The sequence below is a fragment of the Procambarus clarkii genome, chromosome 82, assembly GCF_040958095.1.
Source record: "Procambarus clarkii isolate CNS0578487 chromosome 82, FALCON_Pclarkii_2.0, whole genome shotgun sequence".
NCBI classification, from domain to species: Eukaryota; Metazoa; Arthropoda; class Malacostraca; order Decapoda; family Cambaridae; genus Procambarus; species Procambarus clarkii.
Window position 1 is genome coordinate 16,095,824 of NC_091231.1, and position 144,179 is coordinate 16,240,002.

The window sequence follows — 144,179 nt, forward strand, 5'->3', positions numbered from 1 at the left end:
CGCTAGCGGCCAAAAACTATGCGATTTTCGCAGCTGTCGGGAAAAAATCGCGATTTTCGCCGCTAGCGGCCAAAAATCGGGCGATTTTTGCCGCTAACGGCCGAAAACCGCGTTATTTTGCGCAAAAACCATGCGATTTTCGAAGCTGGCTGGCAAAAATAGCGCGATTTTGGCCGCTAGCGGCCGAAAACAGTGCGATTTTCGTCGCTAGCGGCCAAAAATTGCGCGATTTTCCCCGCTAGCGGCCAAAAACCATGCAATTTTTGCAGCTGGCGGGCAAAAATAGCGCTATTTTCGCAGCTACCGGCCAAAAACCGCGCGATTTTCGCTGCTAGCGGCCAAAAACTATGCGATTTTCGCAGCTGGCGGGCAAAAATCGCGATTTTCGCCGCTACCGGACAAAAATAGCGCGATTTTCGCCAATAGCGGCCAAAAACCATGCGATTTTCGCAGTTGGCGGGCAAAAATTGTGATTTTCGCCGCTAGCGGCCAAAAACCATGCGATTTTTGCAGCTGGCGGGCAAATATAGCGCGATTTTCGCCGCTAGCGGCCAAAAATCGGGCGATTTTTGCCGCTAACGGCCGAAAACCGCACAATTTTGCGCAAAAACCATGCGATTTTCGCAGCTGGCGTGCAAAAATCGCGATTTTCGCCGCTACCGGCCAAAAATAGCGCGATTTTCGCCGCTAGCGGCCAAAAACCATGCGATTTTCGCAACTGGCGGGCAAAAATCGCGATTTTCGCCGCTACCGGCCAAAAATAGCGCGATTTTCGCCGCTAGCGGCCAAAAACCATGCGATTTTCGCAGCTGGCGGGCAAAAATCGCGATTTTCGCCGCTACCGGCCAAAAATAGCGCGATTTTCGCCGCTAGCGGCCAAAAACCATGCGATTTTCGCAGCTGGCGGGCAAAAATTGTGATTTTCGCCGCTAGCGGCCAAAAACCATGCGATTTTTGCAGCTGGCGGGCAAATATAGCGCGATTTTCGCCGCTAGCGGCCAAAAACCATGCGATTTTTGCAGCTGGCGGGCAAATATAGCGCTATTTTCGCCGCTACCGGCCAAAAACCGCGCGATTTTCGCCGCTAGCGGCCAAAAACTATGCGATTTTTGCAGCTGGCGGGCAAAAATTGCGATTTTTGCCGCTACCGGCCAAAAATAGCGCGATTTGGCCGTTAGCGGCCAAAAACCGTGCGATTTTCGCCGCTAGCGGCCAAAAATCGGGCGATTTTTGTCGCTAACGGCCGAAAACCGCGCTATTTTGCGCAAAAATCATGCGATTTTCGCAACTGGCCGGCAAAAATTGCGATTTTCGCCGCTACCGGCCAAAAATAGCGTGATTTTCGCCGCTACCGGCCAAAAACCGCGCGATTTACGCCGCTAGCGGCCAAAACCATGCGATTTTTGCAGCTGGCGGGCAAAAATAGCGATATTTTCGCCGCTACCGGCCAAAAACCGCGCGATTTTCGCCGCTAGCGGCCAAAAACTATGCGATTTTCGCAGCTGGCGGGAAAAAATCGCGATTTTCGCCGCTAGCGGCCAAAAATCGGGCGATTTTTGCCGCTAACGGCCGAAAACCGCGTTATTTTGCGCAAAAACCATGCGATTTTCGAATCTGGCTGGCAAAAATAGCGCGATTTTGGCCGCTAGCTGCCGAAAACAGTGCGATTTTCGCCGCTAGCGGCCAAAAATCGGGCGATTTTTGCCGCTAACGGCCGAAAACCGCTGTATTTTGCGCAAAAACCATGCGATTTTCGCAGCTGGCGGGCAAAAATCGCGATTTTCGCCGCTACCTGCCAAAAATAGCGCGATTTTCGCCAATAGCGGCTAAAAACCGTGCTATTTTCGCAGCTAGCGGCCTAAAATCGGGCGATTTTTGCCGCTAACGGCCGAAAACCGCGCTATTTTGCGCAAAAACCGTGCGATTTTCGCAGCTGGCGGGCAAAAATCGCGATTTTCGCCGCTACCGGCCAAAAACATCGCGATTTTCGCTGCTAGCGGCCAAAAACTATGCGATTTTCGCAGCTGGCGGGCAAAAATCGCGATTTTCGCCGCTACCGGCCAAAAATAGCGCGATTTTCGCCAATAGCGGCCAAAAACCGTGCTATTTTCGCCGCTAGCGGCCTAAAATCGGGCGATTTTTGCCGCTAACGGCCGAAAACCTCGCTATTTTGCGCAAAAACCATGCGATTTTCGCAGCTGGCGGGCAAAAATCGCAATTTTCGCCGCTACCGGCCAAAAATAGCGCGATTTTCGCCGCTAGCGGCCCAAAACCATGCGATTTTCGCAGCTGGCGGGCAAAAATCGCGATTTTCGCCGCTACCGGCCAAAAATAGCGCGATTTTCACCGCTAGCGGCCAAAAACCGTGCGATTTTCGCCGCTAGCGGCCAAAAATTGCGCGATTTTCGCCGCTAGCGGCCAAAAACCATGCGATTTTTGCAGCTGGCGGGCAAAAATAGCGCTATTTTCGCCGCTACCGGCCAAAAACATCGCGATTTTCGCTGCTAGCGGCCAAAAACTATGCGATTTTCGCAGCTGGCGGGCAAAAATCGCGATTTTCGCCGCTACCGGCCAAAAATAGCGTGATTTTCGCCAATAGCGGCCAAAAACCGTGCGAATTTCGCGGCTAGCGGCCTAAAATCGGGCGATTTTTGCCGCTAACGGCCGAAAACCGCGCTATTTTGCGCAAAAACCATGCGATTTTCGCAGCTGGCGGGCAAAAATCGCGATTTTCGCCGCTACCGGCAAAAAATAGCGTGATTTTCGCCGCTACCGGCAAAAAACCCGCGCGATTTTCGTCGCTAGCGGCCAAAAACCATGCGATTTTCGCAGCTGGCGGGCAAAAATCGCGATTTTCGCAGGTACCGGCCAAAAATAGCGCGATTTTCGCCGCTAGCAGCCAAAAACCATGCGATTTTCGCAGCTGGCGGGCAAAAATCGCCATTTTCGCCGCTACCGGCCAAAAATCGGGCGATTTTTGCCGCTAACGGCCGAAAACAGCGATATTTTGCGCAAAAACCATGCGATTTTCGCAGCTGGCGTGCAAAAATCGCGATTTTCGCCGCTACCGGCCAAAAATAGCGCGATTTTCGCCGCTAGCGGCCAAAAACCATGCGATTTTCGCAGCTGGCGGGCAAAAATCGCGAGATTTTCGCCGCTAGCGGCCAAAAACCATGCGATTTTCGCAGCTGGCGGGCAAAAATTGCGATTTTCGCCGCTAGCGGCCAAAAACCATGCGATTTTTGCAGCTGGCGGGCAAATATAGCGCGATTTTCGCCGCTAGCGGCCAAAAACCATGCGATTTTTGCAGCTGGCGGGCAAATATAGCGCTATTTTCGCCGCTACCGGCCAAAAACCGCGCGATTCTCGCTGCTAGCGGCCAAAAACTATGCGATTTTCGCAGCTGGCGGGCAAAAATCGCGATTTTCGCCGCTACCGGCCAAAAATAGCGCGATTTTCGCCAATAGCGGCCAAAAACCGTGCGATTTTCGCCGCTAGCGGCCTAAAATCGGGCGATTTTTGCCGCTAACGGCCGAAAACCGCACTATTTTGCGCAAAAACCATGCGATTTTCGCAGCTGGCGTGGAAAAATCGCGATTTTCGCCGCTACCGGCCAAAAATAGCGCGATTTTCGCCGCTAGCGGCCAAAAACCATGCGATTTTCGCAGCTGGCGGGCAAAAATCACGATTTTCGCCGCTACCGGCCAAAAATAGCGCGATTTTCGCCGCTAGCGGCCAAAAACCATGCGATTTTCGCAGCTGGCGGGCAAAAATTGCGATTTTCGCCGCTAGCGGCCAAAAACCATGCGATTTTTGCAGCTGGCGGGCAAATATAGCGCTATTTTCGCCGCTACCGGCCAAAAACCGCGCGATTTTCGCTGCTAGCGGCCAAAAACTATGCGATTTTCGCAGCTGGCGGGCAAAAATCGCGATTTTCGCCGCTACCGGCCAAAAATAGCGCGATTTTCGCCAATAGCGGCCAAAAACCGTGCGATTTTCGCCGCTAGCGGCCTAAAATCGGGCGATTTTTGCCGCTAACGGCCGAAAACCGCGCTATTTTGCGCAAAAACCATGCGATTTTCGCAGCTGGCGGGCAAAAATCGCGATTTTCGCCGCTACCGGCCAAAAATAGCGCGATTTTCGCCGCTACCGGCCAAAAACCGCGCGATTTTCGCCGCTAGCGGCCAAAAACCATGCGATTTTCGCAGCTGGCGGGCAAAAATCGCGATTTTCGCCGCTACCGGCCAAAAACATCGCGATTTTCGCTGCTAGCGGCCAAAAACTATGCGATTTTCGCAGCTGGCGGGCAAAAATCGCGATTTTCGCCGCTACCGGCCAAAAATAGCGCGATTTTCGCCAATAGTGGCCAAAAACCGTGCTATTTTCGCAGCTAGCGGCCTAAAATCGGGCGATTTTTGCCGCTAACGGCCGAAAACCGCGCTATTTTGCGCAAAAACCATGCGATTTTCGCAGCTGGCGGGCAAAAATCGCAATTTTCGCCGCTACCGGCCAAAAATAGCGTGATTTTCGCCGCTAGCGGCCAAAAACCATGCGATTTTCGCAGCTGGCGGGCAAAAATCGCGATTTTCGCCGCTACCGGCCAAAAATAGCGCGATTTTCACCGCTAGCGGCCAAAAACCGTGCGATTTTCGCCGCTAGCGGCCAAAAATTGCGCGATTTTCGCCTCTAGCGGCCAAAAACCATGCGATTTTTGCAGCTGGCGGGCAAAAATAGCGCTATTTTCGCCGCTACCGGCCAAAAACATCGCGATTTTCGCTGCTAGCGGCCAAAAACTATGCGATTTTCGCAGCTGGCGGGCAAAAATCGCGATTTTCGCCGCTACCGGCCAAAAATAGCGTGATTTTCGCCATTAGCGGCCAAAAACCGTGCGATTTTCGCGGCTAGCGGCCTAAAATCGGGCGATTTTTGCCGCTAACGGCCGAAAACCGCGCTATTTTGCGCAAAAACCATGCGATTTTCGCAACTGGCCGGCAAAAATTGCGATTTTCGCCGCTACCGGCCAAAAATAGCGTGATTTTCGCCGCTACCGGCCAAAAACCGCGCGATTTACGCCGCTAGCGGCCAAAACCATGCGATTTTTGCAGCTGGCGGGCAAAAATAGCGATATTTTCGCCGCTACCGGCCAAAAACTATGCGATTTTCGCAGCTGTCGGGAAAAAATCGCGATTTTCGCCGCTAGCGGCCAAAAATCGGGCGATTTTTGCCGCTAACGGCCGAAAACCGCGTTATTTTGCGCAAAAACCATGCGATTTTCGAAGCTGGCTGGCAAAAATAGCGCGATTTTGGCCGCTAGCGGCCGAAAACAGTGCGATTTTCGTCGCTAGCGGCCAAAAATTGCGCGATTTTCCCCGCTAGCGGCCAAAAACCATGCAATTTTTGCAGCTGGCGGGCAAAAATAGCGCTATTTTCGCCGCTACCGGCCAAAAACCGCGCGATTTTCGCTGCTAGCGGCCAAAAACTATGCGATTTTCGCAGCTGGCGGGCAAAAATCGCGATTTTCGCCGCTACCGGCCAAAAATAGCGCGATTTTCGCCAATAGCGGCCAAAAACCATGCGATTTTCGCAGTTGACGGGCAAAAATTGTGATTTTCGCCGCTAGCGGCCAAAAACCATGCGATTTTTGCAGCTGGCGGGCAAATATAGCGCGATTTTCGCCGCTAGCGGACAAAAATCGGGCGATTTTTGCCGCTAACGGCCGAAAACCGCACAATTTTGCGCAAAAACCATGCGATTTTCGCAGCTGGCGTGCAAAAATCGCGATTTTCGCCGCTACCGGCCAAAAATAGCGCGATTTTCGCCGCTAGCGGCCAAAAACCATGCGATTTTCGCAGCTGGCGGGCAAAAATCGCGATTTTCGCCGCTACCGGCCAAAAATAGCGCGATTTTCGCCGCTAGCGGCCAAAAACCATGCGATTTTCGCAGCTGGCGGGCAAAAATCGCGATTTTCGCCGCTACCGGCCAAAAATAGCGCGATTTTCGCCGCTAGCGGCCAAAAACCATGCGATTTTCGCAGCTGGCGGGCAAAAATTGTGATTTTCGCCGCTAGCGGCCAAAAACCATGCGATTTTTGCAGCTGGCGGGCAAATATAGCGCGATTTTCGCCGCTAGCGGCCAAAAACCATGCGATTTTTGCAGCTGGCGGGCAAATATAGCGCTATTTTCGCCGCTACCGGCCAAAAACCGCGCGATTTTCGCCGCTAGCGGCCAAAAACTATGCGATTTTTGCAGCTGGCGGGCAAAAATTGCGATTTTTGCCGCTACCGGCCAAAAATAGCGCGATTTGGCCGTTAGCGGCCAAAAACCGTGCGATTTTCGCCGCTAGCGGCCAAAAATCGGGCGATTTTTGTCACTAACGGCCGAAAACCGCGCTATTTTGCGCAAAAATCATGCGATTTTCGCAACTGGCCGGCAAAAATTGCGATTTTCGCCGCTACCGGCCAAAAATAGCGTGATTTTCGCCGCTACCGGCCAAAAACCGCGCGATTTACGCCGCTAGCGGCCAAAACCATGCGATTTTTGCAGCTGGCGGGCAAAAATAGCGATATTTTCGCCGCTACTGGCCAAAAACCGCGCGATTTTCGCCGCTAGCGGCCAAAAACTATGCGATTTTCGCAGCTGGCGGGAAAAAATCGCGATTTTCGCCGCTAGCGGCCAAAAATCGGGCGATTTTTGCCGCTAACGGCCGAAAACCGCGTTATTTTGCGCAAAAACCATGCGATTTTCGAAGCTGGCTGGCAAAAATAGCGCGATTTTGGCCGCTAGCTGCCGAAAACAGTGCGATTTTCGCCGCTAGCGGCCAAAAATCGGGCGATTTTTGCCGCTAACGGCCGAAAACCGCTGTATTTTGCGCAAAAACCATGCGATTTTCGCAGCTGGCGGGCAAAAATCGCGATTTTCGCCGCTACCGGCCAAAAATAGCGCGATTTTCGCCAATAGCGGCTAAAAACCGTGCTATTTTCGCAGCTAGCGGCCTAAAATCGGGCGATTTTTGCCGCTAACGGCCGAAAACCGCGCTATTTTGCGCAAAAACCGTGCGATTTTCGCAGCTGGCGGGCAAAAATCGCGATTTTCGCCGCTACCGGCCAAAAACATCGCGATTTTCGCTGCTAGCGGCCAAAAACTATGCGATTTTCGCAGCTGGCGGGCAAAAATCGCGATTTTCGCCGCTACCGGCCAAAAATAGCGCGATTTTCGCCAATAGCGGCCAAAAACCGTGCTATTTTCGCCGCTAGCGGCCTAAAATCGGGCGATTTTTGCCGCTAACGGCCGAAAACCTCGCTATTTTGCGCAAAAACCATGCGATTTTCGCAGCTGGCGGGCAAAAATCGCAATTTTCGCCGCTACCGGCCAAAAATAGCGCGATTTTCGCCGCTAGCGGCCCAAAACCATGCGATTTTCGCAGCTGGCGAGCAAAAATCGCGATTTTCGCCGCTACCGGCCAAAAATAGCGCGATTTTCACCGCTAGCGGCCAAAAACCGTGCGATTTTCGCCGCTAGCGGCCAAAAATTGCGCGATTTTCGCCGCTAGCGGCCAAAAACCATGCGATTTTTGCAGCTGGCGGGCAAAAATAGCGCTATTTTCGCCGCTACCGGCCAAAAACATCGCGATTTTCGCTGCTAGCGGCCAAAAACTATGCGATTTTCGCAGCTGGCGGGCAAAAATCGCGATTTTCGCCGCTACCGGCAAAAAATAGCGTGATTTTCGCCGCTACCGGCAAAAAACCCGCGCGATTTTCGTCGCTAGCGGCCAAAAACCATGCGATTTTCGCAGCTGGCGGGCAAAAATCGCGATTTTCGCAGGTACCGGCCAAAAATAGCGCGATTTTCGCCGCTAGCAGCCAAAAACCATGCGATTTTCGCAGCTGGCGGGCAAAAATCGCCATTTTCGCCGCTACCGGCCAAAAATCGGGCGATTTTTGCCGCTAACGGCCGAAAACAGCGATATTTTGCGCAAAAACCATGCGATTTTCGCAGCTGGCGTGCAAAAATCGCGATTTTCGCCGCTACCGGCCAAAAATAGCGCGATTTTCGCCGCTAGCGGCCAAAAACCATGCGATTTTCGCAGCTGGCGGGCAAAAATCGCGAGATTTTCGCCGCTAGCGGCCAAAAACCATGCGATTTTCGCAGCTGGCGGGCAAAAATTGCGATTTTCGCCGCTAGCGGCCAAAAACCATGCGATTTTTGCAGCTGGCGGGCAAATATAGCGCGATTTTCGCCGCTAGCGGCCAAAAACCATGCGATTTTTGCAGCTGGCGGGCAAATATAGCGCTATTTTCGCCGCTACCGGCCAAAAACCGCGCGATTCTCGCTGCTAGCGGCCAAAAACTATGCGATTTTCGCAGCTGGCGGGCAAAAATCGCGATTTTCGCCGCTACCGGCCAAAAATAGCGCGATTTTCGCCAATAGCGGCCAAAAACCGTGCGATTTTCGCCGCTAGCGGCCTAAAATCGGGCGATTTTTGCCGCTAACGGCCGAAAACCGCACTATTTTGCGCAAAAACCATGCGATTTTCGCAGCTGGCGTGGAAAAATCGCGATTTTCGCCGCTACCGGCCAAAAATAGCGCGATTTTCGCCGCTAGCGGCCAAAAACCATGCGATTTTCGCAGCTGGCGGGCAAAAATCACGATTTTCGCCGCTACCGGCCAAAAATAGCGCGATTTTCGCCGCTAGCGGCCAAAAACCATGCGATTTTCGCAGCTGGCGGGCAAAAATTGCGATTTTCGCCGCTAGCGGCCAAAAACCATGCGATTTTTGCAGCTGGCGGGCAAATATAGCGCTATTTTCGCCGCTACCGGCCAAAAACCGCGCGATTTTCGCTGCTAGCGGCCAAAAACTATGCGATTTTCGCAGCTGGCGGGCAAAAATCGCGATTTTCGCCGCTACCGGCCAAAAATAGCGCGATTTTCGCCAATAGCGGCCAAAAACCGTGCGATTTTCGCCGCTAGCGGCCTAAAATCGGGCGATTTTTGCCGCTAACGGCCGAAAACCGCACTATTTTGCGCAAAAACCATGCGATTTTCGCAGCTGGCGTGCAAAAATCGCGCCTGTTTCTGAAGAAACCCTCACAGCTCAAAGTGACCTCCTTAAAAAGCTTGAAAAACAGATTAATCTCCTTCAGACTCACCAGGCGGCTTCCGAAGATGACCAAGAGCAACAACAACTTCATGACTCCCTGATAATTAGCTCTACTGATCTACCTGTTGAACAACAAGGTGAGGATTGCTGTAACATAGCCAACACCCTAATTAATTCAAAGATCAGTGTCAATGTTCAAATCAAATCGGCTATTAGGATAGATAAAAACAATCCCCGTAACTGTAGGAGAATGCTCATCAAACTTGCAAATCCCTCTGCGAAGTTTGACCTCATGCAAACAGCTGCTAAGCAAAAAACCAACCTCTATATAAATGAGTGTCTTACTAAGCAGCGTGGATCCCTCCTCTACAGGCTGCGGCAAGTTCGCAAACAAAACCCTGGTCTTATCAAGCAGTGCTACACAAGGAATGGTACGATTTTTGCGAAGAAAGAAGCTACAGGAAAAAGATATGAAATAAAATGTGACCAACAACTCCTGGCCTTCTTAAGTGATTGTGGTATATCTGAAAACCTGAACCCGACCAATGCCAGTACTTAAAATAACTCTTTCAGTGCCTGAGCCTAACCTAACTTAATCTAACTTTGTCTAAGGTGCTGTCTCTGCCTTACCATTTACCTGATGTTCTCCTATTCATATAATTTCCTAAATAATCCATCAAGTCTCCATGCACTTATGCAAGCATCTACCTCAGTTTCATTGTAAAATTTTACTCTTAAATCTAATCTTACCCTATTCCATTTATATTTTAATTTTATTTGTATTGATCTATGTCATTTATTGAAATCAATTATTGATCTCATTTTTGTTCTTTTAATTAAGTTCATACTAATTATAAGTTAAAACTAAGCTTAATAAAATTTATTATCTTTAAGATTATTTTACTTTACAATTATCATTTGTCAAATTTTTTTATATATTCATCTTGACAGTCTCTACTGATTTTTTGTTCTCTCCACCAAACTTGTGTATCCTCCATGGCTATCTAGTGACCTTAATTCTACCTCTAATTGTTTCAATTCCTTGTTTGCTTGCATTTATTGTTGTGTCTTGCCATAATTATTCTCTAATTTAGCAGACTCAATACTTTGTAAGCTCTTATTGTATTGTTATATTTTTATATTGTGTTTTGCTATAATTACTTCCTATTTTACAGCAGATTTGTTTTTCATCTGTTCATGTAATTGCTTATCTTATTGTATTGTGACATTCTTTTCTATATTGATATATATTTTCTGTCTATTGTTACTTACAGTGTACCTGAGAGTACCTGTAAGCAATCTACCTCATTTTTCATTTTTGCTCAATTTTTTTGGTATTGCTTAGTCTTGTTTATATTTTTGTTTTGTATATCTATATCTTGTGTTTTGTATAGTCCATGTTTATATGTTTTTTTCTTTAATCTCATTCATTACCTAGGTTTCCTAGCCTAGCCATACTCCCTTACTCCATTGTACCCCTGTAAGCCCCTTTTGTGTTTGTTTGGTACAGTATTGTGTACATTTATTTCTTTTTGTTTTTCTTGTTTTTCCGGCAATCAGCTTTTTTTATGCAGTCAAGTATAGACCCAGAACTTAACCTCTTATCCACTATCTATGACAATAATCACTTTAATGATCTAAATTGCAGATATTTTGCAGCACATGATGTAAACAATGTATTAACTCATAGTCACAATATCTCTGTAATCAATTTGAACGTTAGATCCCTAGGCAAACACTTCGATGATGTTAGTGCCTTGATTGAAGCTATTGAAAACAATTTCTCTTTTATTATACTTACTGAAACATGGTTGAAAGATGATACTACTCAACTCTTTAACATGCCTAACTACTCAGCAATCCACAACTGTCGTCAACTTCAGAGAGGTGCTGGCACTGCTCTTTACTACCACCAAGAACTAACATGCTTAAAAGAAATTAGAACTAGAGACTGCTATGGGGAGTATATCTTCGCCAGCTTCAGAGTCAAGGGTGCAGAGTCTATCCTGTCTGTGGGTGCAGTTTATAGAATTCCTAACACTGATGTGTCCGAATTCAACTCAAACCTTAGAAATCTAATACTTGATAACAGACTGAACAAAAACCACCTAATTATCGCAGGGGACTTTAATATTGACCTCTGCGAGCCAGAACACCCTACTGCTGTTAGCTTCCTCAACTGTATGAATTCCTGCTTCCTCATACCCTTAATCACAAGACCTACTAGAATCACTGATAGCACTGCCACGACTCTTGATCACATCTGGACAAATATAACCTCTCCGCTTACTTCAGGTATAATCACCGATAGCACTACAGACCATTACCCCACATTTCTCTTAACTAACATTAGCAAACCACCTCTTGAGTCAAGAGAGATACGTTTTAGACTACACAATGAAACTGCTATAGACAATTTTATAACTGCTACTGATAATGTCAACTGGGAGTCCGAGTTAGGTAACATAGAGGACATCAACCTAGCAGTTCAATCTTTTCTTCAAATAACTCTTAGCCTTTATAATACCCACTGTCCTATGCTTACAAAACAAGTCACAACCAAAAGGCTTAACAATCCCTGGCTTACAAAGGGAATACTTAAATCTATTAATAAAAAACATGACCTTGAGAAAAAGTATAGGTTAGGGATTGTCTCCAAAGAATTCTCAAAGAATTACTCATTATTGCTATCTAAGATAATTAGACGAGCCAAAACTAAATACTACGAAGATAAATTTACCCAAATAAAGAGCAACATTAAACAAACATGGAGAACAATTTCACAAATATTGGGATCCAAAGTCTTTAAATAACAAACCGACTCTCCTGTCTAATAACGATGGTCAGCTTTCAGCCTCTGATTCTGCTATTGAGTTCAATAGGTTCTTCTCTTCCATTGGTTCATCCCTTGCTAATGATATTCCATCTTCCAGTACTGACATTAAGGACTATCTTACAGGGAACTATCCCCAGTCTCTGTACCTAAAGCCTATTAATTCCATTGACGTCAATGAGATAATCCTTTCCCTTAAAACCAAGTCTGGTGCCCTTGAGGAGATACCAACTCTAATCTACAAAAAAGCCTCCAGATCTTTAGCCCCTGCTATTGCTTTGCTCTTCAACAAGTCACTTGAACTCCAAACCTTTCCAGATATTCTAAAAAAGCGAGAGTAACGCCTGTCCACAAATGTGGTGATCTCACAGATGTTAACAACTACAGACCTATATCAATCCTGCCAAACTTGTCAAAAATTTTTGAAAAACTAATCTATAAGCAGCTTTACTCATATCTAGCCAAACTCAATATACTTAGCCCTTGCCAATATGGCTTCAGGCCCAAAAAAAGCACTAACGATGCACTTATTAGTATGCTTAACTCGATTCATACAGCTCTTGATAAAAATGAGTTCCCTGTTGGGTTATTTGTGGACCTGCGTAAAGCTTTCGATACTGTCAACCACCAAAACCTTCTTCTTAAATTACATCATTATGGTGTCAGAGGACACTCCCTACAATACCTCAAATCCTACCTTACTGACAGGCTCCAATGTGTTTCTGTGAATAATACAATTTCGCCCACCCTACCCATCAACATTGGTGTTCCCCAGGGCAGCATACTTGGCCCTCTCCTCTTTCTCATCTACATTAATGACCTTCCAAATGCCTCCCAACACCTCAAACCAATCCTATTTGCTGACGACACAACCTTCATTTACTCCAGTCCTGATCCCCTTGCTCTAAATGCCTCAGTAAATACTGAGCTAAATAAAGTCCATCTGTGGCTAACTGCCAACAAACTCACCCTTAACATTGACAAAACTTTCTATATTCTGTTTGGCAATAAATCCTCTAATCAAATAAATCTCAAAATAAACAATACCCAAATTTGTAAAAAATTAGATGGCAAATTCCTTGGCATTCTCATTGACCACAAGCTGAATTTCCAGGGACACATTCTAAACATATCAAAAAAAGTTTCAAAAACTGTGGGCATTCTTTCTAAGATCAGATATTATGTACCACGCCCTGCCCTGGTGACTCTTTATTACTCCCTTATCTATCCATATCTCAACTATGGTATTTGTGCTTGGGGCTCTACTACCCAAAATCACTTACGTCCTCTAATTACTCAACACAAAGCTGCTATTAGGACAATATCCAATTCTGGCCCCAGACATCACTCGGTACCCCTATTCAAATCCCTGAATATGTTAGACATTAAGTCACTGCACATTCTCTCATGTGTACTATACATATACAAAACGCTAAATTGTAATGCCAATCCTGATCTCAAAAGCTTCATAGAAGGTTGTAACAGAACCCATGAGCACCACACCAGAAATAAATACAGTTTTGATATTCCTAGAGTACGACTTAATCAAACCAGAAATGCTCTACAAATCAAGGGGCCCAGGATGTGGAATGACCTTCCCAACCATGTTAAAGACAGTACCTCTCTCAACCAGTTTAAGTTAAAAACGAAGCTATACCTAAAAAATTCCCTGTAACCTACCTTACCTCTCTATTGTCAACCCATGTATGTTTTTTGTTTTTTTTTTGTTTTGCAAATCAACGCTGTTTTAATGTAATTTTCTGTAATAATTTGTAATTGTATTTGTGCTGTTTTTTCAACAATGTTCCCCCCTCTTTTACCTATATTTTTATTTGTACTCAACGCATTTTTTTCTTTTTACCCATTAGTTTTAAGCTTTAGTCAGTAGTGTTTTTTCCTGCCCGAAACGCTTTGCGTAATAGTGGCTTTAGGCATTGTATGTACTAGCTCCTATCTATAAAGCCAACAAACTTTGTAAAATCTCTTTATGTATGTACCTTTGCCTAAATAAAAATTATTATTATTATTATTACTATTATTATTATTTTCGCCGCTACCGGCCAAAAATAGCGCGATTTTCGCCGCTAGCGGCCAAAAACCATGCGATTTTCGCAGCTGGCGGGCAAAAATCGCGATTTTCGCCACTACCGGCCAAAAATAGCGCGATTTTCACCGCTAGCGGCCAAAAACCGTGCGATTTTCGCCGCTAGCGGCCAAAAATTGCGCGATTTTCGCCGCTAGCGGCCAAAAACCATGCGATTTTTGCAGCTGGCGGGCAAAAATAGCGCTATTTTCGCCGCTACCGGCCAAAAACATCGCGATTTTCGCTGCTAGCGGCCAAAAACTATGCGATTTTCGCAGCTGGCGGGCAAAAATCGCGATTTTCGCCGCTACCGGCCAAAAATAGCGTAATTTTCGCCAATAGCGGCCAAAAACCGTGCGAATTTCGCGGCTAGCGGCCTAAAATCGGGCGATTTTTGCCGCTAACCGCCGAAAACCGCGCTATTTTGCGCAAAAACCATGCGATTTTCGTAGCTGGCGGGCAAAAATCGCGATTTTCGCCGCTACCGGCAAAAAATAGCGTGATTTTCGCCGCTACCGGCAAAAAACCCGCGCGATTTTCGTCGCTAGCGGCCAAAAACCATGCGATTTTCGCAGCTGGCGGGCAAAAATCGCGATTTTCGCCGGTACCGGCCAAAAATAGCGCGATTTTCGCCGCTAGCTGCCAAAAACCATGCGATTTTCGCAGCTGGCGGGCAAAAATCTCGATTTTCGCCGCTACCGGCCAAAAATAGCGCGATTTTCGCCGCTAGCGGCCTAAAATCGGGCGATTTTTGCCGCTAACGGCCGAAAACCGCGCTATTTTGCACAAAAACCATGCGATTTTCGCAGCTGGCGGGCAAAAATCGCGATTTTCGCCGCTACCGGCCAAAAATTGCGCGATTTTCGCCGCTAGCGGCCTAAAATCGGGCGATTTTTGCCGCTAACGGCCGAAAACCGCGCTATTTTGCGCAAAAACCATGCGATTTTCGCAGCTGGCGGGCAAAAATCGCGATTTTCGCCGCTACCGGCCAAAAATAGCGCGATTTTCGCCGCTAGCGGCCAAAAATCGGGCGATTTTTGCCGCTAACGGCCGAAAACCGCGCTATTTTGCGCAAAAACCATGCGATTTTTGCAGCTGGCGGGCAAAAATCGCGTTTTTCGCCGCTACCGGCCAAAAATAGCGCGATTTTCGCCGCTAGCGGCCAAAAATCGGGCGATTTTTGCCGCTAACGGCCGAAAACCGCGCTATTTTGCGCAAAAACCATGCGATTTTCGCAGCTGGCGGGCAAAAATCGCGATTTTCGCCGCTACCGGCCAAAAAAAGCGCGATTTACGCCGCTAGCGGCCAAAAACCATTCGATTTTTGCAGCTAGCGGGCAAAAATAGCGATATTTTCGCCGCTACCGGCCAAAAACCGCGCGATTTTCGCCGCTAGCGGCCAAAAACTATGCGATTTTCGCAGCTGGCGGGCAAAAATCGCGATTTTCGCCGCTACCGGCCAAAAATAGCGCGATTTTCGCCGCTAGCGGCCAAAAACCATGCGATTTTCGCAGCTGGCGGGCAAAAATCGCGATTTTCGCCGCTACCGGCCAAAAATAGCGCGATTTTCGCCGCTAGCGGCCAAAAACCATGCGATTTTCGCAGCTGGCGGGCAAAAATTGCGATTTTCGCTGCTAGCGGCCAAAAACCATGCGATTTTTGCAGCTGGCGGGCAAATATAGCGCGATTTTCGCCGCTAGCGGCCAAAAACCATGCGATTTTTGCAGCTGGCGGGCAAATATAGCGCTATTTTCGCCGCTACCGGCCAAAAACCGCGCGATTTTCGCCGCTAGAGGCATAGGATAGGAAGACTGTACACCGTGCATCCCAATCAAGATGATTGCTTCTTTCTTCGCATGCTGTTGTAAATGTGCTCGGTCCAATGTCTTTCCAGACATTGAGATTTGTCAACGTCGTAACACATGCCACTTTCCGTAGTGCATGTCAAGCACTACGGAATTTATTGGAGATGGACCGACACTGAGATGTATGCTGAGATGTATGCATTAATGACGCGTCCAACACGTCACATCTAAATCAAATTCGTGCATTGTTTGCAATCATATTGACCGCCGGCTCTCCTTCATCTCCAACAGTGTTATGGGAAAAATATAAGTCGCACATGGCTGAAGATATTATCCGTCGAATATGAAGGAAAATTCAAATATGAACATGGATTTCACAGTAGAAAACTACAACGAAGCGTTGATAATGATTGAAGATTTGTGCTTAGAAATCGCGAACAAAGTTCTAAATCAATTGGAAATGCCATCACCGAATCGATCTGCTGCTGCTTCGTTCGATGTAGAATTGCGTCGTGAACAAAATTTCAACATGAGTGATCTGTTGTCGTAAATGCAATCAAATATTCCTAAACTAATGCTTGAGCGAAAAGGCATTTACAATCAAATAATTCAAACTGTCAATAACAGGTTTGGAGAAATCTTCTTAGACACGCCAAAAGAAACTGTAAATCCTTCCTAATTAAATTGATTCTGGCAGCATTTCGATCCCAAAATGGCATAACCTTAGCTCTTGCATCATCTGGAATAGCTGCGGCATTGTTACCAGGTGGAAGAACTGCTACTTCGGCTTTGAAATTGCCATTGAACAAGCAATTCATTTAAACTCCCACAAGCAACATTTCCAAAGCATCCAGCATGGGAAAAGTATTGCAGAAACGTAAACTTATCGTTTGGGATGAATGCACAATGGCCCACAAAAATCGCTTGAGGCTCTTGATCGATCATTGTAAGGTTTGTGTGGAAACATCAGAACATTTGGGAATGCATTAATATTGGTTGCAAGATATATCAGGCAAATATTATCTGTAATTCCTTGATACAAGTCCGTCGACACTGTTGAGGAAGCAGATGAAGCGGTTAGTTATCCAACAGAATTTTTTAATTCACTCGATCTGCCTGGGATACCATCACACGTACGGCAATTGAAAATCTGCGTGCCAATTATCATGTTGCGAAATATCAACCAGCTAAAGCTTTGCAACGCCACGCGCCTTGCAGTAAAAAAATTAATCAGCGACGTCGTAGAAGCAACAATCTTGACAGGACCTTTGAAAGGTGAAGATGTCCTCATTCCTCACATTCCTATGATTCCAACTGATATTGCATTTCAATTTAATATATTGTAATTTCCAATTCGATTGGCGTTTGCAATCACCATCAACAAAGCTCAGGGCCAATCTCTAGGATTGTGCAGTTTACATCTAGACACAGAATGCTTCTCATAGGGACAATTATATGTTGCGTGTTCTAGAGTCGGCAAACCAGACAATTTTTTTTATCTCCACAGAAAATGGAACAATAAAACCTATTGTATACACACAAGCATTGTGAAATTATACATATTAGACTTGTGTGCTTTCTCCTTTCTTTCTTTTCCATTTAACCACACTGAGCCACAGCATATATATATATATATATATATATATATATATATATATATATATATATATATATATATATATATATATATATATATATATATATATATATATATATGTCGTACCTAGTAGCCAGAACTCACTTCTCAGCCTACTATGCAAGGCCTGATTTGCCTAATAAGCCTAGTTTTCATGAATTAATGTTTTTTCGACAACCTAACCTAACCTAACCTATAAAGATAGGTTAGGTTAGGTTAGGTAGGGTTGGTTAGCTTCGGTCATATATCTACGTTAATTTTAACTCTAATAAAAATAAATTGACCTCATACATAATGAAATGGGTAGCTTTATCATTTCATAAGAAAAAAATTAGAGAAAATATATTAATTCAGGAAAACTTGGTTTATTAGGCAAATCGGGCCTTGCATAGTAGGCCAAAAAGTGCGTTCTGGCTACTAGGTACGACATATATATATATATATGTATATATATATATATATATATATATATATATATATATATATATATATATATATATATATATATATATATATATATATATATATATGTCGTACCTAGTAGCCAGAACGCACTTCTCTGCCTACTATTCAAGGCCCGATTTGCCTAATAAGCCAAGTTTTCATGAATTAATTGTTTTTCGACTACCTAACCTACCTAACCTAACCTAACCTAACTTTTTCGGCCACCTAACCTAACCTAACCTATTAAGATAGGTTAGGTTAGGTTAGGTAGGGTTGGTTAGGTTCGGTCATATATCTACGTTAATTTCAACTCCAATAAAAAAAATTGACTTCATACACAATGAAATGGGCAGCTGTATCATTTCATAAGAAAAAAATAGAGAAAATATAATAATTCATGAAAACTTGGCTTATTAGGCAAATCGGGCCTTGCATAGTAGGCTGAGATGTGAGTTCTGACTACTAGGTACGACATATATATATATATATATATATATATATATATATATATATATATATATATATATATATATATATATAAATATATATATATAAATATATATATATATATATATATATATATATATATATATATATATATATATATATATATATATATATACATATGTCGTACCTAGTAGCCAGAACGCACTTCTCAGCCTACTATGCAAGGCCCGATTTGCCTAATAAGCCAAGTTTTCATGAATTATTTATTTTTCGACTACCTCACCTACCTAACCTAACCTAACCTAACTTTTTCGGCTACCTAACCTAACCTAACCTATAAAGATAGGTTAGGTTAGGTTAGGTAGGGTTGGTTAGGTTCGGGCATATATCTACGTTAATTTTAACTAAAATAAAAAAAATTGACCTCATACATAATGAAATGGGTAGCTTTCTCATTTCATAAGAAAAAAAAATTGAGAAAATATATTAATTCAGGAAAACTTGGCTTATTAGGCAAATCAGGCCTTGCATAGTAGGCTGAGAAGTGCGTTCTGGCTACTAGGTACGACATATATATATATATATATAATATATATATATATATATATATGTCGTACCTAGTAGCCAGAACGCACTTCTCAGCCTACTATGCAAGGCCCGATTTGCCTAATAAGCCAAGTTTTCATGAATTAATTGTTTTTCGACTACCTAACCTACCTAACCTAACCTAACCTAACTTTTTCGGCTACCTAACCAAACCTAACCTATAAAGATAGGTTAGGTTAGGTTAGGTTGGGTTGGTTAGGTTCGGTCATATATCTACGTTAATTTTAACTCCAATAAAAATAAATTGACCTCATACATAATGAAATGGGTAGCTTTATCATTTCATAAGAAAAAAATTAGAGAAAATATATTAATTCAGGAAAACTTGGTTTATTAGGCAAATCGGGCCTTGCATAGTAGGCCAAAAAGTGCGTTCTGGCTACTAGGTACGACATATATATATATATATGTATATATATATATATATATATATATATATATATATATATATATATATATATATATATATATATATATATATATATATATATATATATATATATATATATATATATATATATATATATGTCGTACCTAGTAGCCAGAACGCACTTCTCTGCCTACTATTCAAGGCCCGATTTGCCTAATAAGCCAAGTTTTCATGAATTAATTGTTTTTCGACTACCTAACCTACCTAACCTAACCTAACCTAACTTTTTCGGCCACCTAACCTAACCTAACCTATTAAGATAGGTTAGGTTAGGTTAGGTAGGGTTGGTTAGGTTCGGTCATATATCTACGTTAATTTCAACTCCAATAAAAAAAATTGACTTCATACACAATGAAATGGGCAGCTGTATCATTTCATAAGAAAAAAATAGAGAAAATATATTAATTCATGAAAACTTGGCTTATTAGGCAAATCGGGCCTTGCATAGTAGGCTGAGATGTGAGTTCTGACTACTAGGTACGACATATATATATATATATATATATATATATATATATATATATATATATATATATATATATATATATATATATATATATATATAAATATATATATATAAATATATATATATATATATATATATATATATATATATATATATATATATATATATATATATATATATATATATATATATATATATACATATGTCGTACCTAGTAGCCAGAACGCACTTCTCAGCCTACTATGCAAGGCCCGATTTGCCTAATAAGCCAAGTTTTCATGAATTATTTATTTTTCGACTACCTCACCTACCTAACCTAACCTAACCTAACTTTTTCGGCTACCTAACCTAACCTAACCTATAAAGATAGGTTAGGTTAGGTTAGGTAGGGTTGGTTAGGTTCGGGCATATATCTACGTTAATTTTAACTAAAATAAAAAAAATTGACCTCATACATAATGAAATGGGTAGCTTTCTCATTTCATAAGAAAAAAAAATTGAGAAAATATATTAATTCAGGAAAACTTGGCTTATTAGGCAAATCAGGCCTTGCATAGTAGGCTGAGAAGTGCGTTCTGGCTACTAGGTACGACATATATATATATATATATAATATATATATATATATATATGTCGTACCTAGTAGCCAGAACGCACTTCTCAGCCTACTATGCAAGGCCCGATTTGCCTAATAAGCCAAGTTTTCATGAATTAATTGTTTTTCGACTACCTAACCTACCTAACCTAACCTAACCTAACTTTTTCGGCTACCTAACCAAACCTAACCTATAAAGATAGGTTAGGTTAGGTTAGGTTGGGTTGGTTAGGTTCGGTCATATATCTACGTTAATTTTAACTCCAATAAAAAAAAATTGACCTCATACATAATGAAATGGGTAGCTTTATCATTTCATTAGAAAAAAATTAGAAAAAATATATTAATTCAGGAAAACTTGTCTTATTAGGCAAATCGGGCCATGCATAGTAGGCCAAAAAGTGAGTTCTGGCTACTAGGTACGACATATATATATATATATATATATATATGTCGTACCTAGTAGCCAGAACGCACTTCTCAGCCTACTATGCAAGGCCCGATTTGCCTAATAAGCCAAGTTTTCCTGAATTAATATATTTTCTCTAATTTTTTTCTTATGAAATGATAAAGCTACCCATTTCATTATGTATGAGGTTAATTTTTTTTTATTGCAATTAAAATTACCGTAGATATATGACCAAACCTAACCAACCCTACCTAACCTAAGCTAACCTATCTTTATAGGTTAGGTTAGGTTAGGTAGCTGAGAAAGTTAGGTTAGGTTAGGTTAGGTAGGTTAGGTCGTCGAAAAAACATTAATTCTTGAAAACTTGGCTTATTAGGCAAATCGGGCATTGCATAGTAGGCAGAGAAGTGCGTTCTGGCTACTAGGTACGACATATATATATATATATATATATATATATATATATATATATATATATATATATATATATATATGTATATATATATATATATATGTATATATATATATATATATATATATATATATATATATATATATATATATATATATATGTATATATATATATATATATATATATATATATATATATATATATATATATGTGTATATATATATATATATATATGTATATATATATATATATATATATATATATATATATATATATATATATATATATGCGAACAAGCCTGAATGGTCCCCAGGACTATATGCGAATGAAAACTCACACCCCAGAAGTGACTCGAACCCATACTCCCAGAAGCAACGCAACTGGTAACTACAGGGCGCCTTAATCCGCTTGACCATCACGGCCGTCAAAAGGAAGTGATAGCCGAGGCTATTTGAGCCACTTCCCCGACGGCAACTCGGATGGTAATCTTGGGCATAGCATTTCACCAAATCACCTCATTCTTTGGGGCACACGTGAGGAACACAAATGCGAACAAGCCTGAATGGTCCCCAGGACTATATGCGAATGAAAACTCACACCCCAGAAGTGACTCGAACCCATACTCCCAGAAGCAACGCAACTGGTAACTACAGGGCGCCTTAATCAACTTGACCATCACGGCCGTCAAAAGGAAGTGATAGCCGAGGCTATTTGAGCCACTTCCCTCGGCTATCCAAATAGCCTCGGCTATCACTTCCTTTTGACGGCCGTGATGGTCAAGCGGATTAAGGCGCCCTGTAGTTACCAGTTGCGTTGCTTCTGGGAGTATGGGTTCGAGTCACTTCTGGGGTGTGAGTTTTCATTCGCATATAGTCCTGGGGACCATTCAGGCTTGTTCGCATTTGTGTTCCTCACGTGTGCCCCAAAGAATGAGGTGATTTGGTGAAATGCTATGCCCAAGATTACCATCCGAGTTGCCGTCGGGGAAGTGGCTCAAATAGCCTCGGCTATCACTTCCTTTTGACGGCCGTGATGGTCAAGCGGATTAAGGCGCCCTGTAGTTACCAGTTGCGTTGCTTCTGGGAGTATGGGTTCGAGTCACTTCTGGGGTGTGAGTTTTCATTCGCATATAGTCCTGGGGACCATTCAGGCTTGTTCGCATTTGTGTTCCTCACGTGTGCCCCAAAGAATGAGGTGATTTGGTGAAATGCTATGCCCAAGATTACCATCCGAGTTGCCGTCGGGGAAGTGGCTCAAATAGCCTCGGCTATCACTTCCTTTTGACGGCCGTGATGGTCAAGCGGATTAAGGCGCCCTGTAGTTACCAGTTGCGTTGCTTCTGGGAGTATGGGTTCGAGTCACTTCTGGGGTGTGAGTTTTCATTCGCATATAGTCCTGGGGACCATTCAGGCTTGTTCGCATTTGTGTTCCTCACGTGTGCCCCAAAGAATGAGGTGATTTGGTGAAATGCTATGCCCAAGATTACCATCCGAGTTGCCGTCGGGGAAGTGGCTCAAATAGCCTCGGCTATCACTTCCTTTTGACGGCCGTGATGGTCAAGCGGATTAAGGCGCCCTGTAGTTACCAGTTGCGTTGCTTCTGGGAGTATGGGTTCGAGTCACTTCTGGGGTGTGAGTTTTCATTCATATATATATATATATATATATATATATATATATATATATATATATATATATATATATATATATATATATATATATATATATATATATATATATGTCGTACCTAGTAGCCAGAACTCACATCTCAGCCTACTATGCAAGGCCCAATTTGCCTAATAAGCCAAGTTTTCATGAATTAATATATTTTCTCTATTTTTTTTCTTATGAAATGATAAAGCTACCCATTTCATTATGTATGAGGTCAATTTTTTTTATTGGAGTTAAAATTAACGTAGATATATGACCGAACCTAACCAACCCTACCTAACCTAACCTAACCTATCTTTATAGGTTAGGTTAGGTTAGGTGGCCGAAAAAGTTAGGTTAGGTTAGGTTAGGTAGGTTAGGTAGTCGAAAAACTATTAATTCATGAAAACTTGGCTTATTAGGCCAAGTATAATTTTTCGGCTACCTAACCTAACCTAACTTTTAAAGATAGGTTAGGTTAGGTTAGGTAGGGTTGGTTAGGTTCGGTCATATATCTACGTCAATTTTAACTCTAATAAAAAAAATTTACCTCATACATAATGAAATGGGTAGCTTCATCATTTCATAAGAAAAAAATTCGAGAATATATATTAATTCATGAAAACTAGGCTTATTAGGCAAATCGGGCCTTGCATAGTAGGCTGAGAAGTGAGTTCTGGCTACTAGGTACGACATATATATATATATATATATATATATATATATATATATATATATATATATATATATATATATATATATATATATATATATATATATATATATATATATATATATATATGTCGTACCTAGTAGCCAGAACGCACTTCTCAGCCTACTATGCAAGGCCCAATTTGCTTAATAAGCCAAGTTTTCATGAATTAATGTTTTTTTGACTACCTAACCTACGTAACCTAACCTAACCTACCTTTTTCGGCTATCTAACCGAACCTAACCTATAAAGATAGGTTAGGTTAGGTTAGGTAGGGTTGGTTAGGTTCGGTCATATATCTACGTTAATTTTAACTCCAATAAAAAAAATTCGACCTCATACATAATGAAATGGGTTGCTTTATCATTTCATAAGAAAAAAATTAGAGAAAATATATTAATTCAGGAAAACTTGGCTTATTAGGCAAATCGGGCCTTGCATAGTAGGCTGAGAAGTGCGTTCTGGCTACTAGGTACGACATATATATATATATATATATATATATATATATATATATATATATATATGTCGTACCTAGTAGCCAGAACTCACTTCTCAGCCTACTATTCAAGGCCCGATTTGCCTAATAAGCCAAGTTTTCCTGAATTAATATATTTTCTATGATTTTTTTCTTATGAAATGATAAAGCTGCCCTTTTCACTATGTATGAGGTCAATTTTTTTTTATTGGAGTTAAAATTAACGTAGATATATGACCGAACCTAACCAACCCTACCTAACCTAACCTAACCTATCTTTATATGTAAGGTTAGGTTAGGTAGCCAAAAAAAGTTAGGTTTGGTTAGGTTAGGTAGGTTAGGTAGACGAAAAAACATTAATTCATGAAAACTTGGCTTATTAGGCAAAACGGGCCATGCATAGTAGGCTGAGAAGTGAGTTCTGGCTACTAGGTACGACATATATATATATATATATATATATATATATATATATATATATGTCGTACCTAGTAGCCAGAACGCGCTTCTCAGCCTACTATGCAAGGCCCGATTTGCCTAATAAGCCAAGTTTTCACGAATTAATTATTTTTCGACTACCTAACCTACCTAACCTAACCTAACCTAACTTTTTCGGCTTCCTAACCTAACCTAACCTATAAAGATAAGTTAGGTTAGGTTAGGTATGGTTGGTTAGGTTCGGTCATATATCTACGTTAATTTTAACTAAAATAAATTTTTTTTTACCTCATACATAATGAAATGGGTAGCTTTATCATTTCATAAGAAAAAAATTAGAGGAAATATATTAATTCAGGAAAACTTGGCTTATTAGGCAAATCGGGCCCTGAGTAGTAGGCCGAGAAGTGCATTCTGGCTACTAGGTACGACATATATATATATATATATATATATATATATATATATATATGTCGTACCTAGTAGCCAGAACGCACTTCTCAGCCTACTATGCAAGGCCCGATTTGCTTAATAAGCCAAGTTTTCCTGAATTAATATAATTTCTCTATTTTTTTCTTATGAAATGATAAAGCTACCCATTTCATTATGTATGAGGTCAATTTTTTTTCATTGGAGTTAAAATTAACGTAGACATATGACTGAACCTAACCAACCCTACCTAACCTAACCTAACCTATCTTTATAGGTTAGGTTCGGTTAGGTAGCCGAAAAAGCTAGGTTAGGTTAGGTTAGGTAGGTTAGGTAGTCGAAAAACAATTAATTCATGAAAACTTGGCAAATTAGGCAAATCGGGCCTTGCATAGTAGGCTGAGAAGTGCGTTCTGGCTACTAGGTACGACATATATATATATATATATATATGTCGTACCTAGTAGCCAGAACTCACTTCTCAGCCTACTATTCAAGGCCCGATTTGCCTAATAAGCCAAGTTTTCCTGAATTAATATATTTACTATAATTTTTTTCTTATGAAATGATAAAGCAACCCTTTTCTCTATGTATGAGGTCAATTTTTTTTTATTGGAGTTAAAATTAACGTAGATATGTGCCCGAACCTAACCAACCCTACCTAACCTAACCTAACCTATATTTATAGGTAAGGTTAGGTTAGGTAGCCAAAAAAAGCTAGGTTAGGTTAGGTTAGGTAGGTTAGGTAGACGAAAAAACATTAATTCATGAAAACTTGGCTTATTAGGCAAATCGGGCCTTGAATAGTAGGCTGAGAAGGGCGTTCTGGCTATTAGGTACGACATATATATATATATATATATATATATATATATATATATATGTCGTACCTAATAGCCAGAACGCACTTCTCAGCCTACTATGCAAGGCCCGATTTGCCTAATAAGCCAAGTTTTCCTGAATTAATATATTTTCTCTAATTTTTTTCTCATGAAATGATAAAGCTACCCATTTCATGATGTATGAGGTCAATTTTTTTTATTGGAGTTAAAATTAACGTAGGTATATGACCAAACCTAACCAACCCTACCTAACCTCACCTAACCTATCTCTATAGGTTAGGTTCGGTTTGGTAGCCGAAAAAGTTAGGTTAGGTTAGGTTAGGTAGGTTAGGTAGTCGAAAAAGCATTAAATCATGAAAACTTGGCTTATTAGGCAAATCGGGCCTTGCATAGTAGGCTGAGAAGTGCGTTCTGGCTACTAGGTACGACATATATATATATATATATATACATATATATATATATATATATATATATATATATATATATATATATATATATATATATATATATATATGTCGTACCTAGTAGCCAGAACGCAATTCTCAGCCTACTATGCAAGGCCCGATTCGCCTAATAAGCCAAGTTTTCATGAATTAATTGTTTTTCGACTACCTAACCTACCTAACCTAACTTTTTCGGCTACCTAACCTAACCTAACCTACAAAGATAGGTTAGGTTAGGTTAGGTAGGGTTGGTTAGGTTCGGTCATATATCTACGTTAATTTTAACTCAAATAAAAAAAAATTGACGTCATACATAATGAAATGGGTAGCTTTATCATTTCATAAGAAAAAAATTTGAGAAAATATATTAATTCAGGAAAACTTGGCTTATTATGCAAATCGGGCTTTGCATAGTAGGCCGAGAAGTGCATTCTGGCTACTAGGTACGACATATATATATATATATATATATATATATATATATATATATATATATATATATATATATATATATATAAATATATATATATATATATATATATATATATATATATATATATATATATATATATATATATATATATATATAATAATAATTATATATATATATATATATATATATATATATATATATATAATATATATATATAACGATGCTTATGCATCGTTAACGATGCATAAGCAACAGGGCTCCATTAAGGAACATATAATCTCTTACCACAACCAAACCATCGCCAGAGAAATCCTAGTAAACAACATAGAAATCATCGATATATACAGCGATAGCAGGCGGCTTGACGTTTGCGAGGCACTACACATCAAGAAGTCAACACCAGCAATCAACAGCCAATTAATGCACAACTATATTCTACCCACCTCAAGAGTCCGCTCCAATATAGAAGCATCAAGAAATATGGACCAATAGGCTTTCTACAAATCACTTCCATTTAATACCCATTGTTTCGTGTTCTGTCTTGTGTTTAGGAATTTAATGCCGTATTAATACCACCTCACCCCATCCACCTCACTCAAATGTAGATATAAACAAATCGAAGATGTGTAAGTTCTATTCAGTTGTGTATGTGTAAGCTAAAGTCTTTGAAAATGTAATAAGTTTTACGAAACGCGCTCAAGTGTCGCGTCAGACTAGAAATAAAAATGAATTTTGGAGAATTGATTTTTGAATTACCACCAACAGTGAAAAGAAACGTACGAAAGATCGAGAAAATTCGTGTTAGAATTATTAATCTTACTTTTTCGGTCATATTTAATAATATATATATATATATATATATATATATATATATATATATATATATATATATATATATATATATATATATATATATATATATATATATATATATATATATATATATATATATATATATATATATATATATATATATTTAATTTGAGCTAAAACTAATGTTAAAATATTATCACCCTTATATAACCTACCCTAATCTAACCTAACATGCTCTATGCTATTCTAACCTAACGTATCCTAACCTATTTTCACCTAATCTTCCTTTACCTAACCTATTCTAACCTAACCTAACTGAATGTAACCAATCCTAACCTTGCAGAACTAATTTAGTAGTTCATGTTCTTAAAAGAATATTTTTTGCCAATATAATAATGGTGTTGTTTATTGAGCTTCTCAGCAGCCAGAAGGCTTTACAGTGACACTAAAGAAAAATACTGACAGCCATTTACGTACTTACAGGTGCTCTCAGCCCGAAGGCTCTTGATGATGGACTTGTATCTCCAGCTTGTGCCCGGGTATACCGCTGGTTATGGAGGAGGTGTCATAGTCACGACTAGCACGGCAGCCTCTCCAGCAGGAAATCTGGCGAGATTGAGTTCGATGAATTGAATTCCATGACTATTGCTGACGATGCTGACAAGGAAGTGAAACTCATCATGTTGACTCTGAAGGATCCTGAAGAATGCTGTGGTCATGAAACTTGCATGTCGGATGACGATGCTGACCAAGAGGCGCCGCTCACCATGCTGCCCAAGACGACCCAACTTATATTCCATGACAACAGTGCCGACAATGCTTTTGATGTTGAGACAGACACTAAAGCAGTTATCTGAAATTCCTGTACATTTTTTTTGCAGTAAAACAGTTAAGGCATTAAAAACGTAACATACAAAATTGATTATAGTAATAGCCAATTTTGTTGTTTTCTTGGTAAATAGTGGCAACAGTGCTGTTTTCCCGTTCTTTTATCTTCCATTCATTCTTCTCATCTCTCCCTTTACTCTTACCTTGGTTAATTATTCCTCTCCTTTATCGCTTTCCTATCCGTTTACCCATTATCTGAATGTAAACAGAGAAATCACATTATCGTCATATATAAATTTCTTATTCTGAAAATGTATAAAAAATTTAGTAACTTCCATTGTATACAAATAAAAAAAAGTTAAATTTCACAAAGTGACTATTCTCATCATTGTTAGATTTCCTTGTGTTCACAACCCACAAGCTCTTGCATCACAAATCTACGGGACAGTTTCACGCAGAATCACAAAACTTAAAATATATTTTTGGATTCGAACTCCTGATTAATGATTCTTGTTTTAAAAACAAAAATAATGTAACTTAAAGACATTTCAATATTCCTAACTGATCATGTTCCTACGTCTGCAACATTACAGAGCATTGCACGAGATGACAGTTCGCTCTTACCACTGACATATTTTTTCTTACACCACAAATATTACTGTCATGATCCTTCACCCATATAAATCTTAATTTTTTATAGTCTGACACTTTTAATTTTTTAGCATGAGTAATAATTTCATATATAATTTGGCCACATCTTTCCTGGAAAAATTTCTACGTGTACCAAGGTCCATAAGGTAGATTAACAAAAAGTATTGCTGTTACGAAACCTTCCATAACTGGGTTATGGAAGGAGGTGGACGGAAGGAGGAGGTGGTTATCTTCAGCCATGTGCGACTTATATTTTTCCCATAACACTGTTGGAGATGAAGGAGAGCCGGTGGTCAAAATGATTGAAAACAATGAACGAACTTGATTTGGATGTGACGTGTTGGACGCGTCATTAATGCATACATCTCAGTGTCGGTCCATCTCCAATAAATTCAGAGCTTGACATGCACTACGGAAAGTGGCATGTGTTACGACGTTGACAAATCTCAATGTCTGGAAAGACATTGGGCCGAGCACATTTACAACAGCATGCGAAGAAAGAAGCAATCATCTTGATTGGGATGCACGGTGTACAGTCGGCCTATCGTAGTTTATTTGAATATGCCAGGTTGTCCGTCGACTGATCTCGTTTGCGTCGTTCAAATGATTTTCTACTGGCATTCCATGTGTAATACGTAGGCACTTCCGAATACAGCAGTGTTATCGCAAACCCGTCATTTTGACATAACGTGAAGAAAGCAGTTAACATTGTAGCCGGTGGATTCATAGCTGTTTGTTGTACATTTGCAGCTGTGAAATAAACGTGTTGTCCATTATCTTGTTTTCAAACAAAAAAAAAAAAATACTAACGAAATATTTCAATTGAAACGCAGATTAATCGACACAGCTCAATTTCACCACCAATTGCACTGAAAAAAAGAAGAATAGTTAAAAAACGAAATAAAAACAATGAAAAAAAACCAAATGAGCAATACCCACGAAATGAAGAGTATGTTAAACAACACAGCTCAATTCCAACACAACGTTAAAAAATAATTAAATCAAAATGAAAATAAATACATCTATGAAAATTCAATTTATCAATGCAATCGAAAACATTGAAATGGAATCGTAACATATTTTCTACATCGTTTGTTGCTCTTACGTGCAACAGATGGAGCTATTTAAAAAAAAAAATGCATGATTTTACCTGTCACAGGTGTGGCATCTAAATAGTAGGTAAACAAAAACACGCACGTATTCGAATGAAACGTTGTGTCGAAATTTCAAAATAATCGGTGAAGAACTTTCGGAGATTACAGCGTGTGCTGCTCCTACGTCCTACAGATGACGCTGTTTAAAAAAAAAGCATGTTTTTTCCTGTCAGAGGTGAAGCATGTATATAGTAGATATGTAAAAAGACTTGTCTATTCGAATGCAATGTTGTGTAAAAATTTCAAAGCAATCCATAAAGAGGTTTCGAAGATTTCCTTCACATGAAAAACACCCGGAAAACAAAGCTTTAAAAAAAAACATGTTTTTTTCCCGTCACAGACGTGACATATGTATAGTATGTATATTAAAACCCGCTCGGATGCAAAGGGAACGTTGTGTGAAAATTTCAAGGAAATCGGTGAAAAACTTTTGGAGATTAGCGATTTTGAACAAACGAACATTTCCATTTATATATATGTATATATGTCGTACCTAGTAGCCAGAACACACTTCTCAGCCTACTATGCAAGGCCCGATTTGCCTAATAAGCCAAGTTTTCATGAATTAATTGTTTTTCGACTACCTAACCTAACCTAACCTTACTTTTTCTGCTACCTAACCTAACCTAACCTTTAGAGATAGGTTAGGTTAGGTTAGGTAGGGTTGGTTAGGTTTGGTCATATATCTACGTTAATTTTAACTCCAATAATAAAAAATTGACCTTATACATAATGAAATGGGTAGCTTTATCATTTCATAAGAAAAAAATTAGAGAAAATATATTAATTCAGGAAAACTTGGCTTATTAGGCAAATTGGGCCTTGCATAGTAGGCTGAAAAGTGCATTCTGGCTACTAGGTACGACATATATATATATATACATATATATATATATATATATATATATATATATATATATATATATATATATATATATATATATATATATATATATATATATTATAATAATAATTTTTTTATGTTCACATGCTAGAGACGTGATCAACAATGCCTCGTCTTAATATAGACTGTTGCTGGGCATTGGTGTAATCGCCCCACTGTTACAAGGTCAGATAGTGAGCAACCGGCACTGGACGGGTCGTGAAATGGTATCAGGAGAGGTTTTATCTTACCTCTTAACCAGATTATCTTCATTGATAACACTCATGTTGTTGTTATATCGTCCCCCACTGCATGGGTTCGACGTTAAATCAACGTTGATGATGTTGATTCGGAGTCATCAACGTTGTTGACGTATTGTTTCCGCTAGGTATGGTTCCCAGTGGGTATTGTGGCTACTGGGTATTGTTCCCACTGGATATTGTGTCCACTGGGTATTGTTCCCACTGGATAATGTGTCCACTGGGTATTGGTCCTACCAGGTATTATGACCACTGGGTATTGGTCCTACCAGGTATTATGACCACTGGGTATTGGTCCTACCAGGTATTATGACCACTGGATATTGTGTCCACTGGGTATTGGTCCTACCAGGTATTATGACCACTGGATATTGTGTCCACTGGATATTGGTCCTACCAGGTATTATGACCACTGGATATTGTTCCAACTGGATTTTGTTCCCACTGGATATTGTTCCACTGGGTATTGTTCTTACTGGGTAATGAGTCACCTGGGTATTGTGTCCATTGCGTAGTGTGGCCACTGGGTATTATTCCCGTTCGGTATTGTGCCTACTGGGTATTCTACTTACCTAGTTGTACTCACTAAGTTGTGCTTGCGGGAGTTCGGCTTTGGCTCTTTGTCCCGCCTCTTAACAGTCAATCAACTGGTGTATAGATTCCTGAGCTTCTTAAGCTCCATCATATCTACATTTGAAAATGTTTATGAAGTCAGCCTCCACCACATCACTACCTAGTGCATTCCATTTACTAACTACTATGACACTGAAAAAGTTCTTTCTAATGTCTCTGTGGCTCATTTGGATACTCAGCTTCCACCTGTGTCCCCTTGTGCGTGTACCACCCGTGTTAATTAATCCATCCTTGTCTACCCTGTCAATTCCCTTGAGAATCTTGTATGTGGTGATAATGTCTCCCCGAGCTCTTCCGTCTTCCAGCTACATGAGGTGCAGTTCACTCAGCCTGTCCTCATAACTCATGCCTCTTAGTTCTGGGACTAGCCTAGTGGCATACCTCTGAACTTTTTCCAGATCGTCTTGTGCTTGACGAGGTACGGGCTCCATGCTGGGGCCGCATACTCCAGGATAGGCCTTACATATGTGGTATACAAGGTCTGAAGGATTTCTTGCACAATTTTCTGAAGGCTGTTCTGATGTTAGCCAGCCTCACATACGCCGCCGATGTTGGTGACTGGGTATTGTGACCACTGGGTATTGTGGCCACTGGTTATTATTCCCACTAGGTATTGTGCCTACTGAGTATTGTAACCACTGGGCATTGTGTCCACGGGATATTGTGTCAACTGGGTATTGTGGCTACTGGGTATTTTTCGAACTGGGTATTGTGCCCACTGGGTATTGTGGTCACTGGGTATTGTGGTCACTGGATATTGTGCCCACTGGGTATTGTGGTCACTGGGTATTGTGCCCACTGGGTATTGTGGTCACTAGGTATTGTGCCCACTGGGTATTGTGGTCACTGGGTATTGTGGCCGCTGGGTATTGTGGTCACTGGGTATTGTGCCCACTGGGTATTGTGGTCACTGGGTATTGTGCCCACTGGGTATTGTGGTCACTAGGTATTGTGCCCACTGGGTATTGTGGTCACTAGGTATTGTGCCCACTGGATATTGTGCCCACTGGGTATTGTGGTCACTGGGTATTGTGCCCACTGGGTATTGTGGTCACTGGGTATTGTGCCCACTGGGTATTGTGGTCACTAGGTATTGTGCCCACTGGGTATTGTGGTCACTAGGTATTGTGCCCACTGGGTATTGTGGTCACTGGGTATTGTGGTCACTGGGTATTGTGGTCACTGGGTATTGTAGTCACTAGGTATTGTGCCCACTGGGTATTGTGGTCACTAGGTATTGTGCCCACTGGATATTGTGCCCACTGGGTATTGTGCCCACTGGATATTGTGCCCACTGGGTATTGTGCCCACTGGATATTGTGCCCACTGGATATTGTGGCCGCTGGGTATTGTGGTCACTGGGTATTGTGGCCGCTGGGTATTGTGCCCACTGGGTATTGTGGCCGCTGGGTATTGTGGTCACTGGGTATTGTGACAATTGGGTTTTGTGTTCTTGCTGGTTCCTTATCACACCATGGCATCCTTTTCAGCTGAAAATAAAAGATAGGCTTTTGTTGTTCTCTTGGTCTGCAGGACTCTCCTGGGACACTCTTGGTCAGCAGGACTCTCCTGGGACACTCTTGGTCTGCAGGACTCTCCTGGGACACTCTTGGTCTGCAGGACTCTCCTGGGACACTTTCACATCCTCCAGTAATTACGTGGGACACTTTCACATCCTCCAGTAATTACGTGGGACACTTTCACAGCCTCCAGTAATTACGTGGGACACTTTCATATATTCCAGGACTCACCTGCTTGACACATCCTCCCGGACTCCCCAGTGTCACTTTCATATCCATCAGGACTCACCTAAGACCCCTTCATATCCTCCAGGACTCACCTGCTTGACACATCCTGCAGGACTCACCTGCTTGACACATCCTGCAGGACTCACCTGCTTGACACATCCTGCAGGACTCACCTGCTTGACACATCCTGCAGGACTCACCTGCCTGACACATCCTCCAGGACTCACCTGCTTGACACATCCTGCAGGACTCACCTGCCTGACACATCCTCCAGGACTCACCTGCTTGACACATCCTGCAGGACTCACCTGCTCGACACATCCTCCAGGACTCACCTGCTTGACACATCCTCCAGGACTCACCTGCTTGACACATCCTCCAGGACTCACCTGCCTGACACATCCTCCAGGACTCCCCAGTGTCACTTTCATATTCTCCAGGACTCACCTAAGACCCCTTCATATCCTCCAGGACTCACCTGCTTGACACATCCTGCAGGACTCACCTGCTTGACACATCCTGCAGGATTCACCTGCTTGACACATCCTGCAGGACTCACCTGCCTGACACATCCTCCAGGACTCACCTGCTTGACACATCCTGCAGGACTCACCTGCCTGACACATCCTCCAGGACTCACCTGCTTGACACATCCTGCAGGACTCACCTGCTCGACACATCCTCCAGGACTCACCTGCTTGACACATCCTCCAGGACTCACATGCTTGACACATCCTCCAGGACTCACCTGCTTGACACATCCTCCAGGACTCACCTGCCTGACACATCCTCCAGGACTCCCCAGTGTCACTTTCATATTCTCCAGGACTCACCTAAGACCCCTTCATATCCTCCAGGACTCACCTGCTTGACACATCCTGCAGGACTCACCTGCTCGACACATCCTGCAGGACTCACCTGCTTGACACATCCTCCAGGACTCACATGCTTGACACCGGTTGGTCAGTGCAGCACCCAGGGACCATCTCAGTGTGGCGTGTGAAGATCATATTCTGCTCTAGATTAGATCTAGAGTTATTCATCATCTGGCTCTAGAAATTTACCCCTGTGGCATATCTCTATCAACACCTGGGAGGGTTGGTTCCCTCCCCACCCTCGAAGCGGGTGAGGGGTTGTTACCTAAGTAGAGGGAGGGAGTGGGGGGGGGGGGAAGTAGGGGGAGGGTGGGCTGGAGTGCTCGGCTCTCACTGTGACGGGACAGATTAGTTGCCAGATGACAGTGCTTGAAGAAACTGCTGATTGGAACTGAGTCGCCCACTCTAAGTTGTGAATTGTTGCCGTTGGTGAGTATGGCAGCGGCCACCTGTCCTCACACTACATGAAGTGTTGCCGTTGGTGAGTATGGCAGCTGCCACCTATCCTCACACTACATGAAGTGTTGCCGTTGGTGAGTATGGCAGCTGCCACCTATCCTCACACTACATGAAGTGTTGCCGTTGGTGAGTATGGCAGCTGCCACCTATCCTCACACTACATGAAGTGTTGCCGTTGATGAGTATGGCAGCTGCCACCTATCCTCACACTACATGAAGTGTTGCCATTGGTGAGTATGGCAGCTGCCACCTATCCTCACACTACATGAATTAATATTCTCGGATGTTTCAGGTTAAGCTGAAACAACTGCTTATTTGACGTTTATAACATTGTAAGAACAAGTTGGTTAATAAGTGCATGACACAGTGGCTTAGATTAGAGATTCCTACAGTAACTACGCTTAGTGAGAGGTACAATGTTCTCAGTGTTACAGCGGCCTCGTTTAGTGAGTGCTAGAGTTGCCTTACTTCGTGAGTGTTACATCGGCCTCGCTTAGTGGGTGCAACTAGAGAATTGCTAAGAGAGTGCTACAGTGGACTCACTTGCTGAGTGAAATGGTTTCCTTGCTTAATGAGTGCTACAGTTGCCTTGCATGATGAGTTGCCTCATATCCTGAGTGTTACAGTGGCCTCGCTTAGTTAATACTTGGCTAACCTTACTGAGAGTGCTAGAGTGCCCTCGCATATTGGGATTATTGTGTCCTCGCTTAGTGTGTCTTTCAGTGGCCTCAGTTAGTGCTGCAGCCTGCTCTCTTAGTGAGAGTTACAGTGGTCAAGCTTAGTGAAGGTTACATTGACCTCGCTTAGTGAATGGTACAGTGCCCCCGCTCATACTTAGTGAGCACTTCAGTGCCCGAACTTAGTAAGTGCTCCAGTGCTCATGCCGAGTGAATGCTTCAAAGCCCGTGCTTAATGAGAGCTTCACTGCCCGTGCTAAGTGAGTGTTTCAGTGTTCGGGCTTAGTGAGTACTTAAGTGCCCGTGCTTCGTGAGTGCTTTAGTGCCTGTGCTTAGTGAGTGCTTCAGTGCTATGCTTAGTTAGTGTTTCTGGGGACTCGCTTATGAGTGTTACAGTAGCCTCTCTTGTTGAGTGTGAATGTGGTCGTGTAGAGCATGTGCTGCGGAGGCCTCACTCAGGGGGCATAATGCCAAAATATACAATGACTGAAAACTGGTTTGATTTCAATAAAACCTTTTTGGACTATTTGTATATGAAATTGGCTTCAACTGGTCCAAATCTCAGCATCGTGGTATAAATAGGAATGGAGAATTTTATTCTAATTATGTGTCAAAAATTTTCTAAAATTTTCAAAATTAACATCAAACATAAGTGTCAACTGATATCATGTCTATGACTCTAAGCTATCACAATAGCATATAATAAAGTATTTTAATAATTAGTTCCCCCCCCAAAAAAAAAAATAGTTAAAACAAAATATATTATATTTTTTTTAATTTTTCTCAATTTTTTTTTATCATATTCGTGTATCGGGCCATTTGCATGAAACTTATACACCTTACTGAACGTAAGTCTATCTGGAAGGTTTCCAATTTTGGAGGAAATTGGCTGATGTCAACCTGCCACAGGTGGCAAAATCTTTGACTTCATTTATTGTCAAGTAACATAAAAGTGCGTATATTCCTTAATTTTTTATTTAATTTACATGAAACTTACACCTTATATGTAGAGTTTATGTCTCTACAATCATTCTAAGATACATTATTCTTAAGTTTATTTATTGATTTTATAAATATTTATAGACATGAAATACTTTCAGAAATTTTTTGGGGAACTTTGACTATATGTATTAGTAAAACTAAACATATTTTGGATAATCCGCTTGGACAAATCCTGTATTATATGCTAATGTGATAGATGAGTGTCATATAAATTATTACATTTGAAACTTGTGGTTGTACTGAATTATTGAAAATGTGTAATATTCGTTGATTTGTTTTCTCCTTTTCTAATTAGGCTGCGATACTGAAACATGGAACGGTGGCAGCCCTTTTCATATACAATAAGTCAAACACGTTTGGTTGACATTGAACCAATTTTAATATCCGGCTTTATATCCCTTAGTGAGTGTTAGAGTGACCTTGAATAGTGAGTTTTTAGTTGGCTCACTTTGTGAGTGCAACAGTGGGATCGGTTATTTGAGTGCTGCAGTGGACTAGCTTAGTGAGTGAAAAAGTGGCCCTCGCTTAGTGTGGGTTACACTTGCCTTGCTTAGTGAATGCTAGAATTGCCTCACTTAGTGTCAAAGTGTAACTCTCTCATGTTAGAGAGTACTACAGCACCCTCGTTTAGTGAGGGCTTTAGTAGGTTAACTTATTGAGTGTTACAGTAGCCTCGGATAGTGAGTCCTATAGTTGCATCACTCAGTGAGTACTGCAGCAGCCTCACTTATGAATATTAAAGTTGCCACGCTTAGTTAATGCTAAAGTCGCCTCGATTAGTGAGTGCTACTGTGACCCTAATTTTTCGGCTTTCTAGAAAATGAAATTTAGGATTTGTCAATCTTTCTTCATATGACAAGTTTCTAGTTTGTTGAATTAACTTTGTCATCCAACGCTGGGCGAGTTCTAATGAATTTATATCCATTCTATAGTACAATGACCAAACTGAAATACATAATCTAAATGGGGCCTAACCAGAGCAAGATATAGCTGAAGAACATCACCAGGCGTTTTATTACTGACGCTTCAATAAATAATTCCCAGTATCCTCCTATTTGTCTCATTACAAACATTTATGCATTGATTTTTTGGTTTTAAATTCTTACTAGTCTTAACTCCCAGATCCCATTCGTAATCAGACTCCGCAATCTCAACATCATCTAGCCCGTACCTTGTAACTCTATCATCATTACCTAGCCTTAAAACCTTACATATGTCAGCATTAAACTGCATATGCTAATCTTTTGATTATTTCAAAACCTATTTAGATCCTAATTTTTGACCTATTTAGATCGTCTTGAAGTGATAGTGACTCTTGTTTAGTGTATGTTTCCTTCCCGATTTTAGTATCATCGGCAAATTTGCAAATATTACTGCTCAAACCTGAATGTAAACCATTTATATATGTTATGAATAACAGAGGTTCCCGGACAGAGCCTTGATACAAGCCACTTAAAACTTTTCCCCACTCTGACTTAACCCCATTGATACTAACTCTATGTTATCTTTGGTATAGGCATGCCCTAATCCAACTTCATATAGAACCCCCAGTACTGTGGGCCTCTTTCTTTTTAATTAGTCGTTCATGTGGCACTGTATCAAAAGCTTTGCTAAAGTCAAGGTTCACAATGTCACAAATATTACCACTATCATGCAACTGCCTCAACTATGCTGGAATAAAATGATAGCAAATTTGTTAAACATGAACGGCCATTTTTAAAACCATGTTGTGAGTTATATATTAATTTATGTTTTTCAAGATGAAGACGAATGGTATTTGCAGTTATCAATTCAAGTAACTGTCCCACAATAGATGTTAAGCTAATTGGCCGATAATTTGATGCACATGATCTATCTCCTTTTTTGAAAATTGGTACCACATTAGCAACGTTCCACGACTCTGGCACTCTGCCTGACTCTAATGATTTATTAAATATGGTAGACAACGGCTCGCAAAGCTCCACTTTGCATTATTTAAGCACCCTGGCAAACACTGTGTCCGGCCCTGGTGATTTGTTTGGCTTAAGTTTCACTATTTGTTTAATAACATCCTCCCTGGTAATGGTAAAACTAGTCAACCTGTCCTCTTCCCTACCCACATTGTCTTGTTTGGCTGAAGACATAATGTTAAGTTCCTTGTTAGTAAATACAGAGATAAAGCATTTATTATAAATTTTAATCTTCGTCATAATCAGTTATCTGACCTGTCTTAGTTTTTAATGGATCTATCCTTTCCTTAATCTTTGTTCGATATAACTGGAAAAAAATATATGATTAGTCTTTGCTTGCCCTGCTATGCCCCTTTCCTTTCCGGCCCGTTATCGTCGTGAGGGGTCTTGGTAGGCGGCTGCCGGAGTGGGATGCTCTATGGGACAGTCCTCTGTCCTTTTGAAACTTTTTACTCCTGCTGCTGTCTTCTCGAATTCTGCCAGATAACTTTTCCTTTTCCTTATGTTTCATTATTCTCCCTCCTCCTCTCCTTTCTTCTTGTCATTTCCCTTCGACCTTTTGCCTGTCTTGATTATTCTTTCGGACATTTTCTGTTTTCCGGGTGTTTGGGGAGGCACACTCTCTCACCTGTAGAACTGTGGTACCCAACGTCGCAAGAAAAGGGACGCTTTTATTGTCAATACTCCTTTCGTCACTGAACCCGATCTCGACGAACTGACGGTTCTTAATGTGGCGATTGTGGGGCGTATACTCACGACGCACCCTTGGGGATGGGGGAGCCCCGGCCAGACCTGTCTCTTGTTGGGTGTCCTATCCACTAATTGTGGGTACGGAGGCACATTCTTGAATGAAAGTATTACCTCTCGTTTTCATGTCGTTGAATACTGTCCCTCTTATGACTTTTCAGTCTCGTGGGGTGGGCGACAAAGCCCCCGAGTCTGACGGTGCTAGAAGACCTGGCTCTGTAGCCCCCGCTGCATTGGGCCCAGACCTAGTTCCTACTTTGACTCTTCTGACTACTCCCTTCCCTCCTCTGTGGTTGGGTCGAGCCCCAAGCCCCCAGTGGTGACCACCTCGTCCCCTGGTACGGCTCAGTCTCTCATTGTGACTACTGCGCCTTTTAACTCCTCTTTCTCTGGGGGTTCTCAATGCCGTCTCCGCCACGGCTGCACTTGTACGATCCCTTTCCATACTAATACTTACCACGTCTTGTTGGGTCCTGCTTCGTTGGCTAAATACTTTGATCTCCACCATCTGGATTCTACACCTCCTGCCGATTTCTCCCTCCATAAACACCTTATTGATTCGGTAGATGCCTCTGTTATTTTTACCACACCCATTTCGGTACAAGTGTCGCCGCTGCTTCTTCTCAGGATGCAGCTACCCACTTAGCCACATTGTCCTGCATTGGGGAGACCCCTGTTCGGGTCTCGAAAAACACTCGTTTAAATGCCAGTGTTCGCACTGTTCACCTCCTGCTCCATGTTGCAACTAATGTTAGGGACCTAAAAGACTCCCATGCGGATACTAAACATATCCTCGAAGCCCAAGGCCATCCTGTCCTCCAGGTGGACACGTTCACTCGCCCCCTCGTGGTCATCGCCATTAGCACCTTCGAGTTCTGAAAATCACCTTCGATAGTAGGATTCTTCCACCCTCTATCGTTCTTGCTGGTGCCAGATGCTCTGTTCAGAAGTACATCCCCTCTCCTAGACTTTGTAATAAGTGTTGGAGGCTCAGGCACGGTGCCATCAAATGCACAAGTCTTGTCACTCTATGCCCCATGTGTGGGGACAATGGCCACTCAATGAGAGAGTGCTCTTCTCCCCAGGCTTGCTGCCTCAGTTGTGGTGAGGCCCACCCTACCTTCTCCCACACATGTATACACTGTTGTTGTTGTTGTTGTTTTAGATTTAGCTACCCAGAACGAAGTGTCCATGTAGCACGGGCTATGGTGAGCCCGTAAATGTGTATATACTACAAGCTTGAGGAAGCTGTCCTCAACTTGAAACACCGGGATCATTCAACTTTTCCTGAAGCGAGAAGCCAAGTCCGCCGTCTCCACCCTTTCACTGACGTATCTTATGCTCGCGTATGGCATTCTACCTCTCCTCGTCCTTCCTACCTTCCTCAGTCACAACCGTTTCCAGGCCTTAGACCTGCACACGCCCACCGCCTCCTCCCTTGTTCCTTTACGTTCTGTCCCGAAGGGTCTCCCTCCTGGTTCTCCATCTGGAGTTTTCCCCCTTCCTACTCAGTCGCTATGTATCCTATGTGTCTTCTTTCCCCTCTCCCTCTGATCCTTCTTCGGAACCCTCCCCCTAGTCTCTTGGCCTTCCATGCCGCCTGTCTGTCCAGGCTGTTGTCCATCATCCTCCCAGCAATCTTCATATTGTTCGCTCCTGGTCTTCTTCTCCTGTTGAGACTATTGAGCCTGTCGCCCAGTACGTTGTTGCTGAAACACCTGTCTCTTTGAGTCAGAAACATAAGCCTGGGTCCTCTCCTTCCACCTCCCCAAAGGGTAAGAAGGCATTGCTTTCTTCCTAGCCCCCACCTCTGATTCTATTGCTACGTCCCCTTCTATTTCGGTGGTCGGGGCCCCCCTGTCCCAGCTATGGAGGTTTCTTTAGCCCCTGATTCCCTCTCGTTTGCTGCCCTTGTTTCTGTTCCGCCCTTTCCCTGCTATCCTTGACAGCCTCTCTCGGTTGTCTCCTCCTCCTCCTACGGACCCCGTCCGTCCTCCTCTGGTCTGTACTCCCGCTCCCTTCCTTCCATCCTTCCTAAGTTTACCCATGTCCCCTATCCCTGATTTTGCTGACCCTGATCCTGATCCTGATCTTATTTAATATACTGTTCTTCTTTACCTTTGTTTCTTCAAAGGTAAAAGGTAAAGGTCTTCTGTTTTCTGTTGCTGCCCTTTCTCTTTTTGATAATGTTTATTCTTCAATGGAATATTTGTGGATTTTATGCCAACTTCCACGAACTCCAACTCTGATTACACAGTTTTCATCACTTTGTGTTTGTCTCCAGGAACCAATGCTTGGTGCTCGTCTTGGTCACTTTCGTGGATATTTCTTTCTTTCTCCCCCCCAGCTCTTGCTGGGGCCCGTAACTCTACTGCTCTCTTGATTCGTACTGATATTCCCTTCGTCCCCCTTCTTTTTCCATCACCTATCCATTGTTCTGCTGCCCGTGTTTTTGTGTGTAAATGGTATACAATCTGTTCCATTTATCTCCCCTCAAATGTCCCGTTTTCCCTTCCTGATCTTAAGCACCTCCTGGACTCCTTGCCAGAGCCGGTGCTCCTGTTGGGTGATTTCAACTGTCGACATGCCTTCTGGGGTGATGTTCTGACAAACACCCGAGGCCGCCTTCTGTAATCGTTCGTCCTATCTTCTTTCCTGTTTCTTCTGAATTTTGGTGAGCCCATCATGTGGACTCTCGAATTCGCACCCTTTCCTGTCTTCATCTTTCTCTCTGCTCGTCGTGCCTTTCCTTAGATCTCACGTGGCTGGTTCTTGATGACCTCTATATCAGTGGCCATTTCCCCATCCTCGTTTCCTTTTTCTCTTTTTACCCTCCCCTCTCCTTCCCTAGGTGGCAGTTTGCTAAGGCTGACTGGCACCTATTCATCCTCCGTGCTACTCTTTCTGACCTCTCGACTCTGCCTCTTCCTCGTGCCCTCCTCCTTTTTCATGACACCGTCTTCGACGCTGCCCTCCACTCTATTCCTCGCTCTGCCTCCCGGGGCACGCGGAAGTGAGTTCCCTGGTGGAATGCGGACTGTGCTCAGGCTGTCCGCTGTAAGCGTGCAGCCTCGAAGAAACATGGACGCCGGCAGACGGCTGATTATTTTATTTTGTTTTGGAAGGCAAGTGTGGTGGCCCGTAGGACCATCTGTACAGTTAAACGTGAGAATTGGAAATCTTATGTTTCCACCATTATGTGCAATACTCCTCTGCCACAGATCTGGAATAAGATCCCCAAGATTGCAGGTAAGTTCATTCCAGATGTCTCGCCGGTTCTTCACCTCCGTGGTATTCTTATGGGAACCCCCAGTGAAGGTCGCGACTAAACTAGGTTCCCACTTTTCGACTGTTAACTCCGGTTCTCATCCTCCTCAATCCTTCCTTCTTCGTAAGGCTGTTCTTGAATCTCATCCCTTGGATTTCCGCACTCCTCTCCGCCTTCCCTATAACGATCCCTTCTCTCTTTCTCTGAATTTGATGATGTTAATGAAATGGGTCTGTAATTGCAAGGTTCTTTCGGTTTAGGAATTGGAATGATGCCTGCTTTCTTCTAAGAGGTCGGTATTTTGCCTTGCTGTCAAGATGCATTGATAACGTCCAATATTCCTTGTTCTCCAGCAGGACCTGCATGTGCGATCATTGAGTATGTAATGTTATCAGCACCTGATGCAGTGTCCTTACCACCTTTTTTGGCTCTGATTAGTTCTTGTTTGGTGAAGGGACAGTCACATTCATCATTTGTAGCAATGCCATCATGAATAGCTGTCAACCTCTCTTGTTTTAATTGTTCTTGCGGCCTTCGGACCATTGCAGGAAGCTGGTATGAAGCTGCTCTTTTTGCAAATTGGAGAGCAAGTTTCTCAGCCTCATGCAATGACTGAATACATGCCTGTGGTCGGGCTGGTCGACCTGGTATGGATTTAATCTGACCCAATATCTTGTCGAGACTACTATGTTCATTTAGAGTTTGACACCACTCAAACCATCTTGCCTCCTTTACTTCTCTAGAAACTCGTCTTGCTTCAGATATCACCGCTCTTAGCAGAGTTCTTCCTTCTGGTAAGGGGTTTCTCTTTAGATGTTTTCTGAAGATGTTGACTCTGTGGTTATGTTCTTTAACTTCATTACTATAGAACCAATAGTTCTTTCGTTTTGTGTTTCCTGTGATAATGATTGGAATACCTTTGTTTGCAGTTGCTGCAATGGCTTCCTGCAGATTGGTCTCGTGTATGTTCAAATCCTCAGGTGGCATATATGTTGCATTTCATTTTTCAAGTTCCTCTTAGTATATTTTCCAATTGTTTTTTTTTTAAATTCCACCTAGGTTGTGTAGGTAATGTAGGAGGTCTTTGTATGTTTAGTGTTGTGAGTCACTGGTGACTCACAATCTATGTTTAGGATAGTGATCACTGGGTCTACCTCCCACTTCGCCTGATGCTTGAGTGCTGTTGAGATTAATATAAAATCAAGGGAACCTCTTAGAATGTGAGTGGGTTCCCCAGTGTTGAGAAGTGTAATTTAAGGTACTTCTCGCAGAGCTGCAGCTAAATGGCGCCCATCTGCATTAACTGGCCCAGGTCTCACCTAACTCTTGATGATGAGCATTAAAATCCCCAGCAATAATTACATTTTCCTGCGTAGCCAAGGCAAGCACTGCCTCTGCTTCTAGTTTACGTCTAGATGGGCTTGTAGACGTTGTATATGAGGAGCTCAATATTAGCCTTATTCACTGTTACTGCTAATACCTCTACTCCATCCCCACACGAAACTGGGTCTATTTTCTTGCTGGGTATTGTGTTCCTGACAAGGGTCATTAACCCTCTTTGTCTCCCCTGCTCATACGGTATAACATAGTGCTGATATCCAGCTAATCTGAAGAACTTCGTGGTTGGAAAAAAGAGTTTCTTCCAAAAAGATTATACCTGCTTTAGTACTGATTGCAGCCTCCTGAAAGGTGGAATTTTTATTTCCAAAACCCTGTATGTTCCACTACAGTATTCGTAATGGCCAGACGACGGTTTCGGTTGGTGTTGTCTGTTCTTGTAGAACTCTTCTTCGTAATCGACGTCTATATTCTCCACCTCGCAAGTCGTGTCGCTGCAAATCGGACTGCATTGATTGCTCTTGTTCATCCCCTGCGTTGTAGGAATCTGTGCATAACTGTGGTCCATCACTTTGTTGTTGGTATTGGTGCATGTCGGACTGCATTGATTGTTCGTGTCCGTTTCTTGTGTTGTCGGAATCTGTGCATCTCTGCCATCCAGTATTTTGTTGTTGATGTTGATGCATATTGAGCTGCATTGATTGTTCATGCCCGCCTCTTGTGTTGTTGGAGCCTATGCATCTCTGCTGGTCAATATTTCTTTCTTGGTGTTGTTGCATATCAGACTGCATAGACTGTTGATGTCTGTCTCTTGTGTTGAAAGATTCTGTTGATCTTGAGGGATCAACTGCTTCTTGCAGTTGCTTTTGTGAATGTAGATTGTCCGATGTCTTGACTACCCGACTGTTGTTGGTAATATTTATGTCCATGTCGCGTTGTTTGTCCTCTTGTGCTTCGTCTTGCCTCAGACTGTCTATTTCTTGTATAACTTCTTGAGTCTTGATTTCTTGAGTCTGTTGTTGTAACGTGTTCTGCGTCATTTGTAGACAATTGATAATGTTCTCTGCCATGATCTTCACGATGCTTCTCAGCTGGACCTCGGTAAAACTGAAAATGTATTGCATTGTTTCCGAAAGTAATTGCATTTTGCATTTTTGCTTTTGTTGTATTTCTGTATCATTTTTGTGTATTTTCTGATTTGGCGTTCATAGACTTAAGAAATTTTGCTCTGTGAGAGTGGGTCTCTGTTGTGGCTGTGCACGAGTGTTCCAGACGTTGGTGTTGGTGTATACGGTGCTGGTCTGTGTGTTTATCCTTGCCTGAGCTGTCTGCACTTTTTCTTTCCGTGCAGAGCAGGTTGTGCTCCAGGCATGATGTTTGCCTCCACAATTTGACCTGTTGTGGTCTGGTTTTCTTTGTGCTTGGCTATACAGTCTTTGGTTGAATGCCTCAGACTGCACACTCCACATCTCTCCTGTCCGGTGCAGCGTGAATAATGGTGGCCATATTTCTGACACCTGAATCACTGCAGGGGTTCCGGAACGTATGGTCTCTGTCGATATATTCCCCAATTTCCAAGATTAAATGTTTCTGGCACATGTCCCATGACCGTTACCAGAACCTGACGTGTCGCTGCTTTGTGTACTTTTGTTCGGCATTTTTCCGCATTCAGGATTTGCTTGTGTTCTAGTACTGGATCCAGGGAAAAGTCAATTGGGTATCCCAAAATTCTGAAGGGTCCAGCTTTTCCAAGCATACAGGTTTCCCTTGCAGGACTTTTACTTTTTCTAAGTAATTTGCAGTCTGTTGGTCTCGTGGTATCATTATTGTTTCTCCTCTCAGGATGACTGTGATGGAAAGTTTAAGTTCTGGTTGTTCCTTTTCCAGTGTTGTTACATCTCCGTAAAGTAACAACGACTATTGTGACGTGAAAATGGTTAATAGAGCAATGGCTATTAGGGCAGATGGAATGCCAGTCACACTAAAATAAAAAAAATGTAAATAAAACTGCTTGATGACTTCTTCACTGTGTGGTAACTGCAGGATAAAGTACAAAGAATGGAAAAATGTAAATACTTTACTATGACAAAAAAAGACTTACAAATTTACAAAAATAAAAAAAAGTTCCTCCAAGACTTGGCTAAATTACAGTGTGTAAAATGTAAAACACAATCAAACAGACAAGTTAACGTTATGTTAAAGAACAAGAAATAAATGGGGCTGGAATACTGAGTACTAGGCTGCGTAAATCTACCACCACACCGGGAAGTGTGAGAGCAGCTGTAGCAGGTTTGAGCCTCTGAGAATATTCTGACTGGTGGTGGCTGGCTGGCTTCTATATATAAAGGAGCTGGTTCACCTAGATGACGTTGGTGTGTCGATAATTAGAAGCCAGAAGTCACAAACTATCGAGGTGCTTGTTCACCAGCCATCGGCGCACGCTTGCAGTCATCAGGTGTGCTGGGGTTACGGGTACTGGAGAGTAGGGGGTAGTGGTATACTGTCTAGTTGATGTTGCTTTTGCTGTTTATTCTTGATTCTTGAATATGGAGACGTGGTGTGGTAGAATAGGCGATGATGGAACAGGCCCAATCTCCTTCCTAGAGAGATTCTTGTGACACTATATGTTGTAGGAAAGTGGTCTATCTGCATTATCTTGAATTTTGGAAGAAGTGCAGAGTCTGTCGATCTCTGGTGTGTGACTGGTACTGTCCTCTCCTGTCTCATACTGTCGTCTTGTGGCTGGGCTGTGGACAGAGAATCATTGTCTGACCCTGGCTGGTGTGTGACTGATGCTGTCCTCTCTAGTTCCATTATGTCTGCTGCCTCCATTGCTTCTTTTTTACTTCCCCATGACGTCTCCACGTAGTGAGGACCGCTTCACTGCCCTAGCTAATGCCCGAGACACTCCCAGGCCTGGAGAAATTCATTCCCTTCCAACGAAGGTCGTAGAATGATTCCCCCAGGTAGAATCAGGAATACCTAACACCTAATTAAGCGGTTTGGTCTACCTTTCATTGAAAAGGCTCGGTTCACCTTCTATGGTGCCTCCTTGTGGCGATGCCCGCAAGGTATCGCCAAGCCCTTCAGAGTAGGACTCTAAGTGATACGGTTCTACCCAAAAAAATCGGTCATGGGCAACGAGAATGTGATACGAGAGTTTGGGTCGCCTGCATACTGGGTTGCACAGAATACCAATCAGCTGGACAGCAGATAATCAAGAACGTTGTTTGTCCATCAATTGTAGATTGTAGATGAAATCAGTATTGTTTCCTTCGAAACAAGATATTGTCTGAGTCTTGGAGTATTTCTTCTTCACAAAACCGTGATGATTTGAGCTGATGGGTGCTCATAATCGTAAGTTTCCCGGGAACAAAACCGTGTGCGGCCACCTAGTAATGGCGCCGGCAACGAGTACGATGATGTTGATGTGGTTCAGGGCTTTGTTGAAGTTGATAATGCAGTGCCTGGTTATGCTTATGTTGTGGTTGAATGTGTGGAGGACGAGAATGCTTTCTAAGGAGGACAAGCCTGCACCCAAAACCTCCAGCCCTATTCTGGCAGGTAGAGCTTTGATTTTGTCCTTGTACAGGTGCTGTAGGCACCGCTTGATTGACAGCTGTAGTTGTAGGTATCTATGTGTCTGAATTGACAGGAAAGGAAGTAACACTGGTGCTGTATTTGAACTGCTGTGCGTTTCCCCAGTTGGTGTGATTGAAGGTGTTCGCTGCGACAGAAATGTGTCAAGACCTGCATATGGATTTGCAGATCAGTAATTGAATCATTGAAGCTCCCTGTGAGGTCTTATTCTGAATACAGTCCCACCAATCCCAAGCCTCTAAATTACTAGCAATGTAGGACCAGCAACTTCTAACTTCAGCACTTTGTGCAGAGAAGCTGGAGTCTTTTGATGAAACTATTTGGATTTTCACACAATTCCTTGAAGGAGTCAATGATCTCCAAAATGTTAAACAGAGCCTCCCTGTGTTAGAGAAACTTCTGGGAAAGTTGGTAAAACTGAAGATAAGCAGCTTGTTGTTCAGTATATGTGGCAGATAGGTAAGAAGTAGTCAGGTCATGCTGCGTTGCAGAATCAGACTGTATATCATATTCTTCAGGATCAGCAATCTTCCGCTGAGTCCTGATATCTTGCATACGAGTACAGCAGAAGTCAATGTCTGTCTCGTACGGTGTATGACAAATGTTAGAACAAGTATCCTGTTAGCACTGAACATACTCTTTATTTACTGTTTATTTCTTGTGGTATACCTACAAACACATCAGATAAAACACTAGAAGATATCCCAAGACAGATCAAGTTTTCAAGATCTTAATATGGTGCGACCAGCTACGCCTAGAAAAAGACACACTAGGCCAGTACAGTCAGGTACCACACCCGACAGAGCGAGAGGGGCCAGCCACTGACCTAACCTATGATGACTCGGTGATGGGAGTGTGTGGTGGTGGGGAATATCCACAACGATCACAGAGTATTCACACTTATCTCAAGCAAAGCGCAAACTCCTGAAATCTGCTAAAGTCTACATTTTTTCCATAAAGACAGCACAAGGGAGCTACCCAACCTTCCCTCCCTGACTGTGTCCTCACACCTTTTCTCTCTCTCTTCTCACCTATTATCTCTCATCTCTAACGCTTCTCTATCTATTCTCTTTCCACTTCGCATCTCTTCTGTCTCTCCTACCTTCTCTCTCCACTTCTCATCTCTTATCTATCTATCTCTTCCCTCTCTTATCTCCTCTCTTCTCTTCTCTATACTATCTGTCAGTGCTACACATAAACATTTTCTTTTATTGTTTTCACAATTCCATTTTTGATTTAATTAAACTTTTTTTATATCTTGGTTTAGATACATATATATGATATTGTAGACAACATTGAACTTTTGCTTCTTGGAAGTCTAAATTTCAATCATATAATTAATTAATAATTGCCTCCTTCTGTCTTTGTTAATACGGTTAGTTTACCCTAGTAAACATCTCCAATTATACATGCAAAATATTATAAGTATAATTAGAGATATAATTAAGAAAAAAAAACCTTTGCTTTAAAAAACGGATCGTTACAATGTCTGTTTATGAAAACGTTAAAAATATGTGTTCAAAAACGGTAAATCTCACGTTCTAAAAATGTTAAAATATATTATTGTATACGTTTATAAAATGTATTTAAAAAGTTTTAAATAAATTATCAAATCCATCTATAAAACATATTTAACCCTGAAACCGCACAATACATATATAGATGATTTCAGTAACAAAACTGAAACCGCGCAATACATTAATAGCTGTTTTAGTGTCTAGCGCCTTAATTTAAACACCCCGCATGGAATAGGGGCAGCTATAGTGTAGCCACGACCGATAGTTGACAGACGCCTACTAGAAAAAAATCCTGGCCAACATTCCTAGATGTGAGAGCGTCAGTATTGAGCGAGCCACCAAGGCTTATGCACGCAGCATAAGTGCACAGCATAGCTGTCCAGCTTGTGACCACAACATTGCCTAAAAAGTCAAAATATATATGTTCTTGTTATTATTTAGCGATGATAGTATTACAGAAGACCCCTGACTGATAAAACTGACCAGGATTCTGAAAATAGCAGGATTGTGGTGATATTTAGCGCTGTGCTCCATGGAGGGAGTAGTAATGCTGTGGGAGGGAGGGTGGTGGCGTCGTCTTCTGACTGTCTGTGGCCACCTTTTATTGACTGCACTCACCATACCAGCTTAGTGGTTCGCTATGGTGAACACAAATGTTGATACTTATATATAACGTGTGTATAGAGTGTAATAACAGCAATAGAAGTAGGTTGGGAGCCGCCATTTTGGTGAGGGAGGTGCATCGTCTGAACGACTTATCATGTTGTTTACTGGTGACCACGATGGTCTTTGGACACCATACCAGCTTATTTGTACAGGTATGGCGAATAAAACAGGTAGATACTTATATATAATGTGTGTATATAGTATAATAACACCACAAACAATATTGTTGGAGGAGAAATATTAGTGTGTCTGGCCTTGAGGGCAGCTGCCACCAGCTGACTGTGTGAGTAGCTACATCTTATTGCCTTTACTCGCAATACAAGCTTAGATGTACAGTTATGGTGAACAAAACATGTAAATACTTATATATAACGTCTGTGTATAGTGAATAAATGCAAACACAGTATTGTGGGAGAGAATGAGGGCGAGTGTGGTGGTGTTGTTGAGGAGTTGAGCGAGTGGCTGGCTGGTGTGTGGCGGTCACTCCTCGTTACTTTTTAACTCACAATACCAACTTAGTGGTTCGTTATGGTGAGCAAAACATGCAGATATTTATATATAACCTGTGTATATATAGTGTAATAATAACAAAATTATTTGCTAATTGTTTTATGAACATAATTATTGAATCACTAATATGCACACCATAATTTTGAGTACAGCGATGGTTCACACATTTTATTATATAAATATATCACAATTCACACTATTGAATAATATTACTGCAGAAAAATAAAGAAAAAAACAATCAGAGACATTGAAATAATTAGGTAATAATATATTTGTGGCAACTGCCGTCTGACAGCTAGGGTGGAGTAGGCCTCGTCTGGCGAAGACTGTCAAAGCCCCTTTTTTGCCACACTTCCCTACCCTATTGCGGCTAAAATATGCCACGTACGATTTTTTTTCCGTGATCAGGGAACACAAATGAACACTTTTATAAGAAGAATTTTTTTTTTTGTGCCTGTGGGTGTTGAAGTCATTTGAACTTCCTCGCAGTTTGAGGGTTAAAGACATGATTGAAAAAAAATCTGCTTAATGCATTTTGAAAAAACTTAAAATGTTTGCTGGGTAATAAATTTAGCAGTCTCCGTGGTGTAGTGGTAAGACACTCGCCTGGCGTTCCGCGAGCGTTATGTCATGGGTTCGTATCCTGGCCGGGGAGGATTTACTGGGCGCAATTCCTTAACTGTAGCCTCTGTTTAACGCAACAGTAAAATGTGTACTTGGATGAAAAAACGATTCTTCGCGGCAGGGGATCGTATTCCAGGGACCATAGGATTAAGGACTTGCCCGAAACGCTACGCGTACTAGTGGCTGTACAAGAATGTAACAACTCTTGTATATATCTCAAAAAAAAAAAAAAATCCCAGCAACCCTAAGCCTATTATAACATCTCAAGCCTTGACGCCAATAACTGTGCTGTACTCGGCTTAGGAATATTTGTACTTTGCTTATCTTTACATTTTGTGCCCAATACAAAATTAATACTACAAATCATGATGTTTTTGGATCCAACATTCCATTTTTGTAAACCTGATCAAATATTATCTAAAAGTACTATTATTTTAAGGGGTTGTGATGTGGGTTTCCAGAGAGAGAGACGCTCCAGCAGTGGCTGTTGAGGAAGTTCGACAGGTGGCATTATTGTAATGGAGGAAGAATGGAAATCAATGCAATTTGATAAAATAATCACTGCGAATAAGACCAATTTAGATAACGATAACTCAGAATAATCAAGGGATAATACTGGGTTAATTAGAGAATAGGAGAACACCAGAATAATTGGGAACAACTATTTTTTTTTTTTTTTTTTTTTTTTTTTTTGAGATATATACAAGAGTTGTTACATTCTTGTACAGCCACTAGTACGCGTAGCGTTTCGGGCAAGTCCTTAATCCTATGGTCCCTGGAATACGATCCCCTGCCGCGAAGAATCGTTTTTTCATCCAAGTACACATTTTACTGTTGCGTTAAACAGAGGCTACAGTTAAGGAATTGCGCCCAGTAAATCCTCCCCGGCCAGGATACGAACCCATGACATAGCGCTCGCGGAACACCAGGCGAGTGTCTTACCACTACACCACGGAGACTGTTAAACATTATTGCCAACAGCATTTGGTGTTCCCAGGCAGTCACCTATCCAAGTACTAACCAAACCCAACGTTTCTTAACTTCGCTGATCGGACGAGAAGCGGTGTTCTCAACGTGGTATGGCCGTTGGCATAGTGTAAATAGGGAATAGCTGGGAAGAGATTACTAACTCTTGGGGGACAAAGATGATAGTTGAATGTAATCAGGATCTCTTATCATAATTTAGGAGTAGTTGAGAATAACTTCGATAACTAAAAAATTACACCATGATAATAGTAGATAAATGAAATGTACTGTTAACACTGAAAGACAGCATGGGATAATGGAGAATAAAATTATCCCTACAGAAGATAACTGAGGATGTAAATATCTTTTAATTCAGGATTTGAATTAATAGTTGTGGTGTTTGTGTGTTGCTGAGGAAGTCTTGGTTGTAGGGTTGATATAAAGCCATTGCTTGGTTACTGACTTTAATACTTATAAACGATTACATGACTAGTAGCTACCAAGCTTGGCGGGCATCCTGTACGCTCTTGTTTACCTCTATTGGCGTCTGAGCCCCCGCACATAGAAAACGGATGGTACCGTTTTCTGTGAACATGACATCCCTCCTTTTCTTTAAAAAGAATGAATACAGGATGTCTACCATGCTTGTAGCACAAAGCAAAGTTATTAACACAAAGTAAGTTATTAACATGTCAAGAGATATTGCATACATTTAACATTAATTAAGCACACAAATAATTTAAACAACTTAATCTTTACCACAAAGGATTTCAATGTTAAAAATACAAATGCAATGTTAAACAAACATGAAAGAAACTGTAATACAAAGTTACAAAATATTGAATGAGATATCTGCATTAATCAAACAATATTACATTTAGTTCAGCATGACAAGTAAATACTTTGCATTACATAGGAACACAATTAATCATCAAATCGTGTAGGGCATTTAACATGACGTTTAGGACGAGAGTCTCCAAATACAATAATATCCCTTGATGAATTGTTTATTGAGTTATAACTCCTTTTTTCTTTTTCTTTTGCACGACTTTGCACTTCATCATTTTCTACACTAGTTGGAATCACTTTGAAATAGGCCATATTACGTGTTATACTATGATCTCTATTACTAGCTGTTACCATAGTTCCTTTTACACTAATAACTTTATATGGTTTTGTATCATACGGCATATCTAGCTTTCCCTCTTTTTTCTTTTTAACGAGAACAGTTTCTCCAACCTTTATGAATTGTTCCTTTGCACGTTGATCATGAGCAATTTTCATTTTGTCCTTGGCTAGTGCATCCTTCTGAGCGAGACGTTTATCCGTTACCTTGGCTGGCATGACGGGTAGTGCGATTCTCATAGGACGTCCAAATAAAAGTTCACCAGGTGACTTGCCCAGTGTTCCATGCGGTGTTGCACGGTAGTTCCTGAGAAAAGCATACATAGCTTGTTTCCAGGATCGTCCTTTGGCATGAGCACAGCGTACCGCTTTCATGAGAGGTTGCATGAATCTCTCGACTTCTCCATTTGCTTGAGGATGTAGTGGCATCACACGGCGGTGTTTGAATCCAATATGCTCAGCAAAGTTGACGAAGTCTTGTCCATTGAATGGCGGTCCATTATCCGTCTTGACAACTTCAGGAATGCCAAAGTTTGAAAAGATCTTGTCGAGTTTTGGGATGACAGCCTTTGCAGATGTAGAAGTGATGATTTCTACTTCTGGATAACGTGAGTGATCATCAATGACTACCATCAAGTACTCTCCAGTTGGTAGTGGTCCGCAGAAGTCCATCGATACTTCCGTCCATGGTGCAGCAGGTAGTGGTGAAGGTTGTAGAGGTGTTGGTCTTGAAGTATCCACTGCAGCTTGGCAAGGGACACAGGCATCATGCATGTGCTTTGCTTGACGATCAATGCCAGGAAACCACACCTTTTCTCGTAGCAGCTGTTTGGTCCTAACAAGACCTTGGTGTCCTTGATGTGCAAGCTTCAGAGCAAGCTGCTGGAGAACAGCTGGAATGACGATACTCTTGATGAAACCTCGCAGCACGGTGTCGCGTTGTTGCGTAACACTTAATTCTGTCTGGATGCGTTCAAGTGCTTTGAATGCATCTTGGTCAACTCCTGAGGGTGGGATGCGTGGAAACTTTTTCTTAGTCAATGCATCCACTGTTACTTGCAGAGTTGGGTCCTCTAGGGTTGCAGTACGGATTTCATCAAGAGTGAGAGCCTTAGGGACTGCATCACAGGTTACAGAGTGTACATATTCCTTGGCAACTTGTTGACGCTTGGTGATGGTGAAACTGTTGGCAGGATGTCGACTGATGTAATCAGCGGGATTGCCTGCACCCGGCTTGTATTTCACCGTAAAGTTGTATGGTTGCAGACGAAGAGCCCATCTCTCAATGCGAGCTGGTGGTTTGGACCTTGGATTATTGAAGATGGTCTCCAACGGTTTGTGGTCAGTGACTATCGTGGTGAAGGGTGCACCAAGCAGATACACATTAAAGTGTTCACAGCCCCATACAAGAGCAAGAGCTTCCTGCTCTGTCTGACTGTATCGTTGCTCAACATCTGTGAGAGAACGGCTGGCGTAGGCAATTACTACTCTGGAATCTGGTTGACCAGGTTTGTGTTGGGCTAAAACAGCACCTAAACCAACATGACTAGCATCCACCGTTAACTCAGTGTCCATTGATGGATCAAAGTACGTAGCAGTCGCATTCTCTACTAGTGCATCTTTCACAGCATCAAATGCATTTTGCTCGATATCGCTCCAGTACCATGATGCATTTTTCTTCAGGAGTTCACGTAGAGGCTTTGTAATGGTAGCAAAATCTGGAATGAAGCGAGAACAGTAGTTTGCCATTCCCAGAAAACTATGTACTTCAGTGGACGTTGAAGGGGGTGCAGCATTCTTGATATCTGCAACTTTCTTAGGATCTGGAGATAGACCTTTCTCACTAAGTACATGTCCAAAGAATTCAATTTTATGTTGATTGAACTCACACTTTGCTCGGCTTAGCGTCAGATTTTTTTCTCGTAAGCGTTGCAATGTTGCACGAAGAGCTTTGTCATGTTCAGCTTGGGTACGGCCATAAACAATGATGTCATCAGACATGTTGTCAGCATTAGGTATATCTTGCAAAACCTGGCTGATGATGTGCTGGAATACCTCAGCAGCACTGTGTGACGGTAAAGTGTTGGAGTGTTGATGTTCGGCAGTCTTCAATGGCAGGGGGCAATGCCTTGTCACATTTACACAAAAAATAAGAAACTGCTTGCCCGTTTGTCTGTGGTAAGGTAATGGGAAGACACACAAAACACAAAGTATAAACAATGAAATTTTAATTACTCATGAAAACAAGATATGAACAAAGACAATCCCTTGGCTTACGTAAAATTCAAAACAAGTCAACAAACAAAACAACATGAATAATTAATAGCTGTAAAATTTACTCTAAAATAAACTGAAGTGCAATACAAGAATGATAATATAATCAGGTGCTGAGAATACTGGCTTAAGCTGCCACCTCCCTTAATACACGACAGCCAGAGCTTTGTCTACCAGAGAGAGATGTCAACTCCTAAGAGCACAGAGATATTCTGAGGAGTACGACGTGTGCTGGCCCAGACGTCGACTTAGGTAGTGGGCGTGAGTGCAGGTGCAGCGACACACCAGCCAATCAGGAGCAGGCAGGCGGAGAATGGGTAGTTTGCTCGTTGAAGGCGGGCGGGGAGCCGGTGTGTCTGGTGGTGCAAGGTACGCTTTACTTCCTGGGTAAAACGTTTGGCGATACTGGTGGACGTATCTTCAATATAGTATCTTGTACTTGTAATAGGATGTGAATGATGTAGGGAAGAGCAGGTTCAATCTCTCTTGAAAGAGATTATCGTCACAACTGTTAATACCAAAACTCAGGCGCTTGTACCAATACAGACCTCGATGTGTCGTAAACGTTGTGATGAAGCGACTCTCATCATAAAGTTCAAGCTGATGATAGCCCTTGTTTAAATCTAACTTGCTAAATACAGTTGCACCATTCAGGCGGTATATCATATCATCTACAGTGGGTGTAGGATGGCGTACACGCATTATTGCCTTGCTGGGAACACGCATGTCCACACAGATGCGTATCTCATCTGGATTCTTCGGCTTTGGTGGAGTGACAATTGGGCTTACCCATGGTGTTGGGCCTGTTACTGGTTCAATGATATCTAGTTCGATCAGCCTATCCAGTTCGGCATCGACTTTCTTGCGAGTATGGAATGGCTGTCGGCGATGTGGTTGGGCAACTGGAATTACATCTGGCTTGATATGCAGATGTACTTTGCTATCAGTATAACAACCTATGGATTCAAATCGATCAGAAAATTCAGCAACAAAAGCATCAACATTGTTTGCAGATTCCACTACTACAGCATTAGAAAGCTGAAGTAGCCCCAATTTGGTTGAAGTCTTGTAACTGAGTAGAGACTCCTTTGCATTCCTAACAACATGGAATGTAGTAGTGAGCATTGCATTCTTTGACTTAATCTCTGCAGTGAAAGTTCCAATCACTGGCAAGGTTACCTTTGAAGCATAAGCAGTGGCTTTGCCATTGTAGTTTTCAAGCTTTGGGAACTGTTTTTTAAATTTCTCATAGTGGCACTCAGCAATGGTGTCAATATTTGATCCAGTGTCAATGAGAACTTTGAGACAAATACCAGCAATGTATACTATAGTCTCTGGGTTGTATGGAAGATCATTCCATTCGGTGATTGCTTGTACTCCATAAGTGTAATCACATTCACTGTCATCTGAGACTGATTGTAATGAAATGTTGTCTTGTACATTATTAATACTCTGAATATGAGGTGCAATACTGTGTTTACTACCTCGACCCCTATGACCTGAGCCTCGTACAGTGCTTTTATTCACTGACTGTGGTTTCTTTAGTGCGGAACGACACATAGTACCAAAATGACCTAGTTTTCCACACTCATAACACTTCTTACCTTGAGCAGGACAAACATTATCTTGGTGTGGGTAGTCTCCTCCACAATTGTAACATTTATTGTTGACACCCTCTGATGTGGGTCGTTGTGACTGCTTGAGTCTTGTTCCATGACCCAAGTTGTGATGTGGCTCTCGGCTCAATTTACTGTTAGGTTTGCCATGATATCTTCTTTGATCACGGTGTCCTCCCTGAACCTTACATACCTCATGACTGTTAGTAACAGTGGCAGAACCGTTATTGGCACTGCACTCCATGACACGAGCATCACGTGCAGCATCTTCCATTCGACGAGCAATATCCAGTATCTTGGTAAGAGAACTTTCAACATCAACAAGTTCTAGAGCTCTTCGACGGAGACGTGTAGATGTGCATGTTTCAATTATTTGATGTTTGATTTCTTTGTCAACATCAGCAAACTCACTATGGGCTGCTAAACCCTGCAGACGTGTGTGGCTCTCCTGAAATGCATAATTTCCATTGCAGTATTTTGCCTTGGTTTGAAATGTTCAGTTAATTTGGCTTTGGCAGTGTCATAATCTTTGGCACTACCAGTGTCTTTCGGTGTGTCAAAGATGTCACAAACTCGATCACCTGCATAATGAGGTAGAAAGGCACGCTTTCTTTCAGCACTTTTGATGTCAGAAACTATCAACAAATTTTCAAACCTTTTAAGCCATTTGGTCCACCTCTGTGACAGGTTTGTCTGGTCACAGTCAGGATGAAATGCAGGAAACTGAGGTATATTTGCCATTTTTTTCTGTATAAAAGTAAACTTATCACTTAAAATGTTCCTCAGAATACTGAACACTTACTGCACTGTATATGTTAGTCAAGAATTCACTGTAATTACTTTAATTTTGCAAAGCACACAAGCATTTTAATGCAAAAGTTCACAGCAGTGCACAATACACCAGCAACTGATGTCTTACCTAGCCCTTGTGTACATGTGTTGTTCCTACTCACAGCAGCACAGCAGTTGGCACAGCAGTTGTTAGCAGTTGGTACAGCAGTTGGCAGCAGTTGGTACAGCAGTTGGCAGCAGTTGGTACAGCAGTTGGTACAGCAGTTGTCAGCAGTTGGTACAGCAGTTGTCAGCAGTTGACACAGCATTCAGTTCACAGCGTGAAGAATTGTAGCACGGAGCGTGTTTCGTACACAAAACATCAGGTTTTGTATACAGCATCAAAGCGTCGTTTCGTACACAGCGTCGGCAGATTCCTCAGTACTCAGCTTCAGTCAGCACAGCTTGGGTAGCACATAGCATTGGTTAGCACACAGCATCGGTTAACACACAGCATTGGTTAGCACGCAGCATCGGGTATGGTGCTCACAGACAGCACGACTTCCCTCCTCCGGGGGCGAGACAGCATGTTCTCCTTGTGTTTTAAGTTGAACAAATACCTGCGTTCACAGTTCATCCTCGTCACCAATGTGGTGTTTGTGTGTTGCTGAGGAAGTCTTGGTTGTAGGGTTGATATAAAGCCATTGCTTGGTTACTGACTTTAATACTTATAAAAGATCACATGACTAGTAGCTACCAAGCTTGGCGGGCGTCCTGTACGCTCTTGTTTACCTCTCTTGGCGTCTGAGCCACCGCACATAGAAAACGGATGGTACCGTTTTCTGTGAACATGACAATAGTTAAACAGGATATTACAATGTATTTATTCACAAATTATTACCTGTCAACCACAAGCTTTGACCAACTTTGTGCACACATTAAAAGTACAAGCTTTGACCAGCATAAAGCAAAAAATACCTTTGACCAGCAATTATTTATCAACCTATAAAAATCAGAAAGCTTTTACCAACTTGAAAATAACTTAATTGCTTTGACCAGCTATTAGAAATGTTGACAATTAACCTACGAATAAATATTTACATTTATAACAAACAGCAATAAATCCACTTTTTTTAAATAAAAAGTGCCATATCACTAGTAGGTTTACAGTGTTTCCCTCACTACAACCTGCTAGGGGATGTGGGTGGTTGTTCTGATTTCACTATTATAACAAAACTTGGAATATTAATATCATTGTTAAAGGGACAGGAAAACATATTAACTTATGACAGTGCTTGGCAACAATCTCTGGTTGTTAACACTCACAAAATAGTAAACAGTTGGCCTCAGGTGTCTGGCAACTACCCCTGGAGCTACTGGGAGGGGTCGCATCTTTGTCATGCACGCAGCAGTTTCTCTCCATTCCTATCATTTGTCTTTCTCTAGCTCCTTTTATGAACAATCCAATGCAAGCTAATTTCTCCCTAACAACATGATCTAGACGGCATGCCATTAGGTCGCAATTTCTTTTTTGTCTTAGGTATAAAAATGTGCTACCGTCTTGTGTCTGCTCTTATGCCGTTACCTTCTAAGTCAGCAATTAGGAGTCTCACCTGAGCTGCCGTGCGGTGTGGACGTGTCGTTTGCCCGCTCCGGCAGTTTTGGTGTAGTTGCCATTTTCGCCGGCAGGGGGTGTGGGTGTCTCTACCCTCCCTGCTGTTCCTAGTGGTGGGGACTTGGCGTGTTTGCGATGGGCAGCCATATTCCAGCTGTCGTGAGAGTAAACTCCATAGGTTTGGCGTTTACTGGCCGTGCTGGTTACCCGCTGGTGGACTTGGTCTTGAGTGACATGCTCAGAGTCCCGGTCCAGGACGTATATGGTGTCGAACTGGTCACTGCTCGCCGTGTCTTCATCAAGTTTGTGGGTGAGGCAGTGTACCGTGGTTTTCTCCGGAGGTACGAGGGGCGTACTTTGCAGCTGCAGGACGGCACCGGGTCTGTGACCATTTCGGACCGTTGTGGTGCTGTGACATATGTAAGTGTCCATGGCGCCTCCATGGAGTTTCCTGAGGATCTCCTCCGGTGTTTCTTCCAGAGATATGGCTCCGTCGTCAGTGTGTGGATGAACTCGCTATCGTCTGGCACGTATTCGGGTGTGAAGACCAACATTCGGACCCTCGGGATACGACTGAGTTCGGACATTCCGTCATCTGTCCAGCTGTTTGGGTACTACGTGCGGGTGTTTTATGCCCGACAACCCCGTACTTGTTTCCAGTGTGGCTTGTTGGGGCATCAGGCTGCCAGGTGTACTGCTGATCCGGTCGCTCCCGTGAATCTGTTCCATGAAGAAGATTTCCCGCCGCTCCCTCTGGAGGAGGACTCCGGGGGGTGAGGAGGTGAGCGTCCCGTTCGCTGCTGAGGATCCCCCAGTGTCGCCCGTTGTTCCCCCGGTTGTCGCCGGCCCTCCTTCGGCTGTTGCTGTGCCGTTGGATGTGTCTCCTGCTCCTGTCTCTGGCCCTGCTGCTTCCGTGGGTCTTCCTGGTACTCCCTGTGGGGCGTCGTCATCTGCTTTCTCATCTTCAGCTGCTGGACCTGGCCCTGCATCCTTGCCTCGCGTCCCTACTGTGCTGGGTGCTGGGGTGGCTGCGGAGCCAACTGCTGTGTGTGGTCCGGTTCCCCCTGTGGTAGAGGCTGCTGCCGTTCTGTGTCGGGCGTCGGTTCGTCCTGCTAGTGGTGCCCGTGTTTCTGGGTACGCTTCCGGCTCTGACGATATCCAGCCGGAGCCCAAGCGTTCCAGGCGTTCGTCTACTGCCTGGGCCGATGTTGGGGACTTCAGTGACTGTGGGTTTTCAGGTGTTGACTGCATGGATCCGAATGCGTCATTGTCTCCGTGGGTGGTGGTGGCGGAGGTTCCTGTGCCTGCTGGTGCTGATCCCCATGTCTCGGGTGTGCCTTCTGTTCATTTCTCGCCAGGGGGCTCTCCGCAGTGGGGTGTGGTGGCTTTCGCTGCCAGGGATGGTGCGGATGCTGGTGCTGGGCGTGGCCTGGTGGTGACTTTACGAAAGGATGCGCACCGCCCTGGTTCCCTGCAGTCGTCTGGTGGTGTGCCTGTGGCCGCTGGTGCCCCTGTGGTGGTGCCCTCTGAACGGCTCTCTCCTGAGGGGTTGCGACTTGAGGCTCTAAAGGTCGTGGTTGCCGAGATCCTGCTGTCTGAAAGACCAGAGAGCTGTCTTGATGGGCGGGTTCCCAGTATATAGAGTAGGGTGGCGGTAGCTCGCCTCCGGAGTGACACCGTCTGGGTTCCCTGTTTGCAGGTGTTTGTTGCCGGGGTTCCGGATACCATGGCGTCCCCAGTGGACGGTCAAGACTCTTGGGGGAGGTGGGTGCTTTGGGAGGCGTTCCATGCGCGGTTCCCCCGGGCCTTGTTCCCGGGCAAATATGTCAGCTGATTTCATGTTCCTGTAGTGTTGTGTGCCCCTATGGCCTTTTGTTTGCCCTATTGTATTCTGTGCACGTGCCGCTCCCTTCTTTGTTGCGAGGCCGGAGTTTTGGTGAGGGCGTTTTTATTCATGTATTTACTTTTGTGTTATTATTTTGCCATGTGTGTTCTATTTATGCATTGCTAGACTGTGTTGTGCGATTTCCTTGTTCTATTTCGTGATGTCCTTTATCATGTGTTTTGTTCTCGGTCCTTCAGGCCAGTGCTTGTTTGTTGTTCTGTGTGTTCCTATGTTTTGTTTTCTATATTGCATGGATTGTTTGTTTCTTATTATTGTATATTTTGGCCTCTCCCTTTGTTTGTTGCGAGGCGGTTGGTTTGGTGTGAGTGTTTTTATTCATGTCTTGTTTCTGTGAATGTACCTTGCACTGGTGTCTTATTATTGCATTACATGTTGTGCTTGTTTGTTATTTTTGTTTTGTTTGTTGTTTATTGTGCTTTTCTTGTTATGTTTCATGTTATACTTCTTGATGTTTGTTTTGTTGTATACTGTTATGTTTTATAATGTTACTGTGCTTGCTTGTTTTGACATTGTTTTCTCTTTTGATGTTTGCTCCTGCATGTCTCGTGTTTGTACTTTGTTGGCCTGTGCTGTCGGCCCTTCTGGCTGGTGGTTTATTTTGTTTTGTTTATGTTTTCTAATGTACTTTTTATTGTTTTTATTGTATTTATATTGCATGTGTTACATGTAAAAAAAAAAAAGTCAGCAGTTAAACAGCGCCAGAGCTGGTTCACACAGTACAATTTTGTTTACTTAAACATAGGTGACATCCATCATGCTTTCTTTGTCTGTCTGTCTCCTTCTCTGTCTGAAACGGATATCTGACATAAATTGGTGAAAATGCTAGTGTTACACGCTCACATGGTGACATTAAGTTAGTCTGGCTGGACGTATGGGCACTAGGTCTCTCTCTGTATGTCCTTAACTATGTCTCTTTCTCTTTAATATAATTACTCCTATGGAGAGTTATAAAATCTGATGTTGATTTACAGAGAGTGGGGCTCCGCAGAAACTGTCAAGGATGTTGTGGACTCTGGACAAGGTGGTTCGGGTGGAGTTCTGGGGAGGAGTGAGCGCCCTACTGGCCACTGTGCTCAGTGCTCTGGGCATAGTGTCCTGCCTCCTGGCCTTCACTACACTCTGGCTCATCACTGCTGCCGTCTACCTGTACACAGCTGACATGAAGGTCAGTTTCTCCTCCTTATGTCAGAAACTTTAACTAACATACAATTATTCAAATATAATGATGCTTTTAGGATATTTTCTTAAAGGATGAATAAAATAAATGTTTCTGTAAGAAAAATTCTTCCTATATAAAAACTATGCTTCAGGCAATCCAAGCAATTGATTTTCCCTTGGTGTAACGTTAATTCCTCTACTCAATTAACTCTCACTGAATCCACTGACTTCGATGAAACTCGAATTTATACCAAGCACTCGTCTCACTGACGAGCTCACCCACAACACGTAAATCACAACACCCAGTAATTTAATAAAACACCATTGAATCACTGCCCAAACAATTACAGCCCACTGCAATGACAATTACTGAAAAAACACAGTAATAACACACTCGGCTTCGTGACAATGTAATTTATATATCGTACCCACTGACCTCACCTGTAGCTCTCTGCTATTAAACGCTATATGTGGAACACTCAGGAGATAATGACCCTCCTAATCAACTTGAGCTAGTGATTAGCAATCCCACGGATCGATAATTACTCTCATGAATTTACGCTACCCAACAGAGCTGTCACAATCGACAGCGGCGTCAATCGTTCTTCACCACACGTCCACCAAGTTACAGTATACCTGGCAGTCACGTATATTTATAAATTACACTTGTCACAGCCCAGGAACACACAATACACTTGTATATAAACTCACACTGGTAACACTTCACAATATCCTATGCAAGAAAAGTTTTGTAAAAGTTTGTTACACTACGACAATATGATGACCGGAACTGGACTTTTGAAATGAACTTCACATGTGGACACGGGGAAATGGCATACACATTTACATACATAGAAATGTAATCAACACATAACCCCACACCAGTATGGAGTATAATACACTTGGGCGACCCACACCTGTCCGACTTTAATAGCAAGCTGAATATGTTTCTCCCGTGTGACCAAACACACATCAAGTCTGCACACATACACTCAGTTCCAGCCTTCACTTGACTGACAAGACGTTTAATTAGGTGTATCTCGCGCAAACCACACTTCCCGTTCACCTGCCACCAATTCAACACAAAGGTGCTCACTCAATTAACCAGACCCACATAAACAAGCATCCTGCCACATGTACACATGAAGCCGAAGCATTGTAGTCTCGAAGAGCAGCGGCGTCCACCTTCCCAAGATGACGCAGCTTGGGCTAGGAGTGGCCTGGGGGTGTAGTATATCATGGCTCAGAACAGTCCGTACGTGCCCTTACGTGCTGGCTCCGTCCCTCCCTCAAGGCAAAGCAGCGTGCTTTCACGAAATGGCGGCAAACACGGCGAACGACAATGTCCAACACTTGGACCAAAATTTCCACGAATCTCTGCTGGAAAACTCCTGTTAACACTACTGAGTTTTCCCAGATATCTTCACTGCAAAGTGAATTAAGCAAGAGAACAGATGATGACCTATGTTATGAGTAAACACAGATGCTCCAAATTGGTTCCTTTGCCTCGGTTTCGCCAGTCCCACGCTTACTCTACCGGTCCCATATGTACCCCTGATTAACTCAATCAAGCATACACGACAAGTTCCCGGATTCTGCTACATTCCCTGTGGACACATGTCGATGTTTCGAGACGATAAGGAGCACTTCGATGATATTGCCGACGGGACCCTCTACTTAGTTGGCCGACTAAGTAAAGATTACGTCAATCTCGGGCAATAACTAGATGCAGAATGGCGTCTTGGGCCCAGGGTGGGAAGGAGACCAGTATAATGTGAGTACTCATAATTATGTTTGGTGCTAAGCAACTGTTCTGATGTGAAATCAGGTACAGCTGTTGATGTCCCAAGCGCCTGCTAGGTGAGGGAAGCCAGTTGCGTGAGGCACGCTGTTAATGACGTTAATTATTAATCTATGGGGAGGGCAAGACTGAGGACGTGAGTGTGAATGTATTACACCATAGGAACACATTTATAGCAGGAAGACGATTGATAAAGATTAAGCCACCCAAAAGGTGGCACGGGCATGAATACCCCATAATATAGCAGGAAGCTGCAAAGTCAGTGCAGGTTGCTGCAGGACTATTATGTGTAGAGCTGTCAGTTTAGTGTAGACCAGTCTGTGTGGATATTTTCCATATATATGTTTATTTTTATCTGATGATTCAATATATATCGTTCAGGGTCAAGAACTATGCCATGTATATATGTATCTTATTTAATATGTATATATTATCATCATTTGTACTTTAACCACTCGACCATCACGACCGTTCAAAAGATGATGGTAGCCATCATCTTTTGAACGGTCGTGATGATCGAATAGTTAAGGTGTCCTGTACACCAGTTCCATAGTGTTCCTGGCAGTATTGGTTTCAGTCACTTCTGGGGAGTGAGTTTTCGGTTGCATATATGCCTGGGGACCATTCAGGCTGGTTCACATTATATTCATTTCCATACGCATGCCCAGGTTTGTATTCCCAATTCCCGGGAATACAAACCTGGGTATGTGTATGGAAATGTCAAGAACCACAAACCTGGAAACCCACTTTGGCCAATCATCAGCCAGATACCCACACCTACATTCAGACTGGCTAAGCGACTCAACGGCTTGCTGACTTCCTATGTACCCTGTGCTTTCAGCCTGAAGTCTCCAAAGGAATTTGTTGACTTACTGCAGGAAACACGGGCCACAGGGATAAGAGCCTCATTGGATGTAGAATCACTGTGTATCGTGATCCGGCTTGTACTCCTCTTGACATACCATAAAACATACTTAGGAAACTACTCCAACGAAACCGTTAGAGAAGCTGTTGTTGACTAGTACCTGCCTCACCCTACAGAGTTCTTCGGCAACGGCTTTTCTAGCAGTTTCGTTGAAGACATCATAAAAAGAAAAGTGAAACGCCATGCAACCTCTGAAGAGTCAACCAACACAACACTTGTACCCCCTGTTAGACTATTTTCCAGGAACTTCTTTTCGACGGCTCATAAAACGGAGGAAAAGGTTCTGAAAGATATTGTTGATAGAAACGTTATCCCTACAGACAAAATTCAGAAAATACAATTGCTAATTTATTATAAAGCCAAAAAAGGCCAATCTACTCATGAAAAACTCCCCAGACACCAAGCAAAACGCTTTGAACGAAACCAACGTCGTCTATGCCTTTAAATGCCCACCTGGGGACTGTAAGCCCCAAAGAATCAGTATATAGACAAGACAATAATGTCTCTTTCCAGGCACCATAACAGTGCATAAACAACAGGGCTCTATCAAGGAACATCAAGGAACAGGCAAGCACAGCAAAGAAAACAATAAAACATAGTAACATTATAAAGCATTTAGCAAGAAAAAACAAAACAAGACAATCACACCGGCTGGAAGGACCGACAACAACGCACAACATTATGAACAACATGTAAATACACAAAAAAATCACAATATATAACAAACAAACACAACACATTCAGCAGGAATATAACACATAGGGCAAAGAAATATCACAATAAATGAATACACGAAGAAAAACTCACACCAAACTACCTGCTACGCCCCAAAAAAGGGGGAGGCACGAGCACAAACTACACAAGGGCAAACAAGCAGCCATAAGGGCACACAGGACAAGAGGAAACACAGAAGTCAGGAAATCAAGAGACATACTTGTCCGGAAATAAATACCTAGGGAACCGGACATGAAACGCCTCCCAGAGCAACCACCGCCAAGCGTCGAGACCATCCACCGGGGACGCCATCTCATCCGGAACCCTGGCAACAAATATCCACAAACAGGGGATCCAAATGGTATTACGCCGGAGGCGAGTGATTGGCACACGCTCCCACACGAAGACAGGCTCGTTACTAAAGTTCCGCGGCTCCTCGTACAATAGTAACGTAGCAATCCTCCTCCAGTGACTCTGCGGCAACACAGACTCCAGCAACACGTCCCCCAGGTGCCCAATGCACATCTTCCGAGCACAGACCCGCACAGAGGGCACCACCACAGGGGCATCAGCAGCTACGGGCACACCGTCGGACGACAGCCGGGAATCCGATCGGCGTGGATCCTTCCGCAAAGTCACCACCAGGCCACGCCCTGCACCAGCATCCCCACCATCCCTGGCAGCGGAAGCCACCACCCCCCACCGCGGAGAGCCCTCCGGTGGAGGAGCATAAGGCGCACGTGCGACACAGCAACCGTCACCAGCAGACACATGGACCTCCACCTCCTCTAACCGTGGAGCCAACTGCGCATTCGGACCCACACCGTCCACATCCGAGGATCCACAGTCACTAAAATCCCCAACATCGGCCCAGGCAGACGACGAACGCCTGGAACGTTTGGGCTCCGGCCGAATATCGTCAGAGCCAGAAACAGACCCAGAAACACGGGCACCACCAGCCGGACGAACCGACGCCCGACGCATAACGGCAGCAGCCTCTACCACAGGGGAAACCGGACCACACACAGTAGGAGGCTCCGCAGCCACCCCAGCACCCAGCACAGGAGGGACCCGAGGGGAGGACGCAGGGCCAGGTTCCACAGCCGAAGACGAGGAAGCAGACGGCGACGCTCCACAGGGATCACCAGGAAGGTCCACGGGAACGGCAGGGCCAGAGACACGGTCAGGAGGAACATCCGACGGCACCGCAACACCCAGAGGTGGGTCTGCGACAACCGGGGGAATGTCGGGTGACGCTGGAAGAGCCTCAGCAGCGAACGGGACGCTCACCTCCTCACCCCCGGAGTCCCCCTCCAAAGGGAGCGGCAGGAAATCCTCCTCACGGAACAAGTTCACAGGAGCAACCGGATCAGCAGTACACCCGGCAGCCTGATGCCCCAACAATCCACACCGGAAGCAAGTGCGGGGTTGCCGGGCATAGAACACCCGCACGTAGTACCCCCAACAGCCGGATAGAGGACGGAATGTCCGACCGCAGCCGCATCCCGAGGGTCCGAATGTTGGTCTTCACACCGGAATATGTGCCAGACGATAGCGAGTTCATCCGCACACTGATGCCGGAGCCGTACCTCTGGAAGAAACACCGGAGGAGATCCTCAGGAAACTCCATGGGGGCGCCATGCACACTGACATAAGTTACAGCTCCACTACGGTCTGAAATAGTCACAGACCCTGCGCCGTCCTGCAGCTGCAAAGTACGTCCCTCGTACTTCCGGAGAAACACACGGTACCCCGCCTCCCCCACAAACTTAATGACGACATGGCGAGCAGTTACCAGCTCTACACCATACACATCCTGTACCGGGACACGAAGCATGTCACTCAAGACTAAGTCCACCAACGGCTAACCAGCACGGCAAGTAAACTCCAATCCTATGGAGTTTAGCCGCACGACAGCCGGAATAGGGCAGCCCATCGTAAACACCACCACCAGGAACAGCAGGGAGGGTAGAGACACCCACACCCCCTGCTGGCGAAAACAGCAACCACCCCAAACCTGCCGGAGCGGGCAAACGACACGTCCGCACCGCTCGGCAGCCCCAGTGGAACTTAGTGTCTCATAAGTGGTGTTAATTGTAAACAAGTCTTTGAGAATGAAAGAAGCCCTAACGAAACGCTTCTAGGCATCAGACTATTAATAAAAATGAAATTTGAAGAATTTATATTTCCATTACCACTGACAGTGGAGAAAAACATAATAAATATTGAAAAAATTCGTGTTAGAATTATTAATCTTGCCTTTTCGGTCATATTCAACAACATATGTTTAAATTGTAAACATATGTTTATAATTTAAATTATATATATATGAATATATATGAATAAGTTACAACTCATCCTCCTGTTTAGATAATACATTTTGTAACCACGTTGTCCATGGTAAATATATTGACATAATGGACACTTAGCAGAATTTGCTACTATTCTCTTTATTGAGTCCAGAAAAATATTAAAAAAAATCAAACTTAAATATTTCTCGGCCTAGTAAAGGACATATATATACTATATTTGGTCTTAAATACCGGGTATTAGGCCTAGGATGGATAGTTTGTCCAAAATTTAAAAGTACCAAATTCTACTTTCTAATTGTCCATTGCATCAATATACATTGCATCAATATACATCACTATACAATGGGATACATGGTTACTATAGGTACTGTCTAAACAGAAGGATGGGATGAATGAGTTTGGATGGATTTAAATAGGAGGTGCCTCATATGGGACAGTAGGGCCTACTGTCGTTTCTCTATTCTTGTAATCAATCAGAATTATATAAATAAACATTTACTGTGTGGTGTAAAACAAATGTTAATGTGTTAACTTTCGCAATTGTAATGTTGCAGGAACCAGCAGTGGGGAAGTATGTGGTGGTGACGGGCTGTGACAGAGGCTTCGGCCATGCTCTGGCTCTCCAACTCGACAAACTGGTTAGTGACGCATCTTTACTGAGGTTGAGATGAACAAGGTCGTCTCACAAGTGTTCATATTGTCCTATTAATTAATCTCAAATTAAAAAAAATTGATTTGAAATTCCTAAACAACATATTACCATCGTTGGGTGGTTTCAACATTACAGTAATTGTAGAAAAACAGCAAAAGGGAGAGTGCACTTAACTTGTTGATAAACAGTGTGGCGGGTCTTAGCTCCCTCCCTTGCACTGGACACCTCTGAACACCCCGGGAGAACCTCAGTCCTCTACGAGTTTGGGTTCATTTTCTACACGCAGACTTGCACCCGTAGCGAGTGAAGTAAGCTCCACCCCCCCCAAGGCTTCCTTATATATCGTGTTGGATGACACGGAAGCTCGGGTCCCACGACCAAGCTTTCCCACTAGTAAAAATCACTCTGACTTCCTATATATAATATATCTTTAGCAAGTTGCCAACTGAGTAATTATCACACGCAGCTTAGTACACTGAAGTGATAATTCATATATTTCCCAGTACAGCAGTTCGCGCAAGAATATGGTGTGCAACAATCCAAAAATCGTTTTAACCACAAAGGAGATGGAGAGGTAAAGCCAACCACTGGTAAAAGTAATGTGGTGTTTATTTAATGATATCAATACAGGTTTAAACAAGTGAATAAACTTCTGCCGTTCCGGTAAAAAAATAGCAACACTATTGTCACCTTTGAAAACTCTCAAGGCCACCACCATCCAAAATTGTCCGCCGAGTGTCTCAGAAGCAATGGGGAAAAAATTGTAAAGGTGATCCAGTTCTCTGTACTTACGAGATTTAGCTGATTCCCTGCGAGTGGCAGCGCCACCTGGTTGTGCAACACTGAAGCCAATGTAGGTGTTAGCCAGGATTGATACACAAGTGTAGTCCCATACCAACTGCTTGAAATTCTTCCAGGGGCTCACTGTGATATTATCTGGGTGACCAATAAGGACATCAGAGTTATGGGGCGTTAGGTAATGGGGCTCTCTTTCAGCTGGGCATCCAGTTGTGCTGAGGCTCCTACTGATGATGTCGTTAACTTCACTGTGCCTCAAGTGTCATCCCCCCCCCCCCTGTGCTTTGGCAGAGTAGGCCATGGTGGCCGTACCTGTCAGCCACCATCTCGCCGCAAATACATCTTGATTTGGTGTAGATTTCGGCAGCAAGGTGGAGGGCCACAGCAATTCGGAGGGCGTGTTGTGTGAGACGTGTGCCAGTTGCCGACATTGTGGTTGCTAACAGGAAATCCCCTGCATGTGGTGCTGCTACTGCTGTGAGGCGAGCAATGTCGTGTTGTGTTGTTGCAGCACCCAGGCACTCTGCAGCAACGTGGTCTACAATGGGGCCATCCCTGCTGGATTGCTTGTGGGCTTTTGAGGGTGAAGGTTGAGGTGATGGGCCTGCACGAGAGGCCTACTCGGTGGCACAGCGTAAAAAATTGGGATTATGTACGCCTGGCAGCTGATATAAATAGGTAGGTACCATTTCCTTCACAAGGTTGTCAGATGCCAAGGTGGAGGGCAGGAAGGCTGGTCCAGCAATTTGCGATGCTGTTCGAACTCCGAGGCCCCCAATTCTTATGGAAAGAGAGGCTTTTTTTCTACTGTAGGTCATCAAGAGAGAGGTTGAGGGCTTTTACTATCATTGATTCCAGAAACAGTTCATAATCACCTAATTTTTGGTTACTGAAAGATGGGGAACACCAAAGAAAGTAGGTTAATCTTGTGAGGGACAGGCATTCATCCTCTTATGGTCGGTGATTTTCTTATCAAGGACCTCATCGATGGCTTTCATCCCCAGGGAAGGGGTTGAAAGAGTGTGCTGTTTTCAGGTTTAGTTATATGGATAAATGGCAGAACACCCTCTATTCTCTCTATGATGCCCTGGTTGGAACATATTATTTCCACATTTAGAAGGGTTCAGGGTTAGGCCTAAAATTGCACCTTGCTCTTGGATTTTTCTGATGTCCTCCAGGAAGGAGTCTTGGGAACCAGCTAGGGATACTATCATCCAAGAACCAGATGTTAATACACACAGAAATACACGCCTTCTCCCGAGTCAATTTCATTCTTTCAGCCTATATATAAATATATTTATATAAATCTGAAGATCTCCTAACATAAAATAAACATAATTGCCTATGAGAGAGTCTCCACCTAACTCAAGTGACATTGAGGAGGGAAACATTATCTACCTTAACATTTCCACTACAAATCAGCCGTGGGTTGCACATCACAATGACAGACGAGATCCTGTCGCTCGTAGTTTTGTTCAGCAATGACAGTAGTTCGTCTAGTCGTAGGCCCTCGTCGATCCACAGGCTGGCTCGTCCTCTCCATTTTTCTTTCTCTCTGCAGCTCCTCCTCCAGGAACACAATCACTTCAGGCTGGTAGTGCTCCCGGCTTTTTCCCTCACTACTGAACAGGCTGCATCCTCCCAGTAATCTCGTTGACAGTGCTCTTACGTCTCAGTAGTGTCGGACTGTCTTTTCCCCAGCTTCACTCAGCTACCCCTGCTAGTGTCCCACAGGACCCGGCACACGGCCCCTCCCAATGCTGCTCAGCTGCCACACGACCGCAGTTCTTGTCAGCCTTCGGCTCCTGGTGGCCTCTTCCCACCAGCAAAGCACTTCCTCAACTGCTTCCCTTGAGATTACAAGCCTTCCTCATCGTTATTATTGGTAATTGTTGCTGAGTGAATCCCTCCCGAGGTCTCTGTGTCTCCCATACTAGCGAGCTCTCGAGCGCACCTCCTCTCTCTGACGTCACTAACTGGCGAAGCTATTGCACTGCTTCCCGCCTCGTGCCGCTGACGCCCCTCCGACCTACTTATTCATGCCCTAGGCGCCATGCCATCGGTCAACGATGCCGCGAACCTGGGGCTGACCACTCAACAGACGGCTGGCACAGCTGCCACAATGTATTCCGTCCATGCCTCTGGCGGGAAAGCTCACCTCGCACCCCCATATTTTCCTGGCAGCAAAGCATAAAGCTATTCGCAAAACCTTAATTAGGCGCCAACTGTCAACTCAGGCTCCTCTTCTAAAGCATCCAAATTCTTCACTATGCCTCAAAGTATTTTCAGATCAGGGAAGTATGACTCTTATAGCTGAAATAAGGGAAATACAGATCAGTCACAACAGCAACATACATTTAGGTATATTACGCAACATATACATAGACCGTCCCGAAGAGAGGTCTTCTATACGACCAGGAAAAGTCCAATCTTAATCATACACATTGTCCCAACCGACCAATGAAAAATTAGAATATGATTACCTTGTCATATCGACAGATTAACACCTCGCCTCTCTTCGCACTAGCATTACATTCTGTATATGTCTTCCCAAACTTATTCACGTTCCAAGTGCCTCCAAACATGCTAAGGAATACTCTAGTGAAAAGTTACCATTGTAAGTGGTGTTAGTTAGGCCAATTATATATATATAATGAACTGTGGAGAGATCCTTTATCAGCTTCCTTCCCAAGCAAGGAAGAACATAAGATATATAAAGAATATTCGTAGTTGGTGTTTCAGCCTGGTGTATGTACCTGCTGTGTCCTCCTGGTGGGTCCTCAAGGAGGGCACATCAAGTGTTCTCCTGGAGGATGTCTACCTGATGTATCTACAGCTGTCATCCTGCACTTCAACCTCCCTTCCTGCAGGGATTCCGGGTGTTTGCTGGGTGCCTGCAGGCTGATGGGGAGGGCGCTAAGATCCTCAGACAAGAGGGATCCCGCCGCCTCCACGTCCTGCAGATGGACGTCACCAGCCAGGAGCAGCTGGACAAGGCTGCCGAAGAAGTCAAAAGCCTATTGCCCGAGGGAGGTAAGAGAGTAGGCCATGTTGCAAGTGCCTCATGTGTGAAAGTTTTACTTTGTAACTAAGTGAATAAACATATCTAAATACTAGGATACTATATTTCACAAATTAAAAACTATACACAAGTAAGTTACAATTCTTTTAAAACAATGTTATGTATTCTTTAAAAGTGATAATCAACTCGCATTAATTCATGTAATCAGATATGTATGGAATAGAATAGGGAGTGATCTCTTGGTGTTAAGCAAGCCAATTACTCTCCCTTATCTCCGACTTTTTTTATGTTGAGCACTGTGTTCATAGGCAAGATATTCTGAACTTCTGTACATGGCTGAGTTTGGATAGATGTAGGCAAGCGCTGTTGCATCTAGGAAAGGCAGATGATCTTCCTGGACAGGATGGTAGAGCGGCTCTCTTGATTCTTGCAGGACGAAGTTCAACTCCCAACCATCCAAGTGGTTGGGCACCATTACTTTCCTTCTTGTTAAACTAAACCCTTATCTCTTTATCCCTTCCATGCACTATATAGTCGTAATAGCTTAGTGATTTAGTCTGATAATTTCCGATATCAGAGGAATAATAATAATAGTCAGATATCTACTTTACCTTACCTTCATTCTCCTACTCGTATGGGAAACTTAGCACATAACTTTGCTCGAAGGGTTTCTTAAGGTTTAGTAAGCGCTCAGTGTCAGGTAACTGCAAGAATATGATATCAGCGTACCTACAGTAAACGCTTGGTTTGAGGTCAGAATAAAAAGGAACTTTCTATTAAACAGCACCAATGTAAAATTTCACCCAAATGCCCAAGATTATTATCCGAGTGCCGGCGGTGGGGTGGTTCAAATAGCCTCGGCTATCACCTCATTATGTCCGGTCGTGATGGTCAAGTGGATTAAGGCGTCTTGTACATACCAGTTGCGTTGCTCCTGGGAGTATGGGTTCGAGTCACTTCTGGGGTGTGAGTTTTCAGTTGCATATTGTCCTGGGGACCATTCAGGCTTGTTCGCATTTGTGTTCCTCACGTGTGCCCCAAAAAATGAGGTGATTTGGTAAAATGCTATGCCCAAGATTACTATCAGAGTGCCGGCGGTGGGGTGGTTCAAATAGCCTCGGCTATCACCTCATTATGTCCGGTCGTGATGGTCAAGTGGATTAAGGCGTCTTGTACATACCAGTTGCGTTGCTCCTGGGAGTATGGGTTTGAGTCACTTCTGGGGTGTGAGTTTTCAGTTGCATATTGTCCTGGGGACCATTCAGGCTTGTTTGCATTTGTGTTCCTCACGTGTGCCCCAAAGAATGAGGTGATTTGGTAAAATGCTATGCCCAAGATTACTATCAGAGTGCCGGCGGTGGGGTGGTTCAAATAGCCTCGGCTATCACCTCATTATGTCCGGTCGTGATGGTCAAGTGGATTAAGGCGTCTTGTACATACCAGTTGCGTTGCTCCTGGGAGTATGGGTTCGAGTCACTTCTGGGGTGTGAGTTTTCAGTTGCATATTGTCCTGGGGACCATTCAGGCTTGTTCACATTTGTGTTCCTCACGTGTGCCCCAAAGAATGAGGTGATTTGGTAAAATGCTATGCCCAAGATTACTATCCGAGTGCCGGCGGTGGGGTGGTTCAAATAGCCTCGGCTATCACCTCATTATGTCCGGTCGTGATGGTCAAGTGGATTAAGGTGTCTTGTACATACCAGTTGCGTTGCTCCTGGGAGTATGGGTTCGAGTCACTTCTGGGGTGTGAGTTTTCAGTTGCATATTGTCCTGGGGACCATTCAGGCTTGTTCGCATTTGTGTTCCTCACGTGTGCCCCAAAGAATGAGGTGATTTGGTAAAATGCTATGCCCAAGATTACTATCCGAGTGCCGGCGGTGGGGTGGTTCAAATAGCCTCGGCTATCACCTCATTATGTCCGGTCGTGATGGTCAAGTGGATTAAGGCGTCTTGTACATACCAGTTGCGTTGCTCCTGGGAGTATGGGTTCGAGTCACTTCTGGGGTGTGAGTTTTCAGTTGCATATTGTCCTGGGGACCATTCAGGCTTGTTCACATTTGTGTTCCTCACGTGTGCCCCAAAGAATGAGGTGATTTGGTAAAATGCTATGCCCAAGATTACTATCCGAGTGCCGGCGGTGGGGTGGTTCAAATAGCCTCGGCTATCACCTCATTATGTCCGGTCGTGATGGTCAAGTGGATTAAGGTGTCTTGTACATACCAGTTGCGTTGCTCCTGGGAGTATGGGTTCGAGTCACTTCTGGGGTGTGAGTTTTCAGTTGCATATTGTCCTGGGGACCATTCAGGCTTGTTCGCATTTGTGTTCCTCACGTGTGCCCCAAAGAATGAGGTGATTTGGTAAAATGCTATGCCCAAGATTACTATCCGAGTGCCGGCGGTGGGGTGGTTCAAATAGCCTCGGCTATCACCTCATTATGTCCGGTCGTGATGGTCAAGTGGATTAAGGCGTCTTGTACATACCAGTTGCGTTGCTCCTGGGAGTATGGGTTCGAGTCACTTCTGGGGTGTGAGTTTTCAGTTGCATATTGTCCTGGGGACCATTCAGGCTTGTTCGCATATATATATATATATATATATATATATATATATATATATATATATATATATATATATATATATATATATATATATGAAAATGAAAACTCACACCCCCGAAGTGACTCGAACCCATACTCCCAGAAGCAACGCAACTGGTAACTACAGGGCGCCTTAATCCGCTTGACCATCACGGCCGTCAAAAGGAAGTGATAGCCGAGGCTATTTGAGCCACTTCCCCGACGGCAACTCGGATGGTAATCTTGGGCATAGCATTTCACCAAATCACCTCATTCTTTGGGGCACACGTGAGGAACACAAATGCGAACAAGCCTGAATGGTCCCCAGGACTATATGCGAATGAAAACTCACACCCCAGAAGTGACTCGAACCCATACTCCCAGAAGCAACGCAACTGGTAACTACAGGGCGCCTTAATCCGCTTGACCATCACGGCCGTCAAAAGGAAGTGATAGCCGAGGCTATTTGAGCCACTTCCCCGACGGCAACTCGGATGGTAATCTTGGGCATAGCATTTCACCAAATCACCTCATTCTTTGGGGCACACGTGAGGAACACAAATGCGAACAAGCCTGAATGGTCCCCAGGACTATATGCGAATGAAAACTCACACCCCAGAAGTGACTCGAACCCATACTCCCAGAAGCAACGCAACTGGTAACTACAGGGCGCCCTGTAGTTACCAGTTGCGTTGCTTCTGGGAGTATGGGTTCGAGTCACTTCTGGGGTGTGAGTTTTCATTCGCATATAGTCCTGGGGACCATTCAGGCTTGTTCGCATTTGTGTTCCTCACGTGTGCCCCAAAGAATGAGGTGATTTGGTGAAATGCTATGCCCAAGATTACCATCCGAGTTGCCGTCGGGGAAGTGGCTCAAATAGCCTCGGCTATCACTTCCTTTTGACGGCCGTGATGGTCAAGCGGATTAAGGCGCCCTGTAGTTACCAGTTGCGTTGCTTCTGGGAGTATGGGTTCGAGTCACTTCTGGGGTGTGAGTTTTCATTCGCATATAGTCCTGGGGACCATTCAGGCTTGTTCGCATTTGTGTTCCTCACGTGTGCCCCAAAGAATGAGGTGATTTGGTGAAATGCTATGCCCAAGATTACCATCCGAGTTGCCGTCGGGGAAGTGGCTCAAATAGCCTCGGCTATCACTTCCTTTTGACGGCCGTGATGGTCAAGCGGATTAAGGCGCCCTGTAGTTACCAGTTGCGTTGCTTCTGGGAGTATGGGTTCGAGTCACTTCTGGGGTGTGAGTTTTCATTCGCATATAGTCCTGGGGACCATTCAGGCTTGTTCGCATATATATATATATATATATATATATATATATATATATATATATATATATATATATATATATATATATATATATATATATATATATATATATATATATATATATATATATATATATATATATGTCGTACCTAGTAGCCAGAACGCACTTCTCTGCCTGCTATGCAAGGCCCGATTTGCATAATAAGCCAAGTTTTCATGAATTAATTGTTTTTCGACTACCTAACCTAACCTAACTTTTTCGGCTACCTAACCTAACCTAACCTATAAAGATAGGTTAGGTTAGGTTAGATAGGGTTGGTTAGGTTCGGTCATATATCTACGTTAATTTTAACTCCAATAAAAAAAAATTGACCTCATACATAATGAAATGGGTAGCTTTATCATTTCATAAGAAAAAAATTAGAGAAATATATTAATTCAGGAAAACTTGGCTTATTAAGCAAATCGGGTCTTGCATAGTAGGCTGAGAAGTGCGTTCTGGCTACTAGGTACGACATATATATATATATATATATATATATATATATGTCGTACCTAATAGCCAGAACGCACTTCTCAGCCTACTATTCAAGGCCCGATTTGCCTAATAAGCCAAGTTTTCATGAATTAATGTTTTTTCGTCTACCTAACCTACCTAACCTAACCTAACCTAGCTTTTTTTGGCAACCTAACCTAACCTTACCTATAAATATAGGTTAGGTTAGGTTAGGTAGGGTTGGTTAGGTTCGGTCATATATCTACGTTAATTTTAACTCCAATAAAAAAAAATTGACCTCATACATAGAGAAAAGGGTTGCTTTATCATTTCATAAGAAAAAAATTATAGTAAATATATTAATTCAGGAAAACTTGGCTTATTAGGCAAATCGGGCCTTGAATAGTAGGCTGAGAAGTGAGTTCTGGCTACTAGGTACGACATATATATATATATATATATATATATATATATATATATATATATATATATATATATATATATATATATATATATATATATATATATTGGTATATTTTCTTGTAAATATAGTATGCAGTAGTAGTCTTTCTTGTAAACATATGTTGTTGAATATGACCGCAAAAGTAAGATTATTAATTCTAACACGAATTTTCTCAATATTTCTTATGTTTCTTTTTACTGTCGATGGTAATTGAAAAATGAATTCTCCAAAATTCATTTTTAATTCTAGTCTGACGCGACGCTTGAACGCGTTTCGTAATAACTTATTACATTTTCAAAGACTTTACACACGCAACTGTATCCTGAAAACACTAACAGTTTTACTTATGCCTAAACTAAACAGGTTGTCTTATATACTCGCACTTGGGTGAGGTGATATGTTGCAGCAGTTTTGGATGAGGTGAACAAACTTTTGACCAACACAAGACAAAACACGGAACAATGGGTATTAATTGGATAAATGAGAGAGAAGAATGGAAGTAACTGCAAAGGGCCTATTGGCCCATACTTCCTCTTGATGCTTCTATATTGGAGCGGAGTCTTGAAGTGGGTAGAATATAGTTGTGCATTAATTGGCTGTTGATTGCTGGTGTTGACTTCTTAATGTGTAGTGCCTCGCAGATGTCAAGCCGCCTGCTATCGCTGTATCTATCGATGATTTCTGTGTTGTTTGTTATGACTTCTATGGTGATGGTCTGGTTGTGGGAAGAGATTATATGTTCCTTAATGGAGCCCTGTTGCTTATGCGTTGTTAATCGCCTGGAAAGAGATGTTGTTATCTTGCCTATATACTGAGTTCTTTGGAGTTTACAGTCCCCAAGAGGGCATTTGAAGGCATAGACGACGTTGGTCTCTTTTAAAGCGTTCTGCTTTGTGTCTGGAGAGTTTCTCATGAGTAGGTTGGTCGTTTTTTTGGTTTTATAGTAAATCGTCAGTTGTATCTTCTGATTTTTGTCTGTAGGGATAACGTTCCTATTAACAATATCTTTCAGGACCCTTTCCTCCGTTTTATGAGCTGTGGAAAAGAAGTTCCTGTAAAATAGTCTAATAGTCTAATAATACAACTAACACAGGTGTTGTGTTAGTTGTGTCTTCAGAGGTTACATGGCGTTTCACTTTCCTTCTTATGATGTCTTCAACGAAACCATTGGAGAAGCCATTGTTGGCAAATCGGGCCTTGCATAGTAGGCCGAGAAGTGCATTCTGGCTACTTGGTACGAAATATGTGTGTGTGTGTATATATATATATATATATATATATATATATATATATATATATATATATATATATATATATATATATATATATATATATATATATATATATATAATTTTTAAAATTTTCCGATGGTTAGTTTTATTTACTGCTGTAAGTATGTCCATAACTTTAATACTTATACGAATAGGATTTGTATATTATTAATAAATTATTTCATAAAGGTAAATTAATTCATTCCTTTAGTGAATAAATGTTTATAATATAATATTCATGTTGGAGGCATTATATTCATAAGTGATTCATATTCATAGGTTAGAAAGCTGGTAAATCCAAGTTAACATATAAATTATTACAACCTAAAAAATACAGTTTTTACTATATTTTTGTGAGGTTATAAGATACTTCTCTCCCACCTGCTGCAGAAGGTGTGTGGGGCCTGGTGAACAACGCCGGCTTGCTATGCATGGGCCCCGTGGAGTGGACCTCCATGGAACACTTCAGGAAACTACCGGAGGTCAACCTCTTCGGCCTCATTGCCGCCACCAAGACCTTCCTACCACTTGTCCGTCGCGCCAGAGGTCAGTGGGTGTCAGTTATCTTCCAGAGCGAATGTCGAGAAAGGTCAGCTGTCAGGTCAGCTGTCAACGAAGGTGTTAGCTGTCAGGTCAGCTGTCAGCGAAGGTGTTAGCTGTCAGGTCAGCTGTCAGGTCAGCTGTCAACGAAGGTGTTAGCTGTCAGGTCAGCTGTCAGCGAAGGTGTTAGCTGTCAGGTCAGCTGTCAGCGAAGGTGTTAGCTGTCAGGTCAGCTGTCAGCGAAGGTGTTAGCTGTCAGGTCAGCTGTCAGCGAAGGTGTTAGCTGTCAGGTCAGCTGTTAGCGAAGGTGTTAGCTGTCAGGTCAGGAGGGAGAGAGAAGGGGGAGGGAGGTAGGGAGAGAGAGAGAGAGAGAGAGGGAGGGAGAGATGGAGGGAGGAGACACATAAAGTGAAAGAGAGAGAGAGAGAGAGCTGTGTGGTATTATAATTAATCTATTATCTTGAGGTGTTGGGTGGTATATTTAGTAATCTATGTGAGCTAGAAGAGAGAGCCGAGTCTCCCACCCTGAGGACTTCCAGTGTTCATTGGTAGTGTGGGTGACGTGATTCTAGTCATAACGGATACTGCCTTCTCTCTCTGACATGCGAATATAGGTAAAAGAGTGAGTGTCCCTTGTCTTCATAGAAACGTATCACAAGAGGAAAGTTATTATGATCAAATGTTTCAAAAATCATTTGAGCACCAACTATATGTAGTAACTGAGGTGATGTATCAGCAACAATAAAATCTTTCAAGTGCCAGGCACGATGAATGATGAGGACGGCTGTCATTTTCCAAGTGCAGAAACAATTCGCATCATTTACCTGTGATGGTGAGGTCTAACGCAAATTGAGAAGCATGAACAGAAACCCGTTACTTTCAAAAAAACGAAAATTATATATTTCGAGCTATGTGTAAGGCATGATAATTATCAAGAAAAATACCTAGGCCATTACGACTACACACCACCTAGAAGGGAGGAGGATAAATATTTAGGATTGGACAGAGAAAAGGATTGGTGCCCAACCACATGAATGGTAGGGGATCGAATACCAACCTGCAAGAAGAGATATCGTTGCTCTATCGACTGGTGCAAATAGCTGGGCATCAGACTTTGTGTATGTGTGTGTATTTACAATTTGTCTCTGCAGAATCGAGTTATTAGCTCTTTGACACCCCCCTTTCTAATCAACCTATTTTTCCTCTATTATATCTACTACATATATTTCTAACACATGCACAGACAAACACACATCCCCAGGAAGCAGCCTCTAGCAGCTGTCTAACTCCCAGGCTGCTAACCTAACTCTAACTCCTCTGTTCACCTGTTTACTGCAAGATGAACAGAGGCATCAGGGTGAAAGAAATTCTACCTATTTGTTTTCGTTTCGGCTAGGAATCGAACACGGGCCTTTAGGACTACGACCCCCCGAGATTTGTCCACTCAGCTGCAAGGTCCGATATGTATGTGTGTGTGTGTACTCACCTAGTTGTGCCGATGGGGGTTCAGCTCTGGCTCTTTGGTCCCGCCTTTCAACTGTCAAACAACTCGTGTACAGATTCCTGAGACTACTGGGTTCTGTCATGTCTACAATTAAAACTGGTTATGTAGTCTGCCTCCATCGCATCTCTGTCTAAAGCATTCCACTTGTTAACTACTCTGACACTGAAAAAGTTCTTTCTAACGTCCCTGTGGGTCGCTTGGGTACTCAGTTTCCACTTGTGTCCCCTTGTTCGTTTACCACCCGTGTTAAACAGTTTATCTTTATCTTCCCTGTCAATTCCACTGGGAACTTTGTAAGTAGTGATTATGTCTCTGCGAACTCTCCTGCCTTCCAGCGACGTGAGGGGCAATTCACTCAGCCGTTCATCGTATCTCATGTCTTTGACCTAAGATGCGAGGAACAACATACAAACTTCTTAGTTTTAGGACTAGCCTAGTAGCATACCGGAGCCGGTCGGCCGAGCGGACAGCACGCTGGACTTGTGATCCTGTGGTCCTGGGTTCGATCCCAGGCACCGGCGAGAAACATTGGGCAGAGTTTCTTTCACCCTATGCCCCTGTTACCTAGCAGTAAATAGGTACCTGGGTGTTAGTCAGCCGTCACGGGCTGCTTCCTGGGGGTGGAGGGCTGGTCGAGGACCGGGCCGCGGGGACACTAAAAAGCCCCGAAATCATCTCAAGATAACCTCAAGATATACCTCTGAACTTTCTCCAGCATCGTCTTGTGCATGATACGGTACATGGTCCATGCTGGAATTGAATACTCCAGGATTGGTCTTACATACGTGGTATATAAGGCTCTGAATCATTTCTTACACAGCTTCCTGAAGGCAGTCCAGATGTTAGCCAACCTTTCATACGCTCCTGATGGTATTCTTTTTATGTGGGCTTCAGGAGACAGGTTTGGTGTGATATCAACTCCTAGATCTTTTTCTCTCCTGTCTACATCTTCAGCTTGTGCACTAGCTCTTGTGTGGTACTGTGTCAAAGGCTTTCTGGCAATCCAAAAATATACAGTCTGCCCACCCCAGACTGTGTGTGTGTGTGTGTGTGTGTTCACATAGTTGTATTCACCTAATTGTGCTTGCGGGGGCTTAGCTCTGCTCTTTCGGCCCGTCTCTCAACTGTCAATCAACTGTTACTTACTACTAACAATTATTTTCACACACACACACCCCAGGAAGCAGCCTGTACCCGTTGTCTAATTCCCCAGTACCTATTTACTGCTAGGTAACAGGGGCATCAGGGGTTAAAGAAACTCTGCCCAATTTTTTTTCTCGACGGCGCCGGAAATCGAACCCGGGCCACAGGAGTTCGTGTCCAGCGTGCTATCCACACAGCCACCGGCTCCGCCGGCACCACCGGTGTGTGTGTGTGTGTGTGTGTGTGTGTGTGTGTGTGTGTGTGTGTGTGTGTGTGTGTGTGTGTGTGTGTGTGTGTGTGTGTGTGTGTGTGTTTGTGTGCGTGTGTGTGTGTGTGTGTGTGTGTGTATGTGTTTACTAGTTGTGTTTTTGCAGGGGTTGAGCTTTGCTCTTTCGGCCCGCCTCCCAACTGTCAATCAACTGTTTACTAACTACTTTTTTTTTTTTTTTTTTTCCACACCACACACACACACACACCCCAGGAAGCAGCCCGTGACAGCTGACTAACTCCCAGGTACCTATTTACTGCTAGGCTACAGGGGCACTTAGAGTGAAAGAAACTTTGCCCATTTGTTTCTGCCTCGTGCGGGAATCGAACCCGCGCCACAGAATTACGAGTCCTGCGCGCTATCCACCAGGCTACGAGGCCCCGGGTGTATGTGTGTGTGTGTGTGTGTGTGTGTGTGTGTGTGTGTGTGTACCTTAAACCATGAATCACAAAGATGAGATTTGTCTTGTTTACAGGTCGAGTTGTGAATGTATCTAGCATCGCTGGTCGCTTTGGTCAAGCATACATGAGTGCTTACTGCGCCACCAAGTATGCTGTAGAAGGATTCAGCGATGTCCTCAGGTGAGTGTACCGTGTAGAGGACCACTGCTCACTCTACTCTAAGGTACTGCAATATTTATATATGCAGCACCTGTTGAAGCCTTGTCTGGCGCCCACGTGTGCTGGCATATATTTATTGTCTTCTCTTACCACCCCCTTATATATGTAAGTATTTATTATATTTAAAATTTATTACAAAAAAAGGAGTTACATGTAAAGTACAAAGATGAATATCATAAGTTTTCGAGTTCCTCCAGCTCCTCAAATGGCAGACAGGAACCCTGAATGTAGTGTGAATTTTCCCATCTGTATCGCCACACTTAGGCCCTGAAAAGGACGCTGGAAGCTCTAGGGGTGTCTTGCTGTTTCAATTAGCCTAGCGAACAGTTTCTTCAGAAACTGACGGAATCAGCCCGTCCTCTAAAAATGGAGAGGTAAATGTAACAGCACGAATAAGTGCAATTATGTACTATTCATAGTAGTCAGGAATTGTACTTATTTTCACTTAGTATTAAATCGTAGTCATATATATTGTGAATATTTGAGTTCACCTGAAAAGCTGAATAGAAAACCACAACCTCACCTAACCGTCTTAGTGTTTGAAGATAATCATTTTAATTACAATTTCTTAATTACAATTAGTACTTAACGTATAGCTATATTGGTATTAAAGTTTTATATAACTAGTAAAGCAAAACTAGAATGTATAAAAAAATTGTAAAGTAACTCAGGATATTTTCCAATTTTGTATAAAATCTTTATTGTTTAATAAAATTGAAAAATAAATTCTTAATATTTAAAAGTTGTGCCTAGCAGGTCGAACTTGAAAACCTCCTCCTAAAATTCTGATTGGCTTTATAGAAAACGAGGAGAATAAATGGGAAGGTAAATGTAACAGCTCCATAGGTGCAATTATGTACTATTAATGACAATAAGGAAATGTACTTATTACACTTAATATTAAGTCGTATTGTTAATTCGGAGGATGAGTTGGGATCTTACACCAGGCGCCAGGTTTATTGAGAACCAATGGGGACAAAACTGTAGTGGTGATCCAGTTGTCCAGGTCCAGTTTGTACCTACAGATCTTGGCTGATTCCATTTGAGAGGCAGTGCCACCCAGATGTGCAACACTAAAAGTTATTGTAGGTGTTAACCAGGGTTGATACATACCTGCAGTGCCACACCAACGGCTTGCCATTCATCCTGGGGTTCACTGTGATAACATATGGGCGACACAAAAGAGCAGCAGAGTTATGGGGCGCTTTCTCAGTTGGGCAGAAAGTTGTATATATATATATATATATATATATATATATATATATATATATATATATATATATATATATATATATATATATATATATATATATATATGTCGTACCTAATAGCCAGAACGCACTTCTAAACTTACTATGCAAGGCTCGATTTGCCTAATAAGCCAAGTTTTACTGAATTAATATATTTTCTCTATTTTTTTTCTTATGAAATGATAAAGCTACCCATTTCATTATGTATGAGGTCAATTTTTTTTATTGGAGTTAAAATTAACGTAGATATATGACCGAACCTAACCAACCCTACCTAACCTAACCTAACCTATCTCTATAGGTTAGGTTAGGTAGTCGAAAAAGTTAGGTTAGGTTAGGTTAGGTAGGTTAGGTAGTCGAAAAAACATTAATTCAGTAAAATGTCGCTTATTAGGCAAATCGGGCCTTGCATAGTAGGCTGAGAAGTGCGTTCTGGTTACTAGGTACGACATTATATATATATATATATATATATATATATATATATATATATATATATATATATATATATATATATATATATATATATATATATATTATTAAATATGACCGAAAAAGTAACATTAATAATTCTAACACGAATTTTCTCAATCTTTCGTACATTTCTTTTCACTGTTGGAGGTAAATCAAAAATCAATTCTCCAAAATTCATTTTTATTTCTAGTCTGACGCGACACGAGCGCGTTTCGTAAAACTTATTACATTTTCAAAGACTTTAGTTTACAAATACACAACTGAATAGAACTTACGCATCTCCGTTTTTATATCTACATTTGAGAGAGGTGGATGGGGTGAGGTGGCATTAATAGGGTATTAATTTCATCAACACAAGACAGAACAAGAGGTGGTATTAATAGGGTATTAATTTCATCAACACAAGACAGAACACGAAACAATGGGTATTGAATAGAAGTGATTGTAGAAAGCCTATTGGTCCATATTTCTTGATGCTTCTATATTGGAGCGGAGTCTTGAGGTGGGTAGAATATAGTTGTGCATTAATTGGCTGTTGATTGCTGGTGTTGACTTCTTGATGTGTAGTGCCTCGCAAACGTCAAGCCGCCTGCTATCGCTGTATCTATCGACAGTGATAGCAGGCGTTGATAGATACAGCGATAGCAGGCGGCTTGACGTTTGCGAGGCACTACACATCAAGAAGTCAACACCAGCAATCAACAGCCAATTAATGCACAACTATATTCTACCCACCTCAAGACTCCGCTCCAATATAGAAGCATCAAGAAATATGGACCAATAGGCTTTCTACAATCACTTCTATTCAATACCCATTGTTTCGTGTTCTGTCTTGTGTTGATGAAATTAATACCCTATTAATACCACCTCTTGTTCTGTCTTGTGTTGATGAAATTAATACCCTATTAATGCCACCTCACCCCATCCACCTCTCTCAAATGTAGATATAAAAACGGAGATGCGTAAGTTCTATTCAGTTGTGTATTTGTAAACTAAAGTCTTTGAAAATGTAATAAGTTTTACGAAACGCGCTCGTGTCGCGTCATTCTAGAAATAAGAATGAATTTTGGAGAATTGATTTTTGATTTACCTCCAACAGTGAAAATAAATGTACGAAAGATTGAGAAAATTCGTGTTAGAATTATTAATCTTACTTTTTCGGTCATATTTAATAATATATGTCTACAGGAAAGACTGCTACCAAAATATACTAATATATATATATATATATATATATATATATATATATATATATATATATATATATATATATATGAATTCGAAATGACCCGGCCAGGATTCGAACTCATGCCGTCCAGGATCCCCAATAAACGTTCACAACACCGTGATCACCGCACTGATGATCGTCTTTGTATACCACATACGTCAGACCAATCCTGGAGTATGCAGCTCCAGCATGGAGTCCATATCTAGTCAAGCATAAGTCTAAACTGGAGAAGGTTCAAATGTTTGCCAAGAGACTAGTACCCCGAGCTGAGAGATATGAGCTATGAGGAGAGACTACGGGAATTAGTCCTCACGTCGCTGGAAGACGGGGCCACTTTATCGAACAGTGATACAATTTACTGTCATAACTGTATTTGTTATGTCCGTAGCTAAAAATCCTCAGGGAGTCTGATTTCTTTTTCATCACTCGTCTTCTGTCTGGTCTGTTGTTGTGTTCACTGTAATAAGAGTGATGGTGAGGGTGTTCATCTCCCTCTATGGGATGTGCTCACGGTAGATGACACAATATTGTAAGTTTGTCTCCCTGTAAGGGAGTATGTTTAGAACAGATGCCCGCAGTGATATTTACTAATGGTGTTTTCTTTACCTTCCGCCAGACAAGAGATGAGTGGGTTCGGTGTCAAGGTGTGCATTGTAGAGCCTGGCAACTTCGCTGCTGGTAATGTATTGTGTGTTGAGTCTATCCGTACATGTGTTGCGGGATTGTACTGAAAGTCTAATCTCCCGATTTGAATTTTTTTAAGGGGATAATAGAAGTGCATATCACTCCATGTGTAAGGGAGGCATGGATGACTTCTCGTCCGTTCTTACTGAGTACATGTATCTGAATTTTGTAATATACCTAATAGGGGAAAATTTTCATCCATTATCAACTCCACTGGGAGTTCTCCTCTTAGTGGGAGAATGATTGCTAGAAGGCACCCTAAATCTAACGGATAATTTTAAGTAGGTAATTTGTAGCAACATTTGAAAAACATTAACAGATACATTGTAAGAAGATATTAACAGAATTAATAGGTTCATTGTAGTAAAATTAGAGGATTGTCAACAGGTACCTTGTAGCATAATTTGAGGATTATTAATAGGAACATTGTAGTAAAATTTTCATTCGACATAATAACCATGTTATAGGTTGATAGCAGTGATTACAATGATGAAGTTGTATGGATTATGCATATATATATATATATATATATATATATATATATATATATATATATATATATATATATATATATATATATATATATATATATATATATATATATATATATATATATATATATATATACCACCAGAGGTGGTACCCCTTCTAGGTATATATATATATATATATATATATATATATATATATATATATATATATATATATATATATATGTATATATATTGGTGGAGTGGTTAGCACAAGATACAAAGGGAGTTTGAAGCAACAGCTAGGAAACTATGTGGATGAAATTAGGTACTTTTTGGTTTTACCTTTGAATTAGGCATAGGTTGGACTACTCCTTAAATCGTTATATAGTGAGTTCCATAGACTAGGTTTCTTTATTTGCATAGAGTTTACACAAATTTCGTTGGACTCTGGGGATATCAATATTTAATGGTATCTAAATATAGATATATTTATTTCTGGTGTTGTGATTATGGGTTTCATTACATCTCTCAAGGAAGAATTTCAAATAAGGATTTACATTTAGGAACAAAGTTTTGTACATGTAAATGGCAGAAGAGAATATGTGGAGTGAGTTTATGTTTAGCATGTTTTGGGATTTAAACAGAGGGGCTGTGTGAGGGTTGATAACAGAGTTCGTTATTGTTCTAATAGCATATTTTTACTGGGTGATGATGAGCTTGAAAGTTGCAGTGGTTGAACTCCGTGCACAGATACCGTATGTTAGGCAGAGATAGATTAGCGCGTAGTATAATGAGAGATCAGAGTTTGGAACATAATACCTGATTATAGAAAGTATTCAGATCGGTTTTGAGACTTTTTGGTTATATGTTGTATGTGGGTGCTGAAGTTGAGTCTCTTGGCAATGTTTAGGCCAAGGAACTTTCCATTATTTATATAGCAGATGTTACCACTGTCTATCTGAAACTGAGTTTCATATGATGATTTGCTTCCAAATAAGATATGGTAGGTCTTTTGTATGTTTAGTGTGAGTTTGTTGGTTAACATCCGTGAGTGATCTTTTTCTAATTCGTTATTTAAAACATTAGAGTGTGTGGGTTGGAGTCTGAGTAGATGAAGGTAGTATCGTCAGCAAATATTATAGGTTCAAGAATAATAAAGACATTAGGCAGATCATTGATGTATATAAGAAATAAGAGAGGTCCTTGGATGCTGTCCTGTGGCACTCCTACGGTTAATGGTAGAGTGGGGGGAGGTTATATTATTGATGGCTACATATTGGTGTCTGTGACTAAGATAGGATCGAATAAGGTTCAGGGCAAGGCCTCGGATTCCATAATGGGGAAGTTTATGTAAGAGCTAGTAATGGTTTAATGTCTCAAAGGCCTTTCTTAGGTAAATAAAGAACCAAATTAGGAACTCATTTATGTCAAGGTCTATGTAGATTATATCAAGTATACTAATAATTGCATCGTTGGAAGTCTTTTGGAAACGGAAGCCAAATTGACTAGGATTTAATATGTTGAATTTAACGAGATAGGAGTAGAGCTGTTTGTAAATAATTTGTTCAAATATTTTTGATAATATATGTAGATTAGATATCGCTGTGTAAGTTTTTGTCTGCCGCATCGTGTCCTATTTGAACTGGCGTTACTCGTGTGTTTTATAAAGATGTCAGGGAAAGTTTGACACTAGACATTTGTTGAATAGCAGAGCTATAGGTGGTACAAGGGCTAGGGAAGCACTCTTGTATACCATTGATGGTATTTCACTAATGTTCCCAGCTTTGGTTTTTAATGAGTGAATGGTGGACATAGCATCTGTCGGGCTGACTGGTAAAAGGAGAAGAGAGTTTGGATAGCTACCTTTAAGATATGTAGTAACATGTGTCTGGGTCTGTGGGATTTTTCTGGCACGGTTTATACCAACTGATGAAAAGAAGGTATTAAATTCAGTTGCCATTTCTAAATCTGTTGGAGTTGTGTAACCATCTTTAGAGAGTTTTATCTGCTTCTTATGTTTTTGCTGTTTAGATCCTAGGATGTTAGAGATAACTATCCATGTGCTTTTCATGTTTCCTATTGTTTCTTTGAATTTACTCACATAATATGACAGTTTCGCTCTTCTTATTATACGGGTATGCATTGATGAGTATCTATTAACTATTTCACTTATAACTAAGCCACGCCAAAGTTTTTTTCTTGTTGATTGCTTTGAGTATGCCACTTGTGAGCCAGGGGTTGGTTAATCTTTTGGCAGTTACTTGCTTGGTGAGGTGAGAACAGTGTGCATTGTAGAGGCTTAGCGCTTTGAAAAGGAAGATCTTGGCTAATGAATTTATATCCTGTGTATTATTGAATTCAGATTATCAGTTTATAATTTTAAAGTGCATTTGTGAGATTGTCTTTTTCTGCTTCACTGTATATCCTGAAGATACTTTTCTTGGTACAGTATTTGAAAATGTTATGTACATATTTGCTATGAAGAAGGAAGGATAGTGGTCAGAAGTTCTGTCAGTGATTATACCAGATGCAAGGGGGAGCTGTTGTGTTATCCAATAAGTGATCCAAGATAGTAGTGGATGTTTGAGGGATTCAGGTGGACTTGGTGATTGTGGGTGTTAGTATATAGGAGTTCATGCTGTTTTGGGAATATTCGACTGGAGAGCTATTTTGTTGAGACAGGTCAATATTGAGGTCAACTCATAGAATGATTTGATTTTAGTTGAGTTGATGTTTATGATAAGATTCCTCAGGTTATTTGAAAATGCATTTGTATTAGTATTGGGAAATCTGAAGATAACTCCAACAGTCACGTAGGATTTAAGGGATTTATTCGAGAATTGAGTAAAGTTATATTCACAGTAGTTGTGTACATCACTGATGACACTAGTGCATATGAAAGTATTTTGGAGATATATAGCTGTACCACCTTGTTTATTATTTGGCCTACCGTTTTGAATAGCTTTATAGCCGGCTAAGTTGTAAAGTTGGGTATGGTCTCTATTAAAATAATGAACGATAGTTAGTTCCTAGTTCTTTGAGTAGTGCATTTACTTCATAAAAATGTTTATCAAGTGGTCTGACCTTTTGCTTGAAAACTGAAAGGCTTTATCAATAAAACAAACATACACTTAAAAATATGTTTGTACTATAACGTGTAGCTGACGTTCAGAGCTAACTTACTTGTTAGATACACTTTGGGAGTCTTAATCTCGTCTTTTGTCGCCAGTCATGAAGCGAATTGACCCATACTAGGTATGGGCCTTTTTATGACCATCCAAACTCACTCACACACATGCCTACTCTACACTTGGAACAATCAAGCGATGCCATGTCTGTTACCTGGTATATTGCTCCACTAACAAACAACCCCATTTCCAAAAAAAGTAATATTTATCCAGGTCTTTCCTAAATCAATTTCTATACAATAATTCAGCAATTCACGAAAAATACCCAAAATTGAATTACATGTGGTTGGGTTGGAGTTGGGCTCATGACCATGTTTATTCATTTTCCTAATATTTAGCCAAATTATCTAATAACCTCTGGTGGGTTATTAAGGCCTCCAGAACATACTGAGAAACCATCAAATATAATTCAGGTTTGTAAGTTAGCCCGGAACAGTCTAAACTCTCTGTGTATATATAGCGAGCAGGGAAACTCCTCTAGGTGTACATATCCCCTTGTCTCGGTGTACATATCCCCTTGTCTCGGTGTACATATCCCCTTGTCTCGGTGTACATATCCCCTTGTCTCGGTGTACATATCCCCTTGTCTCGGTGTACATATCCCCTTGTCTCGGTGTACATATCCCCTTGTCTCGGTGTACATATCCCCTTGTCAGACAACAGACAGTACTTGAGTGTTCACGGTGTAGAGTGTAACAGACAGTACCTGAGTGTTCTCGGTGTAGAGTGTAACAGACAGTACTCGAGTGTTCTCGGTGTAGAGTGTAACAGACAGTACTTGAGTGTTCTCGGTGTAGAGTGTAACAGACAGTACTCGAGTGTTCTCGGTGTAGAGTGTAACAGACAGTACTTGAGTGTTCTCGGTGTAGAGTGTAACAGACAGTACTCGAGTGTTCTCGGTGTAGAGTGTAACAGACAATACTTGAGTGTTCTCGGTGTAGAGTGTAACAGACAGTACTCGAGTGTTCTCGGTGTAGAGTGTAACAGACAGTACTTGAGTGTTCTCGGTGTAGAGTGTAACAGACAGTACTCGAGTGTTCTCGGTGTAGAGTGTAACAGACAGTACTTGAGTGTTCACGGTGTTCTCGGTGTAGAGTGTAACAGACAGTACTTGAGTGTTCTCGGTGTAGAGTGTAACAGACAGTACTTGAGTGTTCACGGTGTTCTCGGTGTAGAGTGTAACAGACAGGACTTGAGTGTTCTCGGTGTAGAGTGTAACAGACAGTACTCGAGTGTTCTCGGTGTAGAGTGTAACAGACAGTACTTGAGTGATCACGGTGTAGAGTGTAACAGACAGTACTCGAGTGTTCTCGGTGTTCTCGGTGTAGAGTGTAACAGACAGTACTCGAGTGTTCTCGGTGTAGAGTGTAACAGACAATACTTGAGTGTTCTCGGTGTAGAGTGTAACAGACAGTACTCGAGTGTTCTCGGTGTAGAGTGTAACAGACAGTACTTGAGTGTTCACGGTGTTCTCGGTGTAGAGTGTAACAGACAGGACTTGAGTGTTCTCGGTGTAGAGTGTAACAGACAGTACTCGAGTGTTCTCGGTGTAGAGTGTAACAGACAGTACTTGAGTGATCACGGTGTAGAGTGTAACAGACAGTACTCGAGTGTTCTCGGTGTTCTCGGTGTAGAGTGTAACAGACAATACTCGAGTGTTCACGGTGTAGAGTGTAACAGACAGTACTCGAGTGTTCACGGTGTAGTGTAACAGACAGTACTTGACAGGTACGTTGCTGTTTGGACCGGACCTGGCAGGACCGGAGAGGGTGAAGGCCTTGCTGGCAACTGTCAGTGATGACGTCAAAAAGGATTATGGCGAAGATTACCACAAACGTCTCGAAGGTTTCGTAAAAAATATCTACAAGGGTACAGTGAGTAGACACATCATGAAAGTTATGCTTATATATGGTCCCAGTGATGCTGGAGTAAGCCATTCGCCCCGCACATCGCGAGTACTTGGGACTGGGGTTCGTATCACGGGCGGGAAGGTTTGACTAGGTGTCAATCCTTAACTGTACACCTCTGTTCATCCAGCAGACAATTGGTACCCGGTTGCTTAAAGATTTGGCAGGTCGCATTTCAAGAAAATTTAAGATAGAAGACCTACCCAGAATGCTAGGCGTTCTAGTTGCTTTAAAAGAATGCAACAACTCATATATATATATATATATATATATATATATATATATATATATATATATATATATATATATATATATATATATATATATATATATATATATATATATATATATATATATATATATATATATATATATATATATATATATATATATATATATATATACAATCTTTGGACAACACCCACCAGTGGGACTCGAACCCAGAAAGCACAACTACCTTCCAGTAGCTGCCATAACTAGTACGCTTTAACCCACTACACCATCAGACCCTACAAAAGAAGTAGAGACTTCTAGATATATATACATCTCAAATATCTCCACTTCCCGAGGGCACCAGATAAGTGTGAGGTTAGTCTGCGTTTTTCATCAAGCCACTGTCAATGTGAGAGAACTCGTGTCCATGCTATAAGCCTATACTTGCATAAACCACAAGTGAAGATTAACAATCTTTGGACAACACCCACCAGTGGGACTCGAACCCAGAAAGCACAATAGAAAACACAATGCTTTCTGGGTTCGAGTCCCACTGGTGGGTGTTGTCCAAAGATTGTTAATCTTCACTTGTGGTTTATGCAAGTATAGGCTTATAGCATGGACACGAGTTCTCTCACATTGACAGTGGCTTGATGAAAAACGCAGACTAACCTCACACTTATCTGGTGCCCTCGGGAAGTGGAGATATTTGAGATGTATATATATCTCGAAGTCTCTACTTCTTTTGTAGGGTCTGATGGTGTAGTGGGTTAAAGCGTACTAGTTATGGCAGCTACTGAAAGGTAGTTGTGCTTTCTGGGTTCGAGTCCCACTGGTGGGTGTTGTCCAAAGATTGTTAATCTTCACTTGTGGTTTATGCAAGTATAGGCATATATATGTATATATATATATATATATATATATATATATATATATATATATATATATATATATATATATATATATATATATATATATATATATATATATATATATGTCGTACCTTGTAGCCAGAACGCACTTCTCTGCCTACTATGCAAGGGCTGATTTGCCTAATAAGCCAATTTTTCATGTATTCATTGTTTTTCGAATACCTAACCTACCTAACCTAACCTAACTTTTTCAGCTACCTAACCTAACCTATAAAGATATGTTGGGTTAGGTTAGGTAGGGTTGGTTAGGTTCGGTCATATATCTACGTTATTTTTAACTCTAATAAAAAAAAATTGACCTCATACATAATGAAATGGGTAGCTTTATCATTTCATAAGAAAAAATTTAGAGAAAATATATTAATTCAGGAAAACTTGGCTTATTAGGCAAATTGGGCCTTGCATAGTAGGCCGAGAAGTGCGTTCTGGCTACTAGGTACGACATATATATATATATAACTCACACCCCAGAAGTGACTCGAACCCATACTGCCAGGAGCACTCTGCTGGTGTACAGGATCCCTTAACCGCTCGACCAACATGAGTTTTCAGTTGCATATAGTCCTAGGAACCATTCAGGCTTGTTCGCATTTGTGTTCCTCACGTGTGCCCCAAAGAATGAGGTGATTTGATAAAATACCATGCCCAAGATTATCAACCAAGTGCCGGCGGGGGGATGGAAATAGCCTCGGCTACCATCCTCTTTTGTCCGGTCGTGTTGGTCGAGCGGTTAAGGGATCCTGTACGCCAGCAGAGTGCTCCTGGCAGTATGGGTTCGAGTCACTTCTGGGGTGTGAGTTTTCAGTTGCATATAGTCCTGGGGACCATTCAGGCTTGTTCATATATATATATATATATATATATATATATATATATATATATATATATATATATATATATATATATATATATATATGCGAACAAGCCTGAATGGTCCCCAGGACTATATGCGAATGAAAACTCACACCCCAGAAGTGACTCGAACCCATACTCCCAGAAGCAACGCAACTGGTAACTACAGGGCGCCTTAATCCGCTTGACCATCACGGCCGTCAAAAGGAAGTGATAGCCGAGGCTATTTGAGCCACTTCCCCGACGGCAACTAGTCGGGGAAGTGGCTCAAATAGCCTCGGCTATCACTTCCTTTTGACGGCCGTGATGGTCAAGCGGATTAAGGCGCCCTGTAGTTACCAGTTGCGTTGCTTCTGGGAGTATGGGTTCGAGTCACTTCTGGGGTGTGAGTTTTCATTCGCATATAGTCCTGGGGACCATTCAGGCTTGTTCGCATTTGTGTTCCTCACGTGTGCCCCAAAGAATGAGGTGATTTGGTGAAATGCTATGCCCAAGATTACCATCCGAGTTGCCGTCGGGGAAGTGGCTCAAATAGCCTCGGCTATCACTTCCTTTTGACGGCCGTGATGGTCAAGCGGATTAAGGCGCTCTGTAGTTACCAGTTGCGTTGCTTCTGGGAGTATGGGTTCGAGTCACTTCTGGGGTGTGAGTTTTCATTCATATATATATATATATATATATATATATATATATATATATATATATATATATATATATATATATATATATATATATATATATATTAGTATATTTTGGTAGCAGTCTTTCCTGTAGACATATATTATTAAATATGACCGAAAAAGTAAGATTAATAATTCTAACACGAATTTTCTCAATCTTTCGTACATTTCTTTTCACTGTTGGAGGTAAATCGAAAATCAATTCTCCAAAATTCATTTTTATTTCTAGTCTGACGCGACACGAGCGCGTTTCGTAAAACTTATTACATTTTCAAAGACTTTAGTTTACAAATACACAACTGAATAGAACTTACGCATCTCCGATTTTATATCTACATTTGAGTGAGGTGGATGGGGTGAGGTGGCATTAATAGGGTATTAATTTCATCAACACAAGACAGAACAAGAGGTGGCATTAATAGGGTATTAATTTCATCAACACAAGACAGAACAAGAGGTGGCATTAATAGGGTATTAATTTCATCAACACAAGACAGAACAAGAGGTGGCATTAATAGGGTATTAATTTCATCAACACAAGACAGAACAAGAGGTGGCATTAATAGGGTATTAATTTCATCAACACAAGACAGAACACGAAACAATGGGTATTGAATAGAAGTGTTTGTAGAAAGCCTATTGGTCCATATTTCTTGATGCTTCCATATTGGAGCGGAGTCTTGAGGTGGGTAGAATATAATTGTGCATTAATTGGCTGTTGATTGCTGGTGTTGACTTCTTGATGTGTAGTGCCTCGCAAACGTCAAGCCGCCTGCTATCGCTGTATCTATCGATGATTTCTGTGTTGTTTACTAGGATTTCTCTGGCGATGGTTTGGTTGTGGGAAGAGATTATATGTTCCTTAATGGAGCCCTGTTGCTTGTGCATCGTTAAACGCCTAGAAAGAGATGTTGTTGTCTTGCCTATATACTGGGTTTTTTGGAGCTTACAGTCCCCAAGAGGGCATTTGAAGGCATAGACGACGTTAGTCTCTTTTAAAGCGTTCTGTTTTGTGTCTGGAGAGTTTCTCATGAGTAGGCTGGCCGTTTTTCTGGTTTTATAGTAAATCGTCAGTTGTATCCTCTGATTTTTGTCTGTAGGGATAACGTTTCTATTAACAATATCTTTCAGGACCCTTTCCTCCGTTTTATGAGATGTGGAAAAGAATTTCCTGTAAAATAGTCTAATAGGGGGTATAGGTGTTGTGTTAGTTGTCTCTTCAGAGGTTGCATGGCGTTTCACTTTCCTTCTTATGATGTCTTCGATGAAACCATTGGAGAAGCCGTTGTTGACTAGGACCTGCCTTACCCTACAGAGTTCTTCAGAGTTGAAGAACTCTGTAGGGTAAGGCAGGTTTTGTTTTGTTGTTCCATTGTCTGTGGAGATATAAAGATTGTCTGGTTTGCCGACTCTAGAACACGCCACATATAATTGTCTCTATGAGAAGCATTCTGTGTCTAGATATAAACTGCACAATCCTAGAGATTGGCCCCGAGCTTTGTTGATGGTGATTGCAAACGCCAATCGAATTGGAAATTACAATATATTAAATTGAAATACCATATCAGTTAGAATCATAGAAATGCGAGGAATGAGGACATTTTCACCTTTCAAAGGTCCTGTCAAGATTATTGCTTCTATGGCGTTGCTGAATAATTTTTTTACTGCAAGGCGCATGGCGTTCCAAAGCTTTAGCTGGTTGATATTTCGCAACATGATAATTGGCACGCAGATTTTCAATTGCCGTACGTGTGATGGTATCCCAGGCAGATCGAGTGAATTAAAAAATTCTGTTGGATAACTAACCGCTTCATCTGCTTCCTCAACAGTGTCGACGGACTTGTATCAAGGAATTACAAATAAAATTTGTCTGAAATCTCCTGCAAGCAATATTAATGCTTTCCCAAATGGTCTGATGTTTCCATGCAAATCTTGCAATGATCGATGAAGAGCTTCAAGCGATTTTTTGTGGGCCATTGTGCATTCATCCCAAACGATAAGTTTACATTTCTGCAATACTTTTCCCATGCTGGATGCTTTGGAAATGTTGCTTGTGGGAGTTTAAATGAATTGCTTGTTCAATGGCAATTTCAAAGCCGAAGTAGCAGTTCTTCCACCTGGTAACAATGCCGCAGCTATTCCAGATGATGCAAGAGCTAAGGTTATGCCATTTTGGGATCGAAATGCTGCCAGAATCAATCTAATTAGGAAGGATTTACAGTTTCTTTTGGCGTGTCTAAGAAGATTTCTCCAAACCTGTTATTGACAGTTTGAATTATTTGATTGTAAATGCCTTTTCACTCAAGAGTTAGCTTAGGAATATTTGATTGCACATACAACAACAGATCACTCATGTTGTAATTTTGTTCATGATGCAATTCTTCTTCGAACAAAGCAGCAGCAAAGCAGCAGATCAATTCGGTGATGGCATTTCCAATTGATTTAGAACTTTGTTCGCGAATTTCTAAGCACAAATCTTCAATCATTATTAATGCTTTGTTGTAGATTTCTACTGTGAAATCCATGTTCATATTTGAATTTTCCTTCATATTCGACGGATAATATCTTCAGCCATGTGCGACTTATATTCTTCCCATAACACTGTTGGAGATGAAGGAGAGCCGGTGGTCAATATGATTGCAAACAATGCACGAATTTGATTTGGATGTGACGTGTTGGACGCGTCATTAATGCATACATCTCAGTGTCGGTCCATCTCCAATAAATTCCAACCTTGACATGCACTACGGAAAGTGGCATGTGTTACGCCGTTGATAAATCTCAATGTCTGGAAAGACGTTGGACCGAGCATATTTTACAACAGCATGCGAAGAAAGAAGCATTCATCTTGATTGGGATGCACGGTGTACAGTCTGCCTATCGTAGTTTATTTGAATATGCCAGGTTGTCCGTCGACTCGCTCTCCTCATTAGCATCGTTCAAATGATTTTCTACTGGCATTCCATGTGTAATACGTAGGCACTTCCGAATACAGCAGTGTTATCGCAAACGCGTCATTTTGACATAACCTGAAGAAAGCAGTTAACATTGTAGCCGGTGGATTCATAGCTGTTTGTTGTACATTTGCAGCTGTGAAATAAACGTGTTGTCCATTATCTTGTTTTCAAAACAAAAACATAAAAAACTAACGAAATATTTCAATTCAAGCTCAGATCAATCGACACAGCTCAACTTCACCACCAATCGCACTGAAAAATAAGAAGAACAGTTAAAAAACGAAATAAAAAAACAATGAAAAACAAACAAATAAGCTATACCCACGAAATGTATGTTAAATAACACAGTTCAATTCCAACACAACGTCACAAAAAAAAAAAATTATATCAAAATGAAAATAGATCAAAATCTATGAAAATTCAATTTATCAATGCAGTCAGAAACATTTAAATGGAATCGTAACATATTTTCTACATCATGTGTTGTAGCTGTACCCGGCCACAGCAGCTCTTTTTCCAGTCTTCCAGTCCCCGCCACCCATTTCTCGCTTCCCTGTCCCCTCGTCCTCCCAACTATTTCTCACTCCTTCGTCCCTTTTTCCTCCCCCATTATCCCCCACTCCAGCATCCCCTCGTCCTTCTAACCATTCCCCATTAACCTGTTCCCTTGTCCTCCCCACCATTCCTCATCCCCCTCGTCCCCACTATCCCCAACTCCCCTATCCCCCTCGTCCCCCCACACCATTACCCTCCTCCCCTGTCCCCTCTTCCTCCCCACCATCCCCTACTCCCGTCACCTCGTCCTTCCCACCATTCCCCACTCTCTCGTCTGAGGATGAAATGATCTGATGTTCCCATCAGAAAATTGGGAAGATCAAATGATCTGGGGCTAGATTCACGAAAAACGTACACAAACACTTACGAACCTGTACATCTTTTCTCAATCTTTGGCGGCTTTGTTTGCAATTATAAAAAAGTTAATGAGTTCCGAAGCACCAGGAGGCTGTTTATAACAATAACAACAGCTAATTGGCAAATTTTCATGCTTGTAAACTGTTTAATAAATGTAACCAAAGCCATCAAAGATTGAGGAACGATGTACACGTTGTGTAACTGCTTCCTGAATCTGGCCCTAGATGTTCCCATCACTGAACTATAAGATGCCACCCCTGTTCAAAAAACTAAATGGAAAAAAAAAGAAAAAAAAAATATAAACTATACTCACGAAATGAACGGTATGGTAAACAACACAGCTCAATTCCAACACAATGTCACATAAAATAATTCACTAAAAAATAAAATAAATCGATATCTACGAAAAAAAATTAATTTATCAATGCAATCAGAAACATTGAAATGAAATTCGTGACATAATTAGTATATAGTGCATGTTCCTATTTTGTGTAACAGATGGCGCTGTTTTTCAAAAATGCATGTTTTTACCTGTCACAGGGGTGGCATCTAAATAGAAGATATATAAAAAGACGCGCCTGTTTGAATGCAACGTTGTGTCAAAATTTCAAGGCAATTGCTGAAGAACTTTTGGAGATTACTGTATGTGTTGCTCTTACAGCCAACAGATGGCACTGTTTTTCAAAAAACATGTTTTTTCCTGTCACAGGTGAGGCATGTATGTTGGTGTCTTTTATTGGTGCGGAGTCTTGAAGTGGGTAGAATATAGTTGTGCATTAATTGGCTGTTGATTGCTGGTGTTGACTTCTTAATGTGTAGTGCCTCGCAGATATCAAGCCGTCTGCTATCGCTGTATCTATCGATGATTTCCATAATTAATGCACAATTAATGCACAGCAATTGCACAGCCAATTAATGCACAACTATATTCTACCCACTTCAAGACTCCGCACCAATATAGAAGCATCAAGAAATATGGGCCAATAGGCCCTTTGCAGTTACTTCCATTCTTCCCTTTAACTTACAAAATATTATACCCATTGTTTCGTGTTCTGTCTTGTGTTGAAAATTTGTTTTCACCTCATCCAAAACTGTTGTAACATCACCTCTCCCAAATGCAGGTATAAAATCGAAGCTGTTTAAACTCTGTTCAGTTATAGTTGTGTGTGTGTGTAAACTAAAGTCTTTGAAAATGTAATAAGTTTTACAAAACGCGTTCAAGTGTCGCGTCAGACTAGAAATAAAAATGAATTTTTGGAGAATTGATTTTTCAGTTACCATCAACAGTGAAAAGAAATATAAGAAAGATTGAGAAAATTCGTATTAGAATTATTAATCTTACTTTTTCGGTCATATTTAATAATATATGTCTACAGGAAAGACTGCTATCAAAATATACTAATATATATATATATATATATATATATATATATATATATATATATATATATATATATATAATGTACCACAAAACACCATACTTCCCTTTTTGGCCAGAGCCCTTGACCCCTTAGTAGCAATTTACTACTCAACTGATTCTGAGTCAGTAAGATGGCATAAGTCAACGCTAAACAGCAAAACATTTTAGTCTTTATATTAGTTCAGAATCAAATATACGTATAGTGTAAATACTCCAAGAAGCCGATCACACATCTCGGTGTTCCAGTTATATACAATTCTTGACCCTGACCAATCATGTTTTGGCATACATTGCCTTACCAACGATAGCTGAGTAACATTAATATGAAGTAATGAGCAGTAGTTCAATAACGGTGTCAGGGCAACAATGTTATGTGGTGTTAAGCATTAACGACTGTAAATTTATTTTCACAGGCTAAGGATATCAGTCCTGTGATTAACGCGTTCACAGAGGCGCTGACGCAGACCTTCCCGCAGGACCGCTACTGCCCCATGAGCGCCCAAACCTACATGGCAGTTTTCGTCAACACTCACTTCCCAGCCTGGGTCTACGACACGCTCTTCGGTGGCTAAATCGTTGTTGATTCTGCAAGAGCCATATTTGATCATGAAGAATCGCATTTGATCCTAAAGAAAACATAACTGATCTAACAGAGGTGAAGATAATTCACTTTGTAGTTCAATACTCCTGTGCATATGAGGAGTCACAATAACGTGGCTGAAATAAGTTGACCAAACCACACACTGGAAAGTGAAGAGACGACGACGTTTCGGTCAGTCCTAAACTGTTCTGAAGTCGATTGTGATCACAATCGACTTCAGAATGGTCCAGGACAGACCGAAACGTCGCCGTCTCTTCACTTTCTAGTGTGTGGATTTGGTCTTCAATATTCCTCTTACACTTCACAAATGCAGTTTGCCAAATCAAACACAAGATGGTTGAAAATCAATAAATCAGACGATTCAGCAGATTAATGAGAGATTGTGTTTTATTTGTACCTGCTTTATAAGTAAATTACATAGGTATATTGCTTACAACTGAACTTAGAACTTCAGAAAAATGAATGTGTCCTGAGTATCGGCCAGTTTTTAAGAATTTTATCACCGCTCTTCGGTAAAAATATCCTTTGGGTGTAGACAGTCTCAGACCACGAGGGAAGAATTGAAACAGAATTTTTTCCTGATTTAAAGTTAATCAGTTTTGACGTTTGTTCTTTGTTTACAAAGGCACCGGTTGATGATATTCTTGATTATCTTGCACGTGAACTAATGTATCATGTTTTACCTCTTTCTGCTAATATTGTTGTCAATCTTGTTAAGTTGTGCATTAAAGAATGTAAATTTACCTTTAATAATGAGTATTATTTACAGACTTTTGGAATGACAATGGGAAATCCTTTATCGCCATTGTTTTCAAGCTTTTACATGGAATTCTTCGAAAAGAAATTTGTTTCAAAAATTACCCCTGGAATCATTCCATAGTTTAGATATTTGGTGATATTTTATGTATATGCCTACAAATATAAACACTGACGAATTTGTAACCAAAATTAATGATCAAGTCACCTCATTAAAATTTACTATGGAGACTGAAATTGGTAAATGTTTGCCATTTCTAGATCCCACCAAACATTTTCGCGTGTTAAAAACGTCCTAAAAACGACATTTCATTGTTTTGGGCACGTTTTAAATTACTTCTAAAATACGTATTTTGAGAATTTGTAAAGACGACTTTAAAACGTGAGGTCAAAATGCGTTAATAAAACGTATTTTAAATGTCATGATATAACGTTTTGGGGCAAAGGTTTAATTTATTAGGTATAATTATCTTTATTGCATTTAGAAAGATAGAGACAGAGAGAAGAGAGAGAGCAGAAAGAGAGAGAAAAAGGAGAGAGGAGAGAGAAAGACAGAAGGAGAAGAGAGGGAGAAACAGAGAGAGAGAGAGAAGATGAAAGAAAGAAAGAAGCAGAAAAGGTGAGAAGAAGAGTGAGAGTGAAGAAGAGAAGGAAAGAGAAGAAGAAAAGAGAGATATAAGGAGAGAGAGAGAGAGAAAAGAGAGAAAAGAGAGAGGGAGAGGAGAGTGAAAGGAAAGAGAGAGAGAGAGAGAGAAGATAAAGAGAGACGAAAAGAGAGAGCAGAGAGAGAGAGAGAAGAAGGAGAGAGAGAGGGAGAAGATAGAGACAAAGGAGAGATAGAGAGAGAGGGAGAGGGAGAAGTGGAGAGGAAGGAGGGGGAGGAGGGAGTTCACCACGCCAGCATACAACCCACTCTCGCACAAGACAGCACATATATGACTTAATGCCTATAATATACCTATAATAGGTTAAGTAATAATTGTAATTACGAAGCAATAAGATGCTTATCTTAACATACTAAGAAGATTAGGCAAGGTCGGTGTTTTCTATGAAGCTTTTCAAGGTAAACTAGTATGTTTAGTATGTCACATATGCACGTATTTAGTAAGTCAATATTGACTATATGAAAGTGCGAGAACGGGTTGCAGAATTCGGCGTATCCCGGAACTGGCTAGAGGAAGAGACGACCGACAGTAAGGTGCTACGGAGGAGTGTAACTAGCTAGTTGCAAGAAGCTCCTGCCAAGGGTTCGCGAGGCAACAGGTACTCTGAGAGAGAACTCTATCAACATCAGAGGCCCGAGGCTGTTCAACACGCTTCTGCTACACATAAGGGGCATAACTGGCAATCCCCTCACAGTGTTCAAGAAAGAACTGGATAAGCACCTCCAAAGGATACCTGATCAACCAGGCTGTGACTCATACGTCAGGCTGCGAGCAGCCGCGTCCAACAGCCTGGTTGATCAGTCCAGCAACCAGGAGGCCTGGTCGACGGCTTTAAGCCCCGGAAGCACTTCAAGGTAACTTCATGGTAAGGTAACCCCTTGTATTTGTTCGTGTAGAGGCCCAGCAGCGCGAGGTTGATGTTCTCTGCCAGCACCAGGCTATCTTATCTTGAGGTTATCTTGAGATGATTTCGGGGCTTTAGTGTCCCCGCGGCCCGGTCCTAGACCAGGCCCCCACCCCCAGGAAGCAGCCCGTGACAGCTGACCAACTCCTAGGTACCTATTTACTGCTAGGTAACAGGGGCATTCAGGGTGAAAGAAACTTTGCCCATTTGTTTCTGCCTCGTGCGGGAATCGAACCCGCGCCACAGAATTACGAGTCCTGCGCACGGGCCGTTTAAATCTTGGGTAGTTCTCCAAAGCATCATATGATGCGATGCGCAATTTACTGCAATTCGGTCAAAGCATGATATGATGCGATGCGCAATTTACTGCAATTCGGTCAAAGCATCATATGATGCGATGCGCAATTTAAGGGTTAAACATTAGGTTTCAGCTTAGTAAATTTATAATGTGTAAATAATGGTGTGACGGTAAAGCGTTGGTGTTCGGCTGTTTCAAAAGCTGGGGGCAGGGCCTCGTCACATAACAAAAAAAAAAGAGAAATTTGTCCTTTTGTCTGTGGTAAGGTAATGGGAAGACACACAAAACACAAAGTATATAAACAATGAAATTTTAATTACTCTATAAAACAAGACATGAATAAAGACAATCTCGTAAAATTCAAAACAGGTCAACAAACAAAACAACATGAATAATTACTGGCAATGAAAAGTTACTCTAAGACAAGAATGCAAGTTAAAATAAATCAAATAAGTGAGGTGCTGGGAATACTGGCTTCAAGCTGCCACCTCCCTTAGTACACGACAGCCAAGGCTTAGTCTACTAGCGAGAGATGTCAACTCCAAGGAGCACAGAGATATTCTGCGGAGTCGGCGTGCTGCTGACCCAGACGTCGACTCTTGTGGTGGCATGAGTGCAGGTGCGGCGAGACACCAGCCAATCAGCAACAGGCAGGCGGAGAATAAGTAGTTTGCTGGTTTACTGCGGGCTGTAGCCGGTGTGTCGGGTTGTGCATGGTACGATTTGCTTCCTGGGCAAAACGTTTGGCGATACTGGTGGACGTATCTTCAATATAGTATCTTGTACTTGAACGACGTAAATATGTAGGGAAGAGCAGGCTCAATCTCTCTTGAAAGAGATTGTCGTCACAATGGGGTTAGGCTATAATATATCTGTGTGGTGGTCTATTGACGACCGTAAATAATAATAATAATAAATATATAGCCTAATACCTGACAATCCTGCTTAATAAGGAGTATAATGTAATCAGGGTTAGTGATTGGTTAGTTGAGTTATAATAGATTATATAGGACCAGTAATTTAATTTGATGTACTGGACCATAAAATATTTATGAGTTTACACTGGTTCCTAAGAACCTGTTGTTTAAATTTGTTACGCTGATTCATCCGCTTGCGAAGAACCAAAAGATTTGGTTCTGAGAACCGATATAATTCTTGATATTAATTCTGTTTTTTTTTGTTGAACAAAGAACCTTTCGATCCTGGTTCGAAAGACATAAAGATGTGGGGGAGGATTTAGTTCTACAATAAAATTATATTAAATGCTTCGAATGACGAAAAATTAATGTTAAAGATCAGAGAACCAGTGGCTTATGGATCTCCAATAATAAATGCATATATGTAATTAAATATATTTAGAGAAATGAACTGTAATATTAATGATAATTCAGAACTAACTCTGCACACTCTACAACTTTGGGGGAAATTAACATGAAGTTAATACACTTTGGATAATAAGAAGTTAATACACTTTGGATAATAAGAAGTTAATACACTTTTGATAATAAAATAAATAATTAAAATAGTTAAATTCCAGTGAGAAGACAAGTCTATGAGTTAACTACAAGATATTACAGGAACAGAAACAGCTTTGCTGCCAGAAATTAACGCAGTTAACGTCCGGCAGCGTTAACCTGATTATTCCTGTCTGAGTCCCCAATGATACATGAACATGCAAGTAGAATCTTGTCCCTCTCGCAGTTAATTCCACACTGAAAGGCAAATCTGTGTAATTTCAAGATTTGAAACTCTATATTCCAAACTCCAAACTCTATATTCGTGCATTCAATTGCATAATCTAAAGAAATTGGAGAGTAAGATCAGCACTTACCAGGGATTATTTTATCTCCTGCTACGTAATGACAGGACACCAACAATGTGGTATAAAATATGGCCAAATTAAATACAAATGCGGTACTCTGTCTTTCCGAACGTGATGTTCGTAAATTGTGGAGGCTGTACACTCGATCAGACGCTCCATGAAGTACGGATGCTGTCTATTTTGATTGATTACTATCGTGCAGCTCTGGCACATCCAAACACCAGATTTCAAACATGGCGAGTCTTTCCTTCCTCCTCCATCCTGTGAAGCATGCGCATTCGCGCCTGTGCTGGAACTCTGGGTATAATTTTTAATATTTCAAACAGGGTTCCGAAAGGATGGAGACTTGGATGACGAATATTTACTTCATAATACGGGGTTTTATCAGACAGCAAATGATATTTCGGAGTGCAAGTCAATTAATTTAGATCACGTTAAACGCAGAAAAATATTAAGAGTGGAAATCAAGTTAATCATTTTATTTACCGGAAGAGCTGATCGAGACTGTATAAATTATTTCCAGTAAACGGCCATATACATTATTGAATGAAAGTAAATCTATTACTAATCGATTATCCTTAATAAAGAAAGGTAAATGAGATTAGATTCAATTCGATCTATTAATATGTAGAAATTATTCCTTCTAGCACTCAAGTAGGATGGCCAAATGCTGATGTTTGCATTGAGGCAAATGCTTTGTTTGCAGCCCTAACGGAAACTCACACCAAGGACTACCATGATGGTGAAATATAGATCTCAGAGTACAATATTTTCAGATGTGACAGGAAACACAGGCTACAGGGTGAGGTCAGCCTCTACATCAAAGACCCTCATCTGTACTGAGCTGCTAAACACCATAAATGATATGGTAGAAGTTCTGATAATCAAAATAGAGATCTTAAATGTAGTTATTGTCCTTATATATAAGTCACCAGAGACAAATCACCAGCAGTTTAAAGACCAACTAATGAAAATAGAACACTGCTTGGAAAACCTCACAAATCCAGCCCCGAACATCATCCTGCTTGGGGATTTTAACCTACGGCACCTGAAATGGAAGAACCTAGCTAGTAAAGTTATATCAGAAAGAATACCAGGAAGCAGCCTAAATGAACAGGCACATGCAAAAAATGACCTGCTATGGATGTGCGACAGGTTTGCTTTAAACCAGCAAATAGTTGAACCAACTAGGAAGGAGAACAGACGACCTCATTTTCACAAATAATGATGTAATGATCAAGAACATAATGATTACAAATACCTGTTACTCAGATCACAACTTAATTGAAGTTCTGACAAGCATCGGAAGTAGACCTTCGAAAGCAGTCCCGATTCCTGGTGGAGGAGATTTCAGGAAATTCAACTTCAATAATAAACAGATAAACTTGGAGCAAATAAACCAGGACTTCACCGAAATAAGCTGGGAAGAACAGCTAGAAAATGCAAACCTGAACCAGTGCCTGGAAAAAATAAGCTCAGTAGCACTCGAAATATACTCAAACCGCATACCCCTAAGAAGAAAAGAGGAAGAGGTGCTGACTGGAACAGGAACGTCGTTCCCTCTATAGGCGAACAACACAAATCGTGGAACAACTTGAGAGTCGCACCCTATCTCAAGAAGGGCGAAGAAGGTTAGGTAGAGAAATAGAAACAATTGAGCTAAATGCTACAAAAATCATACAAAACCCAGGAGAGACAAAGAGAGCAAAAGGCCATCAGAGAAATAAAGAGAAATCCGAAATACTTTTTCTCCTATGCAAAATTAAGATCAAAAACCACATCTAGTATCGGGCCCCTGCGAAAGGGAGATGGAACTATCACTGATGACAACAAAGAAATGAGTGAGATTCTGAGGAAGCAGTATGATTCTGTTTTCAGCGAGCCACTAAACACACTAAAGATTGATAACACAAATGATTTTTTCATGGATATGATACCAACATCAAATCATATATCAGACGTCACCCTATCCCCACTGGATTTTGAAGAAGCCATGAACAGTATGCCTATACACTCTGCACCAGGCCCTGATTCTTGGAACTCCATATTCATCAAGAATTGTAAAAAAAACACTATCGCAGGCCCTTCACATTCTTTGGAGACAATGCCTAGATACTGGTGTTATCCCTGACATACTAAAAACAGCAGATACTTAAATAGCACCACTCCATAAAGGAGGTAAAAAGGCAGAGACAAAAAATTACAGACCGATAGCACTAACATCACACATCACAAAAATCTTTGAGAGAGTGGTAAGAAGTAAGATCACAAAATACATGGAATCACAGCATCTCCATAACCCCGGACAACATGGGTTCAGAACAGGGCGCTCTTGCCTGTCACAGTTTCTGGACCACTATGACATGGCATTAGATGCCATGGAAGACAAATAAAACGTTGATGTAATTTTCACAGATTTCGCAAAAGCCTTTGACAAATGTGACCATGGTGTTATTGCCCATAAAATACGTTCAAAAGAAATTACCGGAAAAATAGGCAGATGGATCTACAATTTCCTGACTAACAGAACCCGATGTGTAATAGACAATAAAATAAAATCCGGTCCGTCAACCGTGAAGAACCAGTCTCCCAGGGTACTGTGCTTGCTCCAGTACTTTTTCTCATCCTCATATCGGACAGACAAGGACACAATCTATAGTACTGTATCATCCTTTGCAGATGACACTAGGATTTTCATGAGAGTACACAACATAGAGGACACGGCGAACCTCCAGTCAGATGTAGATCAGGTCTTTCTATGGGCCACAGAAAATAATATGATGTTTAACGAAGATAAGTTCCAGCTCATGCGCTATGGAAAAAAATGAAAATATAAAAACGGACACCACGTTCAAAACTCAGTCAAATCATTACATAGAATGAAAAGGCAATGTTAAGGATTTGGGTGTACTCATGTTGGAAGACCTTACCTTCAAAGAACCTAGCCTCATCTCACTGTATCATCTAAAATCTAAAACTAATAATCTCACCTCTAACACTGACCTAGCCTCACCTCACTGCATAATCTCAATACTGACACTGACCTAACCTCACATCATTGTATCTTATTAACATTAACACTAACCTAGCCTCACCTCACCGTATCATTTCAATACTAACACTTACCTAGCCTCACCTCACCGTATCATCTCAACACTTACACTGACCTAGCCTCACCTCACCGTATCATCTCAACACTTACACTGACCTAGCCTCACCTCACCGTATCATCTCAACACTTACACTGACCTAGCCTCACCTCACCGTATCATCTCAACACTTACACTGACCTAGCTTCACCTCACCGTATCATCTCAACACTTACACTGACCTAGCCTCACCTCACCGTATCATCTCAACACTAACACTGACCTAGCCTCACCTCACCGTATCATCTCAACACTAATACTGAACTAGCCTCTGTTATGGATCACGGTCATTGCCCCCATATTAATGTTATGAGACACGGATAAAAACCTCCACTTAATTGTTAAAAGGGAGTAACGTTCAGCATCACTGGAACACATAGCCTGGCCTAATATCAATCAATGTTGTAGGGGAGTGAAAGGCTAGCAACAAATATTCTAGTTTACTGGCATTAAGATATATCCACATAACATTAAATAATATAGCTTCTACTAACTCACACACAATTACTTTATCCAGCTTATCATCAGCTGGGCATGATACATCAAATACAGGTCTGGAAACTGCATAAATCAACAGTAGCTGACACCAGGAACTTTGCCAGGTGCAGTGGAAGACTAGCGCCTATATGCTGCTAATACCAAACAGGGTGGTGGTGTCACAACCAATAACACACGAGGTATGAGGAAACAATATCGCACAGAGCACCATGGTATTACTTAAGTTCCTCAGAATATCACCTCACAAAGACATAAAAACTTCTTCCACCCGTTATACATGTTAAACAACAGTATAAATGATCCATGTTAATACATACTGTTACATGAGAATAATACTAACAGGCACACTACCCAAATGTCACAAATCTCTGACCAGAATGCTACACATGCGCTCGTCTGGGACAACTAAAAGTCGAAGGGCCGCGAAATCAACGAAATATACTGTTGATATTCACAAGACCAGAACTAATGTGTTGGTTGCTCGTCTGGGAAAGTCAAGGAGTAATGGCGCCTTGAGCTAGCCTGCCCATGGGCGACACTGTATCCAAACTCCCTGAGTCAACTGACCCTCAACTTTCAATTCTCACTAGCTCATTTACAGACATAACTCACTCATGAACTTCTAATTTAATATACAGCAAAGTAAAGAGTATTAGGCACAACCTTACATAATAAGAATTCAGTACATTAGAGAATTTATCAAGATATAAAAATTTGTACACAAAGATTTCGTATTGGTAAGACATGGTAAGACATCACAGGGGGAGAGGGAGCCAAGATATCACTGTATAGTTTGAACACATCATACACCAGTCTCAGTATGATCATACTGGTGTATGCGTGGTCAAAACAGCCTCACCTCACTGTGTCATCTCAACACTAACACTGACCTTGCCTCACCTCCCTATATCATCTCAACATTAATATTGACGTAGCTTCACCTCATTGTATCATCATAAAATTAATACTGATTTTGTCTCACCTCACTTTATCATCTCAACACTAACACTGACCAAGTCTCACATCACTTCATCTTCTAATCACTAACACGACCCAGCCTCACCTCACTCTATCATTTCAACACTAACACTGACCTACCCTCACCTCACTCTATCATATGAACACTAACACTGATCTAGCCACATCTCACTGTATCATTTCACTACTAACACTGACCTTCCCTCACCTTACTGTATCAACTCTATACTAACACTGACTTTCCCTCACCTTACTGTCTCATCTCTACACTAACAATGACCTAGCCTCACCTCATTGCATCATGTGAACACTAGCAGTGACCTAGCCTCAGCTCACTGTATCATTCGAACTCTAACATAGATAAAGCGTCACCTCTCTGGATCATGTCAACACTAACATTGACATAGCCTTGCCTCTCTTTATCATTTCAACACTAACTCTAACCCAGCCTCATCTCACTTCATCTTCTCATCACTAACATGACCTCTCCTCACCTCACTTTATCATCTAAACAGTGACCTAGCCTCACGTCACTGTAGCATCTAAACACTAACAGTGACCTAGCTGCCTTCACTAAATCATCATAACACTAACACTGACCCATCATCACCTCACTGTATCATTTAAAAAACAATACTGACATAGCCTCATCGCTCTGTATTATCTCAACACTAACACTGACATAGCCTCACCTCACTGTATCATCACAACATTGATCAAGCTTTATTTCACTGTATTATCTCTACACTTGCCTAAGATTACCTCACAGTACCACGAATATACTGACATTGGTCAAACCACACCTCACTGTATAATCACTACTCTGACCTATCCTTATCTTGTTGTAACATTATTACACTGACCTAGCATTATCTCACTGTACCATCCCTACACTGACCTAACTTTATCTCACTATTTGTTCAATTCACTAACCTATTATTTTTCCACAGTATCATCACTACACTAAACAAGTCCCCTCAGTGTAACATTGATGCACTTACACTTGTCAAGCATCAAATCACTGTCTCATCACTATACTGACGTAACGTCTCCTCATTGTTCCATCACTACCTGACCTAACCTCACCTCACTGTCCCATCACTACACTGACCTAGCCTCACCTCACTGTCCCATCACTACACTGACCCAGCCTCACCTCACTGTATCATCTCAAAGCTAATATTGACCTTGCCTCACCTCTGCATCATTTCAAAACTAACACTGATCTAACCCCACCTCACTGTATCATCTCAACATCAACACTGACCCATCCTCACCTCACTCTATCATCTGAAAAAACTAACATTGCATCACCTTAATGTTTCATCTCAACACTAATACTGAACTAGCCTAACCTCACTATATCATCCCACTGCATCATAATGATCTTTGTCACTCAGAGGTGTCAAACCTCAACTCAATGTATAAACACTACATTGATCTATCCTGATATCGTTGTAACATCACTACACTGACTTAGCCTTATCTCACTGTACCATAACTTCACTGACCAAGCCTTATCTCACTGTACCATCACTTCACCGACCTAGCCTTATCTCACTGTACAATCACTTCACTGACCTAGCCTTTTCTCACTGTACCATCATTACACTGACCTAGTCTTGTCTCGCTGTACCATCAATACACTGACCTAGTCTTGTCTCGCGGTATCATCACTACACTGTCTAAGTCTATCTTTAGTGAAATATTGATTCATTTTCACTTGTCATTCATCAAATCAGTGTACCAACACTAAACTTACCTACCATTACCTCACTTTACCCTCACTACACTGACCTAGCTTTATCTCATTGTACCATAACTACTCTCACCTAGCTTTTTCACACTGAGTCTCTACACTGACCTAGCCTAACAAAAACTATAGAATCCTCATCAACTGTTCCATCACTACATTGACCTAACCTCACTTCACTGTGTCATCTCAACACTAACATTGACCTAACCTCACCTCACTGTGTCATCTCAACACTAACATTGACCTAACCTCACCTCACTGTGTCATCTCAACACTAACATTGACCTAACCTCACCTCACTGTGTCATCTCAACACTAACATTGACCTAACCTCACCTCACTGTGTCATCTCAACACTAACATTGACCTAACCTCACCTCACTGTGTCATCTCAACACTAACATTGACCTAACCTCACCTCACTGTGTCATCTCAACACTAACATTGACCTAACCTCACCTCACTGTGTCATCTCAACACTAACATTGACCTAACCTCACCTCACTGTGTCATCTCAACACTAACATTGACCTAACCTCACCTCACTGTGTCATCTCAACACTAACATTGACCTAACCTCACCTCACTGTGTCATCTCAACACTAACATTGACCTAACCTCACCTCACTGTGTCATCTCAACACTAACATTGACCTAACCTCACCTCACTGTGTCATCTCAACACTAACATTGACCTAACCTCACCTCACTGTGTCATCTCAACACTAACATTGACCTAACCTCACCTCACTGTGTCATCTCAACACTGACTAGTTTTACCTCATTCTACCATCAGTGTACTGACCAAGCCTCACCACCCAACTCCTGCTCACTTAAACTAAAGAACCGTCTTCCACAGTTCCATTGGGCGAGACCTTCCACTGACATTGGCATTGGGCGAACATCACCTCACCATACCATTACTACACTGTCCTAGCTTTATCTCACTGTACCATTACTACACTGTCCTAGCTTTATCTCACTGTACCATCTCTACACTGTCCTAGCTTTATCTCACTGTACCAACACTACACTGTCCTAGCTTTATCTCACTGTACCATTACTACACTGTCCTAGCTTTATCTCACTGTACCAACACTACACTGTCCTAGCTTTATCTCACTGTACCATCTCTACACTGTCCTAGCTTTATCTCACTGTACCATCTCTACACTGTCCTAGCTTTATCTCACTGTACCAACACTACACTGTCCTAGCTTTATCTCACTAAACCATCTCTACACTGTCCTAGCTTTATCTCACTGTACCATCTCTACACTGTCCTAGCTTTATCTCACTGTACCATTACTACACTGTCCTAGCTTTATCTCACTGTACCATTACTACACTGTCCTAGCTTTATCTCACTGTACCATTACTACACTGTCCTAGCTTTATCTCACTGTACCAACACTACACTGATCTAGCCTTCACTGTACCATCACTACACTGTCCTAGCTTTATCTCACTGTACCATTACTACACTGTCCTAGCTTTATCTCACTGTACCATCTCTACACTGTCCTAGCTTTATCTCACTGTACCAACACTACACTGATCTAGCCTTCACTGTACCATCACTACACTGTCCTAGCTTTATCTCACTGTACCATTACTACACTGTCCTAGCTTTATCTCACTGTAACATTACTACACTGTCCTAGCTTTATCTCACTGTACCAACACTACACTGATCTAGTCTTTACTGTACCATCACTACACTGTCCTAGCATTATCTCACTGTACCATTACTACACTGTCCTAGCTTTATCTCACTGTACCATTACTACACTGTCCTAGCTTTATCTCACTGTACCAACACTACACTGATCTAGCCTTCACTGTACCATCACTACACTGTCCTAGCTTTATCTCACTGTACCATTACTACACTGTCCTAGCTTTATCTCACTGTACCATTACTACACTGTCCTAGCTTTATCTCACTGTACCAACACTACACTGATCTAGCCTTCACTGTAACATCACTACACTGTCCTAGCTTTATCTCACTGTACCATTACTACACTGTCCTAGCTTTATCTCACTGTAACATTACTACACTGTCCTAGCTTTATCTCACTGTACCAACACTACACTGATCTAGCCTTCACTGTACCATCACTACACTGTCCTAGCTTTATCTCACTGTACCATTACTACACTGTCCTAGCTTTATCTCACTGTAACATTACTACACTGTCCTAGCTTTATCTCACTGTACCAACACTACACTGATCTAGCCTTTACTGTACCATCACTACACTGTCCTAGCTTTATCTCACTGTACCATTACTACACTGTCCTAGCTTTATCTCACTGTAACATTACTACACTGTCCTAGCTTTATCTCACTGTACCAACACTACACTGATCTAGCCTTTACTGTACCATCACTACACTGTCCTAGCTTTATCTCACTGTACCATTACTACACTGTCCTAGCTTTATCTCACTGTACCATTACTACACTGTCCTAGCTTTATCTCACTGTACCAACACTACACTGATCTAGCCTTCACTGTACCATCACTACACTGTCCTAGCTTTATCTCACTGTACCATTACTACACTGTCCTAGCTTTATCTCACTGTACCATTACTACACTGTCCTAGCTTTATCTCACTATACCAACACTACACTGATCTAGCCTTCACTGTACCATCACTACACTGTCCTAGCTTTATCTCACTGTACCATTACTACACTGTCCTAGCTTTATCTCACTGTACCATTACTACACTATCCTAGCTTTATCTCACTGTACCAACACTACACTGATCTAGCCTTCACTGTACCATCACTACACTGTCCTAGCTTTATCTCACTGTACCATTACTACACTGTCCTAGCTTTATCTCACTGTAACATTACTACACTGTCCTAGCTTTATCTCACTGTACCATTACTACACTGTCCTAGCTTTATCTCACTGTACCATCACTACACTGATCTAGCCTTCACTGTACCATCACTACACTGATCTAGCCTTATCTCACTGTACCATCACTACACTGATCTAGCCCTCACTGTACCATCACTACACTGATCTAGCCTTATCTCACTGTACCATCACTACACTGATCTAGCCTTCACTGTACCATCACTACACTGATCTAGCCTTATCTCACTGTACCATCACTACACTGATCTAGCCTTCACTGTACCATCACTACACTGATCTAGCTTTATCTCACTGTACCATCACTACACTGATCTAGCTTTATCTCACTGTACCATCAGTACATTGATCTAGCCTTATCTCACTGTACCATCACTACACTGATCTAGCCTTATCTCACTGTACCATCACTACACTGATCTAGCCTTATCTCACTGTACCATCACTACACTGATCTAGCCTTATCTCACTGTACCATCTCTACACTGATCTAGCCTTATCTCACTGTACCATCACTACACTGATCTAGCCTTATCTCATTGTACCATCACTACACTGATCTAGCCTTATCTCACTGTACCATCACTACACTGATCTAGCCTTATCTCACTGTACCATCACTACACTGATCTAGCCTTATCTCACTGTACCATCACTACACTGATCTAGCCTTATCTCACTGTACCATCACTACACTGATCTAGCCTTATCTCACTGTACCATCACTACACTGATCTAGCCTTATCTCACTGTACCATCACTACACTGATTTAGCCTTATCTCACTGTACCATCACTACACTGATCTAGCCTTATCTCACTGTACCATCACTACACTGCTCTAGCCTTATCTCACTGTACCATCACTACACTGATCTAGCCTTATCTCACTGTACTATCACTACACTGATCTAGCCTTATCTCACTGTACCATCACTACGCTGATCTAGCCTTCACTGTACCATCACTACACTGATCTAGCCTTATTTCACTGTACCATCACTACACTGATCTAGCCCTCACTGTACCATCACTACACTGATCCAACCTTATCTCACTGTACCATCACTACACTGATCTAGCCTTATCTCACTGTACCATCACTACACTGATCCAGCATTATCTCACTGTACCATCACTACACTGATCTAGCCTTATTTCACTGTACCTTACTACATTGACCAATTAAACCACAACTAAATGTAACATCACTACACTGACTTAGCCTTATCCCATGGTGCCATCACTAAAGTGCCCTTGACTTGTACCACACTACCAATCACTACACTGACCTAGCCATATCTCATTATAAATTTACATCACTGAGCTATTCTCTCACTGTACCATCACTACACTGATATTGGACAAACGCAACTCACTATAACATCACTACACTGACCTAGCCTTATCTGACTGTACCATCAGTACACTGACCTAGACTTATCTCACTATATCATCACTACACTGACCGCGCCACACTTCAGTATGCCAGCACTACACTGACAATTCCTAACAAATCGTCCCACCACTACCTTGACTGTCACCTACCCTTGCGCACTGTTTCCTCCATGCACTAACACTGACCAGCCTCACCTCGCTGTATCATCTCAACACTAACACTTATCTAACCTTATCTCACTGTTCCATTATTACACTGACCTAACCTTATCTCACTGTGTAATCACTACACTGACCTAACCTTATTTCACTGTGCAATCACTACACTGACCTAACCTTATCTCACTGTGCAATCACTACACTGACCTAACCTTTATCACTGTGCAATCACTACACTGACCTAACCTTTATCACTGTGCAATCACTACACTGACCAAGTCTCACCTCAGTGTAACACCTACACTGCCCCACGCCTCACTTCACTATAAGTGTATACTTCAGTACGTCATAAAGAATTTGGTGGCGTCCAGCGCCATTTTCACCGACCTTGACCATAGTTGGTGTGATTTAGTGTAGGTCGGGCAAGAGTATTCTCATGATGAACAGTGTTTGGTGAGTATTCCAATCTAACTACTTTGTCTTACATCATAGTTAGTACTTCGTCAATGTTGACATTGTGTTAGAGTGAGAGATCACCATATTCTCAACTAACTAAATTAAATTATGTGGGATATTAGAAGGTGGATGTGTGCCATCAACTCACTCCTAGAGCAAAAATGAAAGTGTTGGCGATCAAAGGGTTTCGGTTGTACAACGGCAAGAATGGTTTTCCAGACCGTCTGGAAGTCTCAGTTAAGAAACCGTGCCTCTCTTGCCTTCCTTTACTTAAGACATACACGACTGAGTTCTCCTAAAGCATCGGCAAGAATAACGAAGACTTCTGTAAGGAAATGAATCAATTTGAATTTAAGAATCAAATAGTATTCAACGCTGAGCGCTTCTTAGATATGAAAATTAAGCTCAAACGGGGATCAAAAACATTAGAAAATATTAGGATTAGAATCAATAGTTCCAGAGAGGAAATCTGCCAGAACAGCACATTGCCATGGCTCCTGTGTGAGTTTCTTTATGTAGACAATTTGAAAATCTGAATCTATCGCTGAACCCCTTCCCAGTGTTATATAGTCGTAATGGCGTAGAGATTTTCTTGATAAATACCTTACTATATCTTAGTGGTATTATCACCAGTAGAGGTAGAGACCGAGGCTAGGATTACCTTACCTTAGTGGCATCATCACCAGGTTGTAGGGTAGAGACCGCGGCTAGGATTACCTTACCTTAGTGGCATCATCACCAGGTTGTAGGGTAGAGACCGCGGCTAGGATTACCTTACCTTAGTGGCATCATCACCAGGTTGTGGGGTAGAGACCGCGGCTAGGATTACCTTACCTTAGTGGCATCATCACCAGGTTGTGGGGTAGAGACCGCGGCTAGGATTACCTTACCTTAGTGGCATCATCACCAGGTTGTAGGGTAGAGACCGCGGCTAGGATTACCTTACCTTAGTGGCATCATCACCAGGTTGTAGGGTAGAGACCGCGGCTAGGATTACCTTACCTTAGTGGCATTATCACCAGGTTGTAGGGTAGAGACCGCGGCTAGGATTACCTTACCTTAGTGGCATCATCACCAGGTTGTGGGGTAGAGACCGCGGCTAGGATTACCTTACCTTAGTGGCATCATCACCAGGTTGTGGGGTAGAGACCGCGGCTAGGATTACCTTACCTTAGTGGCATCATCACCAGGTTGTGGGGTAGAGACCGCGGCTAGGATTACCTTACCTTAGTGGCATCATCACCAGGTTGTGGGGTAGAGACCGCGGCTAGGATTACCTTACCTTAGTGGCATCATCACCAGGTTGTGGGGTAGAGACCGAGGCTAGGATTACCTTACCTTAGTAGCATCATCACCAGGTTGTGGGGTAGAGACCGCGGCTAGGATTACCTTACCTTAGTGGCATCATCACCAGGTTGTGGGGTAGAGACCGCGGCTAGGATTACCTTACCTTATTGGCATCATCACCAGGCTGTGGGGTAGAGACCGCGGCTAGGATTACCTTACCTTAGTGGCATCATTACCAAACTGTAAAGTAGAGAACTGGGTTAGGATTCATCTAGCATTTCGCTACATAGTCTCCCGGGCTTGGTGCCTGCTTCTGATAATGACTTACTTTACACAGACAAGACTCAGGACACGTCCTCTGGTAAAGGAGGCACCGTCGACGTCCATAGTCACACACATAATATGGAGGCAGGTCCTGCAGCAACTGTTGGGTGACTGTAGGGTCCTGCAGCAACTGTTGAGTGACTGTAGGGTCCTGCAGCAACTGTTGAGTGACTGTAGGGTCCTGCAGCAACTGTTGGGTGACTGTAGGGTCCTGCAGCAACTGTTGGGTGACTGTAGGGTCCTGCAGCAACTGTTGGGTGACTGTAGGGTCCTGCAGCAACTGTTGAGTGACTGTAGGGTCCTGCAGCAACTGTTGGGTGACTGTAGGGTCCTGCAGCAACTGTTGGGTGACTGTAGAGTCCTGCAGCAACTGTTGAGTGACTGTAGAAGGAAACTAGGGTAGGGGGGGGGATTGTTTGTGTACTCACCTATTTTTGCTTCCGGGGGTTGAGCTCTGACTCTTTGGTCCCACCTCTTAACTGTCAATCAACTGATGCACAGGTTCCTGAGCCTACTGGGCTCAATCATATCTACACTTGAAACTGTGTATCAAGTCAGCCTCCACCACATCACTTCAAAATGCATTCCATTTGTCTACTACTCTGATACTAACAATTTATTTCTAATATATTTGTGGCTCATTTGGGCACCCAATTTCCACCTGTGTCCCCTAGTGAGTATGTACCTTGTGGTAAATAGCCTGTCTTTATCTTCCCTATCAATTCTTTTTAGAATCTTGCATGTGGTGATCATGTTCACCCTAACTCTTCTGTCTCCCAGTGACGTGAGGTTTAATTCCCGTAGTCTCACCTCGTAGCTCATACCCTTAAGTTCGGGTACTAGCCTGGTGGCAAACCTTTGAACCTTTTCCAGTTAAGTGTTATCCTTGACTAGATATGGCCTCCATGCTGGAGCTGCATATTCCAGGATTGGTCTGACATATGTGGTATACAAAGTTTTGAATGATTACTTTCACAAGTTTCTAAAAGCTGTTCTTATGTTGGCCAACCTGGAATGCAGCTGAGGCTATCCTCTTGATATGGGCTTCAGGGGACAGGCCTCCACTGTTACGAACCCGGATCCAGCGTCCGAGCACGGAGCAGTAACGACCACGCCATCTGTGGGTCAGCTCCCGAAACCCCCCGCCAAACGCCGACGACACCTGGTGAGGATGCCGTGTATCAGCTACAAGGGCCAGTTTCCAGTCCCGTTTAGCACTCTACACCGCCGCCACTGACCTCTGGTGAGGTGGTGCTCCGACGACAGCGCCATCTATGGACTGGATACGTCAGGTGTTTGTGCCCGAGCCCATAAGTGAGGTGTTTTAGTGTCCCAGTTATTGATGACGTGTCTGCTTACAGAGCCGACCTGGGACTGCTGTGATGGAAGTGGAGTCAGTCTACCCGAGGCAGCCAGTCTCCATACCTTGAACTTTGCTGCAGCTGTAGTGACGTCGTCCCCCCGGAAGAACACTGTGGTGTGTTAGCCTGCCAGTGGAGTGGCAGTAAAAGGATTTACCCGGGACCGACTGTTGGAGACGATCATCCACTGGGGTACTGAAGACAGGAGAGTGATTTGTGGTGTCACACGAGGCTCCTGTCTAGGGCGTTCCCCTTTTACCGTTCGTGGAGTGGCCGTACCAGCCTTGTTGGCTCAGAACCTGCCAGCAGACCAGCTGGACGTGTGGTTGACGGCCTCCACGGCGGTGCCCCCAGTGGACATGTGTTTTGGCTGACCTGTGGCCAGGGTAGGCTCAGCTTCTTGGAAGAATTCGTTGTGTGGCCACGAAGAAAGCACCAAGGACTCAGCGCTTAGCTTCTGGATACAGAGTCTTCAGCAGAAGACTACATTGTGAAGAATCCCCTTGTCAAGTGTTAATATCCCTCCCCCTTGTGCACTCTTTTATTTTATATATTTAATCGGTGATGGTGAAAATTATAATATAAGTTCTTAGCTTTCTTTCCCTACTCCCTTTAAGTTACTTGCGTCACGGATCTCATCCCTTGATAGCCACTACTGGCTTGGGAACGGATATATATATCTGACTCTAACAACAACAGAGTGAGAACCCCGTTGCGTCCCGAGAGGGTCGTAACAGGCTCATTTGGGCACCCAATTTCCACCTGTGTCCCCTAGTGAGTATGTACCTTGTGGTAAATAGCCTGTCTTTATCTTCCCTATCAATTCTTTTTAGAATCTTGCATGTGGTGATCATGTTCACCCTAACTCTTCTGTCTCCCAGTGACGTGAGGTTTAATTCCCGTAGTCTCACCTCGTAGCTCATACCCTTAAGTTCGGGTACTAGCCTGGTGGCAAACCTTTGAACCTTTTCCAGTTAAGTGTTATCCTTGACTAGATATGGCCTCCATGCTGGAGCTGCATATTCCAGGATTGGTCTGACATATGTGGTATACAAAGTTTTGAATGATTACTTTCACAAGTTTCTAAAAGCTGTTCTTATGTTGGCCAACCTGGAATGCAGCTGAGGCTATCCTCTTGATATGGGCTTCAGGGGACAGGTCTGGCGTGATATCAACCCCAAAGTCTCTCTCTCTCTCTCTGACTCCTGAATAATTTCATCTACCAAATGATACCTTGAATCAGGCCTCCTGTTTCCTACACCTATCTTCATTACATTACATTTACTTGGGTTAAACTCTAACAACCATTTGTTCGACCATTCCTTCAGGTATGTCCAGGTCTTCTTGATGCCTCAATCAGTCTCCTGTGTTAATCTCTCATAATTTTGGAATCGTCACCAAACATTGAGAGTAATGAGTCCATACCCTTTGGGAGATCATTTACATGTCGCAGTTCTGAGTACTGACGTACCCATTCCGAAGTTATATTATGGATTAGTAAATTAGTACGTTAGTTCGTAAGTAACGAATGTCCCGAATCTGTCAGAGACAGATGAGACTCAAAGTCATTGTAGGAACATGAATTAAACATTGAAATATTAAATGATTTAAGTTACCTGTAATCAAGAACTCTATAGTTTACAGTAGACTCAACAACTAGGTTCACAGTGACATGTAATGGTTGCATTACGTAGTTTCTCTCAGAAAGCTCAGAAAATGTTCTCAAGAACTGATAACATTATTGTATAAGTTGTATTCTACATTATTATACAGTAATTATTATTCATTGGGTCATTCATGATCAAGGAGACTCCGATACTACTGTAAGGTCACTGTCTAGGGTCGTTGTGACTTGTAACTGTTGAGTTACTAGACAATAACACATCACTGAGCATCATGATCACCCCAAACTTAAATGAGGAAATTTAATTTAATATGCACTGCCGCGCAGTAGTCATTCTGACTAATGGTATAACTAAGTTGTTAACTAGCAATAAATAATAAAATATTATAGAACTGAAAAGGTTATTCATTAAAATCAAAGGAAGATTCTGAGTCGAAGTGTGATTAGTAGCCTAGTCATTCTGACTTATGAGCTAATTGAATAGCTCAAGGCTTGACTTGACACTGGAAGCTCATTAATACATCCTCAACTTTAGATGAAAAATTTAGTTTATTAAATCAGTCTCTATGTATAGTCAACTGTAATTGAATTGTGAGTACAGACTAGGCTAGTACTCAGTTGACACTAACTTAAGCCCCTAATACCTACCTAAATAGATGGTTTAACTTTCTAACCTACCTAAGTAGACGACTAAGCTAATTGTGATAACTCACTAATTCTTAGTAGAGTTACTCTAGCTAAATTGTAAGCTATAATAATTCAAGGTTAACATGGTGAGCTATATTGAGCTCGTTAACACGGGTGAGCTATATTGAGCTCGTTAACACGGGTGAGCTATATTGAGCTCGTTAACAGGGTGAGCTATATTGAGCTCGTTAACAGGGTGAGCTATATTGAGCTCGTTAACAGGGTGAGCTATATTGAGCTCGTTAACAGATTGAGCTATATTGAGCTCGTTAACAGATTGAGCTATATTAAGCTCGTTAACAGGGTGAGCTATATTGAGCTCGTTAACACGATGAGCTATATTGAGCTCGTTAACAGATTGAGCTATATTAAGCTCGTTAATAAGGTGAGCTATATTGAGCTCGAATTAATGAGGTGGAACATTGTAGCGCTCGGTTTTCATGGCGAGCAGTGCTCGTATTAGCATAGGGGAACAATAAAGCGCTCAATTATTACGTTAATTCACAGGTGAGCTGTAAGGTCAGCTTGGGTTATTAGTGCAAGAGCCTTCCTGAAGGATAGCTAAGCACGGAATCTATGCCGATTCCCTGGTGAGCAGTGCTCGAATTAGCGCGGGGAGCATTGTAGCATTCAATTATCATGGCGAGCAGTGCTCGTATTAACATGGGGAACATTAAAGCGCTCAATTGTTACGCTAACTCAGGGTTGAGCTATATTGAGCTCATTAAGCATGTTAAGTAACAATGCTTATGGTTTAATGGTAATGCATTAAACGATGAGAAACCTAAGGTTGCTGGAAATTTAATTACTGCTACGATTAATCCTATTTAAAGAAAATTTGTAACATTTTCCCAAACTAAATGTTTCACGGGTTATTAGTTCTCTGTAGACTCACTTACATATTGGTAAGTTTGCAAGTTTGTTCGTGCTGCGCTCCTACAGTAATAAGCAGAAACTAAATTAAACAGCTCAAACAAAAATTAATGCATATATTTTTCACTATCTCTTAGTGCAGAAAACGTTGAATTTTCATCACCACTCTTTCCCTGGCAGTGGTTGGTAACCAAACATTTCTTCCTACTTGATCTGTAACACATTGAAGATCGTCGTGGATACAAGGTCGGGATCAGCATGACAACTAAACTTGAGTCCTATGGACTCCTTCCGCTTTAGTGGAGGTGTGTAGGAGCCCATGACGGCACATATACCACCCCCAGCGTGACGTTATCCGTTACTGCGTTACTGCGTGTTGACGCCCATCCGTCAACACGCAGACCAACAGCGACGACAAACACATCCACCCACCAGCAAAATTTTGTCTAAAGTGTGGTATTTGTCTCACAGCTTTCCCATAGACAAGAAAAGTGCTATAGAGATTGACAAAACTATGTTTAGATATGTATGGTGTTGGGGTTTCACCTCTCTTTTATTCTCTACCCTTACTCTGGGGTGAGCAATAGTTATGCTCAAGGTAACTCACCGTAGCCCTGCGGGTCTTCCCTCGATCCTCACGGCGCCACTGCACGCCAGGAGAGTCTCCCAGTCAATCTTAACGGCCTCTTATTAAGAAAGAGTGAGAACACGACTCGTTCACATCGACTGTCGTGAGCCCTCCCCAACAATAGGGCTCTACGGTTATCCACAAGATCGCCAACTGGTGTTTTTAGGTGGCCAGTAACACCATCAGTGGACTGGTGTATTTAGTGGTAGCCTTGGCAAGGTCACACTCAAAGTTCAGGAATCAGGCAGGTACTTATTGTTATCACTCTATGTTTACCAGTATAATATAGCCACAAGATCAATGGAGGGGATGATAAAAACACAAAGAGAGTTTTGTATTTTACTTAAAATGTATGAAAGATATCACAAGGCCACACAATAATCGATAAATCAACTGATCCTGACTCGGCCGGTAATTCCCACGGATATTATGCGATCACTAGAGGGCAACACTCTCCCCTCCTCATCAAGTGTCAAGAACAGCTGATCGCAATGGCCTCTCAGCGCGAACTTGGCTTGTTTCCTAGATTCACGCGCGCTGTTTCTTTAAACTTTCCAATATTACTAGAAACTCGCACACTCGATATTTGCTAAATAAACCGTATTACTCAGTTACACTGTACTCAGGCTCAAACAGTCTTTTCTACAATCAATGCTATAATGATTCACTGTAATGGCTTTACATTGTTCTTCACTCAACCATATATTATGAAATATTAACACTGGAGTTTTCAGTACTTTCTCTCGTGGGCGATAACGCAATAATTCACTGTACTCACAAATGATTATTCACTGAATGAACATAGACATATATATGGTATATAAATCAATCATCAATACATGGAAAATAAATAGTTTCTGGGCACATAGCCTAACCTCCAAATACTGGCATAATATTATATATAATTTACCACTATATGTTCATATCAAAATCTATAGAAAGATATACACAACACAGTAAATTTATCACTGGTTCCTGGTGCCTGTACACACCAATAATCAACATGAATATTACAAGTACTCTTGATAGTACTGTCTAGCACACTGGTGCTTTATCGTGACATGGGTGAGACTTACTCACGACATATAAAATCCTCAGGCTAGAAAATATAGCCAAATAACATAGCTAACTAAAGGGGAATGGGGAGGGAACTAGAACCACCTACTTCACCCTATCCTCCAATGAGAGTCGAGATGTAGCTCCTGGTCCTCGTGTCGGGAACGCCCCCACACTACACGTCGTCGTGTCCTACCAGAGCCTCTCGTCGTCCCACCGTTTAGCGCGTCGTCTCCGTGCCTCCTCACTGCAGGTCCGTCCTCCTTCTTAACTTCTTGAAGGTTGGAGTCGGTCTCCTGGCCGTCGTCTTCTCCCAGCAACAGCTGTCGCCTACATCTCAGCTACAGTCGTCCGGTTTCCCCAAATAGTCCTCTCTTCCTCAGCTACCCAGTGGCTCTGTCTGCCACTACGCTGTCACGAACTGGTGAATTGCCATAGACGCCACATATGTCACTGCACGGCTTCACTGCTACTGGCACAGTACCTGACTGGAGCACTTGTTGCTCAAATAACCGTCAATTCCCTCTTCTGGTTCAACACATGAACTAGGGAAGACTTCTCAGAGTACTGGCGGACTTCAGGTGACGCGTAAATCCACGGGAGCTGGAATAACTGTCCGACTGACAGGACCACTCGTCGCACGTCCGACCTCTATGACGTGTCGTGTCTGACTGCTGGCGCCAGCTCGGCGCGCGGACTGGACCCCCTTCCTTTGTGACGTCACTTTCGCTATGGGAAGTTATCATTGGCTCCCGGTGCCACATTGCTGTCGGTGACCAATCCGGTGCCACTGACGTCACACGGTTTTTTGGCGGGAGATCAGGGAAGCCAGCGCCATCTTGGCTCCCTAAAGGGCCTAAACCACAGGCCAAAATATTACTATTTCACGAATTTCTCGGCTCTCCGAGAACACTTCACTCTCTCCCATATATCAAATTGTAGCCTGCAACGTAGAGAATGCTCAGGAAAAGTAGACATGACTCTTACTGCAGGCGTGGGAGAATTATAAGGGGGAGAACTCCGTCACAATGGTAAGGTAGATACCAACCAATTAAACGAACTACCCTATGTAAAGGTAAGAAAAACGGTGGAATAGGAATACTGAATGTGTACCATAAGTCATTGGCAACTTTATGTGTTACCTTTAGAAAGGAGATAATGCCGAGGAATAGTGTAAATGCACTAGGACATTACTATTGTAAATTACGTGTTAGCTACTTGATACATATGCCAGAGTATACTGACCTTGCCTTTATTTCACCTCACTTTTATTCATGTGCAATTGATGTTCTCAGGCGGATTTGTAATATTGAAGTTTTTTTAATGATGAACAGTAAACAAGTGTATGATGTTATACTGCCAAATATAGTTCCTAGAATAGAGGAGGCATATCCACTCTTTAGCTAGCAAGTAATTTGGGCAAACCTTCATGTTAAATTTATTGCCCCAAAACAACGTGAGTTATTGTATCGCTATATTCATGAGACCCTTCCTACTAATGATAGGTTGTTCATGTTGGGCATTAAGGACAACAATAGGTGTGACCAATGTACTGAAATTGAAAATAATATGCATATATTTTATTTCTGTAAGCAGAAAGTTGTTCTTGTAAACTGGATTAGAGACACTGTTAAAGCTTTATGTGGACCAAGTATTAGAGTGGAGTTAATGAGGTTTTTAATGTTTCATATTGACATTAAATGCAAGAAAATTAGGAATACAATAATTATGTTACTTTCTGATTACATTTTTTGTGTGTGGATAGGCAGACAGGAAAGTTACTCAGTAGACAAAATATTGAAGTTCTTGCGAGGCAGGATCAGGTATAACATTTGGGGTTTACGGCTCATGTTCGGTGATGATATGGAAAATTTGTTTACTGAAAATTATATAAAATATATATAAATGTAATAATTTCCCCTGTATTTTAATGTAAATTTCTTCTCCAATTTTTGTAAATCGTTTATAGGTTTGATGAAATAGTCCACGAGTGGTGATCTTGATCCCTCTATTCTTTACTTGCAGTTGGGCAGTTGGCAAGGTTGCATCCACTTGAGATTGAAATTACGCTGTACACATCTCGCACCTTTTAGCACTGTACATGTGTAGATTCTCTACATCCTATTCTAGGATTAATATAATTTGTTTTGACAAATTCGCACAGTGCAGCATGATGCTTGCCCCTTCTACACTTATTGCAGGTGTTCAGTGGGGTGTCACAGCTGTTAACATTATGTGATATGAGACACCTAGTACATTTGTGTAATTGTTTGAGTCGCCTGATTCGTGTGTCTCTATTGGGGTAATTAGTACATTTGTAGTGTTACGTCTGTAGAGGTGACCCACGTGTTACAACAATAGTACAGTAATTCACCTGGAACTGTCGTCGTAGGGAGAGGAAGGGCTGGTAGGGTAGGTGGAGCAAGTCTAGGCTCCTCAGGAAGGGTAGGACAGAGGGAATCAATGCCTCTTAGGGGTCCTATGGGCACATATCCTAAGTGCCAGTGGTGCCGGGCAGGCGTCGTCCGCGTTGGGTCACATGCAGTTCAAATCTGGCCCACTCGGCCTGCGCGGGCTGCCGCGCGGGTAGGCCGTGCGCCGTCGTCGTCCACCAATCAGGGCACAGCCCTGCCTATACTGTAAAATGTCTCCTTGGCGGGCACTTTGAATGTGGTTCCCTCTACACTCCTCCCGTCCCTATAGAACAATGGGTATGTTGGAGGGAAAACGTTTCACTATATACAACATGTCTTTTTTGTAAAAAAGTCTGGTTTCATGAATGGGTCCTATTACAATTATTACCCGTATTATCTTTGCACTGTACACGAACATTACGATTGTTACCCGTATTATCTTTGCACTATACACGAACTGTTTCAACATTGCATACACTACACTATTCCCTTTCCTTTTTTCTTTTTTTTTCTCTTTTCAGCTTCACTCTTAGGAATTTACTCTGTCCTAACAATATTCCTCGCACCGAAGCGCTGCTCCTTGAATGTGAGTCCTTTGACAGAGCAACCCTCTTCCCACATCTCACCCCCAGGATCCCAAGGGAAAGCAATTGGATCTATGCCTCCCAAGAACTGACCAAATGCTAGTTCATTCTTTATTTTCTTCTGAGCCCTCCTTTCCACATTGTGTCTTAACGGGCCCCACTTCCTGTGAGAATTTTGCTTTGCTTCCTGATCCAGACCTGTTTGTTCAGTAGTGGCATGGTCCCGAATTGCCACTTTTGTCCTGCATTGGATTCCTGAAGGAGCCTCACTTGACGAGTTCTCACTTAGCATAACCAAACTCTGTTGGTTGTATGTGTCTGATGTGCTAATGTCCATGTCCCCCCTGTCAGTGTGAGCCGAGATGTCTTCCACACCTCTAGACAATATCTGGTCAGCATCTTGCTCCGATGCCCCTCCTTGGCCTGTTATGCACTGGGTCGGAATTAGACCGAATGAGCCGACCCGGCAGCGTTTAAAGACAAATTCTGGTCCTTAAATGAAACATGTGGCTTGTTGCCCGAGGTGTCCCCGTGCTGGCGGACTGCTTCCTCATCCCTTTCGGATTCCTCACAGTCCCGAGCAAAATGACCCTCTTTTCCACACCTGTAGCACTGAACAGGTCGCCTAGGGGATGGGCTACGGCGATGCTGTGGTGACATAAGAGCAACTGTAAGGTGCCTCAAACTCTCACACACCTGGTCCAATCTCCCGTTGGTCTCTGAGATACCTGCTACCAAGGTGTCCAACTTCGCCTCCACGCCCCTGGAAGATAAAGGATGCGAGCCCGCACTCGATGGTCGGCAAGTGTTGATTCCAAAACCTGAAGAGCTGGTAGCCGGTGACGTGCCTGGGGAGCTGGGAAGGGCGAGTGTCGAGCGCCGAGAAGCGTCATTACTCCTGGGTGGCCGCTCATACTGGGAGTACCTTCCCACTGCATTCACTCGCACTGCTGGACCTTGGGGCACTCGGTGATGGGAGTCGTATCCTTTGGAACCTGAGGAACCGTGGATCGCTATGGCATTGTGCTGGAAGGTTTGGGCCCGATCGATAGCCTCCTCCATGGAGGAGTTCCTCGCATTGGAAATGTATCCTGCCAGACTCTTATCCTGTAATCCCTGGCCAAATCTCATTACTGCGATTTGTTCCACTTCCCACCGTGGCACATGTTTGTAAGCCCGATGAGCCAAGTGGTGGGCCCTATCTGCCCAATCAGCAATATCCTCTTCTGGTTCCTGCTGGGCCTGGTTAAACTTCATCATGGCTACATCCAGAACTTCCCTATCGCCAAATCGCTTGATCATCTTATGCATCATGCGAATATAATCGATCGACGGTTCTCTGTCCAGTAAGCGATTGTAAAAATCACTTGCCTTACCCTTGAGGCACCATCCTAACTGTGTCAATGACGTAGGCCCGCTCCAGTCCTTTTCCGAGGCATAAGACGTGAAGCGGCGGTAGAAGGTGGCCCAATCTGACTTCCCGTCATAGTCCAACGCCCGAGGTGGTGTGCGGAAGGTCTCCTTTTGTTGGCGATAACCTGTCCGCCTGCTGCGGGATAGAGAGGCATCCGAATCGGAAGTCAGAGAGCTGTGTGACGAGTGTCGAGCTGTCCGTCTCCTTGATCGAGCCGATCGATGGCGGGAGGGGCTCCCCTGCCGAGTACCTTGCTGGCCACTAGCCCTGGAGTAAGCTGGTGACTGAGGTCGACGTCCACGTTGGCTGCTGCTGGCGGCACCCCTAGAGGAGTGGCGGGTTCCCGTTTCGCTGGACGAGGACGATGAACGACTTCCTGCCCCCTGACCTAAGGGCCCGGGGCCCTGTTGGGACGGGTCCACCTCAAACGATATAGCAGCCATCAACTCGGGTTTGGCCCGAAGGCGGTTGATATCATAAATGTTGTCCTCCGTGATCACATGGTGACGCCGAAACTTGATAATGCGAGCGGCCAATTTATCTCCTACACCCGGTAGCAGCTGCAGCTCAGCAGCCGAAGCAGAGTTTATCTTGATTAGAGCCATTGTGCTGGTGTCGAAAGTTAAAGCTCCGATATCGTGCCACACCTGGTAATAAGCCTTAGATCTGGGGCCAGGCACCTCACATGTATACCACCCCAAACAGAAAAACAAAACAAAAAAAACACAGACACCAATAGCCACACTTAAGGTTCCAATGTTCAGAGATAGAGATAAATGTTCCACCAGGAAAAATAAGCACTGCACAGTCAATAATGTAAATGATGGGGCCAGGTGGGTTTCAAGCAACATAAAACACTGCACACTTAATTGGTACCTAAATCACTTGAGGCTTAGACAAAAACTGGGCACTTACTGCACTTGCAAAACTGGAAAATCTGATGACAGGCACTTTGAGGAACTTTAACAAGCACTGTGCCTGATTTTCATAAGCACTGGGCTGAGGGTTCTCAAAAACACTTTTTTCAGGTGAACGTGTGGAACTGTGTGCAGGGCGGATCACCATCCACCTTAAATCTGGTATGAACACAAACTCACTGGCTCACTTAATGTATCTCTTCCCCTTGAGCCGTTACTTCTGTAGAAAGCCTAGAACAGGTTACGTCTAGCTAACAGTAGAAATGAGAAAGTAACAGACCTGTAGCAAGCACCCTGCAGAGCTGGGACCAGCGTCGCTGTAGTAAACACACTGGAGACGGATGCGCTCGGGAACGACAGCCTGAAATCCTCCGCGAGCGGATTCGTAAACAATACAGGTCGGGTATGCTCATGAACGGTGGCCCGTATTCCGTGTGAATGGTGGTACTCGTCTCCCCTTCTTCAAAGAACTTGGGGACCGCGGGAATCGGTGCTTGGGGGACAAGACAATAAAATGCAACAAATCCGGAGAAATAATCCGTATAAAACACTGATAACTGGAACTTATGGAGAATCTTGGGGGATTGCACGAGATGTGGAATAAAACATATGCACACAAAAAACAGGGGTTGAAATATCTTGGGCACCGCTATTGAACAACAAACCGAAGAACATCTATGGTGCAACCAAAGCCAGTAATTCGAGACTGGAACCGTTGAACACTATCTAAGACGTCTTGACTGAAGTCGGCAGAACGATGATGCAGATATCTTGGCGAGGTCCTCTTGATCACCGCGTGGGAACGTTTACTCACTGCGCCAATGTAGAGGTGACCCACGTGTTACAACAATAGTACAGTAATTCACCTGGAACTGTCGTCGTAGGGAGAGGAAGGGCTGGTAGGGTAGGTGGAGCAAGTCTAGGCTCCTCAGGAAGGGTAGGACAGAGGGAATCAATGCCTCTTAGGGGTCCTATGGGCACATATCCTAAGTGCCAGTGGTGCCGGGCAGGCGTCGTCCGCGTTGGGTCACATGCAGTTCAAATCTGGCCCACTCGGCCTGCGCGGGCTGCCGCGCGGGTAGGCCGTGCGCCGTCGTCGTCCACCAATCAGGGCACAGCCCTGCCTATACTGTAAAATGTCTCCTTGGCGGGCACTTTGAATGTGGTTCCCTCTACACGTCTCTTGACCTCTGGGTATAGTTCCTCCGTTGCCGTGGTTATAAAATATATAATAATACGGCCTTGCCTACTTAATTAAGTGTCTAGGGTAAATGAATCCGCTGCTTATTTAACAAAGCAATATACTTAAAGTAAGGGTAACAAGAACATACAAATATATAAATGGAACTACAGGCAGCCAGAAATATTAATGCATCAGAATACAACACAATATCATTATACAAGCACTGATCAATATTTTAAAACTTAAATGGTTAGATGGGTATGCACATAATGGTCTAACCAGAAAATTAACTGTTACTGAACAATAACAGGGACCACAGACTTAACTCCCAACACGACCACGCCAGCCAACTCCACCCACACGACTGCGTTGCTCGAGCATGGACGGCGTGGCGTCTAGACGTTACCAACTATAAAGCCCACATGAAACCTCTAGATTTATGTTCATTAGTATCATAAATTCTGTTCTTTAGGAACATAATTATGTTCTTTAGTAACACTAAAGAACATAATTATAACTAACTTATATGCCTATAACATCCCAAATATGGTCATCCCGCCATTAGACGCCACTGTCTCCCACACAGGAATGAACATGCAATAGCATTAACAAATATCCAATACAGGCACACTACAGCATGCTACATTTAAATCAAACATATATATACTGGAACATAAATTGATACAAGTTTTTATTTAAATAACTGAGGAAAGAAAATAATTGACAAACATATTTATCATGATGAATGTTAGAATCAAATATATGGATTCGTAACATCCCTCGCTGTCCTTAAAGAAAAATGAAATTAACTGAAGGTTAATTTCATTTTTTTGAATAGCATTGGGTATAGGATATAGCATTGAGTACTCCAACAACACAAAATCAATGTATAAAACAATCAATTAAATGAAATATATGAAATAACCAAAAAGGTAAAGACATCCTCATGTATAAAACAATTCTCATTAGGGCACTACAATGGGGAATCCCCTGGATAAGTCATCAGCAATTACATTTTGCCTTCCAGGGATATGTCTAATTACTATGTTGAATTCTTGTAAAATCAAAGACCACCTAAGAACTCTTTGGTTCTTACATTTCATGGAGTTAATGAATGTCAGGGGATTATGATCTGTGTATATGACAACTTGATTACCTGACAGGTATGTTTCAAATTTCTTAACTGCCAAAATCAAACAAAGAACTTTCTTCTCTACCACAGAATAACTAGTTTGTGCCTTATCAAATTTAAGAGAAAAATAGTATACATGGTGTTCTAAACCATCTGGTCCTACCTGGGAAAGAACCGCACCTGCTCTTAGATCCGAAGCGTCTATGTGCATTATAAATGGGTTATCAAATTGTGGACTGGCTAATACAGGTGACGTTGAGAGAATTCCTTTCAACTTCTGAAAAGTGTTCTGACACTCCTGTGTCCACTTGAACTTTACAGGCTTTCTAAAAAGATTAGTTATAGGTGCAGCCACAATGGAAAAGTTCTTACAATATCTTCTATAATATGCACACATCCCAATAAACCTCTGCACAGATTTCTTGTTCGTTAGTACTGGGTAATCCACGATTGCCTGGATCTTGTCTTGCAACGGGACTATCTTACCTTGTCCGACCTCATGTCCCAAGTAAATTATTGTTCCCTTAGCCCAAATACATTTATTTACATTTACAGTTAGATTAGCATGTCGTAACACTGCAAACAATTGTTTCAAACTAGAAATATGGTCTTCCCAACACTTACTAAAAATCACAATATCATCTAAGTATGCTCTACAATCTGGCACATCTTTTAGCTAAGAGTTCATCAACTTTTGAAAACTTGCTGGGGCATTTCTCAGTCCAAATGGCATCACATTAAATTCAAATACTCCATCAGTGGTGATAAAAGCTGTCACTTCTTTAGCAAAGTTAATAAGTGGTATCTGGTGATACCCCTTAGATAAGTCTAGTTTTGATACATATTTAGTATGACCAATCTGATCAATGCAGTTTTCTAACAAAGGTAGTGGGTATACATCGACTACAGTTACCTTGTTTAATTTCCTATAGTCCACTACTAACCCCCATTTTCCATCTGGTTTTGGTACCACTAAAAACGATGAACTCCAAGTGCTCTGACTGGGGCGAATGAAACCATGGTGAAGAAGATAATCAACTTCCTCCTGGATGATACGTCGTTTCTAGGGGGTCACTCGATAAGGGTGTAGCCGAAGTGGAGTTACCTCTGTCAGTTGAACATCATGAGTAATGAGAGGTGTCTGAATGGGGACCTCCCCAAACAAGTTGGAGAACGTCTTCAAAAGGTCCTGGAACTTTGCTCTCTGCTCATCCTGCAAATGACACAACAATTCTTCTCCGGAACTGGAATTAGATAGAAGAGGATTACCATCTTCCCCTACAACAATTGTCTCCTCAGGGTTTACCTCCTCATTAACACAACAAGCCACAATACTGGGCCCACAATAAGCCTTCAAACGATTCACATGCACAATCATTGACTGACGGGTATGTTTGGGGTTACAGACTTTATAGGTAAGTTCACCGAAACGTTTTACCACTCGATAAGGTCCTCCAAACTTGTGTGACATACAAGTTCCCATACGAGGCTTCAAGACCATTACTAAATCTCCTGATTCAAAAACGCTTTGAACTTTTGCCTTGAACCGCTTATCATGCGCCTCCTTCATTACCTGTTGTGCCTCGCCCAGATGTAATGCCAACTCCTTCGTTCGAGACAGCTTGCTCTTCACATCCTTCAGGTATCTTTCACTCTGCCTAGCTGTTACATCTCCCAACATTTTCTCTTGCAACATTTTTAAGGGTCCCCTCACCTGATGTCCAAACACAAGATCAAGTGGGGAGCAGCCTAGGGCAGTGTGCAACCCGTCCCTGCAGCAAATAGTACAAATGGTAAATTGTCATCCCAATGTCTGGGTGAATCTTCCTCGGTTGTTTTATAGGATAGTAAACAAACATATTTCCTGATTTAGTTCGAGGTAAGGGGCCGACACAATCCAACACCACACGTGTAAAAGGCTCCTCTGGCACTACTATAGGGTGTAAGGGTGCTCGTGGAATAGTCTGGTTAGGTTTGTCAACAGCTTGACATACAACGCAATTGTGACAATATCTGACCACATATTTTTTGAGTTTTGGCCAAAAGAAAAACATACATACTTTATGATACATATTGGAGATCCTTCGGTGACCTCCCATAAGGTCATCATGGGCAGCTTGCAATACCTGCTCTCTATACTCCTTGGGTACGACGAGCTGGGTCCTAGACTCACAATCATCTGATAAGGGAGTTCCTGGTGGCATCCATCGTCTCATCAAACATCGATCATTGAAGTAGTGACCCGTGCTCTCATCCAAGGTATCAATACTGTCAGCTGCTTCTGTATGACATTCAACTAGACTGGGATCAGTACTCTGCAACTCAATCAAGGTTTGGGAGTGCGAGCGAGCGGGCAAGGAACTGGTACCTGAGCCACCTCTTCCAGACCATCCTTTGGGTCAGAATAAATTAGGGCTTTGGCACCAGCCTCACTCTCGACATCCGCGCGAGCTAAGAATGTATCCTCAAGGTCCACCTCCACCTTCCTGTCTGAAGGGGTCCTGGCCTCGAAAACATCCACCTTGGAAGTCACAGGATTTACCTCACCCTGCTTACCCATGGATCTGGTTACAACACAGGCTGGATAAATGTCACCATCATCCGCATCCGGTTGAGCCAGCACACAACTAGGGTTAGTAAACATGATAAGACAATCTGTCCCAATAACTTGACACTTGTCAATAACATTACCCACAATAACATCAACCCCAGGGATGGGCAACTGCTCACTAACTGCTACAGTGCACCAACCCGGTGTAATAGTTGACTTCAGGTGAATTTTAATTAATGGTACACGCTGGACATGACCTCCAATACCTTGCAATAATATTACTTCACCAGTGTCTTCTGTGCTAACATCACCAAGAGCACGGTGAGAGATTAGAGATTGGGAAGCACCAGTGTCCCTCAATAACTGCACTGGCTTCCAGCTTCCAATTGTACAAAGTAAGGTACCCGAATATAGGTACGATTTAAAGTTAGTCATCCAATTGGGCATGACTGGAACAACATTAGAATTAATTGTTTGCAACCCCCGTCTCATAAACAGATGAGATGTTGTCTCAGTTGAGGTGTTGTCTCAGTGTCACCCCCTGAAGTGTTGTCTCAGTGTCACCCTAACATGTTGTCTCAGTGTCACCCCCTGTAGTGTTGTCTCAGTGTCACCCCCTGTAGTGTTGTCTCAGTGTCACCCCTAACATGTTGTCTCAGTGACACCCTTGAGATGTTGTCTAGATGACATACCTGAGGTGTTGTCTCAGTGTCACACCTGAGGTGTTGTCTCATTGCAACCCCTGAGGTGTTGTCTCAGTGTCACAGCTGAGGTGTTGTCTCAGTGTCACGGCTGAGATGTTGTCCAAGTGACACCCAGGAGGTGTTGTCTCAGTGACACTCCTGAGGTGTTGTCTCAGTGTCACCTCCTGAGGTGTTGTCTCAGTGTCACCCCCTAAAGTGTTGTCTCAGTGTCACGGCTGAGATGTTGTCCAAGTGACACCCAGGAGGTGTTTTCTCAGTGTCACACCTGAAATGTTGTCTCTGTGTCACCCCTGAGGTGTTGCCTCAATGTTACACAAGAGGTGTACTCTCATTGCAACCCCTGAAGTGTTGTATCAGTAACACCCCTAAGGTGTTGCCTCTGTGCCTACTGGGGTGTTTACTCACTGTCATCACTGAGGTGTTGTCTCAATGTTACACAAGAGGATTTGTCTCAGTGTCACCCCTAAAGTGTTGTCTCAGTGTCACTCTTCAGGTGTTGTCTCAGTGTCACCCCTGAGGTGCTGCCTCAGTGTCACCCCCTGAGGTGTTGCCTCAGGGGGTGGCAACAAAGATCAATCAATCAACAATCCAATCAACAAAGATTGGAGATCTCAACAAATTAGTGCCTCTGTGCCACTAATGGGGTGTTTACTCAGTGTCACCCCTGAGGTGTATTCTCAGTGACACCCCTGAGGTGTTGTCTCAGTGTCACCCCTGAGGTGTTGTCTCAGTGTCACCCCTGAGGTGTTGTCTCAGTGTCACCCCTGAGGTGTTGTCTCAGTGTCACCCCTGAGGTGTTGTCTCAGTGTCACCCCTGAGGTGTTGTCTCAGTGTCACCCCTGAGGTGTTGTCTCAGTGTCACCCCTGAGGTGTTGTCTCAGTGTCACCCCTGAGGTGTTGTCTCAGTGTCACCCCTGAGGTGTTGTCTCAGTGTCACCCCTGAGGTGTTGTCTCAGTGTCACCCCTGAGGTGTTGTCTCAGTGTCACCCCTGAGGTGTTGTCTCAGTGTCACCCCTGAGGTGTTGTCTCAGTGTCACCCCTGAGGTGTTGTCTCAGTGTCACCCCTGAGGTGTTGTCTCAGTGTCACCCCTGAGGTGTTGTCTCAGTGTCACCCCTGAGGTGTTGTCTCAGTGTCACCCCTGAGGTGTTGTCTCAGTGTCACCCCTGAGGTGTTGTCTCAGTGTCACCCCTGAGGTGTTGTCTCAGTGTCACCCCTGAGGTGTTGTCTCAGTGTCACCCCTGAGGTGTTGTCTCAGTGTCACCCCTGAGGTGTTGTCTCAGTGTCACCCCTGAGGTGTTGTCTCAGTGTCACCCCTGAGGTGTTGTCTCAGTGTCACCCCTGAGGTGTTGTCTCAGTGTCACCCCTGAGGTGTTGTCTCAGTGTCACCCCTGAGGTGTTGTCTCAGTGTCACCCCTGAGGTGTTGTCTCAGTGTCACCCCTGAGGTGTTGTCTCAGTGTCACCCCTGAGGTGTTGTCTCAGTGTCACCCCTGAGGTGTTGTCTCAGTGTCACCCCTGAGGTGTTGTCTCAGTGTCACCCCTGAGGTGTTGTCTCAGTGTCACCCCTGAGGTGTTGTCTCAGTGTCACCCCTGAGGTGTTGTCTCAGTGTCACCCCTGAGGTGTTGTCTCAGTGTCACCCCTGAGGTGTTGTCTCAGTGTCACCCCTGAGGTGTTGTCTCAGTGTCACCCCTGAGGTGTTGTCTCAGTGTCACCCCTGAGGTGTTGTCTCAGTGTCACCCCTGAGGTGTTGTCTCAGTGTCACCCACGTGGATTTGTTCATTTGATGCATCACGTTAGTCACTATCTTCCCTACCCTTCACCACCTTCCCTACCCTTCACCACCTTCCCTACCCTTCACCACCTTCCCTACCCTTCACCACCTTCCCTACCCTTCACCACCTTCCCTACCCTTCACCACCTTCCCTACCCTTCACCACCTTCCCTACCCTTCACCACCTTCCCTACCCTTCACCACCTTCCCTACCCTTCACCACCTTCCCTACCCTTCACCACCTTCCCTACCCTTCACCACCTTCCCTACCCTTCACCACCTTCCCTACCCTTCACCACCTTCCCTACCCTTCACCACCTTCCCTACCCTTCACCACCTTCCCTACCCTTCACCACCTTCCCTACCCTTCACCACCTTCCCTACCCTTCACCACCTTCCCTACCCTTCACCACCTTCCCTACCCTTCACCACCTTCCCTACCCTTCACCACCTTCCCTTCCCTTCACCACCTTCCTTACCCTTCACCACCTTCCCTACCCTTCACCACCTTCCCTACCCTTCACCACCTTCCCTACCCTTCACCACCTTCCCTACCCTTCACCACCTTCCCTACCCTTCACCACCTTCCCTACCCTTCACCACCTTCCCTACCCTTCACCACCTTCCCTACCCTTCACCACCTTCCCTACCCTTCACCACCTTCCCTACCCTTCACCACCTTCCCTACCCTTCACCACCTTCCCTACCCTTCACCACCTTCCCTACCCTTCACCACCTTCCCTACCCTTCACCACCTTCCCTACCCTTCACCACCTTCCCTACCCTTCGTCACCTTCCTTATCCTTCACCACCTTCCCTACACGGCATCACCTTCCCTACCCTTCTCCATCTTCCCTACCGTTCTGCACCTTCCCTACCCTTCATCACCTACCCTACTCTTCACCACCTTCCGTTCCCTTCACAATCTGTCCTACCCTTCACCACATTCCAATCCCTTCATCACCTTCCCTACCCTTCACCAAATTCCAATCCCTTCAGCACCTTCCCTACCCTTGACAATGGTCACTATACAAGTGCCATAACACAATATTCACTATACAAGTGTCACAACCCAATGGTCACTATACAAGTATCACAACACAATGGTCACTATTACAAGTGTCACAACCCAATGGTCACTATACAAGCATCACAATACATTGATCACAATACAATTGTCACAACTTAATGGTCACTATTCAAGTATCACAATACATTGATCACTATACAAATGTCACAACTTAATGGTCACTATACAAGTGTTAGATCACCATGGTCACTATACAAGTTTTAGATCACAATGGTCACTATACAATTGTCACAACACAATGGTCACTATTCAAGTATCACAATACATTGATCACTATACAAATGTCACAACTTAATGGTCACTATACAAGTGTCACAACACGATGGTTACTATACAAGTGTCACAAGCAGGTCACTAAGTTATCTGACCCTGAGGAACAAATATTGGCCCACGACCTGATCCTACATATTATTTGGTGACAATTATTGTAGTCACAATTAAATCATTATCACAGAATGCTGTTACTTGAATCCATCCATTCCAATTACCGTAACTCTAGTTCAGACCATATAATTCCTACCTGACTAAAAAAAATTTATGTTTGATATAAAAAGATGTCTCCAGGCTTCGTAATTTATTTTATAATCTACTTACAAGGACTAACTTGTGTGCTACAATGAAAGTTTTCGGTGGATCAGCCGTGGTGTGGGGTGTGGTGCTGGTCGCACTGCACATGGCGTGTATCCGTAGCCTGCATAAGGACAAACAGGAAAACAATTAGCTCTACACTGAGCTTAGTTGGGAAGTGAGCTCTAGGTCAAGCTTGTTTGATGGATCATTAGACGTGCTGACGTACATTCCGACTGTGAGTGAGTGCCGGTTCCCTCTGGTCGGTCCCTCCCTGACTGGCCTTCAGTACCAACGGTAAAACCTTGCCCTCCGCCTGTCACTCGACACAATGAGGAATGAAAAGGGTTATCAGGGTTATCACGTCCTATCAGGGTTATCACGAACCGTTAGTACTGTTATCTTCCTCTGCTGCCTACTGATAGTTATGGCTCCCTTCCTCACTCGATCATTTCTGGTCAGTGGTGACTCTCTTGATCAAGAGTCCACTGATAACAACGTCTCTCTTGATCACGTGACCACTGATAACAATACCTCTCTTGACCAAGTAGGTTGTGTAGATACTACATCCACCCACCAAGTGGTCACTAGCACCACTTCCAGTGATCAGCTTGTGGTCACCGGACAGCTCCCGGTGAGAGTCTAGTCTCTACCACAACGCAGGTATGAACTACCTCCAAGACTCCCAAAATTTAAGCGTCCATCACAGGCCCAGAGATGCCCTCGCCCTTCACAGACCACCAAGTCTTCTTCAGACCCTCAGGATAAAGCACTGAGAATATTTTACGACCAGGAGCCTCCAGAACAGTGGAAACTTCTCGCACCAGAGAAAAAGGAGTACAGAAAGCCAGTGGAGACAAAAGAGAAGGTTTCCGAGGACAACACAGGGAAGAAAGATAAGAAAGATAAACAAAATGGTGAAAAGAGAAAAGAAAAAGGGAGCCAAAATAATGACTCACAGAAACAGATGGGCAAAAATGCCAAGAAAAAGGACAAAAAATGATGAGCCAATCGCGTTATGGATCACATACGGGTCCTGTTGATTGTATCAGGTTTGGTACATGGCTCGGTGTGGTACGTGTCTCTTTGTCACAGATAGAGCGGGAGTGGTACGTGTCCTGTGTTCACGGGAGTGGTAGGTGTTCCGTTGTAACAAAAGTGATAAGTGTTCCGTTGTAACAAAAGTGATAAGTGTTCCGTTGTAGCAGGAGTGGTACGTGTCCTGTTGTCGCTGTACACTGGGCCGCGAGACACGGACTTGTGTGTGTGTGTGTGTGTACTCACCTATTTACTCACCTATTTGTGCTTGCGTGGGTTGAGCTTTGGCTCTTTGGTCCCGCCTCTCAACTGTCAATCAACTGGAGTACAGATTCCTGAGCCTACTGGGCTCTATCATATCTACATTTAAAACTGTGTATGGAGTCAGCCTCCACCACATCACTGCCTAATGCATTCCATCCGTTAACTACTCTGACACTGAAAAAGTTCCTTCTAACGTCTCTGTGGCTCATGTGGGTACTCAGTTTCCACCTGTGTCCCCTTGTTCGCGTCCCACCAGTGTTGAATAGTTCATCCTTGTTTACCCGGTCGATTCCCCTGAGGATTTTGTAGGTTGTGATCATGTCTCCCCTTACTCTTCTGTCTTCCAGTGTCGTAAGGTGCATTTCCCGCAGCCTTTCCTCGTAACTCATGCCTCTTAGTTTTGGGACTAGTCTAGTGGCATACCTTTGGACTTTTTCCAGCTTCGTCTTGTGCTTGACAAGGTACGGGCTCCATGCTGGGGCCGCATACTCCAGGATTGGTCTTACATATGTGGTGTACAAGATTCTGAATGATTCCTTACACAGGTTCCTGAACGCTGTTCTGATGTTAGCCAGCCTCACATATGCCGCAGACGTTATTCTCTTTATGTGGGCTTCAGGAGACAGGTTTGGTGTGATATCAACTTTTAGATCTTTCTCTCTGTCTGTTTCATTTCTCCTATTCTGTATCCTGTGTCTGGCCTCATGTTTCCACTGCCTAGATTCATTACATTGCATTTACTTGGGTTGAACTTCAACAGCCATTTGTTGGACCATTCATTCAATCTGTCTAGGTCATCTTGTAGCCTCCTACTATCATCCTCTGTTTCAATCCTCCTCATAATTTTTGCATCATCGGCAAACATTGAGAGAAACGATTATATACCCTCTGGGAGATCATTTATATATATCAGAAACAATATAGGTCCAAGGACTGACCCTTGCGGGACTCCACTTGTAACGTCTCGCCAATCTGAGACCTCACCCCTCACACTGACTCGTTGTCTCCTGTTGCTTACGTACTCCTTTATCAAATGGAGTACCTTCCCTTTCACTCCAGCCTGCATCTCCAGCTTTTTCACTAGCCTCTTGTGTGTTACTGTATCAAAGGCTTTCTGACAATCCAAAAATATGCAGTCTGCCCACCCTTCTCTTTCTTGCCTTATTTTTGTTGCCTGGTCGTAGAATTCAAGTAACCCTGTAAGGCAGGACCTGCCATCCCTGAACCTATGTTGATGCTGTGTTACAAAGCTCTTTCGCTCCAGATGCTCCATTAGCTTTCTTCGCACAATCTTCTCCGTCAGCTTGCAAGGTATGCAGGTTAGGGACACTGGCCTGTAGTTCAGTGCCTCCTAGTCTATCCCCTTTCTTGTATATTGGGACTACGTTAGCTGCTTTCCAAATATCTGGCAGTTCCCCTGTTGCCAGTGATTTGTTAAACACTATGGAGAGGGGTAGGTACAGTTCTTCTGCTCCTTCCTTTAGTATCCAAGGGGAGATTCCATCTGGGCCTATAGCCTTTGTCACATCCAACTCTAGTAAACACTTCCTTACTTCCCCGCTGGTAATCTCAAACTCTTCCAGTGGTTCCTGGTTAGCTATTCCCTCTCTTATCTCTGGAATTTCTCCTTGCTCTAAGGTGAAGACCTCCTGGAATTTCTTATTCAGTTCCTCACACAATTCCTTGTCGTTTGAAGTGAATTCTTCCGCCCCTATCCTTAATTTCATAACCTGTTCCTTTACTGTGGTTTTTCTCCTGATGTGGCTATGCAGCAATTTAGGCTGAGTCTTTGCCTTGCTTGCGGTGTCATTTTCGTATTGTCTTTCTGCCTCTCTTCTCATCCTGACATATTCATTCCTGGCATTCTGGTATCTTTCTCTGCTCTCCAGTGCCCTGTTACTTCTATAGTTTCTCCATGCCCTTTTACTTTGCTGCTTAGCTAGCCAACATTTCTGATTAAACCATGGGTTTCTCATCTTCATTTCACTGTTTTCCTTTTGGAATGGGACAAACTTGTTTGCTGCGTCCTTGCACTTCTGCATGATGTAGTCCATCATATCTTGGGCCGTCTTTCCCCTGAGCTCTGTTTCCCCATGCTATATCTGTTAGGAATTTTCTTATCTCCTCATAGTTTCCCTTTCGGTATTCTAACCTTTTGGTTTCGGTATCCCTCCTCGAGTTCAATAACCCATGTGTGTGTGTGTGTGTGTGTGTGTGTGTGTGTGTGTGTGTGTGTGTGTGTGTGTGTGTGTGTGTGTGTGTGTGTGTGTGTGTGTGTGTATATATATAAATATATATATATATATATATATATATATATATATATATATATATATATATATATATATATATATATATATATATATAAATACACACACACACACTTTCCCATATATACGTATGTATACATATATCTATATAAATAAAAATGTATATGTTTGTTCAAAATCGCTAATCTCCAAAAGTTCTTCACCGATTGCTTTGAAATTTTCACACAACTCTCCGTTCACATCCAAGCTGAATTTTATATATATACTATATTTATGTCACGTCTGTGATGAGATTTTTTTTTTAAACTGTTTTTCCTTGTGTTTTTCATGTGAGGGAAATCTTCGAACCCTCTTTACCGAATGCTTTGAAATTTTGACACAGCGTTGCATTCGAATAGGTGCTTTTTAATATACATACTATATACATGCCTCACTTGTGACAGGAAAAAACATGTTTTTTTTTTAAACAGCGCAATCTGTTGGACGTAAGAGCAACACAAGCTGTAATCTCCGAAAGTTGTTCACCAATTGCTTTGAAATTTTGATACAACATTCCATTCGAATACACGCATGTTTTTATATACCTACTATATAGATGCCACACCTGTGACAGGTAAAAACATGCTTTTTTGGAAAAACAGCGCCATCTGTTGCATGTAATAGCAACACACACAAACACTCACTATACAAAATATGTTACAATTGTATTACAATGTTTTCGATTTCATTGATAAATTGATTTTTAATAGATATCGATTTATGCTTATTTTGATTTAACTATTTTGTGTGACATTGCATTGGAATTAAGCTGTGTTGTTTACCATTCCGTTCATTTCGTAAGTATAAGTATAGATGCCACACCTGTGACAGGTAAAAACATTCTTCTTTTAAGAAACAGCAACCTCTGTTGCACGTAAGAGCAACACACGCTATCTATATAAATATAAATGTAAATGTTCGTTTGTTCAAAATCGCTAATCTCGAGTGCTTTGAAATTTTCACACAACATTCCATTCACATTTGAGCGGGTTTAATGTACATGATATATATATGTCACGTCTGTGACAGGAAAAACATGTTTTTTTTTTTAAAGACTGTGTTTTTCATGTGAGGGAAATCTTTAAAACCTCTTTATTGATTGCCTTCACCGATTGCTTTGAAGTTTTGATACAACGTTCCATTCGAATATACGCACATGTTTGTTTATATGTACTATATATATGCCACACCTGTGACAGGTAAAAAATGTTTTTTTGAAAAACAGTACCGTCTGTGCACATAACAGCAACACATGCTATGCTCAACTTGTTAGGATTCCATTTCAATGTTTCTGATTGCATTTATAAATTGCATTTTCATATATTTCTTTTTATTTTCATTTTGATTTAAATATTTTGTGTGACAGTGTGTTGGTATTGAGCTTAACATAGCATTCATTTTGTGAGTACAGTATACCATACCATATACCTGTTTACCATACCGTTCATTTTGTGAGTACAGTATATCATACCATATACCTGTTTACCATACCGTTCATTTTGTGAGTACAGTATATTTTTTATTTTTTCATTGTATTTATTTCTTTTTTTAACAGTTTTTCTTATATTTCAGTGATGGGAACATCAGATTATTTAATGTTCCCAATTTTCTGATGGGAACATCAGATCATTTCAGAATGCATAGGATGAGGGAGTGGGAAACGGTGGGGAGGACGAGGGGACGGGGAAGTTGGGGATGGTGGGGACAAGGGGACAGGGAAATGGAGAATGATGGGGAGGCAAAGGGGATCAGGAGAGTATGGGATTAGCGGGATGATGAAGGGACGGGAAAGGGGGGAATGGTAGGGAAGACAAGTGAAGGGGTGTGGGAGATGGTTAGGAGGATGAGGGGACAGTAGAGTGGGGGATTGTAGGGACAACAAAAGAACAGGGGAGGGGGGAATGGTGGGGAGCTCGAGGGGATGAGGGGAGGGGGGAAACAAGGTAAGGTTGCTGTGGCTCAGCAACGCACATGCATTGCTGAGCTACAGCGACGCTGTGCCGGGTACAGCTAGTATATACATACATATATATATATATATATATATATATATATATATATATATATATATATATATATATATATATAGAGGGGTACCACCACTGGTTTAATTAAAGGGACCCACATCCTCGAAGAAGAAAATAAATAGTGTTCAGAAAAGACCTTGTGGATTCTCACTGAATA

The 144,179-nt window shown here is 42.4% G+C and overlaps 1 protein-coding gene, 1 long non-coding RNA gene and 1 other non-coding gene across 8 annotated transcripts; 1 reads left to right on the plus strand and 2 right to left on the minus strand.

Moving 5' to 3' along the window:
* Window positions 1-34,835: 34,835 nt before the first annotated feature.
* LOC123764442 (D-beta-hydroxybutyrate dehydrogenase, mitochondrial) lies at window positions 34,836-100,854 on the plus strand. Of its 5 annotated transcripts, none has more exons than XM_069316131.1 (9): window positions 34,836-34,963; window positions 62,136-62,329; window positions 68,629-68,712; window positions 72,395-72,557; window positions 79,021-79,176; window positions 82,561-82,666; window positions 86,274-86,335; window positions 91,731-91,876; window positions 100,289-100,854. In XM_069316131.1, exons 2-9 carry the CDS (start codon window positions 62,165-62,167, stop codon window positions 100,445-100,447), a joined length of 1,041 nt encoding a protein of 346 aa, XP_069172232.1. In that variant the 5' UTR covers window positions 34,836-34,963; window positions 62,136-62,164; the 3' UTR covers window positions 100,448-100,854. The 5 variants fall into 5 exon arrangements, with proteins under 5 accessions (XP_069172232.1, XP_069172235.1, XP_069172234.1 ...); XM_069316134.1 differs by lacking the exon at window positions 34,836-34,963 and adding an exon at window positions 34,994-35,015 and having other exon boundaries at window positions 62,138-62,329; XM_069316133.1 differs by lacking the exon at window positions 34,836-34,963 and adding an exon at window positions 35,061-35,119.
* LOC138358318 (5S ribosomal RNA) lies at window positions 51,864-51,982 on the minus strand. The gene has a single exon (XR_011225323.1). It is a non-coding gene; the product is annotated as a 5S ribosomal RNA (ribosomal RNA).
* A 29,849-nt stretch (window positions 100,855-130,703) lies between the features above and the next one.
* On the minus strand, window positions 130,704-139,831 carry LOC123764441 (uncharacterized). Of its 2 annotated transcripts, none has more exons than XR_011225311.1 (2): window positions 138,412-139,831; window positions 130,704-132,914 (listed from the first exon to the last, which is right to left on the minus strand). It is a non-coding gene; the product is annotated as an uncharacterized lncRNA (long non-coding RNA). The 2 variants fall into 2 exon arrangements; XR_011225310.1 differs by having other exon boundaries at window positions 130,704-132,945.
* Window positions 139,832-144,179: the final 4,348 nt, after the last annotated feature.

Bases quoted from the DNA above. Each gene is read 5' to 3' on its own strand.
- LOC123764442 (XM_069316130.1), top strand. From the start codon at position 35,804: ATGGTACAGTGCCCCCGCTCATACTTAGTGAGCACTTCAGTGCCCGAA. The intron at 68,713-72,394 runs GTTAGTGACGCA...CCCTTCCTGCAG, and splicing joins CTCTCCAACTCGACAAACTG to GGATTCCGGGTGTTTGCTGG. The intron at 86,336-91,730 runs GTAATGTATTGT...AGTACTTGACAG, and splicing joins GCCTGGCAACTTCGCTGCTG to GTACGTTGCTGTTTGGACCG.